The sequence below is a fragment of the Aquarana catesbeiana genome, linkage group LG03 (genome assembly GCF_042186555.1).
Source record: "Aquarana catesbeiana isolate 2022-GZ linkage group LG03, ASM4218655v1, whole genome shotgun sequence".
NCBI lineage: Eukaryota > Metazoa > Chordata > Amphibia > Anura > Ranidae > Aquarana > Aquarana catesbeiana.
This window is the reverse complement of record NC_133326.1, coordinates 615,386,184-615,505,969: the sequence shown is the minus strand read 5'-3', so window position 1 is coordinate 615,505,969 and position 119,786 is coordinate 615,386,184. Positions and strand designations below refer to the sequence as shown.

The window sequence follows — 119,786 nt, the reverse complement described above, 5'->3', positions numbered from 1 at the left end:
AGGCCAGATTAGAGTTTGCCAAACAACATCTAAAAAAGCCTTCACAGTTCTGGAACAAAATCCTATGGACAGATGAGACCAAGATCAACTTGTACCAGAGTGATGGGAAGAGAGGTGTATGGAGAAGGAAAGGAATTGCTCATGATCCAAAGCATACCACCTCATCAGTGAAGCATGGTGGTTGTAGTGTCATGGCGTGGGCATGTATGGCTGCCAATGGAACTGGTTCTCTTGTATTTATTGATGACGTGACTGCTGACAAAAGCAGCAGGATGAATTCTGAAGTGTTTCAGGCAATATTATCTGCTCATATTCAGCAAAATGCTTCAGAACTCATTGGACGGTGCTTCACAGTTCAGATGAACAATGACCCGAAGCATACTGTGAAAGCAACCAAAGAGTTTTTTAAGGGAAAGAAGTGGAATGTTATGCAATGGCCTAGTCAGTCACCTGACCTGAATCCGATTGAGCATGCATTTCACTTGCTGAAGACAAAACTGAAGGGAAAATGCCCCAAGAACAAGCAGGAACCGAAGACAGTTGCAGTAGAGGCCTGGCAGAGCATCACCAGGGATGAAACCCAGTGTCTGGTGATGTCTATGCGTTCCAGACTTTAGGCTGTAATTGACTGCAAAGGATTTGCAACCAAGTATTAAAAATTGAAAGTTTGATGGATAATTGTTAATCTGTCCCATTACTTTTGGCCCCTAAAAAGTGGGAGGCACATATACAAACTGTTGTAATTCCTACACCGTTCACCTGATTTGGATGTAAATACCCTCAAATTAAAGCTGAAAGTCTGCAGTTATAGCACATATTGTTCATTTCATTTCAAATCCATTGTGGTGGTGTATAGAGCCAAAAAGTTTAGAATTGTGTCGATGTCCCAATATTTATGGACCTGACTGTATTATATTTTTTTCTATCCATAGACACTAAAGCTGGTGATATTTTTTTATCATTCACTGACACCAGTGCTGGGGTGGATTTCTCCCCTTTTACAGCAAAGATTGGAAATTTTTCGTCACTGGCCACTAATGCTGGGAAATCTTTCTTTTACAGATACCAGGACTTTTTATTTTCTCTTACTGACAGCCAACATTGTCCACTCTCTTTTCACTTGTGGCCGATGTCAGGGCACTCTTCACTTCACTGATGGCAATAGTCAGGGCACTTGTTTTTTCACTGATGGCCAAAATCGGCACATTCTTCACTTTGCTTATGGTTAATGTTGGGGCACCGGTCCCTTCACTAATGGTCAATGCCAGGACATTCTTCTGTTCATTTATGGCCAACGCCTGGGCAGTCTTCCCTTTATTGATGGTCTACGCCAAGCACTATTCCCTTCACTGTTGGTAATAGTTGGTGTGATCATCCCTTTACTGATGGCCAAGTTAGGGCACTCTGTCCTTTATCGATGGCCAAATTCATGACACTCTTACCTTCACCGCCAGCACCAGGGCACCCTTCCCTTCACTGATGGCCAACACAGAAGCAGTCCAACCTTCACAGATGGCAGTAGGTAGGGTGCTCATCCCTTCACTGATGGCCAAAATCAGGGCATTCTTCCCTTCACCGAAGGCCAGTGTTAGTGCTCCCTACCCTTCACTGATGGCCAACACCAGGGCACTCATCCCTTCTCTGATGGCTAAGGTGCTTCCCTTTACTGATAACCAGCCCCGGGCACTTTTCCCTTTACTGAAGGCCAGTACTGATGCCCTCTTCTTTTCACTGGTGGCCAGTGTTGGGGTACATTACCCTAAATTGATGGACAACGCTAGGGCACTCCTCCCTTCACTGATGGCCAGTGTCGCAGCACTCTTCCAGTGACTGTTGGTCATCATCAGGGCGCTCTTCCCTTCACCAATGGCCAGTGCTGGGGCACTTTTCCATTCACTGACTATTGCCATCAGTGAATGATGGCCAAAATCAGGGCACTCTTCCCCTCATTGATGGGCAGGTTTGGGACATCTTCTCTTCTGTGATGCCTAATGCTAAGGCATTCTTCTCTTCACTGATGGACAGTACCGGGGCACCCTTCCCCTCTGTGATGGTCAACACAGGGTAACTCCTCCCTTTATTGATGGCAATAGTTAGGGTGCTCATCCATTTATTGATGGTCAATGTCAAGGTACTCTTCCCTTCTACACTTACAAAACTTTGCAACCAAATATTTTCTCTCTAGGATTAAATATAGAAAGTTGCAATTTATCATATAAAGCGAAGTGCAGAAGTTCCATAATCTTTTTCTAGAACTAAGAAGTTGTGGCCCACAGCAGACATATTAGGCCCTTTGAAGATTTGGCCCACTGTTTTATCTGAGTTTGACATCCCCTGCTATAAGTTAGTATAATAGAGATGCTAGGTACTATGTAGAATAAACATAAATAAATACAGGGCTTTTTTTCTCAGAGAATAAGGTGCAGGAACTCCCCCCTTATGAGTCACCCTTCGTCTCTGCCCCCGTACCCACCTTCCGAGCACTGTCTCTTGGCTCCATGCCCTACCCACCTCCAAGTACCGCTCCTTTTAAAGAGTACAGAACCAAGTATCATTTTGTGCTACTAAATTTGTATGGAATTTGATAGACCCCACCCAAGCAGCAACAGACCTCACCACAGCAACAATAGATCCCCCCACACACAACGACAGACCTCCCTCCAGTAACAATGGACCCCCCCCCGCAACAAAATACCACCCCAGCAACAATAGATCCCCACAAAAAAATAGATCCCCAGTGACAATAGATCCTTCAGCATTCAGCATCAACTGACCCTCCAGTACACCTTGCCATAGAATACATTCAGTGCTGGAGGTGCCGGATCTGCGTTCCCCCGCGTTCCCACTGAAAAAAAGCCCTGAAAAAATATATTGTAAAACTGCAGTAGATTGGACAAAGGGTGGGGAGACACAGGATACCTGAGAATATGCTGCTAGACACATACCTTTCTTCTTCACATTCTTGATGTTCATGAAAGAGAATCCCATCATGAGAAATCCAAAATGCTCCAGAAGATGTCATTTGTATGTGGGAAAAGTGAACACCACCTGACAGCAGTAGTTACAGTGCCCCTCTTACCATTTCAGTTGGGCCAAAGATTATAATGGCCATAAATGCATAGGAATAGACACAAATGGAATTCCACTGGGAAGAGGTACTCGGCACTCAGCAATCATAGATGTAATGCCACCAAGGGAAACAAAAGCATACACTCCCATCGTGAAAACCATTAAGAAAGGATGCTTTTATTAAAAGCTATTGAAGCTCGAACAGATCTGAGTTCCAATGTAAACAGTGATCATAACAGCGGTGTCACAAGTAGTAGGCTGATGGTTCACAAGACTCAGTTTCCGGCAAGCGGTGCTTTGGGACGTTGTAGTTGGCCACGTCCTACATGTTTTGTCAGCAGTGATGTCTTCGGAGTATGGTATTCTGACATTATTTGCACTTTTCATATTTAAAGGTAAAATGCCAATTTCTTTGATATGTAACATTACTGGCATCTCATATTAGTGACATTTTTGTATGATGTTTAAATTTATTTCTTAATCTTATTCATTTTTGTAGCGCTGCTCTTGGTTTAGATATTAACTTGAACTGGTGTCACAATTTACAGCTAGCTGCTTCACATTTATTCACTTTATAACCTAGCGCGGATTGATTTTTGTTGTTTTATTCTTGATGTTCCCCCTACCTATACAGGCTATGCTGACTGGTTACATGCTCCCTAATTATCGTTTGGTGTAAGCCCAGAGGAAAGAGAAAGCAACATGCTATCCCTATGGACAGGAGTACGGGGAGCAAAAATCACTGCGGAAGAGAAAATTGCTTGTGCCCTTCTATGATCATCTTGCTTTAAAAGCTAATTATAAACTGGAGAGGTTGCCATTTATTTTAGCTTGCTGAAATTGGTGTGGGGACACATTGGATACCTACCATTGCGATTTGCTGTACATTTAATGTCTTCTTGCACCTTTATAGAGGAATGGGCTACCCCCAGGCATACCTGCCCTTATATTATTCATTGTTATATATGCTTCAATATGCAGACTCTCAAAGATCAGAAGTAGGACCACACTATACATGACAAGGCAGTGCAGTTGCCACAGATATTTTCAAATATTGTGCACCTAAAGCCTCTTTTTTTCAAGTGAAACTAAACTGTATCCGAACACCACAAACTGAAAAAGCTATTTCATTTATTTTTAATAATCAAAGCAAACTCACCCATCCTTCCATGCCTTATTTTTTTTGAGAAATCACTTTGAAAAACACCCTCCTAGCATTTCAAGCAGTGGCGGCTGGTACTCGACAACTCGGGGGGGGGGGGGGGGGGGATGGGGGTGCCAGCCACCACACCCCACCCGGCGGGAGACGAGTCGGTCCACCCCTTATCCCCGGGGAAATGAATGTGGGGAATGCAGCCCCCCCCACACCGATGAGACGGACAGCCTCCTTACCTCCTCACTCCGATTTTCCCTTCCTCCCCTGTCCAAGCTGGAGAGCGCCGCTGCAGGTGAGTCAATTCAGTGGCGGCTGGTGAGTCAGCGGGTCTTTGCCTTCAAAACACATCAACCAGTAAGGACCCCGGTGAGGCCCCCCTGTACTCTGAAGTTTGCTGTACCTAGGACTACAGGGCTACAGACGAGTAGCTTGATGAACAGTTTTAATTTATATGTTTGTTAGTATAATTTATGAAGACTATTTCTTATTAAATATGATGGGATACTGCATTAGGCTGGTACACCCTCTTTTTTTTTTGTCCTTTTAGTGGCTTCAGGATGGCTTCAGGATGTCCTCAGTCCGATAGGACAGCAAGGCTTGAGGCTATATCTTTGTGTCATGGAGTCATTCTCAATACCTTTTACCAGGATATCACACTTTTGCACAGCAGATTATTTTTTGTCGTTTCCACTCTAGGAGGTTGTGCTTAGCTGAGCCTTTACCCCCTGAGGACTCCTGGGAGGTATGGCATCATTTTGGCATAGGCTAGAAACAAGGAATAAATATTTATTTACATTCATGGTATGCCCTCAGTCCTCTAGGTTGAATGATACTGGGTGTGGACTGAAAACATCTTGCGGTAAAAACAAACTAGTGTGTGGGCAGCTGCAGATTGAAGGTGAGTATTGCAGCCTGAGATGTTTTTTTACCCCAACTAGGGGCCCATTTTAGTTACAAATAATTACCTGACGTTTGAGGGTCCTTGCACACGATACTGATGTATGAACGCTGGATCTTCCTGGCACAAAGTTCACCCCCAAAAAAAAGTTGGTTGCATGTAAAAATTCTAGCTCCCACACTGCTAAATAATATAAAAGGGGTGTGATTTATGCACGTAAAATACTGAGTTGTAATGCCAATTTTTTTTTTACTAATCTAAACACAGTGCGAGTTTACTGATATTTACGCACCTGTGTGTACAGGCTCGTTGAAAGCAATGGGCGGCATTCAGATCAGTAACAAAAAAAATGCATGAATGGCGTATTTTTTTTTTGTTCCTATGTGCCAGAGTTCTAAGAATAAAAAAATATATACAATAATAGTGCACTGATGTGTGTATTATTTACTCTGACCTTTTATTGTTTTTCCAGAGAGGCAGCAATAAAGAGTTTCCAGTTTAATCCATATGGTAAAGTATACTGTATATTTCCTGTAAATAAATGTTATATCTTAGTATGTTATGTTGTATCATAAAAGTCATTTTGAACAACTCGATGCAAACATGGTGAATTGGGTTTTTTTCTTTTTTTGGATGCCCGAAAAACAAAATGGTATCCCATAACAAACAAAATCCACATGCTATTAAAACTGAATTCCAGGAATTCAGCAACTTTGCAAAAAAAATGCAGATAAACTGTGAGTTCAATAAGATGTTTGTCACCTCCGGGACTTATCTCTATTACTTCTATGTGACGGGTTTATTGCACTCCAGGAGGATACACTCTGCCTGTGAGAGGACAGAAGCACACTGAGCAGCTATGCTTGCTCACCCCTCCCCTCTGCTACCCATTCACAGATGCCTTTTCATTTTTTGAATAAGTTCAAATAATACAAAGGCTTCTGTGAATGGGCAGAAGGAGGGGAGGGACTTTATTTCTAGCGACTCTGCTCTTGAAGGAGCTGAGACCACAGTGAGCTGCGAAGCACAATAAACCTGTCAGATGTACAGTAAATAATAGGGATAAGTCTATGCCTGCAGACACCTCGTTGAACTTACAGTGGGGCAAAAAAGTATTTAGTCAGCCACCAATTGTGCAAGTTCTCTCACTTAAAAAGATGAGAGAGGCCGGTAATTGTGATCATAGGTATACCTCAACTATGAGAGACAAAATGTGGAAACAAATCCAGACAATCACATTGTCTGATTTTTGAAAGAATTTATTTGCAAATTATGGTGGAAAATAAGTATTTGGTCACCTAAAAACAAGCAAGATTTCTGGCTCTCACAGACCTGTATCTTCTTCTTTAAGAGGCTCCTCTGTCCTCCACTCATTACCTGTATCATTTCTTCTCTTCGCATGTGTAAGCGGCCGTGTCACGGGGCGCTGAGTTACAGCGGCTGTGTATTTTAAAAGAGAAGTATGAGCTTGTTTTTTTTTCTGAATTATACTTACCTAGGTGGATGCAGCATCTGTCCCCCGCCAGCTCTAACATTGAGAACTGAGCAATCAAACACTGCCAATTGCTCGGTTCTCAGGGCTCCCCGAACAGAGAGCTAGTGACTGTCCATCAGCAGCTCTCTGCTCTCTTCCCCTCCCCCATGCTCACTAAAGCACTGGGCTGTGGAGCGGGTGGGAGCAGCTGGCTCAGGCTCCCAGGCTTGCTAAGAGGCTGAGCTGGGTGCCGGTCCAGGCATGTGGGCAGATCCTTAGTTCAGCGTTGCGATCTTGCTCGAGCCTGGACTGGCTCCGTGACGTCAGCCGATAGCAGGCTTCATCCCGCTGTCTTCTGAAAACGGGTCACAGGAGTGCAGAACGAACTGCACTCCTGTGATCCACTGGAGAAGTACAGCCAAATGAGCTTTGGCTGTACTTCTCCTTTAAATAGCACTCCTATGGCAGTCAGGGGTCTCTCTCTGAGCTGCAGGATATTATCATTGCTATAATCCCCCCTTTCTATGCTTCACATTTCTGTGAGTACACAGTCTCTCTTGCTCTTTGGGTTTCCTGATTGCTCCTGGCCTTTTCTCCTTTCTCATCATACAGAATCGATCCAGCAGCTCTTACAACAGTGAAATTTGTAAGAAGCATCATTCTTTCCAGTTCATACAATTTTAATAAATCACATTCCCATTTGTGTGATCATTATTAAACTTAAATGTCTTTTTTCAACCCAACTAACTATTATATCCCATTGTGTGCTGTCATGATGCTCCAGTAAAACAGAAACTTGTTTACTTACCTTTTTGTAATTTTCTTCTGGCGTTCAGATGCAGGCAGAGGCCGCAAGTATTCCTTCCAGTCCCGCTGCTGGCAGCTTGTATTCTGGGCAGTGTCCCTGACAGCATACTGCCCTAAATGTTAGTACCACTAGGTACACCGTCCAGCTGCAGCAGGTGTTAGACTGTCATACAAATTGAAAGGATGCCGGCAGCGTGACAAACTGCAGTGTTTATCCTCATGACACATCACAGGAAGCAGCTTCATGGTTAACAGAGGACAGAATTAAAATTAGACTTGGGAAACTTAACATTAATAAATCACCGGGACCAGATGGCTTGCACCTGAGGGTACTTAGGGAACTCAGTCAAGTAATTGCTAGACCATTGTTCCTCATTTTTACTGACAGTCTACTGACTGGAATGGTGCCATCTGATTGGAGAAAAGCCAATGTAGCACCAATATTTAAAAAGGGCCCACAATACATCCCTGGGAATTACAGACCAGTTAGCCTAACATTAATAGTATGTAAACTCTTGGAGGGGATGATAAGGGACTATATACAAGATTTTAGTAATGAGAACGGTATCATTAGCAGTAATCAGCATGGATTCATGAAGAATCGTTCTTGCCGTTCTTGCCAAACCAATCTATTAACCTTCTATGAGGAGGTGAGTTGCCATCTAGATAAAGGAAGGCCCGTAGATGTGGTGTATCTGGATTTTGAAAAAGCATTTGACACAGTTCCCCATAAATGTTTACTGTACAAAATAAGGTCAGTTGGCATGGACCATAGGGTGAGTACATGGATTGAAAACTGGCTACAAGGGCGAGTTCCAAGGGTGATAAATGGGGAGTACTCAGAATGGTCAGGGGTGGGTAGTGAGGTCCCCCAGGGTTCTGTACTGGGACCAATCCTATTTAATTTGTTCATAAACAACCTGAAGGATGGATTAAACTGTTCAATCTCTGTATTTGCGAACGATACTAAGCTAAGCAGGGCAATAACTTCTCTGCAGGATGTGGAAACTTTGCAAAAAGACCTGAACAAATTAATGGGGTGGGCAACTACATGGCAAATAAGGTTCAATGTAGAAAAATGTAAAATAATGCATTTGGGTGGCAAAAATATGAATGCAATCTATACAGTGGGAGGAGAACCTCTGGGGGAATATAGGATGGAAAAGGACCTGGGGGTCCTATTAGATGATAGGAAGGATGTACTGGAAATGGAGCGAGTACAAAGAAGGGCAACAAAACTAATAAAGTGTCTGGAGGATATTAGTTATGAGGAAAGGTTGCGAGCACTGAACTTATTCTCTCTGGAGAAGAGACGCTTAAGAAGGGGATATGATTTTCAATTTACAAATACCATACTGGTGACCCCACGGTAGGGATAAAACTTTTTCCCGGAAGGGAGTTTAACAAGACTCGTGGCCACTCATTAAAATTAGAAGAAAAGAGGTTTAACCTTAAACTACGTAGAGGGTTCTTTGCTGTAAGAGCGGCAAGGATGTGGAATTCCCTTCCACAGGCGGTGGTCTTAATGGGGGAGCATCGATAGTTTCAAAAAACTATTAGATAAGCACCTGAACGATCGCAACATACAGGGATATACAATGTAATACTGACATATAATCACACACATAGGTTGGACTTGTTGGACTTGTCTTTTTTCGACCTCACTTACTATGTAACTATGTAAGTTTCTAGCTATACTTGTATCGATGTTAGCAAATTATTACTGTGGATTTCAATTACAATTATCGCACTAACATCAACGTCACTTTTTTCAACAGAAATAACCTACTAGAAAGTTCCTACATTTACTTAAAAAAGAGACACTTTACATACAACATTGCCCAGCATAACTGTATATTTTATTTGAAAATAAGTTGTTCCAATTATGTGTGACTGGTTTGGTTTGTTGAACCTGATAGGGCTGTTTTGTCAATCTGTCATCATATGTAACTTATCTGTTCTGTAGCTATAAAGGGTTTTACCCCTCATCAGCCATTTCTTGTGCATCTGTTATGCCGCGTACACACGATCGAGATTTTGGTCGGAAAAAGATATGACGGCTTTTCCGACGGGATTCCGCTCAAGCTTGCCTTGCATACACACAGTCATACAAAAGTTCGCTGAACTTTCAACCGTCAAGAACGCGGTGATGTACAACACTACCACGAGCCGAGAAAATTAAGTTCAATGCTTCCGAGCACGCGTCGAATTGTTTCCGTGCAGGCGTAGGAATTTTGCGCGTCGGCATTGCTACAGACGATCGCATTTTCGTATAGGAACTTTTTCCGACCGAAAAATTGAGAACATGCTCTCAATCTTTTGCTGGCTGGAATTCGGGCAGTAAAAGTCCGATGGAGCATACACACGCTCGCATTTTCCGACCAAAAGTTCTCATCGGTCTTTTGCTGGCCGAATTTCCGATCGTGTGTACACGGCATTAGAGTTAATCTGGGTATACAGTAGTACAGGGGTGTCCAACCTGCGGCCTAACACAAAATCATAAACTTACTTAAAAATGTTGATTTTTTGGGGGGATATTTTTGTAAAAATGCCTTTACACTTAGGGAACACATGGAGCTGAAGAAAAGTTTGACAATGCCTCTTTACTGGACTTTTATACATTTTATCTTCTTAAAGAAAAATATCCCACTCTTCACTATTATGCCTTATTCATGTCATCCGTTTTTGGCAGTACAGTGGAACCTTGGATTATGAGCATAATCCGCTCCAGGAGAATGCTTGTGATCCAAAGCACTCGCATATCAAAGCGAGTTTCCCCATAGAAGTCAATGGAAACGAAGATAATTAGTTCCACATTGACTTCTATTGCATGCAATACCGCATGTAGCCAGAGGTGGGGGGGGGGCGCCAGAGAGACTCGGAAATACTCAGAGACCACTCGGATGCACTCGGAAACCCTCGGAAAGGCTTGGAAACACTCGGGAACTGAGTATTTCTGAGTATTTCCGAGTGTTTCCGAGTATTTCCTAGCGGCTACGAGCGGCTCTGAGTGTTTCCGGCACCACCGCACCTCTGGCCAAATGTGGTACTGTACACCGCAGAGGCTTGAATCCTGCACGTTTTGTGAGACAACACTCGCAAACCGAGTCAGGAGTTACAAAAAATAATAGCTTGTATTGCGAAACGCTCGTTAACCTACGTACTACGTACTCGCAATCCGAGGTTCCACTGTATCTATATTCATGAGCAACTATATTCAAGGATGAAACACACGAAGGGCAAATTTAGAACCAAAATATCTGATGAGCACCTTGAGAATTCATTGAGAATTGCTACTCCATCCTTGGAACCAGATATTGATGCGTTAGTTTATCAAAACCTGTGTCAAATATCACAATAGTTTTATGCTGCCCTCTTTTAAGTTTTATTTTAAAAACGTTTTACAAAAAAATTTGTTCGATGTTTTCTGCTCATCAGCTATCCTTATTGCTAGTGTATTTTATGTGCGGCCCCATTCCTCTTCTTCCAATGGGGCCCAGGAAGGTCAAAATGTTGGACAGCCCTACACTAGTAGAAATGTGTTCAACACTTTTCATTGTAAGTAAAGATACTGTTTTACACTGTATGTATCAGCTGACCGGCTTGTCAATTTTTTGTTGTTCATGTATGTATGACAACTTTGAATAAACTTTGTGTCATGTGACTGGCTAATCGCATTCACCTAATTTAAAGTCCCAGGGCGACTTTTTGTGTTTTGTTGTCTATATTGGGATAGAGGTGTTTTTTGGGTGACACCAGACCATTTTTCCCTTTTTCATTGTAAGGAAGTTCATTTTTTTCCCCAATCATTACTGTGGTAAAATCAACGTAGTTTTCTACCACATAAAATTTGAAGGAACAAGATGGAAACGTTTCCTTGAATGTACAAATTTCTAACAGTATATGTGGTGTTCATTCGGTAAAGTCCATTCATTCCAAAACTGATTGTTAAAAGCAAACATAATCTTGAACTGCTATTGAACGACATTTGAATGTACTGAGAATTTTCTATGAATTTTTGAACAAATTTGAAATTTTGTAAGAAATTCTACCAGTGTACGTATACACAGCTCTAAGCTAGCAATAAACCCATGGATTTCTTTCATTCTGCCTGCGGGCTGAACAAAAGAAATCCTGATTCCTCTATCCAGAGGAATAGACCAGAGAGCATAAAAATAGACCAGAAAGGGGAATCTTTTGATGAAATTTAGAAGTTACAGGGAGAAGCCATGGATTTAGAAAGGCAACTTTTTAACAGTTTTTCATGGATGGGAGAGATTAAAAATTGGGTAAAGTTTTTTTTTTTTTTTTTTTTTTATCTCCCCCCTTTAACCTAGTTATTATAGTAATGATATTCGTTATGTTCTTATTTCCTATTTCACTCCAGCTAGTCAGCATAAAAAGAACAAATTCAATAAATGTCCCTCATGACGGCTCCTCCCAGTGCTCCACATAATTTTGGTTTATGATAACAATAGTATACACAGCAGTTCAGAATATTCAGTTACCTTTAATAATTATAATAATATTAATAATTATACATCAGAAGCCAAAAAATAAGAAAAAGAAGAAAAGCGTGAACATTAAAGGTAGACAGACACTGGACACATGTAAGAATGAGTGAAAATAAGAGATTAGAGTGCCACATAAGGGTAGAGGAATGGAATATTCAGGAGGACAAGTCAGGAAACACATGGAACACGTGGGAGAACACAAGGGTCAGGGGATGTGGTTACATTATGGGATGGGAAAAATAGGAGTGGGGGTATATAGGGAGAGTGCAGTTAAAAATGAGATATGCTAATTATGACGTAACTTCGGTGAAGATAAAATAGACCAGTAATTTATACACACCACAGGCAGCGATTTTGTGAGCAGAAACAACATTCAGCCTAACAGTTAACCGGAATTAGCGGCAAACCCTTGCGTTTTGTTTATGTCACTAGTTACCAGTGAATTACTGGCCAACAGCCAACCCCTCTACACCTGTACAGCTGGAATGGTACAGAGGAGGCTGGCGCAGCAGCCTCCACGTTACTTTGACCATCAGCTGCTGCATTTCTAGGTATGCTGCAAGCCAGCAGTGCCATATAAATTCAGGCTTAGGGCCTGGAGGTTGCGATAAGCTGAAGAGCAGGGATAAGTCTTTTACTGGGCCCCCTTTCCCCTTAGCTCCAAAGTGACTGCATAGAGCACAGTGGTTTTAGTTTCAACAAAGATGCCTTGGGTTTGAATAAATGACAGGTACACTTTAATGGGAAAGGCATCAGTACATGTACAAGTGTACACAGAAGCATATATATAAAGGGCCTGTAACATGGATGTGGGCAATAAGTTGGGGCAGCTGTTGCAAGGAAAAAACTTGTACCACAAGTCCAGCATGTCACAAACCACACGCAGCAGGTGAGCATGAAATAAACTGCCTTTTTTTTTTTTTGGAAATCTGCCATGTTGTTTACTGAAAAACAGGGATGCAGAAAATTGAAAGCACTCACCCATAAACACACACACAGCACTTGGCAGCATATGACAAAGGGGTAGTAGCACCTCTGCCCCTACTTACTAATGATAGTGTATAGTTGGGAGTGCAAAGCCTGTGTCGAATCTCTAATCTGGGGGAGCATTGGAGTGATAGAGGCTGTCCTTATAGAAATATGAGTGTAAATTAAAGCTGCTAAAGGCTATAGGTGATTTGATATGTCACTGTGATTAACTATGCATGTCATCTACTATGTACAGGAGGGTTATATACATTAGTGTAAAGCATCTGGTGTGTACAAATGTTCTTCTGACTGAGTAGTGTACGGTGTATCTGCTGTGTAATAGTGATCTGTCGTTACAGAATTCTATATATATATGTTTTGATTTATAAAGACTGAACTTACATAATGAAAGGGTAAATTGTGTATTCTAATAATTTGGTCCTAAATGAGAATCGGGGATTTTCCCTGGTGCTTGATCTTGGCTCCATGATTGGTGTTTGATGTAAGTTTGGGTTGATTTCTAGCCCTATGATGTCACCCATATTAGACATGCCAGTTACACTCTTTTAATCCCATTACAGTGCCATGTAACAAGAGTCCTTCTGATTAGATAACCCCATTGACTCCACTCTTCCCGTGGGTTGAAAGGAGCAGATTTGTCTCCAGAAGAGTTAAAAAAGAAGCAGTTTTCGTTTCATCTCATTTCTCCTCCACAGTGGCAACTTCACAAATTCTTCTAAAGGCATACCAAAAAGACGCTGAAATTCTTCAGGGGAGAGATGTCGCTGGAGAAAAAAGCATGAAAAACACTTTAAGGAATGGTCTAGTAGCCAAAAAGTCCAAAATACGTTACAATATGCCTAGATAAATTCCACAGATACCTGAGGTTCTGCCCCAACCCTATTTCTCAGTCTGCCATACCAGTTCACTTAATTGACAGTGTCAAATATTGGCTACTAATAGGCATTAATCATGTAGTATCGCATTTTATAAAAACATACACTCACTGCATCCTTTAGTTGGGCACTTATATTCATGTGGAGTGTTCACCCAATATAATAAACAAAAAGCGATAGAGAATATATATGCACACTCAAAATATTTTACATTTTTTAGTTCAAAGTGAGTTTGTAGAGATAATAGACAGGCCAGCCCCCACAACATAATGATGAGTTGATGAAGCTTTATATTCTTCTTTCTCACCTCCAGTTGAGTCCTGTCTACACCAGGGGGCAGTTTTTGACGTCCTCTGTTTGCTATCATCAGTATCTCATAGGGGAGTACCTGGGAAAAGAACATTTCAATACACTTGAAAGACAAAATGTGATATACAAAATGGCTAGATCAGAACTGTCCAAATGGTGGCCATGGGACCTTCTTTTGTCAAGCAGCTGCATCCTTGCACTGTGCAGGACTGGTCAGTCTTGTAAATTACACAAAGAGATTAACTTTTCCTGTGTAATCATTAGAGCTCTTCTGCCAGTGATGGCTACCTGATCTGAATCAGAGTTTCGATGAGATGCTCTCCCTGTGTAAACTACAGGACTGAGCTGTCAGCTCAGTCCTGCTCAACATTAATTTGTGAATGGAAACTACTGCTGTAGTTGTTTGCACTTTGGCATCCTTGCCTATGGGTGTCACAGGATCTTGTACTTGCACTGCTATGACGCGTTGTACAGCCTTGAAAAAGGTATAGCAGAGATGTTAATTTAGATGCATCCTCCACTCGCTTGTAGATTCACACCACTAGCTAAGATTGTTGTCTGGCCTCTTCCATGTATATACACTGTATACTCATAATTCATGTTTGGGTACACACCTTTTGCTCCAGCATGCTGGGTAGAGAGTTTCCTCTGTCCATTCTGGACCTTTGTCCTTCTCCATTCTGTGGGATACAAAAATATGTCTAGCAGTTGTGATTCTTGGTGCTCACCTCCCAGTCTCTTCTGCTAAACCTTTCTATGTGGATGCTTACCTGGAATCCTGCGGAAACAGAAAAATCATGAGTAAAATTTCTGTTTGCTTAATTGTTTTACAGAACTCTTTATGCCCAGGGACAACTAGCAGTCAGTGGTGGATCAATATTGTAGTTTGGGAAAGGGATAACAACTCCAGTTCCTTAACAAAAATACAGACCAAAATTTTGAGACAAAAAATTAAAATTAGCTATGAAAACAATGCTTTAGGCAAAGAGAAATTCAAAACAGGTATTTCAAAATGTGGTTGGCAAGCTGGGTGCCCTCTCAACTTGTTATATTTCCTACAGAAGTTTGTTGCTCCACCGTTTCCATAATGAACACACAATTCTAGCACTGCTGGAGTTGGTAATTGTTGGTTTATTCTACATTATGGAGACTCTGCCAAGAAAAGTGTGACACCATAATATGCAGTTGGAGTAACTGCAGATTCTGGTGTGGCAGATTTAGGTCTGCTGTCCTCAGGAGATATAAGAATTCAGCATGTAACCTAGCTTGCAGTTCGAAGTGCCTTAAAAAGTATTCATACCCCTTGAAGTTTTCCACATTTTGTCATGTTACAATCAAAAACGTAAATGTATTTTATTGGGATTTTATGTGGTAGACCAACACAAAGTGGCACATAATTGTGAAAGAAAATGATAAATAGTTTTCAAATTTTTTTACAAATAAATATTTGAAAAGTGTGGTGTGCATTTGTATTCAGCCCCCCTGAGTCATTACTTTGTAGAATCACCTTTCGCTGCAATTACAGCTGCAAGTGTTTTTGGGTATGTCTCCACCAGCTTTACACATCCAGAGAGTGAAACTTTTGCCCATTCTTCTTTGCAAAATAGCTCAACCTCTGTCAGATTGTGTGGAGAGCGCCAGTGAACAGTAATTTTCAGGTCTTGCCACAGATTCTCAATTGAATTTAGATTTGGACTTTGACTGGGCCATTCTAACACATGAATATATTTTGCTCTAAACCAGGGATATGCAATTCGCGGACCTCCAGCTGAAGTCCCATCATGCCTCTGCCTCTGCCTCTGGGTGTCATGCTTGTAGCTGTCAGAGTCTTCCTATGCCTCATGGGAATTGTAGTTCTGCAACAGCTGGAGGTCCACTAATTGCATATCCCTGCTCTAAACCATTCCATTGTAGCTCTGGTTGTATGTTTAGGGTTGTTGCCCTGCTGGAAGGCGAACCTCTGTCCCAGTCTTAAGTCTTTTGCAGACTCTAACAGATTTTCTTCCAAGATTGCTCTTTATTTGGTTCCATTCATCTTCCCAACAACTTTCTCTGTCCCTGCTGAAGAAAAGCATCCCCACAACATGACGCTGCCACCACCATGTTTCACAGTGGGGATGATGTGTTCAGGGTGATGTGCAGTGTTAGTTTTCCGCCACACTTAGCGCTTTGCTTTGAGGCCAAACATTTTAATTTTTTTCTGACCAGAGCACCTTCTTTCACGCTTGCTGTGCCCCCCCCCCCCCCCCCCCAATGGCTTCTGCAAAGGGGGCTGCTTATGGCTTTCTTTCAACAATGGCTTTCTTCTTGTCACTCTTCCATAAAGGCCAGATTTGTGGAGTGCACGACCAATAAATGTCCTGTGGACAGATTCTCCTCCTGAGCTGTGGATCTCTGCAGTTCCTCTAGAGTTACCATGGGCCTCTTGGCTGCTTACCTGATTAATACTCTCCTTGCCCGGCCTATCAGTTTAGGTGGACGGCCATGTCTTGGTAGGTTTGCAGTTGTGCCATTCTCTTTCTTTTTTAGGATGATGGATTGAACAGTGCTCCGTGAGATGTTCAAACCTTGGGGTATTTTTTTTATAACCTAACCCTGCTTTAAACTTCTCCGCAACTTTATGTCTGCCCTGTCTGGTGTGTTCCTTGGCCTTCATGATGTTGTTTGTTTACTAAGGTTCTCTAACAAAGCTCTGAGGACTTCACAGAACAGCTGTATTTATACTGAGTTTAACCACGCCCAGCCTATAGCAGAATGACGGGCAGGCGGTGGTTCAGTTATCCTGACTGGGCGTCATATGACGTACAACAGGATAACAGCCGCCGCGCACCTGTGGGGGCGCGCATCACAATGATCGGTGGTGCGGTGTGTCAGTCTGCACTGATCTCGGTAAAGAGCCTCCTACGGAGGCTCTTTACCGCGTGATCAGCCCTGTCCAATCACAGCTGATCACAATGTAAACAGGAAGAGCCGTTGATCGGCTTTTCCCCACTCTCGTCTGACAGGCGCGAGTAGAGGAGAGCTGATCGGCAGCTCTCTTGACAGGGGGGGTTTGCGCTGATTGTTTATCAGCGCAGCCCACCCTCGGATGCCCATACTGAAACACCAGGGAAGCCCCTAACATGTGGATGGCCAGGTACATCCCCCATGCCCATCCACATCTGCCAACTTATGCCCAACATATGCCAATCAGTGCCCACAAATGGGCACTGACTGGCACCATTATAGAACTAATAAAATCAGTGATGCCACCCACCAGTGTAATCAGTGCCACCCATCAGTGGGACCTCCTTTCTCCTGCTGGTAATCTCTCCAGTGATTGAAAATGCTTTCTGAGCCCGAACAAAATGCTCATCCACAAATATATATAGTATACTTTTACGCCATGGCTCTCCAGTCATTATCTTCAGTTAGCGAGCTGATATATCCCCTTAACCACAACCTTTCCCAAGATTATCAGCCATGCTGGTCTTATCTAACCTGTTAAGCTATTTAGCATGCATCCCTGCTCACCTGTGCTTACTCTCTGCGGGTCAGGAGCATGGAACTCTGCAGACAGAAGCTGGAGAAGAGAAAAAAATTACTTTTTCTGCTTATAGATAAAATCTTACAAATTTGTTATATGTGGAATGCGTTATGTGCCACGTGAACCACATGTAACATTTTCTTAATTTGGACTCACCCTTGATAAGCTACTTCGTCCATAGCCAGAATGTATAGCTGTGAAAAGAGATGTTGAACATCTATAAGCCTGGTACAAAAGCCAAATATCTAAACTTTGTGATGTGCAATGAACTGGTAATAGGAAAGAACAAGTAAAACATGGACTATGTTGTCAAAACCATCTCAATTAAGTCTAAAGCCATTTGGCAAATTCAGCAGGGACCAGCCGTATTTCAATCCAAGTATGGGCTAGTTGCTTGTCATCAATCTGTCAATCAACTTCTGAACAACCAGCCAGTTTGGCTTTTTCTGAATGATCAGTGCTGCCAGCTATGGCCGGGAAGGCTCCCCACTGGCATAATACAATAGCTCAGTGGGAAGAATTCCCCCATCCACATCAAATGTGTGGATGGGCGAATCTACTCATTTTTTTGGTTTGACCCGGCTGTTGAACGAAAAAAAAGAGAAAAGAATCATGTATGGCCTGCCTAAGTCTTAGGTTTCCCATACAGGAACTAATCATAAGCCAAGCATAGCTAACTTTGCTATGTCTAGCTCACCCACCCAATGCTCACCTACCAACTACTCAAACATTTGTGAGGGTTTACAAAATACAGCTGGCACTTGACTGTAGTGATTGTATAGGTTTTTTTAGTCCCTAAAGTGCAAGGATTTTCCTGATGGTCTACCATTAAAATTCACGGAGGTCTAAAATTTTCTTCCAACAGAGGTCCGAATTGTATGTTTGATTTTTAATGGGACCTTGGGGCATCTACAAACGCAGCACGTTTTTGTGAGCACCGATTTTAAAAAAAGGGCCTGGGACTTATTTTTCTGCATTTTTGCATGCAAGACAGCCCACTGAAATAAATATGCTGCCTTCATGCAGAACACAGGTAGCAAAGATAAACCTAGCCTCAGATCTTTCAAATCAGAATTCCATCATTACAACAGTGTTCTCCTCCTTCACACTCCTGTCCTCTCCCCCCCCCCCCCGTTACATTCCTATCCTCATCCCCCCCCCCTTTATGTCACCTCTCTCCTCCTTTAGATTCCTCTCCTCTGCCCCCTTTATATCAGCCTCCTCCTTCTTTACATTCCTGTCATCACCCCCTTTACATTCCTAGCCTCATTCCCCCCCTTTATATCAGCCCCTTCCTCCTTCACATTACTGTTCTGAGCCCCCCTTCATATCATCCCCTTCACATCCCTGTCATCACCCCCCGCCCCCCATTGTATCATCCTCTCCTTCTCCTTCACAATCCTGTCCTCATCCCCCCTTTTTATCACCCCCCCTCCTCCTTAACATTCCTATCCTCATCCCCCCCCCCCCGTTATATCACCTCCCTACTCTTTCAGATTCCTGTCCTCAGCCCCCCTTTATATCACTCCCTCCTCCTTCACATTCCTGTTGTCAGCCCCTCCCCCCTTTGTATCACCCCCCTCCTCCTTCACATTCCTGTCCTCAGCCCTCCTGTCCTTATATCATACCCCTCCTCCTTCAGATTCCTCTCCTCAGCCCCCTCCTCCTTCACATTCCTGTCCTCACCCTTTACATTTCTGTCCTCAGCCCCCGTCCCATTCTTGTCCTCATTCCCCCTCTTTAGATTCCTGTCCTCAGCTCCCCCTCCCCCCTTATATTACCCCTCTCCCCCAGATTCCTGTCCTTGGCCCCCCTCACATCATCCTCAGCTTTCACCTCATCCTTCACAGCAGTGACATAACTCTCTTCAGTGTCCTACCAACACAGGGTGGAAGGTGGGAGGCACATCAGTCTAGAGCTGACATCGGAGACAGGACAGCTCCGGAAGGAGGGTAAAAACTGCACAACTTTTCCTGATAACCAGCTTCCGATTGGTTGCTAGCAACCAATCACCTGCTGCTTAACTTGAAAATTTCCCTTGGCAGCTCCCGCCCTCCATCCGGAGCTGTCCTGCCTCCAATGTCAGCTCTAGACTGATGTGCCTCCCGCCGTCTATCTGGAATTGTCCTGCCTCCGAATTTAGCTTGATGGGGATGACAGCAGTGATGGCGGCTAAGCGGAAGACCTGGCTCCTAAATGGTGGGACCATGGCCAGTCCAGATGGGACCGTGACTCAGGCCGGATCAGGATTGCGGTCTGCCATTTAGTGATGTCTGGTCTACTATAAGGATAAGAGAACTAAGGGCTTAAAGGGGAACTAAACTCATTGACCTTTTTTCCCAAAGCAGCTATAATAAAGGCATGCTGTGCATTTATAACTGTCCCAGCTACGTTACAGTCAAACTGTCAATCCATCAAATGGTTGGTGTCATAACTGATCACATTTGCAACACCATGGCAACTAGAGCTCAGAGTCTAAGATGGAAGCGTCCTTGGTTGTAAAGGATGGGAGGGTTTAGCTCAGCTTTGAAGGCAAGAATCCTGTTGAAGGCAACTACAATTTTCGGCAGTGTAATCTTCAGAAAAGGTGGGATAAATTCCATGCCTTTCCCTACCAAATGCCCACTACTGTTGAATAGTCACTAACATGTTGTCTTTTAGATTATAAGGTATTTGTATTATATGGACTGAGGTCAGATTGTGAAGGAGCAAGGTCTATATTGCATAGTGCCATGTTGCCAATAGAGAAGTAGGTCAATTATTATGCATCTTTGTTGTATTAAATACAGTATATGTTAGATTTGATGTAGCAATGAGGTAGCTGGAGACACGAAGAAGATATGACTTACCTGTGTAGATTGGTGTCCTGTCAGGCAGGGAGCGGGTTTTTCTTTTTGGAGTACCCCCTTTCATCATTTCCTCTTTTAGAATGAGTTTTCCTAGATTAGATTGGATCTGTATGTGAAAGATAATAAGTGTGAAGGATAAAAAACAGGAATGAAGGATAACCTTAAAGGACACTATTTACTTGTGGGCAAGTACCTAGGGCAGCCACCAATCACACAAGTAACCTATTGGTATTACTTTTTTGCATTCTGGCTCCATGTGATTGTGATACATATCTCTAATGTCAAAACCAAGCTATTAATACCAGTGGTAAGGATTAGGAAAATCTTCTTTGTCATGAAAACTTGCCCCTTTCCAGTCATTCCTGTGAAGACTCAAAAGGAAGGTGCCATTTTTGTGCCTTTCTTTACTGTTCACTGCAAAAACCGTACAGCCGGGGTGCAGACGATAAGGTTGTTGGCTTTATGTCAAGGTATCTTCTTTTACCTGTGCCTAGGACAGTATAACCCCTAAACATGGGCCATCTTACAATGATAATGTAAATGGTAGCATATATTTTTTTTAATTTTTACTCTACAATGACGGTCACCTTGTTTAGCTCCCTTATCTGTCGATGACTCAGTTCTTTCACATCTTCACTTTCTTCACTTTCCTCCTTCCCACGTTGAGACTCCCTGCGATATCGTCTCTCCGACTCTGCAGTGTTAAGAAGGTTCTTAGTCACCACCTTGACATGGGGCATGATGCATCATTACTCAAATATATAGCTGAGAGCCTGAGAAACACTCTTACCTACAACGGCCAAAGAAGGAGGACATGGCCAATAATCTGTCTCAATTTTTGCCAGCTGGTTTGGATCAGGAGGTTTTGCAGCTGGAAATTTGGAAGATTCAACTATGGGGTCATCAGAGAGCCTATGGGAGAGTGCTGACTCTGGAGGGCAAGAAAATATTGTTTTTAGATGGTGTTCATAGAGACAACAGCTATAACAGCACCTTATGTGACTGACAATCACAACAAGCCCAAAATGTCAGGTGCTTAAGGGACTTTGAGTTAAAGCAGTATGGCGGTATGCATTTTTCATACCTCTCTGTTTGTAGATTGGAGGTTTTTTGTACAAGTTAGGCTCTTTCTGGGAAATTTCTGTAAAGAACAAACGGAATAAATAATACATAAATATATATTTAAGTTAATATAGATATTCAGCGCAGCACCAAACCGCTTGAATTATTTAATACCATAATGAACAGAAAGGTGGCCAAGTGCTTAAAGTATATTTGAACCTTTATCCTGTAAAACAACCCATTTGGTTTAAAATAGAAACGCAAGGCATAACGTTTGTGTGTGTTTTTGATAGAGAAGGTAAGAGTAAGAACTCTCTCTGTTTTTTACTTCTACCTGGGACTTCATTTAGAGAGATTTACCCCCACTTCCTGACCTGATGACAACGTTTTATAAAACAGGAAGAGAGGACACAGACATAAAAATATGATAGGGGTTCTAGGAAGTTTTGTTTTTGACTGTATTACTGTTGGAGAGTTCCCCTCACTTCCTGTCTTGTAAAATCTTGTCAGCAGGACAGGGGGTCAAATCTTAAAGTGATTCTAAAGGCTGCTTTTTTTTTTTCTTTTTTTTTAATATATTATTTAAAATAGCAAACATGTTATACTTACCTCTTCTGTGCAGTTGGTTTTGCACAGAGCAGCTTGGATCCTCCTCTTCTTGGGTCCCTCTTTGTTGCTCTCCTTGTCTCTCTTATCGAGTGCCCCCATAGCCAGCAGCATTTTATGATGGGAATTGGAGCTGAGTCATAGCTCTGTGTGTTCATTCAGACACGGAGCCCCGACCCGACCCCGCCCCCTCTCTCCCCTGATCTTTGATTGACAGTCACGGGAGCTAATGACACAGCTGCTGTGTCTCAGCCAATCAGAAGGAGTGTCCCGAATGGCATAGACGTTCGTGGACATCGCTGGAGAGATATGGGGTATTAGGGGTTGCTGGGGTAGCTGATACACACAGAATTTTTTTTTTTATCTTAATGCATTAAGATAAAAAACCTTCTGCCTTTACAACCCCTTTAAGCAAACCATGTATGGGCAGGCTAAATGTACCCAAGTTGATCGATCGATCAACTTGGGTACAACCAACCTTTCGGATTTTACATGTGATTATTGTTAGAGTCTATTATAGCTGCTAGCAGTAAGCACTGTGTTCTCTCAGGGGAGATGGCTTCCCAGCCGGTAGAACTCAATAGGGGGAAACCTACTAAAAATGGATAATGCATATTCTGCTGCATCTCTGCATAGAAACCAATCAGCTTCCAGGTTTTTTTGTCAAAGCTTAATTGAACAAGCTGAAGTTAGAAGCTGATTGGCTACCATTCACAGCTGCACCAGATTCTGAGTGCTTCTGTTTTAGTAAATCTCCCCCAATGGCTCAGTGGGAGGGATTACCCCATCAAAACTGACTGTGTTGATGGCTGAATAGAGCGATTTTCTTTCTTGCAACCCGTGGTTGCAGGAAAGAAAATTACTCTATCTATGGCCGGCTTAATAGCAGTAAACAAATCTGGATAGCAGTAAAATCTGACATGGGTTCTAAAGTCTCGTACACATGGTACGATTGTTGGCAGGGGATTGTCTGTTAACAGACTGTTGTCCTAAAATCTTACCGTTAGTACGCTCCTTTTGACAATTGTCCAATTTTCCGCCAACAAATGTTGGATGGCAAGCTAGTAGATTTTCGGTTTGACGTCAGATTTCCGTATGGTCAGTATACAAATCCGTCACACAAAAGTTGAAAGTACAAACACGCATGCTCGGAATCAATGCTCACCAAACATGAAATTAGCAGAAGGGGCCCAAAGGGTGGCGCTTAAGAGCTGAAATTCCTCGTAGTACATCGCTATGTTTGTGTTTATGGCATGACAATTGTGTACCGTTAGTATGCAAGACAAGATCCTAGCACACACCTTTTTGACAAAAATCAGACGCTCGGTTGGCCAACAATCATACTGTGTGTACGAGGCTAAACCCTTCCCCACTCTATCCAAAACTAAAAACAATTTTATGGTTTTACATACTGTACACTAAAATATTAAAGCAGTATTAATTCCAAAACCAAAAATGTAGCGCAGTAGGTAGCGCGTCAGTCTCAATATATTGCAACTTATAAATCATTACATGTGGTAGGTGTATTAGTTTTCTTTTTTTAGGCTTTTTTCCCTCTGTTTTTACCTGGTGATCTAACCTCCTGTATTAGAGTGCCCCCACTCTGGATGAATGAGAACAGGGGCACAGCAGACAGCAGCATTGTCAGTCTGGGGGAGGGGAGTGTTAGATGCACCAGATTTAAATACAGGCGGTCCCCGGTTTACAAACAAGATAGGGTCTGTAGGTTTGTTCTTAGGTTTAATCTGTTTGAAAGTCAGAACTTGTTCAGAAAAAGCCTGGGGTTTACAGAGCTCAACTGCTTTAATTAAAAGTTATACAAGTGAACAAGTCAGAGCAGTGACTGCTTTCCCTCTTTGAATGGCTCCATTGGAGATTGAAAATAGATACATTCTGCATAAAAGGAGACAACTGCTGTTGTGCAATCTCCTTAGGTAACCCATAGTTTTCTGGGAATCCTTTGTTTTTTAATAAATGTTTATTTATAAAAGAAAGCTTGTACAGTATATAAATAGAAAATAGTTTTAAAACATCCATTTAAAAAATACATTTAAACTGTAAATGGTAATAAATAAATATAATAAAATGAACCTTAAATTATTTAAAGTGGAATTTTAGCTTACACCTAACTAGCCTTTAAACTGTCCCTTCCACCATCCTAACACCTATGTTAATCAACCTGTATAAGAAAGATGTATATACTTACATATTTTCAGGTGGCTCCAGTCCGATCCCCACTGGATGGGAGACCAGGTGCAGTCTCCCGTCCAGTCTTTACCAGACGTTGTCAGAGCGCTCTCTCCTCTCCCATGCAGCTGCCACTGGCTGACACGGGACGATCACATGACCAGACCATAGTGGCCTGAAATTAAAGTAAGTATATACATCGGGTTAGTCAGCATAGGTGTTCAGGGAAAAGGGGGGGGGGGGGGGCTCAGGGCCCAGTCAGTGCACTATTTGGCACGGCCACTTTTTTATCTCCTATTTAGTTTTCTCCCACATTTGTCACCTTTCACTTTTGTGTGTGTGTTTTCTCACAGATGAAGTGTGTGAGTCCTCAGACTTACCCTGATGTCTAGGGGGAGGATGTGTGGCCATCCGGTTCCTTCCTCCCCTGCCTCTATGGGGGTCTCTCTTCAGGAAAGCTCCCCTGACTTAGTATTCAAGGGTGGCTTTGGCTGCCTTAGAAGAATGGGGTCTCTCAGGCCTTCTGGCTAGGCAGACCATGAAAACCTATGTCTCCATCAGGAGCCTTGCACCCCGGGGGGTCAGGGTAGAAGTCCTACACTTTCGGGGGGTGGACTAAAGCACACGCCTTAAGTGCACTTTTTAGTGTGTTTCACATGCACGTTTTTTGTTCACTTACGTTTTTTTTTCATTCTAGGTTTTGCACCACCGCAGACTTGTAAAAAAATTTTAAAAAAGTGGGTGGAGGCAGATTTATGGCTAGTTAGGTGTGAACTGGAATTCCACTTTACATTTCCCTATAAAAGCTGAGGCAGTTTTATTTTCGGAGCAGAGACCTATCTCTGTGACATTTTTTACCTGGACAATGAAAGTGTTGCACTCCTGATCTAGGTGAGTTGCTTCCTCCTCGTTGGCCTTGTAGAGTAGAGCTGCTTACTATAGACTTGTTATCTGCCCAAAGTGCTGCAACCTGTTTAAATATCAAACAACATCAATTTAATCCCCTAAAACAGTGTACTCCAAAATGCAGCCCAAGGGGGGCCGAATGTGGCCCTTTTCTTGTCTTTATCCAGCCCTTGGGGCACTATTTCACCAACTGAGACCAATAAAGGGGCATCATTCCCCCTACTGACACCATCAACGGGGCACTATTCTTCTACTGATACCAACAATGGGGCACTATTTCTTCCATTAAATCCAATGAAGGCGTGCTGATGTTGGTTCATTTTCTACTCCCACTGGCTGCAGTCTGGCCCCCCTAAAGCCTGAAGGACAGTAAACTGGCCCTTTGCTTAGAAAGTTTGTAGACCCCTGCCCTAAAACATCAAAACCTGTGCTTTATCTTATTTGCCATAATAATTTTCCAAATCCAATGCCACCTTTCTAACTACTTTTACATAAGCGTCACTTCCAACATTCACAAATGTTTGGGTACTAAAAGGTATGGTGCTTTTCAAAGTTTGGTGTAGTCAAACTTTTGTCAAACTGGGGTATGATTTCAGCTCTGCAGATTAAAAGGAGAAATGTGATCCTTCATGATTTTATTGGCTTAAGGATCATATGTTTTGTTCATGGTGTATTTTATTTGTGCATGGTGTATTTTATTTGTGCATGGTGTATCTGTATTTTATTGTTTCATTAGGAGGATGCAGCAGTATGTATGGAATGTTATGTCTGTAAAGATTGAAAGCATTCCACATCTACCTTCAGTAGTATCAAAATGACATAAAAATGAACGGCACTACACTGCCATATTTGTGTTGCCATACATTGTGGAAATTGCGGTTCAGCAAGCATTACCACAATGTAATAATGTGAATACTATTTATATAATTGATGATTCCACTGCCCTACTTCATTATATTGGATTTGTCTGAACTTACCTCAGGTGATGGAGGAGGGGAAATTGACTTAGGAGACAGAGATCGCTGCAAAAGCAGAGAAAAGTGTCAAATCAACATATAGCAATCTGCTGTACACATTGTATCATTTTACAGGTTTTGGATTGAAGATTCCGAACGAACAAAAGAGTGAATGTTTGTGTAAACTGGTTTTAAAAATCGTGAGAATTTTTTTGGAGCTCATTCACAAATGCTTTGGTCTCTGAGGAGGGATTCACATTTTGATTGCTCTTCAGAGAGCATTTGACAGGTGGTGAGGTGGCACTAGTGTGAACAAGCCCTTAAACAATTCATATGTTGGATGAAGACTCACCTCACGGCTGCGGAGTGTCTCTGTGTTCTCCAGAAGTGTGTATGTAAAATGTGGTTCATAGATCATCAGGTCAGGACGCTCAATATCCAATATGGCCTTATCACGAGGAAGGGCTGCCAGATCCTTATAACCAATGACATGACTGTCCATGCGGGCCTGAATAGAGATCAGGAGAAGTTGCTAAAGCTGAATTCTGGGCACAAAACACTTACATTTGGATATATTCCTAAACAGCCAATAGCTCAATAGGTATCCCTAGTGGATATAAATTGAAATGCAAACCCAGAATATGAACCCAGCATGTCTGCCCACTAGACTACCTGCAGAAAACTCCAGGGGTGGATACAAGACCAGTCACCCGGCTCAAGGAGGGAGAGTGCAACAGTGACTGGTCTTTATTGTAAGATACTCCTGCACAGAGATAGAAGTTGTTTCAAGCTGGCTTACTGCACGACTGGAGGAAATATACAAAGTACCCCAAGATTCAAATGAGAACACATACAGTGCCTTGAAAAACTATTCATACCCCTTCAAGTTTTCCACATTTTGTGATGTTAAAACCAAAATGCAAATGTATTTTATTGGGATCTTATACGATCGACTAATGCTGTGTACACACGGCCGGACTTTCGACGGACTGAATCACGTCGGACTTTTCAACGGACTTTCGACGGACTTCCGTTGAATCGGTCTTGTTTACACACAATCACACCAAAGTCTGACGGATTCGACCGTGATGACGTACGACCAGACTAGTTCATAGCCAGTAGCCAATAGCTGCCCTAGCATCGGTTTTCGTCCGTCGGACTAGCATACGGGCGAACGGATTTTTCGACCAGACTCAAGTCCGTCAGAAAGATTTGAAACATGTTCTAAATCTAAAGTCTGTCACATTTCCGACAGAAAAGGTCCGCTGCAGGTCCGATGAAGCCCACACACGGTCGAATTGTCCGACGGATTTGTTCCGTCGGACAAGTTTGGTCAAAAAGTCTGACCGTGTGTACACGGCATTACACAAAGTTTCACATAATTGTAAAGTGGAAGGAAAATTATAAATATTTTTTACATTTTTTTTTACAAATAAATACCTGAAAAGTGTGGCGTGCATTTGTATCCAGCCCCCTTTACTCTGATACCCCTAACTAAAATCTAGTGGAACCAATTGCCTTCAGAAGTCACCTAATTAGTAAATAGAGTCCACCTGTGTTTAATTTCAGTATAAATACAGCTGTTCTGTGAAGCCCTCAGAGGTTTGTTAGAGAACCTTAGTGACCAAACAGAATCATAAAGGCCAAGGAACACACCAGACAGGTCAGGGATAACGTTGTGGAGAAGTTTAAAGCAGGGTTAGATTATAAAAAAAATATCCCAAGCTTTGAACATCTCATGGAGCACTGTTCAATCCATCATCCGAAAATGGAAAGAGTATGGTACAACTGTAAACCTACCAAGACATGGCTGTCCACCTAAACTGACAGGTCAGGCAAGGAGACCATTAATCAGAGAAGCAGCCAAGAGGCCCATGGTAACTCTGAAGGGGCTGCAGAAATCCACAGCTCAGGGGGAGAATCTGTCCACAGAACAACTATTAGCAATGCACTCTACAAATCTGTTTTTTATGGAAGAGTGGGAAGAAGAAAGTCATTGCTGAAAGAAAGCCATGGTGAAAACACCATACCCACCATGAAAAATGGTGGTGGCACCAGCAGGGACAGGGAAGCTTGTCAGAGTTGATGGGAAGATGGATGGAGCCAAATACAGGGCAATCTTAGAAGAAAACCTGGTACAGTCTGCAAAAGACTTGAGACTGGGGGTTCAACTTCCAGCAGGACAACAACCCTAAACATACAACCAGACTTACATTGGAATGGTTTAGATCAAAGCATATTCATGTGTTAGAATGGCCCAGTCAAAGTCCAGACCTAAATCCAATTGAGAATCTGTGGCAAGACCTGAAAATTACTGTTCACTGGCGCTCTCCACACAATCTGACAGAAGCTCTCTATCCAATCTTGCAGAGCTTGAGCTATTTTGCAGAGAAGAATGGGCAAAAATGTCACTCTAGATGTGCAAGGCTGCTAGAGACATCCCCAAAAAGGCTTGCAGCTGTAATTGCAGCAAAAGTGGGTTTCTACAAAGTATTGACTCAGGGGGGCCGAATACAATGGCACGCCACACTTTTCACATATTTATTTGTAAAAAATAATGAAAACCATTTATCATTTTCCTTCCACTTCACAATTATGTGTCACTTTGTGTTGGTCTATCACATAAAATTCCAATAAAATACATTTATGTTTTTGGTTGTAACAAAACAAAACGTGGAAATTTCAAGGGGTATGAATACTTTTTCAAGGCACTGTATGGCTTTATATTTTAATTGAGATGTGAGTATTCCTACTCCATTCTGAACCAGAGTTTAGGGAATTGGTGGCAGTTCCAGTCTACAGTGTCAGTCAGATGTGATGGCGTTTAATAGAGGTGAATATCTCTTTGCTTTGTTTGGTCATGTTAAAGTACTGTGATTGATACATAAAGTTTTATGACTCCATATAAACGATATGAATGCTAAATGGAGCAGTGTGAAAAAAATGTTACACCACCTGAACCAAGACAGGGTGAGGTTTCTCCAGTCAATTTAAATCTGCACAACAGTGAGAGATGAGTAGATGAGTGGCCTCGTAATGTTAGGCTAGGTCTGCTGTAATATACGCACTCAAATTCTGGATATGATTATGTGCCCACCAGAATGGGAAGGTTTTTTTGGGATAGATATGTTCAAGGCTTCCTATTTTGTGAAATTTGTTCTATATTTGACCTGCAATAGGTTCAGAAAGGATGTGGAAAGCTGAGTGATGAAAAAAATAAGTTTGTCGACCTAAGCTGTTATTTTGTTGTGTCCTGATGTTCTGATAAGTTTAATTATGTTTTTATCACCCCTTATGAACCATAGGAAGGGTTCTAGTGTGAGACAATTATTAGTGAAGGAAGCAGGCCAGTATCATTAACTTTACCTGCAGCAGTTGGTGATGAATAGAGTGCGGACATCAACGTCATTATGTGTTCCCCAAGCCAGTATGTTTTACAGTTGACTGCATGAATTTCCAGTCAACGCTTTTAGTAGAAAGCAATGACAGGGGGTTGGGTTAACATTTGGTGGCATGTATGACGCTTACGACTCTTGTAGTGTATTCTTGCCATTCCTGTAAAGGTATGCACCATACTTGATGGACATACATTATATTGTCAAAAGTATTGGGATGCCTGCCTTTACATGAACTTTAATGGCATCCCAGTCTTAGTCAGTAGGGTTCAATATTGAGTTGGCCTACCCTTTGCAGTTATAACAGCTTCAACTCTTATGGGAAGGCTCTCCACAAGGTTTAGGCGTGTGCCTATGGAGTGCTTGACCATTTTTCCAGAAGCGCATTTGTGAGGTCAGGCACCGATTTGGACGAGAAGGCCTGGCTCGCAGTCTCCGCTCTAATTCATCCCAAAGGTGTTCTATCAGGTTGAGTTCAGGACTCTGTGCAGGTCAGTCAAGTTTCTCCACCCCAAACTCACTGATCCATGTCTTTATGGGCCTTGCTTTGTGCACTGGTGCGCAGTCATGTTGGAACAAGAAGGGGCCGCCCCAAACTGTTCCCACAAAGTTGGGAGCATGAAATTGTCCAAAATGTCTTGGTATGCTGACACCTTAAGAGTTCCCTTCACTGGAACTAAGGGTCCAAGCCCAACCCCTGAAAAACAACCCCACGCCATAATCCCCCCTCCACCAAATGATTTAGACCAGTGCACAAAACAAGGTCCATATAGACATGGGTGAGCGAGTTTGGGGTGGAGGAACTTGACTGGCCTGCACAGAGTCCTGACCTCAACCCGATAGAACATCTTTGGGATGAATTAAAGCGGAGACTGCGAGCCAGGAATTCTTGTCCACATCAGTGCCTGACCTCACAAATGCACTTCTGGAAGAATGGTCAAACTTTCCCATAGACACACTGCTAAACCTTGTGGACAGCCTTCCCAGAAGAGTTGAAGCTGTTTTAGCTGCAAAGGGTGGGCCAATGCAATATTGAACCCTACAGACTAATGCCCCGTACACACGGTCGGACTTTGTTTGGACATTCCGACAACAAAATCCTAGGATTTTTTCCGACGGATGTTGGCTCAAACTTGTCTTGCATACACACGGTCACACAAAGTTGTCAGAAAATCCGATCGTTCTAAACGCGGTGACGTAAAACACGTACGTCGGGACTATAAACGGGGCAGTGGCCAATAGCTTTCATCTCTTTATTTATTCTGAGCATGCGTGGCACTTTGTCCGTCGGAATTGTGTACACACGATCGGAATTTCCGACAACGGATTTTGTTGTCGGAAAATTTTATCTCCTGCTCTCCAACTTTGTGTGTCGGAAAATCTGATGGAAAATGTCCGATGGAGCCCACACACGGTCGGAATTTCCGACAACACGCTCCGATCGGACATTTTCCATCGGAAAATCCGACCGTGTGTACGGGGCATAAGACTGGGATGTCATTAAAGTTCATGTGCGTGTAAAGGCAGGCATCCCAATACTTTTAACAATATAGTGTATATGTTTTGCACACTCAGGAAGAGTCTGCTATCAAGTATTTTTAAAAGGAATTTAGGGTCTACATACAGTAGGGCAATTGGGAGGGATCCTGTAATGGGAAAATCCTTGTCTTCCCTGGGAATAACTGCTATGTGTGCACATTGACAAGTGTATGGCCTCTCAAGATGAAGTTACAGTGATACCTCGGTTCACAAACTTATTTTGTGAAACTAATCTGGTCGCGAACCGAATTGGTCGCGAACCCAGGCAAATTTTCCCATAGGGTTTAATGTAAATCAGGTTAATCTGTTCTGATATTTTTGTTTTGTTTTTGAACCACAAAAATATGAAACAAAGTACAGTACAGTACATTATGAAGAGAGAGAGAACACTATCCTTGCTAGAGACGACTTCTGGCGTGGAGGAAGGCGGGTGGGAGGTGGTTATTGTTCGGAGGGAGAGTCCCTCTCCATAAGGACATTGGGGAGATCTCCTTCAGGGGTTTCCTCTCTTCTTTGTCTCTTAGCTGCAGGCTCAGTTTTGGTGGAAAATCTGTCCAATGTCACTTGTCTTTTCCTGCGCTGCATAACCCTCCAGAAATGAGAGACCACATTATCATTCATCAGATTTAACACTCTGTTCGTTACAGTTATGTTGGGGTGGTGCTTCTCAAAAAAATCATGGCACTCATTCCATTTTTCAATAATGGATCTTATGGCATCACTGCTAACCTCCTCCCTGTCTTACGGTGGGCGCGAACACCTCGTTCCATGAACAATTGCCTTGTGACCCAAACTTTCACATTGGTCCTCCACATGACAGGCAGTCTGGCCTTGTTCACATTCTGTTCCCTGAATGCATGAAGGGTCTGGGAAGGGTGCACCAGTAGTGGTTTAATCTTCAGATTGGCGCTTGCGATCACACACAGCAAAAGGGTCAATCTGTCCTTCATGGGCTTGTGCCCCGGCAGTGCCTTTTCCTCCTACATGATAAAGGTTCTGTTTTGCATCTTTTTCCAGAAGAAGAACTGTTTCATCACAGTTGAACACTTGTTGAGCGACGTATCCTTCTGTCTTCATGAATTCTGCAAATTCTTTCTTGTAGGCATCTGCACCGGCCTTGTCAGAACTGGAAGCCTCACCATGTATTGTCACACTGTGGATGCCACTTCTCTTGCGGAATTTTTCAACCCACCCTCCACTGGCTTTAAATTCTTCACTTGCTGCACTTGTAGAGGGTTTTTGCAGTAAATCACTGTGCAATTTCTTGGCTTTTTCACAGAACATAGCTTCACTAATACTATCACCCACCAGCTGTTTCTCATTCAACCACACTTACAAAACTTTTTCCACCTCTTCCAGCGCTTCCGTCTTCTGCTTGGTTAACATCATTACTCCTTTTGCCACATCAGCTCCTTTGATGGCAGCTTTCTTCTTCAAAATAGTCAAGATTGTCCACTTCGCCATCTTGTACTCCGAGGTCAATCATGCTTTTCTACAATTTCCTTTTTCAGCTCAATGGTTATTTTTTTCACAACCTTATTCTTACAATTCCTGCTCTGAACAGTCTTGTCACCATCATTCCTGCTCTGCACTTTCTTTTTACCACCATGCTTGCTCTGCACATTCTTGTCACCTGCATTACTGCTCTGCACATTCTTGTCTCCTGCATTTCCACTCTGCACATTCTTGTCACCTGAATTTCATCTCTGCACATTCTTGTCACATGCATTTCCGCTCTGCACATTCTTGTCACCTTCATTACCGCTCCGCTCTTTCTTGTCACCTTCATTACCACTCTGCATTTTCTTGTCACCTTCATTACCGCTCTGCACATTCTTGTCACCTGCATTACCGCTCTGCACATTCTTGTCACCTTCATTACCGCTCTGCACTTTCTTCTTACCACCATGCTTGCTCTGAAGAGTCTTGTCACCTTCATTACTGCTCTGCACTTTCTTCTTATCACCTGAATTTTCTGTGGAGCCATACTGGATGTCCGGTACAGTACAGTACAGTATGTGATAAAAAGCACACAAAAATTTTTTAGAGCAAGTGTGCACAAGGATGTACAGTACTATTCAGTATGTGCTATAAAGCACACGAAAAAGCTTCTCCAACACTTCTCAACACTGTAAGTATCTTCACAGTACACTTTCAGTGTCTCTCTGTGACCGCAATCTCACCTACAGGAAGTCGTGACCACTTGTCAGAGCAGAAAAGATGGCCGCGCCTTGTGTTCGTGAACCGAAGCGGAGTTTGCGTACTGAAGCAAATTTTTGTGAACTCTTCTGTTCGCGAACCGAGTTGTTCGTGAACGGAAGCATTCATGAACTGAGGTATCACTGTATATGCTTGTAGAAAATGTTTTTAGAGGTCTTTAAAAGTCTCGTAATACGTAATGGAGCACCCATTGGGTCTTGATGCTTTCCTAGTGTTTGTGGACGCTATATAATTCTCTAATTCTGTAGCTGCCTCTTCAAAGATTTCATTAAGATCCTAATTGCTTTTGGTATCAATGGGAGTCATGATTCTGTCAAACAGGGTTCTGTATATATTTCTCTAGTGGTTTCCTAGCCTGTTCCCTTTACTGAGTGAAAGCTATTTTTTTTTTTTAGCATCTGTCAAGGAAGTTGTTTTTGCTGTTTTTATATGGTACATAAATCAAGAGAAAGAAGATGAAAAAGACATAATTTGTGCCTAAATTACAAGTTAGATTTAGCATCTAGCAGAGTATGTGTATTCATAGCCAAGAAGGAGCCTTATACAACCTTCTGACAAGGACCGATCTAGGAATCAAACCAATTATTCCAGAAACCGGTTCAAACGTTGCCTGTTTCTAGTGGAAGAAAAGCTCATTAAAGAGGACCCACTGGTGGTGCAGTCTCTTCCGCTGTATTACAACTGAACAAATTGCCTGCTATAATGTACAGGCTCTCTTAAACTGGCAAGTATTTGCACTGAAAAAAATAGAAACATGGGTTTGCATACCCACGCACCAATGGCCAAGAAAAGGAAGAAAAATTCCACCTTTGTTAATTGTGAAATGTCATGAAAAGAAAGAAAAAGCAAATAAGTGTACGTGTATTTACTTATAGGATGGAAAGCATGAGCCCTAGTTCTATAAAAGAACAAAAGATGGGAGGATACACAGATTAGCTATACAACTGTCCTAATCTGATACTCTTTTCTATCCTGTGTCTATAGTATAGGAATGTCAGGTAGATGGTCACTATCTACAAGGAAACCTCCCTCTCTCAAACAATTTGACTGGCCAATTACCATGTTATGGTGTCTTGCATCCAAGCCACTGGTTGGTCTCAGTCAAACAATAGCTCTCATAACCTCATTGTAAACTGCTTCTTCACTATCCTAGTAAACCATATGACCCAAGTGACACCCAAAAATAACGGTGTAAAAATAACTTAACTCTACATGTTTCGCTGACTAAATGAGCTTCGTTGGGAGTACCAAATAGTGCACCAAATCAATAAAGTAAAAATAGGACCCTGATAAGGTCCACCATGATGATTAAAGGAAAGAAAATGGCAAACATTTGTTTGGTCACCCTGTATTTATATCGTCATGAGCAAAATGGCCGCCATGCAGCCACGTGCAATCATGTACGTGCCGTCATTGTGCAATTGCACCATGATGCGTTCGTACATGTACAAATTTTTTTCTGCCATTCTATCTATTAGCTACAACACCATCTATCAGACTATCTGAGACGTTTTCTGGTAATATTGTCCTAAATGTCAAATGAAAATTGATCACTCCTCACGCCATCTCTTCTGCTGTATGTCAGGGTATCAGACTTGTGCTTACCAGTGCAATGCATCTTTGTTGAGCAAGTCCATTTGTTCTGCTCCAGGGATTCACTATATCATCATTCTGCAGGGTTGTATGTCAGGTTGGATTTGTGTAATGACATCAAAGGCTGTGTCTTTTGGCTACAAGATTTTAGCTGGGGGCCTCATCGCCTTATGTCATTTTTAAATTTTTGTAACGTTCTTGCATATTGTATATGTATTAGTAGAGGGGTGTCAAACTCAGTTTCATCTCGGGCCCCATCAACAGTATAGTTGCCCTCAAAGGGCTGATTGTATCTGGGGTGCTCTATGTACAAAGTGTAGGGTTCAGGGGTGCGCTATGTACAGAGGCAGAGTTCACGGGTACGCTATGTACAGAATGCAGGGTTTATGGGTGCGCTAAGTACAGAGTTCAGGGGTGTACTGTGTACAGATTGCAGGGTTTATGGGTGTGCTACATACAGAGTTCAGGAGTGTGCAGGGTGTGCAACCCCAACCCCAATCCCCCCCCCCCCCCCCCAAGCTTCCTCGCATCTCTTTCTACTACCTGGCCCAGCTCTAGTACCTCCCTCTGTAGGCGACTCTTCCTCGCCTTGCAGGAAGATCGTTCTCTCCCTAAAATCCAGGATATCTGTCCCAGCCATGCCCCACCGTGAGTGCGTGCAGGGATCTGTTAGAATCGCTGAGAGCAGAGCTGTCTCTTGTAAACACAGAACGGTTCTGTGTTTACAAGTGATAGCGGGGAACGGGAGCTGAATGTGAGAGCCGGAGGTGGTGGAATGAAGTTCTGCCACTTTCTGACTGCAAAACTGGGTGCGAGGGCCACATGACAAAGCCTGGCAGGCTGTATTCGACATATGTATATTTGTATAGCTAAAGGCAATTTTTTTTTGTTTTGATCGAATGTAGAGGGACTAGAACACCTGTCAGGATTTTATTGCTGCCTGTGCCCCCACTAGGGGGATTCACTCTCTCTGTTTGTCCTGGTGACTAATATTACCGAGAGTGGAAGTCAAATTTGGAGTTGTCACCAGAACTGGAATAGATAGCAAATCTTGCAAGGGAGACACTAGATCTGGTGACCCTGGCATGATAACCAGATTTTCCCTTTCTTTGAAGGCATTTTATCTCACTTCCACTACATCACCTGATGGTAAACAAAAACGAAAAGTTTATTTTCACTTTTTTCAAGTCTACACAAAGTATATAATGTAGAAATAAAACCCTCCTCCAGCTAAAACATTTTATTTTGGTTATGGATAGAGTGAGAAAGAATCAGAACCCCTGTCAGGTTTTTATTTCTGTATGCTCTATTGGTGAGATTTTGCTTCACTTCCTGTACTGGTAATGTTGTCACTGAGACAGGAAGTGAGGGGAAAACAAAAGCAGATGGAGGTTTTTACCTTTCTCAATTTATTTCGAAAAACATTTTTGGCTGGAGTTACGCCGTGTACACACGAGCAGACTTTACGGCAGACTTGGTCCGATGATCTTTCCGACGGACTTTGTAGCGTAGGTGCGCCGGACTTACAAACAGACGGACTTGGACACACAGGATCACACCAAAGTCCGACGGATTCGTACGTGATGACGTACGACCGGACTAAAATAAGGAAGTTGATAGCTAGTAGCCAATAGCTGCCCTAGCGTCGGTTTTAGTTCGTCGGACTAGCATACAGACGAGAGGATTTTTCCACCGGACTCGAGTCCGTCGGAAAAATTTAAAACATGTTTCATTTCTAGGTCCGTCGAACTTTTGGGAAAAAAAGTCAGCTGGAGCCCACACACGATCAAATTATCTGACGGAGTATGGTCCGCCGGACCAAATCTGCCGTAAAGTCCGCCGGTGTGTACACGGCATTAGTCTACCTAAAAAATTGCAACTTTAGAAGACAGACTATCTTTTCTGCATGATCAGAGAGCACAGTGGTCCTTTGTGCAGAGGTGCCTACCTTAACACGGTTTCACATGATTTCATAACATACTGTAATTAAAAGTTAAATTCCTAATATCTATTGCTGTGGAAAGACCAAAGCCAACAGATGACTCACAGTGATAGTAGAGGGGGAACCCGGTACACTGGACCCTCTGGAGGAAGTGACACTGCCAGGAGATGTAAGGGGGGTCTGAAAATACAAAGAACAATACTGATATACATATATGCATTATTAGACACTAGTTGTTAAACACAATGGCATTCATTTATGGAATGCAAATGAAATTGATTATTGTGTCTGTGGCAAGCATTCACATCCTAGTTGTCATTTTTCTAATGACAGTTAAAGTGCCAATGAAAATTTGAGGAAGTTTTGAGGATCCTGTTTTTCTCAGCCAGACTGAGCGACTAACTAATGTCACTGAGCACCTAAAAACATTGGATGGCAAGGCTCAGTCAGGAAACAGTTATTGGATAGGTTGTAAGACCTTTTTTATGTGCTAATTGCTGATGGTTTCCCTTTGATAAATTGGCTTGGAGGAATCTTACGGATCCCTTCCCTGCACTACTTACTCACTGACAACTCAGTTGGAAGCAGAGGGGACAGGAGTGATAGTTTTTTTTAGAGGGCAGGGACACTGGGATACTGCAGGCATGTTAAGTTGGTTCCTTTTATGAACTTATCTGTAATTCCTCGCTGCCCCAGCTCCCTAAAAAATGTATGGTGCTTGTTATCAGCCTACAGCTATAATTTATTGTTTAGACCAGTGTTACTCAAACTTTTTTGTTTTGCAGCACACAAAAAAGATCTAAACATTTTTGTGGCACACCTGAAAAGATTTAACAATTACATAACAACTTATTTATTTTTACATATGTTTTTACATTTAAATTTTATGTGAAGAATGTGCCTGCTTTCAAGAGCAAATCAGATTGAAGCGAGGTTCAGTTCACAAGGATTAACAACTGATTTTCACTTCCTATAATACAGCTAGATTCCTACAAAGTTGTCTATTGAGAGGGGCAGAAAATGGAGCAATTTGAGGTGGAGATAAAATAGTAGACATGTGCATTCGTTTTCGTCCGAATGCATTTTCGTCCGAATTTCGGGTATTTTCGTTATCGTTTTAACAAACGATAACGAACGCGCAGAATCCAAAAACCGAAAGATCTGACATAAACAAATGCTTTATTTTCGTTTTTGTTGCAACAACAGTTCGATATAGATAGGAGGTTCGACATGACGCTGACAATAGCAATCTGTGTCCATCGAACCTGTGGTCGAATGTGCCTAACCTTAACTCTATTAGTCCAAGATTATTCTACATAGAGAGAAAAGATTCGACATAGAGAGAAAAGATTCGACATTATAGAGACAATAGCAAAAAAGGTCGAATGTGCCTAACTTAACTCTATTAGTCCAAGATTATTCGACATAGAGAGAAAAGATTCGACATGAAGATTCAACGAAGCAATCGCCGCGAGCCGACATTTTTGGTCAAATGCTCCACCCAAAGGCTATAGAAGAATTCTAATGTTGGTTGACTAGTAATAATAATTAACAAATATAATTATTACTAGTGTCATACAACATTAGAATTCTAGGGGCGTAGTCTCGACATGGCTGAGTGAGGACGTCTTTCTGAGGAGCTCCTGGCCTGACCCGTCCATTACCAGCTTTTAACCACACATACTCTGCTTGTTTTACCCGGTATGTACTCTGCTGGAAAGCGGAGAGGCAGATTTCGACAGCGGGTGTCTCCTAAATCGCGCAGCGGCGGAGACATACAAAGATTTCTAGTGAACGCTCCCAGGGCAGCACCAGCTACTAAGATGGCGGACACCACGATGCCCGGCACACACAAGGACCAGCAGCTACAGGCTCTTTCTGGCCAGATGTCGATGCCGCCAGTACAAAATTTAGACTGCTCAATACCGGGAATATTCCGTTCCGACTCGCAGGAGTCTCTATCCCTGTCACATACACCGCTGACTATGAGAGCTGATGCGGAGCTAATTGCGCTCTTACAAGCCCTTCCAACCAGAGCAGACATGGAAGCTATCGTCAGCAGACTGGAGGCTTCACATTGGCAGGAGATAGCGGGGGTGAGACAAGAAATACAATCCCTGTCAGACCGAGTGGAGGTAGCAGAATCATCAGTGACCACGATCGAAAGACGTTTGGCGGTGGTTGAGGCGGCACAAACTACCCAGGCCTCGGTGATCCTCGCTCAACAACTGCGGTTAGAGGAAGCCGAAGATCAAAGCAGACGGAACAACCTGCGACTGAGGGGAATACCAGAGGCAACGGGAATAGAGGATCTGGCGGAATCCACACTAGCGATTTTCAGGGACCTGCTGGGAGAACAATACCCATCAAGCCTGTCCTTTGACCGTATACACCGAGCACTGGGTCCCCACTCGACTGACATGGGCAGACCGAGAGACGTTATTTGTCGTATACACCAGTATACGCACAAAGAAATGGTGCTTCGAGCGGCTTGGGAGAAAGGAGATGTCACATTCGATGGAGCAGTTATTCAAATTCTCCCGGATTTATCGCAATCGACATTGCAGCGAAGAGCTCAATTAAAGCCAGTGCTGGAGGTGGCGAGAAATGCTGGCTTCACCTATAGGTGGGGTTTCCCCATCTCCGTGACATTTCGAAAAGCTCAACATTCGTTTACCCTGCAGACCCCTGCTGAACTTCCCGCCCTGTTTGCATTCCTGGAGGTGGACCCTGTTTCAGTCCCGGATTGGCTACAGTACCTGCAGCGCTCCAACAACCAGCCTGGACCATCTAGTAGGCAGAGATCTCGATCACCAAGACCGCAGCGGAACCAACGCAGGTCACGCTACACTTCTGCAGAAGCGCCAAGGGAAGACTGAACAGATCACTTTGATCGGTGAGCTGATAGAAGCTGATCCCTATTCCCACTGATGTCCCTATATACACCCTTTTCTTATATATATATATATATATATATATATATATATATATATATATATATTTTTTTTTTTTATGTCCTTTGTCCCCTTTATTCTTTTGATGCTTCTCCCGGACATGCACCCTTCATGCTTTTTTTTGCACTCCCCCTGCGATTTGTTGGATCCTCCCCCCCCCCTGCTTCTAGAGACATCTCATCCTTATTGAACAGCTCCACAAAATGGCCTGAAGGAGGGGAGACTGTTCGCACAGACTGTTATTGAAATAGCCTGTGAGGTTATCATGGCCCCTTTATGTTCGGCCCGACATCCTCTCTCAGGATTACATTTATTGATGACACCCTCGACCTATTGAGGATGACTGAAGGGTATATTCAGAACTTAGGTCCAAGTTATTAAGTGTGACACAATATGATCCTAACGTTTTTGTATCCTATGCATTGCCAGGTAATTGGGATAGATTTTGGACGAGTGGATATTGATATTGCTTATAATATTGCTATTATCTCTTTGGCAATTTTTTCAATGTTAAAGCTGGACTTCACAGGGGCAGGATTGCTTACCTTCAGCTGGTTCCCATGCATATACCCTCGGAGACAGGATTTGAGAGATCTTAGGTTACCAAGCTATGATGGGATACTGTGGGGCAGCCTGGGTTGTGGGGGGAGTAGAAGAAGACATTCACCCACATTATCAGGGGGAGCTGAATAGAACCACAGACAAACCCACATACTGTGGGGATGACTTGGGAGGTTCCAGACCTGTATTTACTGAGGAAGGATCATTTGTATACACGCCCCCCGACTATCCTTCACTTGGAGTTTTGACTTCCCATAGGGGAGGACACAGTTAGTATGGGAGGGGTGGTTAGTTTAAGAAGGGGGGCATGGTAGTAACGCAGGGGTTTGATTGAATGGTGGCGTAGATAACATACATCCTCCATCTTCTCTCAAAGATATTTATATTCTATTGTAAGTGAATAGCTTACAGTTAGTTGCTATGCAGCAAGTCAGGATGCTCTGTATTCTACACCGTACACCCTACCAACATTTTTGCTCTGTTTTTGTTGAGTTAATTTGAGTTTATTTCTGCCATAATCAATGTCATATGTAGAAAGATTTTGAGTAGAGGTTTATATAATGTTATCAAGCTGGGTGGTAGGGGGCAGGCCAGGGGCACCTTCACTGGTCTACTCTTACCTCTCCCCCAATAGGACGGAGCAAGTCTCCTGGTAAGGTCCAGGACGTGCTCTCTTGTAAAGTAATTTGCTTAATTCAAAATAGTAAACAGACGGTACATACCACCTGTTGCCCGTCTTAATTGACGGTCTTTTCATTTCGTCTTCTTTTCATATTCTCTCTCCTCTCTAAATCTACTCTTTCCTACATTCCCCTACTTTCCACTCCCTTATCCCACACCCATCCCTTAACCCTCTTTGGCCCAGGTGATGATGGACTCCATCAATATATATTCCTTGAACACGAAGGGCCTTAATATACCAGAGAAACGCTGTATGCTCTTGTCTGACCTTAAAAGAGCTCGCGCGGATGTTGCATTTATCCAAGAGACACACTTTAGGACAGGCAATCAAACATATCTAAAAAACCGACACTTTCCATATGCTTACCACGCCACTAATATAGCGGCCAAATCCAGGGGAATGTCAATACTCATTTCAGGGACGGTACCCTGGACCTGTGCAGATACTCTTGTGGACCCGAATGGCCATTATCTGTTCATTAAAGGCTTGCTTAGAGGCACCAAAGTAACACTTGCCACTGTATACGCACCGAACAACCGACAAGACACCTTCCTACATCACACACTGAACTTACTTACTGAATTCACGGAAGGCCAACTAGTGTTGGGTGGGGACATCAATGTACCCCTAATCCCCTCCGTCGACACGTCATCTAGTTCTTTGTCCCTACGTTCTAGTGTACACAAACGCATAACTTGAGACTTACATGATGCCCGACTGATAGACACATGGAGATTACTTCACTCTGGGGAACGCGATTATACTTTCTACTCCTCCCCACACAAAGTGTACTTGAGAATAGATTACTTCTTTGTCCCCCATAGTCAGCTGGAAGCAGTTCACAAGGTGGAGATAGGCAACATTACATGGTCAGATCATGCACCTATCACCATGTGTTACTGTTTGTCATCATCCTTGACAACCAGATCCAAATTTTGGAGATTGAACGAAAGTCTCTTGCAGACACCAGAGGTCCTGGCAGATGTACAGACTGAACTGACACATTACTTTCGACTTAATGACACAGGAGAATGCGACCCGGGTATAGTGTGGGAAGCCCACAAGACCGTAATAAGAGGCATATTCATAAAGCACGGCGCACGCATTAAGAAAGAAAGGGAACAACTACTGCTGACTCTTCTTGATAAAATACATGACCTGGAATCTAAACACAAACAAACACCGACCACCTCGATAGAAGCAGATTTAACATCCCTCAGGAAGCAAATTGTTGATCTGTTACAATATAGAGCCAAAGCTGCCCTACAAGTATGCAGGAAAATATCCTATGAGTCGGGGAACAAATGCGGGAAACTTTTAGCCCGATCAGTCAGAAAACATCGACTTAACACGTGCATTCCCCAAATTATAAACCTAGAGGGGCAAAAAAAAGACCACACCAACACAAATTGCGGAAGTATTCAGGAACTGTTACACTTCTTTATATAACCATCCAGCCAAACCATCAACTGACGACACGGTCAATGACTACCTTACAGCTTCCCAAATGCCCAGACTATCATTAGAGGATAAGATAGGATTGGAAGAACCCATCACAATAGAGGAACTACCGCGAGCAGTAGGAGGGATGAAACCAGGCAAGGCTCCAGGCCCAGATGGGATGACTATACAATATTACCAAACACTTTTGACAATATTGGGCCCCCATATGGTGAAGATGTTTAATGGGCTGGGTGATGGAGATTCCTTACCCAGGGACACCCTACGGGCACATGTATCTCTTATACTTAAAGAGGACCCAGAGGCATGTGGCAGCTATAGGCCCATATCGCACTTGAAAGTGGACCTTAAACTTTTCACAAAAATTTTAGCCAACAGACTGACCCATTTTATGCTGGACCTAGTTCATTTGGATCAAGTGGGTTTCATCCCCGCTCGAGAGGCAAGGGATAATACCACCAAGGTGCTCAACCTCATCCATGAAGTAAACAAACAACATGTCCCGTCCGTCTTTCTCAGCACAGATGCTGAGAAGGCGTTTGACCGGGTTAACTGGGTGTTCATGTCGGCGGTCCTTAAGCATATTGGTCTAGGCCACAAAATGATACAATGGATCTCTAGCATATACTCTACACCCACAGCACAGATTAAGGCAAATGGAATCCTCTCAGATACGTTCCCAATATCAAACGGTACTAGACAGGGATGCCCACTTTCGCCCCTCCTTTTTGCCCTAACTTTAGAACCTTTTCTTTGCACTATAAGATTGAATTCAGATATATCAGGAATAACAGTAGGGGATACCCAATACAAAATTTCTGCCTATGCAGATGACCTTATGCTCACCCTAACCAACCCTATAGTGTCACTTCCGAATCTTTTGAGGGAATTTGGAAAATATGGCACTCTTTCCAATCTAAAAATCAATTTTGATAAGTCGGAGGCCATGGGAATTAATATAACGCCAAATAGATTGAGATCTATAAAATCACAATTTAAGTTTAGATGGTCAGATACATCCCTTAAATATCTGGGGACCCTGATTCCCAGTGATCTGCGACACACCTTTGACCTTAATTTCCCCCCTCTGCTGACCAAAACTAGAATACTTTTAGAAGAATGGAACAGGGGGCTACATTCCTGGTTTGGCAGGTGTAATCTACTTAAAATGGCCATACTTCCGAAATTTTTATATTTGTTTCAAACACTGCCAATGAAAATTCCGCTTCAATATTTTAAACAAATACACTCAATTTTCATCAAATTTATCTGGGAGAAATCAAAACCTAGACTGCGTAGAAGCTACCTCACACTACCCAAACACTATGGAGGACTGACCCTCCCAGACTTAAAAAACTACTATAGGGCAGTACACCTGGGCAGAATAATAGATTGGAACAGACATGGCAAAAACAAATTATGGATACAACTAGAACAGGCACAGTCCGAGGTCTCGCTGAAGGGAGCGGTCTGGTGCTTTGATAAACTTCCTGTGACATTGAAATCGCACCCTATAATTGGCACATCACTTCGGGTGGGAGCCGCCATGATACTTGCAAACTCCTTATCCACAGATAGCTCACCTCTATACCCAATTCTGGGTAACCCAGTTTTTCCTCAGGGTCTGGAACGATTAGGATTTGAACCACTTAGATCAACAGGAAGAGATCGAGCTTCATATTTCTTGATAAACAATTAATGGCCGTCCATACAGTCCCTGACACTAGATAGTGGCCAATTTCAACTCCCATTCTGGACAGCAATACGTTTGCATCACTTTCTATGTACGATCCCCAACCCATCACAGTTTAACCGTGACCTGACGACTTTTGAAAGCTACTGTAATGATGAGGGAACTTTACCTCAAGTTCTGTCCAAAACTTATGCCTTGATTAATTCCCCTCCAGAACAACCTGATCTGACGTTCATACGTGCATGGGAAACTGACTTACAACGTACATTTACTAGTGCCCAAACACAAACGATTATCACATTCTCCCTAAAAACATCTATATGCACCAAAATACAGGAACTTAACTACAAGATTCTGACTAGATGGTACTACACGCCTAGTAGACTTCACTAATACTTCCCGGATACATCTGACAAATGTTGGAGATGTCAAACGAGTAAGGGGACACTCCTCCACATATTCTGGTCTTGCCCACTGCTGCATCACTTTTGGACGACAGTCCGTATAATAACGCAAAAATTCACGGATTACACAATAAGTGGCGATCCAGCTCTAATCTTGCTTCATGCGACTACAATCTCGCCACAAACCTATAAAAAATCGATAGTACGGCATTTACTGAACGCAGCTAAAGCATGCATCCCACTTCTATGGAAGAAGACGCTCCCGCCGACTATAGGGATGTGGCTGCGCAGGGTGGAAGAGATCAGAAGATTGGAAGATCTGGTTCAAACAGCGCAAAACAAACAAGATCAACACTCGCAGACATGGAGGCTGTGGAATATGTTCATACTCTCAGACGAAGGAATAGCCCTTCTGGCCACATAGAACAAAATAACACAATAGCAGTCGGTACACCTGGGTCAAACACTCCACCCCTTCCTCCTTCACTTACCCCCTCCCCCTAACATCTTCTTCCCTGTCTTTCTTTTCTCCCTCCCTTCTTTACTCTCTTCTTTGTCTCTTATTGGTTTTTTACTTTGTAGTGTTCTTCAATGGAACCTATTTGTTCCCTTTATTTTATTTCGGGTTTCTTAGTGTTATGGTATTTCATGTCAGAAGTCTCAAAACATTTCAGGAACAAAGTGTGCATTGCACATAGAAGGCGATGATTTGGAATACCTGCAAAAACTGATTCTGATAGCTGGACGTCAACTAACAATTTTGAATATTTAAACACAAATGCCAGTTTTACTGTTATTGTTGAGATATGTTTTCAACTGTGTATACTGGACGACATGCTGGAAAATGTAACTCAATTCCATCTTTGTTCGTTTACTTTCTCTTTAGAATAAAATTTATATTTGAAATTCTAAATTAGAATTCTACTATAGCTTGTAGGCGGAACATTCGACCGGAAATGTACCATTGCGGCGTTGTACAGTTTAGCTGCTCTGTCGAATCTTCTTAGAACATTCGACAGACACCATAAGCCTTCAATGACAGATTCGACCTTAATTATTTAGGATTTTTGGACAAATGCATTTTTTTATCGAAACAAAATAAATAAAAACGAATTTTCGGGAGTAACTAAATAAATTTATTTTTCGGACGAAAACGAAATTCCGAAATGAAATATTTCAGTGTGCACATGCCTATAAAATACCAATTTTTGAGGAAAAATGTTTTTCTTTAACCACTTAAGCCCCGGACCATTTTGCTGGCCTAAAGACCAGAGCATTTTTTGCGATTCCGCACTGCGTCGCTTTAACTGACAATCGTGCGGTCATGCGTCGTGGCTCCCAAACAAAATTGATGTCCTTTTTTCCCCACAAATAGAGCTTTCTTTTGGTGTAATTTGATCACCTCTGCGGTTTTTATTTTTTGCGCTATAAACAAAAAAAATAGTGACAATTTTGAAAAAAATGCATTATTTTTTCATTTTTGCTATAATAAATATCGCCAAAAAATTATATAAAAATTTTTTTTTTCCTCAGTTAAGGCCGATACGTATTCTTCTACATAATTTTGGTTAAAAAAATTGCAATAAGCATTAATTGATTGGTTTGTGCAAAAGTTATACCATCTACAAAATAGGGGATAGTTTTATGGCATTTTTATAATTTTTTTTTTTTTACTAGTAATGGCGGTGATCAGCGATTTTTATCGTGACTGGGACATTATGGCGGACACATCAAACAATTTTGACACATTTTTGGGACCATTGGCATTAATACAGCGATCAATGCTAAAAAATTGCATTGATTACTGTAAAAATGTCACTGGCAGTGAAGAAGTTAACCACTAGGTGGCGCTGTAGGGGTTAAGTGTGTCCTAGGGAGTGATTCTAACTGTGGGGGGGAGGGGCTGTGTGTGACACTACACTGATCACCGCTCCCGATTACAGGGAGTGGTGATCAGTGACAGTGTCATTAGGCAGAACAGGGAGATGCTTGTTTACATTAGCATCTCCCCGTTCTTCCTTACTGTGAGATGATCGCGGGTATCCCCGCGGACATCAGGTCCGCGGACCCAGGATCACGGTCACGGAGCTCCCGGCAGGCACGTACAGGTACGTTAATCTGCCTGTACGTGCCCTTCTGCCGCAGTATATCTGTGTGAGGCGGTCGGGGAACGGTTAAAGGAGAAGTCCAGCCTAAGCTCATTTGGCTGTACTTCTCCTATAGATCACAGGAGTGTAATTCATTTTGCACTCCCGTGACCCATTTTCAGAAGAGAACGGACTGAAGTCCGCTGTCTGCTGACGTTACGGATTTCAGTCCAGGCACCGCATCATCCCGACAATAAAGTCTGGATCCACCATGTGCCTGGACTGACACCCGTCTCAGCCTCCCAGTAAGTTGTTGAGAGTCTGAGACAGCTGCTCCCCGCCCCTCCACAGCTCAGTGCTCCATTGAGCGAGGAGGAAGCAGAATTACTGACAGTCTGCAGCTCTCTGCTTGGGGATCTCTGAAAACCAAGTGATCGGTGATGTTTGATCGCTCAGTTCTCAGTGTAGAGGCGCTGGGGGACAGATGCAGGATCGGACTGATGCTGCATCTACTGAGGTATGTATGAATCACAAAAAAAATCCTTTTTCTTCTCTTTAAATATTTATTTTATGCAAAGAAGTAAACGGTATATTTCTATATAGGTTTGTGAGTTGGATGTTTTGATCATAAAATTATCTTGACGTAAAATAAACTCGGTTAAGTCAGCAAAATAACATAATAGTCAATTCATTTTTATTGCCAGGCTTCTGTCTTGGGCCTAATGTTGCGCAGTTTGTTAATGATACAGACATACATACTGTAGAAGATGATTCCGTGGTGCTGGTGAAGTTGGTGCAGACAGAGGTTGGCACACAGGTACAGGGCTCGCGCTCTCTTGAGAAAGAAGCGTTATGGCCTCATTAGTATGGACTACTATCGCACATGCTCTGAAAACGCATCACTTCCTCCCGGTGATCCACTTTCTGGCGGGCGCTGCATGTCACGCTGCGCTCCAACCATTGTAGACTTGCAGACTGCCATCTTTGCTGACGGCTCCCCAAAATATCCCATGGCACACCTGCAATTCTCCCGCGGCATACAGTTTGAGAAACGCTGGTTTAGACGTACAGTGGAATTTTAAAATGCACCATGAACATTACAAACTTTAACTCTAATCTAACACTACCCTTAACCCTACAAAAAAATAACTTACCGTATATACTCGAGTATAAGCTGAGTTTTTCAGCACATTTTTTTGTGCTGAAAGTGCCCCCCTTGGCTTATACTCGAGTCAAGCACTTTTCTGGTGCAAAGAATGACATTTCCTGAACTGATTTGGGGCCCCATATCTTGGGGCCACTTGGTGCTAGGAACCCCAAAGTTGGTATGCAAACCCAGTGGAACTAGCACTACAACATATCCAAAGCTGGTGTTCCTAGCACTAAGTGGCCCCGAGATATGGGGCCCCAAAATCGGTTCAGAAAATGTCATTCTCTGCTACAGAAAAGTGCTTGACATTTTCCGAACCGACTTTGGGGCCCCGTATCTCGGGCCACTTGGTGCTAGGAACCCCAGCTTTGGATATGTTGTAGTGCTAGTTCCACTGGGTTTGCACACAAAATTTGGGGTTCCTAGCACTAAGTGGCCCCGGGATACGGGGCCCCAAAGTCGGTCAACTGTGTCCATCTGCAGCAATGTCATTTCGGGACCCTTTGGGTCCAGAGACCCCAAATTTGGCTGCAGCTAGGGGGCATCTAGGAACCCTTAACTACCGAGTTTGAAGTTCAGGGGACCTATGACTGCAAATGGGCACAGTGAGGCTGCAAATGGGCACAGTGAGGCTGCAAATGGGCATTGTTGACCCTCTTTTCCACTTACAGTAGCTGCGCATTTCTCACCCTAGGCTTATACTCGAGTCAATAAGTTTTCCCAGTTTTTTGTGGTAAAATTAGGTGCCTCGGCTTATATTCGGGTCGACTTATACTTAAGTATATACGGTAATCCCTTGATGTGCCTTAATTAAGTTGAACTAACCTATAACCCTTACCATACCCTTAACCGTAATCTCAGTATAACTGTCAATACTGTTACCCTGAAAAAATACTAAGTTGCATTTGTCTCATGAGGCACCAAATATCTCTCAGCATGGAAAGTTTGATCTTCTTGCTCTGAGATCTACCTTCTGAGATGTCACCAAAAACCAACTTCATGCAAATTGCCAATTAGCTGCAGCCATTGATTAGTGTATTCTGACAGCAATTGTTAGAATACAATGTCCCGGCAGGGGGGATTCCTCTATTCACCTCGTATGTGTGGATGGAGAAATCTGTTAGTTACAATAACCTTGTATGGCATTGGACAGCCTTTTTGAACAAGCGATGAATTCATGGAGCATGATACATACACAGGATATGTGTCTTACCTTTGGATGCTTTTCCATTCAGTTTTTGTATGTCAATGTCCTATGCGTATACCGGAAATCTACAAGAGACATGTCAAAGATAAATTGTGTTTCTCCCAGAATGATGAGAAGGAAAATAATGATCTAGTCTTGAGCGATCCAACAGTGTATCTGGTTCTGCCACTCTTCTCCGCTGTAACTGACAGTAGTGCATTCTTTGCATAATCATTAGGTTTTCTACACAGCTAAGAATTCAGCCAGTGTACTGGGAGATATTCTCCATGCAGTATCAAGTACGTCTGTCTGCAAGATTGCCCTCCAGGAGTCCATAAATGGACCAATTATCACAGGCGTTGCACTCGGAAACAGTCTCTTCTCTCTTCTACTCTACTCTTCTTATAATTGGGATGTTTATGACCATCCTAACAATTTGTTTGTCCATTATCCTTGTAAAATGGCTATGTTTGTCCATTAACCTTTGGAGTCTTTTCAATAAAAAAGTAGGAATCTCCCCTCTGGACCTATATAATTTATGCTCATTGTCGCTGCCATAGGCTTCTAAAGGGCATGTATTAGCATGTTGGAGACATTAGGCTAAAGCTATTTAACTATAATGTTATTGCCTTTGTGGTGGTCTGATCTCCATGTTAACTTCGGTCCCTAGCTGAAATTCACGCTGGCAGTCGGAACCACACCTTGTCCTATAACTGCATTCCTGCTCTAGAGTAGCTCATTTGCAGGCAGGAAAATAAGCGTATTCCATGGAAACACCATCTATGTTCCTGGTGCTGGCTGATTTTCTGCAATCCTTGCCCTGTCTTGATTGTTTTGCATGGTTCTCTAGCTGAAGATCCCTCAGAATACTGTCTTTAGCTGATTTATGTCCACTAAGTCCATTTTCTTTTCAAGCTACCTGTTGCATCAAAAAACTGTCCTGCTAAATTACATGTTGCATTCTTGCTCTGTGGACCGGTGTTGAATGCTTACAGTGAGGGAAAAAAGCATTTGATCCCCTGCTGATTTTGTATGTTTGCCCACTGACAAAAAATTATAAGTCTATTATTTTAATGGTAGGTTTATTTTAACAATGAGAGACAGAATAACAACAAAAATATCCAGAAAAACGCATTTCAAAAAAGTTATAAATTGATTTGCATTTTAAGGAGTGAAATAAGTATTTGACTCCTTCACAAAAGATGACTTAGTACTTGGTGGAAAAACTCTTGTTGGCAATAACAGAAATCAGACTCATCCTGTAGTTGGCCACCAGGTTTGCATACATCTCAGGAGGGATTTTTCCTACTCCTCTTTGGAGATCCTCTCCAAGTCATTAAGGTTTCAAGGCTGACGTTTGGTAACTCGAATGTTCAGCTCCCTTCGCATATTTTCTATGGGATTAAGGTCAGGAGACTGGCTAGGCTACTCCAGGGCCTTAATGTGCTTCTTCTTGAGCCACTCCTTTGTTGCCTTGGCCGTGTGTTTTGGGTCATTGTCATGCTGGAATACCCATCCACAACCCGTTTTCAATGCCCTGCCTGAGGGAAGGAGGTTCTGACCCAAGATTTGATGGTACATGGCCCTGGTGAAGTTGTCCTGTCCTTAGAAGAAAAACACCCCCAAAGCATAACGTTTCCACCTCCATGTTTGATGGTGGGGATGGTGTTTTTGGGATCATAAGCAGCATTCCTCCTCCTCCAAATACAACAAGTTGAGTTGATGCCAAAGAGCTTGATTTTGGTCTCATCTGACCACAACACTTTCACCCAGTTCTCCTCTGAATCATTCAGATGTTCGTTAGCAAACTTCAGACAGGCCTGTACATGTGCTTTCTTGAGCAGGGGGACCTTGCGGGCGCTGCAGGATTTCAGTCCTTCACGGCGTAGTGTGTTACCAATTGTTTTCTTGGTAACTATGGTCCCAGCTGCCTTGAGATCATTGACAAGATTCTCCCATGTAGTTCTAGGCTGATTCCTCACCGTTCTCATGATCATTGAAACTCTACGGAGTGGGATCTTGTATAGAGCACCAGACTGAGGGAGATTGACAGTCATTTTGTGTTTCTTCCATTTGCGAATAATCGTATTAACTGTTGTCACCCTTTCACCAAGCTGCTTGGCAATGGTCTTGTAGCCCATTCCAGCCTTGTGTAGGTCTACAATCTTGTACCTGACATCCTTGGACAGCTCTTTGGTCTTGGCCATGGTGGAGAGATTGGAATCTGATTCATTGATTGCTTCTGTGGACAGGTGTCTTTTATACAGGTAACAAGCGGAGATTAGGAGCAATCCCTTCAAGCCCTGGTTCACTATGCAGTGAGTTTCATGCGATTTGACATGTCAAATCGCATGCCAAATCTGCGGCTATTGCCATTTGCGCTGCCGTACCGATTTCCAAAAGTAGTTTCTGTACTACTTTTGGCGACTTCGGGGTGCACTTTCAATAGACATCTGTGCAGAAACCTGCACAGATGTCTCTGAAATCGTCCCTGAAGTTAGGACTGACATGTGGGAATGAAATTGTGCGAGTTCAGCTGAACTCGCACAATTTCATTCCCGCTGTCAGTGTGAACCTGGGCTTAGAGAGTGCTTCTAATCTCAGCTCATTACCTGTATAGAAGACACCTGGGAGCCAGAAATCTTGCTGATTGATAGGGGATCAAATGCTTTTTTCACTCATTAAAATGCAAATCAATTTATAACTTATTTAATTATTACTTAACTATAACGTCAAGACCTAGAGGAATCATTGTCTCCAAAACATGCTCAGTGGACACCCAACTTTGTATCTATAGCCACAAGCAGGTGGATTTAAACATAATGTTTTTTTATGTGTGATAGGGTCATATGCCTGGAGGGGGGGTACCTTTTAATGTTGAGGCAATGTGCACAGAGTATCAGAGTATCCCCTGTTCAGGCATAGTAGGCTAGTTATGGTCCAGACTGTCTGGACCAGTTTTTAAATGGTGAAGACAACATTATTAGTTATTTTCAAGTCATATTTGTAATAAAGATTTTTTATGAATACTGACATTTTGTCATTTTTGCGTGTGACTAATTCTAACTGGGTAAAAGCCACATGGGATCATAGTAAGGTGGTGTAACCTATATATATATATATATATATATATATATATATATATATATATATATATATATATATATATATATATATATATATATACACAAAATTCCAGTGTGGTTGTACAGTGAGTCTGATTAGTACAGATCAGACTGGGGTTCTGGTCACCCTGTGCCCCTATTAGAGACACAGGGTGACTTAGACATAGTAGGTGCATGGGGAGCTGAAACAAAGGTTTCCCAACCTCCCCAAGGGATGGAATTCTTTTTTTTTTTTTTATAAATGGTTCTAAATACCCTGTAAAACTATACACTATGTTTTATATCAGTCCCTAATGATTATAGGAATTAAATTATATATAGGACTGGTTTCATATTGCAGTTTTTTTTCAATGGGAATTGAAGCTTATGAACAGGGGTATCACCAGGATCATAACTAGATGCCATTAGTTCCAAAAACATTTTTAAAAAAGTCCATAGGGGACTGCATGGAAAGCTTGTGATGGAAGCGGCCACTCCCCAACTCCTATACTGTAACTGCATTACAGCTCTAGGGCAGAGATTTTGTGGTTTAGTTTCACTGCCATATAACTATTATGCGGAACATGAGTCAGGCTGCTTCCAACGCAGCTCAACAGTCTGCTCTGCTTTGTGACAGCGTCCCTTAAAGACCAAGAACACTAATTACATCTTATCTGTTCTGTCACTGTAGTGTAATTTCTGCACATTTATTTTATCCTTAGCAGCTGCTAAACCCACTTGCTGGCTGAACACATCATTATGTTGCCAGAATGAGGGCATATTACTGGCACTTTTCTGCCAGATGTCTTACAGTTGAAAAGCAGTCATTGCTATCTAACCACCAGAATGGCTGGTAGGAAATGAGGAAAGTCAGGACCATTATTCAGAAAATGTAAAGTCACACCAGTAAAATCTGTATATATATAAAGTCTATATCTGTATATATATAAAGTCTGTATATGCAGTAAAGTATGCTTGTTAAACTCACTGTGGAACCTAAGGGGTTAATCCTCTGCATTGAGTAAAAAGGCTGTTTGATCCTGTCTTCTCTGATCTTCCCCTTCTTCCACAGTTCCCAATCCATCTCCTTATAGAACAGAGCCTTGGGGGCAAGCTGCACATGCTCAGTTTTGTGTGTATTGCTAGAGTTTTTTTTTTCCTTGGGAGAGTGCATGTGATTAACACAGGGCCAATTAGCACTGTCCAGACAGAAGATCAGAGATCCTGCAGCCTCATAGGACAGTCATAGGACAATGAAAACTCCTCCTACAAGCTTTACCCAGTGCTCTGCTGGACACTGATAGAAGTCACAATAATGCTCTAACTGCTGATGAGAAAAGGTATTTAGCAGTTTATATTTACTAAAATAATTGCTTTCCATGTACTGTGTACTGTGGGAGACCATATATAGTGAATGCAGGGTCCTGGGTTTAGTAACACTTTAAGCTACCAGTTCAGTGCTGGCAGATTAAACACAAGCAAAAGTTGCATATGTTGAGGAGAGCTCACATAGAGTGGGTGGTGATAAAAACCCAAATCTTTTAGGCAATGCCACCTTATTTTGTTTATCATCAGGTAAATAGTGAACTAAAAAAAATCTTTACAATGGGGTTACCAAAATACTGTCACTGGCAACATGACACAAAGAGTGGTTTGTTGTAACTGGCACTGGTATAATTCTGCCCCATCTGAATCCTTTGCAAGCAGCTTTACTGGCATCTGCTTCCCTGCGTCTATTCAATCATTTGTAAACATTACTGAGCCCTGATAAAGGGGTACGTGCTTTGCCCCTAAAACGTTTTGTCTTGTTAATCATTGGACCTGTTTTGGATTCCTTTTGATATTTTATCTGGTGTTCCTTCTTATGATTTAAGCTCAAGGTGATGTTCCTGGGTGCCCATTGGAGGATAGCCCTGGTGGCATGTGAGTCGCCTAACCAGAGCCAGTGAACTTTTCGAATGATTGTCATCCTTCCCTTTACTACTCTGTATCAATAAGCATTGAAGTCTTAGCACATTAGAATCCGGCTGACATTCGGCCCATGTGTATGGCAGCCAGTCCGACAGAAGCCATTCAGCCGGCTTTTGTTGAAGGCTCATAACTGAAAAGGGTCTGTCGACCGGCTCCCAATAACTGAGATGACTGATGACTGAGACAATAACTGAGATCATTGACCGGTGTGTTCTGGTTATAAACCCCTCCCAGCCTCTTCAGCCAAAAACTGCATACAACAAGGTAATTTTGTCCTGAAGAAAACTTAATAAACACAGTGTGGTCCGGGGAGGGCACAATGTTTACTAGCTGTGGCACTCCATAACTCTGGTTAGAATTAGGAGCCTGCACCAAGCTGAATATTGGAAAGACAGACTCTATGGCACAATGACTCATAGGGGTTGATTTACAAAAACTGGAAAGTGCAAAATCTGGTGCAGCTGTGCATGGCAGCCAATCAGCTTTTGACTTCAACTTGTTCAAATATGCTTTGACAAAAAAACTGGTAGATGATTGGCTTCTATGCACAGCTGTACCAGATTTTGCACTCTCCAGTTTTAGTAAATCAATCCCATTAAGAATAATGATCAGTCTGCTATAGACCTAGCATACCCCACCTACCTGATCTTTAGCTTGGTACAGGTTCTGAATTCTGTTGAAGGTATGGGGGAGCACATGCAGGGTTGTATTTACTATAATCATTGGCCAGTGTCTTGGACAGTAGAATAATGGGAGCAGCACCAGGCCTCAAAATGTACTGTACTTCTGTAAAGGGTGTTAAAAAGGGGTTGGCAGGTTTCAGGGATCACATAAAACCATATCTTTTCTTTGTTGTTTGGTGGCCTAACCAGCTGAAAAATAGTTCCACATATAAATAAATAGCTTGCTACCTTCAGTATTTTATTCAGACAATAGCTTTGACTAAAATAATCATATAACAACATGGGGAAGAGGTTGTGCAACAAGGAGTCATCTTTTTGGTGTGTCTAGAGCAGCATTATGTCTAAATAGGACTCTGGATGTAGGGAAGAAACCATGCATATGCCCCAGAAGAGCAGAAAGAGTTCAGGACAGAAGAATTTTGTTGTATTCAGGTTTGGGCTACTAAAGTGCCCTTATCTTTTAACATATCTTTATCTATTAAAAATGATTGAATATCATTGGATGAACAGTTCCCCAACAGACCCATCCTTGGAAAATGGCATATAATTTTGCTTCTGGTTATGGACTCCCCTGGGTTTGGTCCTGCCACCTGTAGGACTGAGGGAATTAGATAATATTTGTATGGATGGTTCCTCATTAGGTCCATCACATGTGGGTCTCGTGACTGGATGTTGCTTTCACACTCACTTGTCTCTTATTGGTGGTCGTGGATGTATATTGATTGTGAATTGGGAATATTCAGTGCTTGAAAAAGGGTTGCAATTGACCTAAACACATAGTACTTTATGATAGAGTGCCATTTTGTCACACTACTCCTATATGAAGTCATAAGAATAGCATAAAAAGATCACTAAAGAAGAATTTTTTTAAATAGAGAAATTTGAAGTGTTGACTTTCTTAGTTGAATGACTGCTCTGCTCTGAAGGTGCCTAGTGGGCTGAAATTGTTGCACAGGGAATTGTATTTTTTTAGGTGTGCAGCCATTCGTGTCATGAGGTAAGGTGAAAATTTTTTCTCTGGCAGTATCCTCTATGGAAGGAAATGGCTTACTTCACCCCTACCAATACTGGGAAAATAGTACAGGAAAATGTAATCCGTATACCTACTGTTCCCCCAGTGTCTAAAGAAGAAGTAGATCATATGACTGCTTTTATCAAGGTTTGAAATTTGGTACTAGAGTGGGACTATGCAGTTGCATATGAAAAATCAAGTAGCAATAATATAAAATAGCGTATTACAGTAATTGAAATCTGTCAGTGTGTGCATTCTCTTTATGTATGTGTAGCCTAGTGCTGGCTATATCACTTTTACAACCATGGGACATTCCTTAACAAATATTGCACTGAGAATTGCTCACTCTAGTGCCCAGCATGGGGATTATGACATAATTTCCTGATTGCAGAGAGAATACCACTACTGAAAGCAGGGCATCATGGGACATGTAATCTGGAAAGCCGTTATTTCAATGGATCTAAAGCTGCTGCAAACTACAAGTTCCATCTGGCTGGAGAGAGAAAGAATTCCAGGTGAGCAGATAAATAGAACTGTCCAGGGAGGGGTTTGCTCTCTTGGGACACAGGATCTACAACTGCAGGAGTGAGAGGCTACGCCCCCCCTGGTCAGTGTGAGTGAGTGCCGCGGCCTGGACAGCACGGAGGGATTTTCTGTGAGTGAGCCTTATCACTGGAGGCAGCACCTCAGTCACTGGCCTCTCATCGGCAGCGTGGGTATTCAGGGTCACGTTTACCTATTTCCAAGCAGACGCCGCTGAATCCCTGGGTCGTCAGGTTGCCAGTCGGGTATCCTTCATCTAAATGCAGAACCTTCAAGAGCCTGTTCTGGGACATCTTAGCTCCACAATCCTTGAAATCTCCAGGATTGGTGGGCGGGCAGAAGTCCACCCTAAGTATTACATTCAGAGACACTGCATGCAGGCACCTTTAATCCACCCTTTTTTACATCATAGGCCTTTCACTGGTAAACACCTTGCTTATTCTATTTACCTTTGTTGGTCGACTTTGCACAGCAACACCTTCGGGCTCCTTTATAGCAAGCTTAAGATTTCGGAAACCCTTATTTCAAAGACTCCTCCACGCAAAGGAATCAACCTACAGCATCTGTTTATCTTAAAAGGGAACTCTCACTCAGGTTTAACATATTGGGGTTATTTACTAAAGGCAAATCCACTTTGCACTACAAGTGCACTGCAAGTGAACTTGAAAGTACAGTCGCTGTAGATCTGAGGTGGACATACAAGGAAAATAAAAAAACAGCATTTTTGCTTTTACATGATTGGATGAAAAAAATCAGTAGAGCTTCCCCTAGTTTCAGAGCTTCCCCTCAGATCTACAGCGATCTACAGTGACTGCACTTACAAGTGCACTTGTAGTGCAAAGTGGATTTGCCTTTAGTAAATAAACCCCATTGTGTTTTGTTGTTTCTTTTTGCCTGTGGCTTCAGGGCTTAGAGGGAGCTGACTAACAAAAAGTATTTTCTCCCTCCTCTTGTAGCTGGAGTCATAGGTTTCCTTAAGATCTATTTGCTTTTACCGCCAGATTCAATATTATTGCCATTTAATTGCATATCTTTGTAATTCTGTTCATGCTAAAGTTGCAATTTGGGGAATACCCACATTTTACATTCTTCTTTCCCTTGTTAACCCAAGAATATTCAGTAAAATATCCATTGGCAATCTCTGTTATTTCTTTGGTGTCTTTTGCATTTATATTCTCTCTTTGAATTATGTAAGAACCCAGGGTGTCAGAGGTGTCAGGAGGCTTGCAAGGTCAGGGCAAGGTCTGTCCCCCTCTGGGGACAGTCATCTTCCAGCGGCCCCTATGGGGGTGGTGCTACATATGTTTGTATCCATTTAGTCATATTCGACTCTCAGCGATTCTATGGGCCAGCTCCCCTAGGCACCATATCTGATACACTTGAAAGTCTTTTTTTGCCAGGTCTTTCCGCAACCCTCCCTAATTGTTCGGCTTGGGATTGGCATGCAGAATGTGATAACACATATGCATGCTGAATTTGTACACGTGTACTAGGGCCAATTTGGGCAAGAGCCAATTAACCTACCGGCGTATCTTTGGTGTGTGGGAGGAATCCGGAGTACCTGGAGGAAATCTACACAATCACAGTAATTGTACAACTGGTAACATTTGCCTTCAACCTGATCTAAGAGTTCTTTTCAGACTTGCAGTGCTTAATTCTTTCATATTTTTCAATCAATATGAGTTAAAAAATCAATTAAAGACCTGGCTTCCCAATGCTCTGGGGAGCAAGCCATATATTACTTGGTAGGTTTTGTGGCTAGGAATACAGTACGTTTGAACATGGTGTTTTGCAGTTCTTACCAGTCTGTGCGTTTCTCTGCATCACGTGACTCCCTAGGTTCTGCTTCGTCTCTGAAGAAAAGAAAAAAAAAGAGCATTAATAAATAAGGCAGATTCCAGTCAAACATCAAAATGACCCTGTCAGATTCTAAACGCTGGCTAAGCATTCCCTGTGTCCCTCTAGCGCCTCAGGTTTCCAAGTCCAGGATTCATGCTGGGCTCCAACTTCTCTCTCTATGCTCTGCCACTTTCATCACAAAGCCTCACCCTCTGATATTTAATAGTCGAATGCAGGAAAATCTAATGATGACTGAGGTTATGAAATTCGGCTGTGTGGCTTAGTACCAGGAGGGCGTTAGGCTTAGTGCTTACCTAAAGAGAGGTTAAGGCCTAGTATATGACCTGGGCCTTGAATCCAGGGCCTACAGGGACATCGTTTGCTATGAAGAATATCACAGGTACTTGCAAACTCCATAAGGTGCTTAGCAACACCATGCATTAAAAAATGGGGGGGGGTGCCCAGACTTATATTCCATCCTTGACCCCTTTTCACCATTTAGGGGGATAATATGTGATATTATAGGTCTAATAGACCCCTGATGTCTTCTTAAAGAGAGCATGTAATTGTTACTATGCTATCATATAGGAGGCTATTAGCCATCTATGTGGGTCATTTTTGCTTCCCAATGATACCGAGGGAGGTTCATGTGGGTAATTCCCATTGATGTCAGGGTGCACCCATTCTTCCCAACCATCCCAGATTCTGCAGGGCTGCCCTGGGATTTCAACTAAATCCTGGCATTCCACATATCCGGGCTGTGTCCCAGAGCCCAATGCTAGAATGACTCTCCTGGCACTCGGCTCCTCGCCTATGCACATACTGGCAGGCAGAGTGATCTCCTAAAGGATAGTATGAGCATAGCTCTGATGGTGATGTCGGCGCTTGGACAATAGTGTGGAACACAGTGCAGGAGAGGGGTAAGTGCATTTTGCACAAACCCCATTGCTTTTCAGGGATTGGGTTGGGGGGAGGGGGACATACCTCTGATCACTAAGCACCAATGCGGAACACCACTGACCTCTGAATGCCAATGCTTTTATGGAAAGGGGGTGGGGAACATCACTGACCACTAGGCACTAATGCTTTTCAGGAAGGGGAGGAAACATTACTGACAATAAATACCTTTGAGGGAAAGGGGGGGGGGGCACCACTGAACACCAATGAATGCCTTTAGGGGAGATATAGGAAAAGAACACAGACAGCCAACAGTCAACTCTGTAGAGTGAATAGTCCCTAACTGACCATCAATGTCTGAGAAGATAGGCAGTGGGTTTCATTCACTGACCACCAGTTCCTTAGGAGGTGGGATTCTGTCTCCCACTGATACAGATGCTGAGAGGAGGGTTTCTTTCTTCCACTGATCCAGATGCTGGGAGGAGGGATTTTTCCTCTCACTGACATTTAATATGGATAAGGTTTTCAGATACTGCTGAGTTTTCTCCTCCACCACCAAGGTCTTTACGTAAAACAGCTATGACAGTGCTGGGTCCTGGCACTGTGTGAGTATAGGCAAAAGGCACACAGGGCTCCCTAAGATACAGTTTGAGCAACTCCTGAGTATTGTTCCTGGGTGGAGAAGACTTGACTTGGTTTTCACTGTTCTCCAGGTTTTGTAATCTTGGATCAGGTTCAGGTGTCCATAGATTTCAAAGAGTATTGGGTGAAGAGAAGCCTCTACCCTTGTGTCCAGGTCTTACTGAAGACCTGCAGGCTGTATGTTTGTGTACAGCTGTGCACAGCCATTATAAGTAGGGTTGCACCAATACCAGTTTTGTACCAGCAAGTATGGCGAGTACTAATACCGATAATTTCGGTCAAACACTCACCAATACCAAATACCGATACCTTTGCGGTGCTATTTGAGCCTATACAAAATCAATACTTAAATCAGGAAGGCTGGCAACTCTTACACTCTTGAATAAAAATACTTTATTATTTACATGGGTACACGGGTACAGGCTATACGCTGACATGTTTGGGCTAAGAAGCCTTAGCTTTGAATAGGCACAAATTGCACTGCAAAGAATCACGTGCGATTTGAACAGGAATCACATGCAGTTTCACGCACTACTCCTGTGTGAACCCAGGCTGAAGTCACTATGACAAGCCTGGGTTCACACAGGAGTGGTGGGGGGAAACTGCATGTGATTAGGACAGGAATCGCACCACATTCCTGTTCAAATCACATGCGATTCTTTGCAGTGCAATTTGAGCCCATTCATTTTGTATGGGCTCAAATGGTATCGGTTTGAGGTATCAAAGCATTTCTACATGTACTTGTACTCATGCTAATGCTTAGTATCAACACTGATACGGGTATCGGTGCAACCCTAATTATAAGCAAGGACAAGGCAATAGTTCAGTGCTCCAGCCAGGAGACAGGTGTGCTCCATTGAGGGGACAGGTGCTCTCCACCTGGGAGACAGGAGGTTTCAGCATTGGAGTCAGGAAGGCTCCGATTGAAAGTTGAGAGCTTGGGCCTGTGTGGCACAGAGCTGCAAGCAAAAAAATCAAGAAAACTGTGAGGGAGGCATGGAGCCTGGGTTTCATGAGATGGAGTGTCTCAAAGCAGAAGCCTGTACAGCCAGGTGGGCATTTTTGTTTACTGCGTGGTGATTCTGGGCAGGAACCAACTCAGAGATGATAACGTTTCGTTAGCCAACAGGCTGAATAATTTTTTGTTGAACAGATGCAGCACTGATAATCTCCTGCGAGGGCAACTAGTTTTGTTTTAACTGTCTTTCGTTTTTGAATAAAAGTGGGCCAATCCGCCCTCAAACATAGTTCATGTCTAGACTGGACGCACTGTAACAGCACAACACCGTTTGTGACATTTCCCCCATAACATACAGCATAGATAGTAAGGTTAGGAAATTCTAATGTAAAGCATTGGGTTTCAAATATATTACCTTGCATGATTTAAGAAAAATTCTCTGTTCCCTACCACACCATTGAGTTTTTCTGCTTTTAGTACTAACTGACTAATGGCTGTTCACATGATTACTTAAAACAAAATTCTTGTAATTATATCTGAGCATACATGTACAGAAATGGGGCAGTAATTGCCATTTTCCTCTTTCACTGGTAGATAGTCTTCCGGATAACAGATCTTTTATACATTTAATGACCTAAAATGCATGATTATGCTTTGAATGCTGTCAACTGACGTTGTTTAGACATTGTTGCAGTATCCTTCTCTTAGTTTACAAGTATATTAATTTTGCATCCCTGACTTGCATATATGTGGAAGTCTGTATAATCACCCTTTATTTATTCAATACCAACATTTTAAGTAGCACTGTACGTTAGATATTAAGGGGTATTAAATGAATTCCAAACAAACCAAGTATAAAGTATGGCACAGGTAGCAAAGAGGTTATTGCCTGAATGGCCTTAGGCTAGGTACACATGGGCCGACTTTCGGCCCGTGTGTACAGATCCCTGTCCTACAGAAGCCCGTCTCAAGACCAGCTTCTGTCAAACGGGCATGCTGGAAAACCAGCAACCGATCAGGGCTGGCAGCCAATGGCTGCCAGCCCTGATCAGTGTGTTCTGTCAGAATCGCCACAGCAACATCGCTTGTGTTAGTGTGGCGATCTGTACATTTTTTACAGTATACCCTGCATAACAATCAAAGAAGCTAAGGAACACTAGGAACAATAGATAAGGGAGATAACAGGATGTGGTTACTTGGTAAGGAATGGTTAGACAAGGAGGAGAAGGTAGTCTGGGGGACTGTTCAATTGTGGGAGCAAGCCTATTAGGACGGGAAAGAGAATTTGAGATCATTAGGGTTGCTCTTAAAAAAAACTCAGTTGTTCATGGGATGATCTTAGCAGTGAGCATAAAAAAGGCTTTGGTAGAGCAGAGAAGATGAAAATATTTGTGTTGGATAAAGTATATGAGTTGTGAACAGCTTTAAAGACAAATTTTAATAAGTTTAACCTTCAGGCCAATTTAAAGCCAGGAAAAAGATTGACAAAGTGGAGCAACAAAGGAAGAGAGGTAAGGAGAACATGCAAGGCTTGCAATAGCAAGAGTCATTAACACCAAGGTAAAAGTATATTGTAGTAGTCAAAGTGTTAGATTATGAGGGTAGGACTAAAGCCTCGTACGCACAATGAGAATATCAGACAAATGATCGTCCATTTTTTTTGCATGATAGTCTCATATTGAAAATGAAGAGGTTAGTCAACTTACGAAAATTCTCGTATAACAGAATACAACTTCAGAAGTGATGTATTGTATTGTAATGTATTCTAATGTTTCCAAGCATGCTTAGTCTTGCTCTTCTGATTTTTTTTTCCAGACAAAAACTGTACTGATTAAACAAAAATCATATCATCTAGTATTGTACAATAAATTTTTCGTGTTTGTCCCTTCACATAATTTTGGATAAAATGTGGTGTTCGGCACTTGAAAACTGTGTACTAACATTCAGATTAACCTACGATCGCTTCAAAAGTGAATTTTCTGATCTGGGGACTAGGCCTAAGAGATTAGTGGCCTATAGGGTTAGGAAGGGAAGCACTTTGAAGATGTGCAAGTGGAAAATTTTAGACAGGATTTTATTTAGACGGGATTTAGACATGTTCTGAATGTGGGGGAAGACTGAGAATGCTAAGTCAAGGGTGGCACCAAGGAAGAAAACTAGTACATTAAACAGAATACTGTTTACAGTTAGGTGATGTCAAGGTGAGGAGTGCTTTATGGTGAAGAAGGGAACGTGATTAACTCACTCTCATGTTGTTTATGTTTTAGGAACCTTGCAGACATCCAAGAAGAGATGTCTACAAAGGCAAGGTGCAATCATTTTTAGGACAGGAGGAGACAGGTCAGGAGTGGGGTGGTAGATCTGGGTATCATCTGCATACAGGTGGTATTAGAGGTCAAAGATACATTGGCTAAAGAGTTGCATAAATAGGGAAAAGCGTCTGGCCAAAGAATAAACCTTGGGAGCTCCAGCAGAGAGGGTCATACCAGAGGAAGAGGAAGAGAAAAAGAAGTTGAGTAAAGTCACCATTTAATTTGGCTATGATTAGGTCTTTTACCATGTTCAGTTTTAATTGACTTTGCAGGAAGAAAGTCAGACTTAAGAGGATTGGATTGAGCTAAATGTGTGGAAATAATTAGTTATTATTGAAGGTAAATTGAATTATCAAATTTTAACTAAATACAAGTGGCATGTTTAATTTTACTTAAAAATTTGAGTGCTTTTTTTTAATTTCTTCTAGATCTGTGCAGTAACCCAGTGTGAAACCTGTCCCTTGTGCAAGAGCTTCCTATAACAAAAAATTATAGTATGCTGTCAAGGGTTTAGGGAGACTGGATGGCTGCCTGGACAGACTGTGCTTGGGATGGATCTCTACAGTATGCATATTGTAATTAGCCCAGAGCTTCAGTAATTGAGACAGCGTGTTCAAGTGTCTAGTGTCCCAGGTTGTTTTCTTTTGGGGGGCTATTTAAACAGAGCAGGTAGCCCATTGGGGTCAGCTGAGGAAGAGAAAGGTTTCTCGAAAAGCGCCCTGCGACCCTGGACTCCAGGTGGATAATACCATCCATCGGCCATTGACACTTGGAATGAGGAACCTGCGGCACTACACATGCTTGCTGGGATGACAGAGCCATTTCCCTATTAACAGCCAGTGGCACAGAGATCCGGAATTTGTGCCTGCAGTAACTCATCATCCATCCAGCTGCACCCTTTCAGGACTGTGCCTCCACCACAGGCTCGCCCTCTCCCATGGACTCCCATATATACATATATATGTGTGTTTTTTTATACTTTTGTGAGTATTAATTTTTATAATTTTTCTTTGTAATTTTACTTTTATGGAACTTACTACACCAGAGTGGTCACGCTGTCTCCTTCCCTTTCCTTTCTATATTGAAGACTAGTCACAGCATCTCTCTCTCCTTGTCTAGGCTGACTGGTCTTGTATCTGCCCCCTCCTGTAGTTTTCTGCAGGCAGCCTGTAGTGGTTGGCTGGGACCCAGGGGCCGGGTCCCTCTACCAGTTCTGCTTTCTGCACAGACGAGGTGTAACACAGTGATAAGGTCACTGCTATCTTTATAAGTATAACTAGGTTTGCAAAGTGCAAATGCACACAAAATGGATTTTAGCCATGTTCTGAATGTGGGGGAATGTGGTAAAAAATTAACAGCAGCTGCTACTGAGAAAAGTTGCGCCACACACCCACCCTCTTCTGCCATCTGCGTCATTCATATTCCTATTACTACCATTATCACACAATGCATCGTGTTTTGTGAATGGGTGATTTAACTGCCATTCCACTGCTCCCCCTCCATTCTCAGAACCCAATGCATTGTGTGAGCATATTAATATCAGCAATATGAATGCCAGAGAGGGCAGAAGGCGGTGGGCGAGCAGCACAACTAGGAGCAGAGTCTACTGTTATCCTTCACATTAAAAATGGTAAGAAGTTGAGTTTTTGGGATGAGCAGGGAGTCAGAAGAGGTTGCAAAGGAAGGGGCTTGGGAACATATAAGGGCTAGTTCACAACAGGAATCGTACGGGAACTCCCTTGTGTTCTTATGCAATTCCTGTGCGATTTGAGTGCAGTGCATTTTCAGTCCACTTATTTAAATGCCCCGCACTGCTTTAGACTGCACAGCATTGCACTCCTTTAAAAAAAAAAAAACATTGGAACTAGTTTGCATGGTACTTATGTACCATGCAATCTGATGCAGTAAAATTAACTATGTTTGGGACCTGCACTTGGGGTGTCATTAGCATTGCATTGACACCAGCAGCAGATCGCAAGGGCAATGGGTTTTTATTGTGGTGCGGGAAAGGCATGGATTGTGGGTTTCCTACACTGCGTTCTGGTGTGGATGGGTCCTTAGTGCAGAAAAACACTTTGTTTTGTTCAAAATGTTTCATTTTAGGAACGTTTGTTTAACTTTCTAGATGTTAGTGGGTCAATTTGACATTCATTTTCGACCATGGTAATGAGAAAATTTGAAGGAACAGGATGGAAGCGTTTTCTCAAACACATTTTTAACAGTAATTGTGCTTTTTGTTCAGGAAAGTCCATTTATTCTAAATTTGAATGTTAAAGCAGGATTCCGGCAAGTTAAAAATATTTTTTTAAAGTCAGCAGCTGCAAACACTGTAGCTGCTGACTTTAAATAAGTAGCCTTACCTGTCCTGGGTGCCCGCGATGTCGGCCGCCCGAAGCCGACCTGTCCCTCGGCTCTCGGGTCCCGGTACCGCCATCCTAGGTAAGGGAAACAGGCAGTGGAGCCTTGTGGCTTCACTGCCAGTTTCCTACTGCGCACGTGGCGATCTGTGAATTTGTAATTTGGAAGGAGCAACCTTGTTCCGACCAGTAAATGTCTGGATTCAAAGCTCGGTGAAATTAGAATTAGCAAATGTGCAATATTGAAATATAAATCTCAAGTAAATGTTTTATTACTAGTTGGTAGCCAACAAAAATAAAACTTCAGCTAAAAATCAAAGAGTATGACTTCAAAATTAAGCCAGTAACTGCACATGAGAACATCTAAATCACTTTCATGCTTTTACATGGTAAGGAAAACCACTCTCATGCAATACGATTACAGAAGTGAATAAGTTATGGTGAGGAGTGACAGGTGCTGGACGTATAGTAAGCTACTGGAGCCAGTATGGTAGAACTCCGCACCTGTGTCACTGTCTGGCCTCTTGTGTACTTTCCATGTGTAAGCTTTCCTCTCCAATAGACTCACTTCCCTTCACATAGCCCAGACTTTACAGGACAACCTCTACTTCCTCTCCCACTCTATAGGACAATGCAGTCCATGAGATCACTGACAAGAGGGAAGATAAATATATAAAAACGCTGTACAGAAAATAAAAAGTTTACAATATGCCATTTAAATATCTCCCAATTTTGTGATAGGAAAAAATACACCTTTTAAGACCATTATTTTTCTCAAACTGTTGCCACAACTCTGGTCACACTCTGATCATTTCAGAGAAAATGGACAGACCATCAATACTTAATTTCCAAAACATGTTTCATGCATTTACCGACATTAAAAACAGTCAACACCAGCTTAAAAAAGGTATAGTATAAAAAGCACGTACCACATAAATACAATAATGGGCCATTGATGCTGAGGCACAGAGGAAAGACTGAGCCCCATACACTGAGATACAGAGCAGAGACTGAGCCCCATACACTGAGATACAGAGCAGAGACTGAGTTCCATACACTGAGATACAGAGCAGAGACTGAGCCCCATACACTGATATACAGAGCAGAGACTGAGTTCCATACACTGATATACAGAGCAGAGACTGAGTTCCATACACTGAGATACAGAGCAGAGACTGAGCCCCATATACTGAGATACAGAGCAGAGACTGAGTCCCATATACTGAGATACAGAGCAGAGACTGAACCCCATACACTGAGATACAGAGCAGAGACTGAGTCCCATATACTGAGATACAGAGCAGAGACTGAACCCCATACACTGAGATACAGAGCAGAGACTGAGCCCCATATACTGAGATACAGAGCAGAGACTGAGCCCCATACACTGAGATACAGAGCAGAGACTGAACCCCATACACTGAGATACAGAGCAGAGACTGAACCCCATACACTGAGATACAGAGCAGAGACTGAGCCCCATATACTGAGATACAGAGCAGAGACTGAGCCCCATACACTGAGATACAGAGCAGAGACTGAACCCCATACACTGAGATACAGAGCAGAGACTGAGCCCCATATACTGAGATACAGAGCAGAGACTGAGCCCCATACACTGAGATACAGAGCAGAGACTGAGCCCCATACACTGAGATACAGAGCATTTTAAGATATCAATTACATTATTACTATTAAACATATACTGTATCTGCCCTGCCAACTATGATTTTTTTGTGATTAACCACTGAACGACTGAATGACGGCTACATCGTGGCTCGATAACTCTGGGAGGGCGTACAATGACATCCTCCCAGAATCGCGCTCCCGCGCACACCCTGGGGCGCGGACACGGGAGTATCCTTGACTGCCGGGTCCAGAGGACCCAGCGCATCACGGTAAATGGCCGCTGACAGCGGGCGTTTACCACGTGATCGCTTCATCAAATGACGGAGCGATCACTTGTAAACAAACCGGCGTCATGTCCGGTTCTTCTCTCCCCTCTCTGTACATATCGGTACAGTGTGAGGGGAGAGATCGGGCGCAGCAGTGATGTGGGCTGGATCTGTAGTGCCTACAGCGCTCCTCTGTGACAATTCGGGGACTCATCCATCCATCCATGCTCAGCCATCCCATTTATAATCAGCAATACTCATCAATCCATGCTCAGCCATCCATCCATACTCAGCAATACTCAGCCATCCATCCATGCTCAGCCATCCATCCATACTCAGCAATACTCATCCATCCATCCATGCTCAGCCATCGATCCATACCCAGCCATCCATCCATACTCAGCAATACTCATCCATCCATCCATGCTCAGCCATCGATCCATACCCAGCCATCCATCCATACTCAGCCAGCCATCCATACTCAGCAATACTCATCCATCCATCCATGCTCAGCCATCGATCCATACCCAGCCATCCATCCATACTCAGCCAGCTTTCCATACTCAGCAATACTCATCTACCCATCCATGCTCAGCCATCCATCCATACCCAGCCATCCATCCATACTCAGCAATACTCATCCATCCATCCATGCTCAGCCATCCCATCAATGAAAAATAAAAATAAAAAACACCACTTATTTGAATCCACTCGTGAACAGTATCCAAAGCAAAGGATAAAAACGATTTGTCAATAAGACGGGCTGCCTCCCAAGTAGCAGAAAAGCTGTATAGATAGAAAAAAGAAAATGAGACCACAGCGGTCCCAAGAATGCAATCAAAGGGAGAAGCTGCAACTTTATTTGATCAATTATGTGATTAGCTTTATTGAAAAAGTGCACAAAAATTTAAAAGAGATCCCACATATGCGGGGCCACACAGGTGGGATCCGTTCCTCCGCGATATCTACTGACAATAAAAAGACATGATAACAGACTGTAGAAAAAAACAACGTTGTGTCATTAAAAATAGACGCTGGTTAAGCAAACCCTCCCCTGAGTCCCCGAGCTTGGAACTGCCTTGTATCATTGCAAACTTGGTGCTTGATAACATAGAGCAGTGTCCTCCGTTAGTATCAAAACAGCTAGAGAATGTCCAAAGTCACTTATAGGGATGTATATGCCCTAACTAGGGCTTGAAAAGTCTCATGTAAGCACTTCAGTGTGAACGGATAGGGTACAGTTATTCAATGCTGCTGCTGTACTAGGACAGTGAAAACATCATGGTAATCATGGTAATGATCCTAACGGCATGAATGTCAGACCAGTACAAGATCTCCAAATAGTCAAAAACGGAGTGTACCCAGACCGGTAAGTTTAAATTGGTACTGAAGACTGCAAGGCTCAATGCTGGTGATATGGATACCGTGGCCGTATAATACCAAACACTACACAGCCGTAAGTCTATAAGGAATGAGCAGATGTAAAAACATATACAGGGGAACTGGACCAGTCCACACAGGGTTCTTACCCTTCCTTTAGCTGTAAGGTTGGCCAGAAGGCGTCTTCCATACATCAGACATGGAGAGATCCGGAAGGCAGGGACAGGCTGTGGTCGGGATGAGTCTCTTGCATCCTGCAAAGAAATCACCTGTCCGCTTGGAGAGCTCGGGATCCGATTACATCCGGTTCACTGTGCAGATCACTCCACTAGTATTCAGCCAGTAGAGGGCACTTGCTCTTAGATCCGTATCAGCACTTCTACTTCAAAGTGTCAGTGCAATGTATCACCTTGATGACAATGATGTGGGCTTGCTCAGGAGCAGGGGGGGCCCCAGCATCTATAGCATCGCTATGTCGACGCGTTTCGTGCTTCAAAACGAGCACTTTATCTGGACACCGCATATGTGTGATCTCTTTTAAATTTTTGTGCAGTTTTTCAATAAAGCTAATCACATAATTGATCAAATTACGTTGCAGCTTCTCCCTTTGTTTGCATTCTTGGGACCGCTGTGGTCTCATTTTCTTTTCTCAGCCATCCCATCCACCCCCATCTATACTCAGCCATACCCAGCAATACTCAGCCATACCCAGCCACACCCAGCCGTACCCAGCTGTACTCAGCCGTACTCAGCTGTACCCAGCCATTCCCAGCCTTACTCAGCCGTACCAAGCCATACTCAGCCATACTCAGTCATCCTATCCATACTCAGCCATCCCCATTCATGCTCATCCATGCCACATCAGTTCTCATCCATGGCACTACAGTGCCTCACAAAAGTGTAATAAGTGATCAAATTAGATTAGAAATGTATGCCCCTAGGATGGTGCTCCCTGCATGTTGGGCCTCTCTATGTGGCCAGGCTGTGGAAAAGTCTCACACATGTGGTATCGTTATACTCAAGAGCAGTAGAAGAATCTATTTTGGGTTGTAATTTTTGGTATGTACATGCTATGTGTTAGAAATATTGTATAAATGGACAACTTTGTGTAAAAAAAATGTGTTTTCATTTTCTTTCCACATTTTCCAAAAACATGTAGAAAAAAATGAAATTTTCAAAAGACTCATTATGCCTCATAGATTATATGTTGGGGTGTTTTCTTTCCAAAATGGGATCATTTTTGGGGCGTTTCCATTGTCCTGGTGCTCCAGGGCCTTCAAAATTGCAAGAGGTATTTAAGAAATGATATGTGTAATTTATGCTCCTAGAACACCTTGATGGTGCTCCCTGCATGTTGGGCCTCTGTATGTGGCCACGCTGTGTAAACATCTCAGACAAGTGATATCGTCATACTCAAGAGGAGTAGTTGAATGTATTTTGGGGTGTAATTTGTGCTATGCATATGCTTTGTGTGAGAAATAACCTGCTAATATAACAATTTTGTGAAAAAAAAGAAAAAAAATCTTGATTTTGCAAAGAATTGTTGGAAAAAATTACAACTTCAAAAAACTCACCATGCCTCTTACTAAATACCTTAGAATGTCTATTTTCCAAAAAGGGGTAATTTGAGGGGTATTTGTACTTTCCTGGCTTGTTAGGGTCTCAAGAAATTAGATAGGCCATCAGTACTTCAGGTGTGATCAATTTTAACAGATTAAGGATTATCAAAGGAATCCGTGCTTAGGATAAGTGTGACTGCTGCCTCCCTATAATAAAGTCCCACCTAGGTGAAACCCAATCAAAGTGTAAAAACGTAAAAAGGGAAATGGCGCTGTACTAATGAAAAAACATATGTGTATGTAACTATTGATGGTGTGTTCACCACCAAATAAACATATATATGTATAACCATATATATAAGGTGTACAAACTGTGTATAAACAGCAGAAACCAAGTACTGCCTAGCACGTGCTTAAAATATAATATATGCAAAGGGTAAAGGATAAAAAAGTGTAATAAATATAAATATAGAATGTATATGTGAAGGTATAAGTGAAGAGATGCAATCAATAAATAAATAGCATCAGCTGATGTGAGTAATACCTGTCAAACAACACTGGTATAAAATGCAAACATATAAGCTGAATGAGCTGCTGTGGATAATATCCAATAAATTATTGAAACTGAGTGTCCATATGAAGTATTAACCAATAGTACCCAAAAAGATTAAAATAAAAATTAATAAAATCAAAATCAAAAATTAGTGTCCATATAAAGTGACATGGTGCTTCCTACAATAGGTGAAAATTTTCCAGGGATAAGCAGAGAACGTGCTGACAAAAGTGACTGTGCTCCCCTCTTGTGCTTTCACTCACCAGAGCGCTTCACCCCTGCAGGGGTACAAGCGTGCAGAAAATAATGTGATCCCGGTCTCAGAGTTGCAATATCCTCCTGGTTCCTAGCTTTAGGGCAGAAAGGTCATCCACGGACGGAGGGGAAGGAGACTCCAGTGTCCCCCCTCTACAGCGTAACTCCCGGCCAGATAACCGCATGTATAGATGATAGAAAAGAGGAAAAAATGATCCACATAGCGTAATTCCGTATTGCTGTATTTATTAAAAAATGTAAACAGATCCAAAAAAGGTTTTTAAAAAAGTTTAAAAGAGAGGAGAGGAGGCCGTCTTGCTCACAAACTCTCCAGGCGTTATGGGGAAGCAACGCTCTCCACACTCGGAGCTTGCGTTCCACCGATCCTGTGTTAGAAACCACAAATCCCGGATGTGACGTGTGAGCGTATCAGGTTAGCCCCGTCTTACGCGTTTCGTCATCACGTCATTTCGATCATCGTCGTCATTTCGTCTCCTCTCTTTTAAACTTTTTTAAAAACCTTTTTGGATCTGTTTACATTTTTTAATAAATACAGCAATACGGAATTACGCTATGTGGATCGTTTTTTCCTCTTTTCTATAACATATACATGCGGTTATCTGGCCGGGAGTTACGCTGTAGAGGGGGGACACTGGAGTCTCCTTCCCCTCTGTCCGTGGATGACCTTTCTGCCCTAAAGCTGGGAACCAGGAGGATATCGCAACTCTGAGACCGGGATCACATTATTTTCTGCACGCTTGTAACCCTGCAGGGGTGAAGAGCTCTGGTGAGTGAAAGCACAAGAGGGGAGCACAGTCACTTTTGTCAGCACGTTCTCTGCTTATCCCTGGAAAATGTTCACCTATTGTAGGAAGCACTTTATATGGACACAGATTTTTGATTTTGATTTTATTAATTTTTATTTTAATCTTTTTGGGTACTATTGGTTAATACTTCATATGGACACTCAGTTTTAATAATTTATTGGATATTATCCACAGCAGCTCATTCAGCTTATATGTTTGCATTTTATACCAATGTTGTTTGACAGGTATTACTCACATCAGCTGATGCTATTTATTTATTGATTGCATCTCTTCACATACACCTTCACATATACATTCTATATTTATATTTATTACACTTTTTTTTATCCTTTACCCTTTGCATATATTATATTTTAAGCACATGCCACTTTTTCACGTGCTAGGCAGTACTTGGTTTCTGCTGTTTATACACAGTTTGTACACCTTATATATATGGTTATACATATATATGTTTATTTGGTGGTGAGCACACCATCAATAGTTACATACACATATGTTTTTTCATTAGCACAGCGTCATTTCCCTTTTTACGTTTTTACAAATTTTAACAGATTGGCACCATAGCTTGTGGACTCTATAACTTTCACAAAGACAAATAATATACACCGATTTGGTTTTACCAAAGATATGTAGCAGTATAAATTTTGGCCAAAATTTATGAAGAAAAATTACTAATTTGCCAAATTTTATAACAGAAAAGAAGAAAATGCATTTTTTTACAGAATTTTTGGTCTTTTTTCTTTTATAGCGCAAAACATAAAAAAAACAGCAGTGATTAAATACCACCAAAATTTGTGTGAAAAAAAGGACAAAAATTTCATATAGGTACAGTGTTGCATGACTGAGTAATTGTCATTCAAAATGTGAGAGCACTGAAAGCTGAAAATTGGTCTGGTTAGGAAGGGGGTTTAAGTGCCCAGTGGGTAAGTGGTTTAAAAGTTCAGTGCCTTGCAAAAGTATTGACCCCCCCTTGGCTTTTTATCTATTTTGTTACATTACAGCCTTTCGTTCAATGTTTTTTTAATGTGACTTATATGTGATGGATCAGAACACAATAGTCTAAGTTGGTGAAGTAAAATTATAAAAATATATACATAAAACTATTTTTCAGAAATAAAAAACTGATAATTGGCATGTGCATATGTATTCACCCCCTTTGTTAGACTGCTTTCACACTGAGGTGCTTTGCAGGCGCTAAAGTGCTAAAAATAGCGCCTGCAAAGCACCCTGAAAGAGCCGCTCAATTCACTCCAATGTGAAAGCCCCGAGGGCTTTCACACTGGAGCGGTGCACTTGCAGGACGATCAAAAAAACCTGCAAGCCGCATCTTTGGAGCGCTCTAGGAACGGTGTATTCACCGCTCCTAAAGCGCCCCTTCCCATTGAAAACAACGGGGCAGCGCTGCAAACCCGCCGGCAAAGCGTCGCGGGCGGTTTTAACCCTTTTTCGGCCGCTAGCGGGGATTAAAACTGCCCCGCTATCGCCTGAATAGCGCTGCTAAAATGACGGAAAGCGGCACTAAATATAGTGCCACTTTACCCCCAGCGCCCGCCTCAGTGTGAAAGTAACCTTATGAAGCCCATAAAAGATCTGGTGCAACCAATTACCTTCAGAAGTCACATAATTAGGGAAATGATGTCCACCTGTGTGCAATCTAAGTGTCACATGATCTGTCATTACATATACACACCTTTTTGAAAGGCCCCAGAGGCTGCAACACCTAAGCAAGAGGCACCACTAACCAAACACTGCCATGAAGACCAAGGAACTTGCCAAACAAGTAAGGGACAATGTTGTTGAGAAGTACAAGTCAGGGTTTAGGTTATAAAAAAATATCCAAATCTTTGATGATCCCTAGGAGCACCATCAAATCTATCATAACCAAATGGAAAGAACATGGCACAACAGCAAACCTGCCAAGAGACTGCCACACACCAAAACTCACGGATCGGGCAAGGAGGGCATTAATCAGAGAGCCAGCACAGAGACCTAAGGTAACCCCGAAGGAGCTGCAGAGTTCCATTGCAGAGACTGGAGTATCTGTACATAGGACGACAATAAGCCGTACGCTCCATAGAGTTGGGCTTTATGGCAGAGTGGCCAGAAGAAAGCCATTACTTTCAGCAAAAAACAAAATGGCACGTTTTGAGTTTGTGAAAAGGCATGTGGGAGACTCCCAAAATGTATGGAGGAAGGTGCTCTGGTCTGATGAGACTAAAATTGAACTTTTTGGCCATCAAAGAAAACGCTATGCCTGGTGCAAACCCAACACATCACATCACCCAAAGAACACCACACAGTTGAGGGAAAGATGGATGGTGCTAAATACAGGGATATTCTTGAGCAAAACCTGTACCACTCTGTGTGTGATTTGGGACGGAGGTTCACCTTCCAGCAGGGCAATGACCCCAAGCACACTGCTACAGCAACACATGAGTGGTTTAAGGGAAAACATGTAAATGTGTTGGAATGGCCTAGTCAAAGCCCAGACCTCAAGAAAATCTGTGGTCAGACTTAAAGATTGCTGTTCACAAGCGCAAACCATCCAACTTGAAGGAGCTAGAGCAGTTTTGCAAGGAGGAATGGGCAAAAATCCCAGTGGTAAGATGTGGCAAGCTCATAGAGACTTATCCAAAGCCACCTGGAGCTGTGATAGCCGCAAAAGGTGGCTCTACAAAGTTTTGACTTCAGGGGGGTGAATAGTTATGTACATTGACTTTTTCTGTTATTTTGTCCTATTTGTTGTTTGCTTCACAATAAAAAAAAAACATCTTCAAAGTTGTGGGCATGTTCTGTAAATTAAATGATCCTCAAACAATCCATGTTAATTCCAGGTTGTGAGGCAACAAAACATGAAAAATGCCAAGGGAGGTGAATAATTTTGCAAGGCACTGTATGTTCATTGAAAACGAAAATTATTTTAATTGTTATTTTCTTCCTCCGGGTTGTTTTCTAGTTCCCAATCATGCACGGTCTTGGTCACTCAAGTTTTAATGGATGACTACTATACTAATATACAGCGCTTTTTTTCTTAAAGAATAGGTGCAGGAACTTGCTTGTTTGTTATTTTTTTTGTCTGATTTTCTGATAGCGTGCACCAGGCATAAGCCCCATACACTGAGGACAGGAGGTAGCCTATCATCACTTCTGCAGAGAGAGAAACATCCTGGTGTATAAACAAGATGCATATTCTAGAGACCTATACTAGATATTAGCTTGTACATGTACGTTCATGGCCTACACGTGGCTTATAACACATCCTTGTCTCTTATCATCCAACACAGAATGGTGAACCCCACCCTGAACATCACACGTCCATGGAAACTATCAGCCCAGCCCATCTGTGTGCTATTTACATGGAAAGATGATAAAGTGATGTTCTGCAAGACCTGGACAGTGAAGGGAGTAATATAATTCTAGACATAGAGATAACTCAGCAAGATGCCATGATCTTGGTGCTCTGTTTTCTGTATTGCATGGCCAATTGTATGCATGTATAGATACATGTGAAAGGAAAGATAACATGCACACTTGTTTTTAAGTCCACTTGTTACATTAGGTATGCAACCCTTTGACTTTTATACCAATATGGTTAGTACACTTTCCTTGCAGCACTGGGTTCTTGGATTCAATCCCACTAAGGACAAAGTGTGCATGGAATTTGCATGATCTCCCCTTGTTTGTGTGAGTTTTATGTGTATCTGTCACCCAAAACATAGACTATTAGGTTCTCAGAACTGTCGGGTGAGTCTGCATTAATGTGTCAGGGATGGTTTTAAATCGTTTTGTGCCCCAGATAAATACAACAAAATATGTTGAAATCTTTTTAATATAAATCAATGCACAAAGCATGTTCACATACAATGCGCTGGCATGTAATTTCATTAATGTAGGCAAGCCAGTGCATTTACATTAGGCAATGACACTTTTACTTGATTTATGATCTTTAGAACAATATCAGGCATGTTGCTGTTGTACCCAATAAGTCTCAATGCTTCATTTTATCTGTGTGGGACAGGGAGTAACAGCTAAAATCTGATTGGCTGTTACAGGCAACAGCGCTGGGGACTAATAATTTATAGAAATATATCTTCTGAACAGAAACATATAAAAATGTCTAATACAAAACCCAGCATGCCCAAAACGACGCAGACAAATACCAATCAATGTGGTCATACAGGGGTTAATAATAGCTGTCGGAAATCAAGTATTAATAATTAATAAAGTATGAGGTCACAATTTCCGCAAACAAAATAAAAACAACAGGAATACATATATACATATTATTGATCATAAGATATTCTGTGACATGTGTACACATATATAAATGGCTTTGTCATTGCTGACCATGTGCTGTACACATAGCTCTGCCTTGTATGTCCCCATCACACTTTACAATTATATGCTCTCCCACTGTACATCACCATACACAGAGCTGCTAAACTCCTACTGTCATTTGTTTTTATATTTCTGTACAGTATTTGAATGTGCCCATAAATAGAATAAACATGGACATCCTTAGAACATCTATATCTTTTTGCTAGCCGACATAGGTAAATTGCAGGATTAGGATGTGATCAAGACAAAACATGGTGGTGGAAATAGTTTTCCAGCATGCTGGATAATATATTGCAACACTGGCATGTAACATTGCACTGAATTAACAGCAATGTCCAGGACCGTAGTTTAGAGGACATTCAAATCATATGCCACCTAACTGTCCAGTCCTAGGCTCCATTCACACCAATGCGTTGTTTCATGCTTTTTTGCAGAAACGCAGGACATTATTTTTAACATGGGTTCCTATGGAACATGTTCACATCAATGCATTTTTGTGCCTCTGCAATTTTGAAAAGGGTCAGAGACTTTTTTTTTTTAAACGCAAAACGGTGCTTTTTTTTGGTTCAACAGACTTCAATGGAGAAGCTGCAGAAAAGCATGTAGCGCGTTTTTACCGCGATTTGTGTTTTTTAATCTGCCAAACAACGAATTTTCTAAAAAAAGCATAAAAAAAACGCAAAACACAAATCGCAGCAAAAACTCAGCAAAATCACTTTAAAAGAAAAAAAACAGCAAAAAGCAGTGCAGAAACGTTCAAAAGCAAACTGCACAGGTGTGAATGGAGCCTAAGATAAAAGCATTAATAAGCAAAAAAATGCACAGAGAAGATAGATCATTTGGTACGTATGTGCTAATATTATTCTGTGAATTTCAAGATCATATTCTTTTCTCTACAGCATCCATAACATATAGCATATACTAACTCCTCTACACTGCACATGGCTGATAATGCATTTGCATTGTGTCCTGTTGACAAATTCTAATATAAACTTGCCATGTACAATCTATCTGGCTATTTAACTCCTGATCTTAGGACCATACATGCTCTGCAAGCTCCCATCATATCCCCCTATTCTAGTTCTCCATCCAGAACAACATCTCTTCTGCACACACCCCCCCCACAGTCCTGTCACTGAGCCTTGACCCATGTGGTTTCCTCTCTGATCAGACCCCCTTAGCCCCCACAGCCAGGACAATGCACCTTATTCGAATAGTTGGATGTCTCCTGCAGGTGCAGTCTCTTTCTGAGGTCTCGTCTGTGTTCGCAGATATCCAGGCGGTCTCCCACTGCCCCTCCCTGCACTCAGGAGCAGTACGATGCAAAGAACTGTCCTAGCCAGGGAGGGGATGTACAAGGAGCGCACAGGGTGTCTCTTCAGATTAGAGGGTAGGAAAGGCAGACAATGAGCCAGGCACAGGCAGAGGTGATTATGGGGGGGGGGGAAAGTGCAACAGATGCAAGATTGTCAAAGGAAGGGATGAAGGGAAAGAGAAAGCAGTAGAGGTCAGCATCACACAAAAATGGAGAGAAGAGAGATAGCAGGAGGGAGGGGTACAGAACAGGCAGAGGAGACAACCTTGGCAGTTTTCAGGAGAGGAATGATGAAACAGATATATACTAATGGGACACACTACGTCTCTGTGGGCTGACATTGATATTACGATACAATAATAGGTTTTGCAGTTTCCTAGTCCATTAACTGCAAATGCCAGGGTGTAACATTGCAAGCTGCTGGTGTGCAGAGACATGGTTTGGGCCCCCCTATATGTCAGTGCTGCCCAGTATACATGGATACCTCCTTGCATCAATATAATCTCATAGTGTACTGTCATACACACTGAAGATGTATTTTTACTGTTTTTGCTGGTAGCCACATCCTACCTCTGACCTTTTCTTTTTTTTGCCAGTCAAAAAACTCTCTGATATCATCCTGTAACGTCACCCACATCAGACCTATTTTCTGTTCTCTGACACCTTTGTATCAGGACTTGGGTTATCAGCAGTAAAAAGGGCCCTAAACTCCCTATCCGCCACTGGCCATTTGAGCACAGATGGGGCCCCCTTGCATCATTAAAAACAGGGCTAGGCCTTTGGGCCCATTTGCAAACATAAGCTGCAGATGGGTCAAAATCATAGACGTGCGCACAGGGTGTGCCGGATGTGCCTGGGCACACCCTAAAAATGCGCGATGCACCACCCATTTCAGGATGGAGAGTGGGGAAAGGGCCAGTAGATACAGTGAGGGAAAAAATATTTGACCTCCTGCTGTTTTTATACGTCTGCCCACTGACAAAGAAATTATCAGACTATAATTTTAATGGTAGGTTTATTTTAACAGTTGGAGACAGAACAGCAACAAATAAATCCAGAAAAACGCATTTCAAAAAAGTTATAAATTGATTTGCATTTTAATGAGTGAAATAAGTATTTGATCCCCTATCAATCAGCAAGATTTCTGGCTCCCAGGTGTCTTCTATACAGGTAACGAGCTGAGATTAGGAGCACTCCTAATCTAATCTCAGTTTGTTACATGTATAAAAGACACCTGTCCATAGAAGCAATCAATCAGATTACAATCTTTCCACAATGGCCAAGACCAAAGAGCTGTCCAAGTATGTCAGGGACAAGATTGTAGACCTCCACAAGGCTGGAATGGGCTACAAGACCATCGCCAAGCAGTGAGAGTGACAACAGTTGGTGCGATTATTCGCAAATGGAAGAAACACAAAATAAATCTCGCTCTGTCTGGGCCTCCATGCAAGATCTCACCTCATGGAGTTTTAATGATCATTAGAATGGTGAGGAATCAGCCCAGAACTATACAGGAGAATCTTGTCAATGATTTCAAGGCAGCTGGGACCAAAGTAATCAAGAAAACAGTTGGTAACACATGAAAGACTGAAATCCTGCAACGCCCGCAAGGTCCCCCTGCTCAAGAAAGCACATGTACAGGCCCATCTGAAGTTTGCTAATGAACATCTGAACAATTCAGAGGAGAACTGGGTGAAAGTGTTGTGGTCAGATGAGACCAAAATCAAGCTCTTTGGCATCAACTCAAATTGCCGTGTTTGGAGGAGAAATGCTGCCTATGACCCCAAGAACACCATCCCTGCCGTCAAACATGGAGGTGGAAACATTTGCTTTGGGGTGTTTTTCTGCTAAGGGGACAGGACAACTTCACCGCATCAAAGGGACGAGGGACAGGGCCATGTGTCCTCAAATCTTGGGTAAGAACCTCCTTCCCTCAGGCAGGGCATTGAAAATGGGTCATGGATGGGTATTCCAGCATGAAAATGACCCAAAACACATGGCCAAGGTAACAAAGGTGTGGCTCAAGAAGAAGCACATTAAGGTCCTGGAGTGGCCTAGCCAGTCTCCAGACCTTAAAGAGGAAGTAAAATCCATTTTTTTTGTTTTGTTTTTTCTCCCCTGAAAAGTAAAGGCATAATGTGCTAGTTTGTATCACATACTAGCACATTATGTGACACTTACCTGCAAACGAAGCCTGCATCATCTCCGCTGCAGGTCGCATCCATCTTCGCCCGTCTTCCTTCCATCAACTGGCAAAGCAACCTTGTCTACCTTACTGGCCACAGGTATCACAGCCCCCACTGGCACACTACTTTCACCCATTTCAGGCTTACCCAACTCCAGTGTCTTTCCACCAGGGAGTTCCATCATCAAGGATGGCAGTTGGGCCTGACCACGGCCTCGAGGGGTAACCGGAGCGCTGGGCCCTGGAGCAGCCACAGAGATGAGAGAAGCAGCTTCTCGCACGAGCCGGGTGATAGCAGGGGGACTCTCAAGACTGTCCCTAGCTGGGACGGCTAGGGGCAACTGCTGTAGGAATAACACCTTTGCCCCACGTTGGGCGCCAAATGTAGCAAGGGCCCTAACCACTAGAGGCCTAATGGTGACCTCCAGAGTCAGGGAGAGCTTACATCCTTCCATGTAGAGTGGGTTATCAGGCATGGTGGGTGTTATGCAAGAAGAAATGATGAGTGACAGTCACTTTTGGATGCAAAAAAGAGATTTATTGTCTCTTAACAGAACTGTGGGAGAGAAGGTTAGGGCCAGGACACCCTTGGGTAGATGCAATAGTAATTGGCAGACTCCGAGACTTCTATAGGTAGATAGCTATACAGGAAGGCCTCCAGCCGGATAACACTTCTGTATAGGTAGGATCGCTGTCTCCTATGGCAACTAATCTTGTAACAGTCACTAACTGTAGTTGTACATAACTCTTGGTAACACAGAACAGTCCTTTACTTATCTCACAGTATCCCACTGTCGATCTTCACTCACTGAGCTCCCAGTCTCTCACCAGACTTCCAGATCCCAGTCATCACTGGATCCCCTGAGCTCTTCCACAGCTATCCTGCTGTACACTCCTCAAGCGTCACTATCCTGCTGGGTCCCTGGCTTGGCACTTGCTGATGCTTTCCTACTTCTTCACCATTAACATTACCAGTTGGTGAGAAGACTGCTCAGGTACTTGCTTCAGCTTACTGACAGTAGTCTCCAGTAACAAGGTATATGGTCTCTTTGTGGAGACAACTTCCCCTCTACCTCAGACCACAACTGGTTCCCCGTCCGGCTAAACCTTCTCAACTTGGTGGACTCCAATCCTGCAGCCATTGTGCTACCTGCTGGGTGTTTGGTGTGTCCTGTACCTTTAAGAAGGGGTGGGCTCCCTTCAGTCCACCTGCCCTCACTTATCCATTAGAATGCATGTGCCTCCACTGTGGGGACACCGAAATTTTAGTGTTAGGACCACAGATTACAGGGTGCCGTGACGTGGCTCTGTGGCTTACACATGCGTTTGCAAATGCGTGCGGACTGAACCCCTGTTTTTAACGCAAACTGTTAGACAGGTCAATTGGTTGTCTGCGAGCTGGTGGTAAGTAGGCTTGGAATTTTTTCCTGGGCATTCCCCAGGTTTTGTTGTTATCTCCAATCCTGCAGTCCCAACCCTATGCTGCTTCTCCTGCTCCTGGATAGGCCTCAGGCAGCCTAGCAGCCAGGTGCCCCCAGAATAGGTGTCAGGCTTCCGGCCTAGCATCCCTGGGTGACATAACATATGTCCACCCAGACAGCCGTGGCACAGAACCCCGATCACCTGACTCTACCCAAATAAATAGCCTCTCCCTACAGGCCAAGAGACTTAAAGAAAGAAACCCCTGCCTATTGGCTGAGACACCCCATCCATTCATAATCTGTCCTTGCTATGCCCTTGTCTTGTCTAATGTTCACCAGCTACAGTGCCACCTAGTGACAGAAGAGAGAAGTGCAGCAATTCCAGAATTAGGGGGAAATCAGTGGATCTCGTAACAATTAGCCAGGACAATTACTACCTGGCAACTAAATTTGTTAGGGTGGAGCTACAGTCTCTGACGTCACCACACACCAGCTGGTCGGGCTGTGAGCCGCGGCTGTGTTTTTAAATACTTTGCTGGATGTCAGTATCGTGATCTGAATAAAAAACCTAGAACCGAGTACTGCACCATGAAGTCTTTTCTTTATTCTTCCTAAATCAGTTCTGGGAGTGATCCTGGTTTTACCAACTTATAAGGAAACATCGTAACAGGAGCAAAGCAGCAGTGAGTGGAGAGGTTTTCCTTCCACTGGAGAAGTCCGTGGATACAACGTACCCAGCTAGCTGAGCCCCTGGTACATGCCTATATGAGCTCTATAATCTAAGATCCACCTTATCTGGTAAGCAGCGTTGAATGTTTGTGTGATGAACAAAACGTGTGACTAATCTTCTGACCATATGTTGCACTGGATGAGTATATAATCACTTATGGACTGCTAAATACGTATTATTTGTGGACTGTTTTTTCACTTGTTCTTTTTTCACTTGTTAATTTTGATAATCACTTTTTTGCATATTTGCCTATGAGCAGTAATGGATTCACTTTGAGGGTAGCGCAACTATTTTTGTTGTACATTTGCACAAACTGAATATTTAGGTTTTTTAGTTGTAGCAGCCCCCTTTTCTACATATATATTGTTTATATATATATATATATATATATATATATATATATATATATATATATATATATATATATATATATATATATATATATATATATATATATGTGTATCATCACCATTCTCCATAGGGATTTAGCGCAGATATTCCACCACATATACCAAACTAAATTTGTTAGCAACCCTGCTAAACACCAGGGTGCTACATCTACATCTGTTCAAAGTGCAGAATTTATAAAGCTTGTCTGAGCTGTCAAAAAAAATAAACACCACAGAGCTCAGTGAGGAGATCTCTGAGAGCTGATTGGATCGAATGGACACACCCACCTTCACACAACACACAGGAACAGAGCTGAGACTGCTAATCACAAGCTGTGTGCTGGAGTTCACTCCCCTGTCACCTTTTTTCTATTGGTGTCAGGATTACTTGTCAGAAGTTACTCATGCTGATAACAGAGGAATGGTACAGCAGACAGAAATGACACTTAGTGATCTGGATTGAGACGAGTACACACTATAGAGGGATATTCTTTGTTCATCTTTCATGTCTAAGGTTTACAACCACTTTAAGGCTCACATATAAGGTTCACATATATGCAGGTTGCTGTTAATGTGTTTTGCGTTTTTTTGGTTTTTCTTGGCTAACAGAAAAGTATAACAGTTCTGTCTATAGAGTGCAAATTTGATGCGACTTTACACTCTCTGGCACTCAAGTAGCATCACAATCACATCAAAGTAGTGCAGGAACCTTTATGTGTCCAAAGTCAAATGTTAGAGGAAGAAATGTTACCAGTGCACCATGGGTCTCCAAAATTGGGTCCAAAGCTTAATTCAGTGATCACATTGTTACAACAAACAGCACCGTTTCGGAACCTCGCAGGACCCCTTCATCAGGCATGTGACAACATGTGACAAAGTCGCATGTTAGGGTTAAAGTTAGGCCTCGTTCACACCTGGGCGTTTGCTATCATGAGCAGAATCACCACAAATCTGCCCTCAAACCCAAAGCACTCTGCAAAATTGACAAATCGCACCACGCTTGTTCAGGTGCCATTCAATGTGCACCCAAACGCGGGTGCAATTCAGATGCGATTGTCACCCTGCAATTGCAGCAAACTCAAAGTGCACCTAGACGCGGGTACGATTCTGCCACGATCGCTGCGCGATAAATCACACTGCAATCTTGGCAAACTGCAACTCTCAAAGCTTGTTGCTCGAAAAGGAGCAGGAGCATCTGTTGGGCAACAAGCTATGCACAATGAGTTTTTATGCAATTGCAAACGTCCAGGTGTGAACTGAGAGTTAGGGCTAGCAGTAATAGGGTTAAGGTGAGTGGTAATTGTTAGGGTTAGCATTCTAACAATTACTGCTAATCACAACTCTAACCCTTAAAGGGGTTGTAAAGGTTCGTCTTTTTTTTTAAAATAACAAACATGTTATACTTACCTACTCTGTGCAAGGGTTTTGCACAAAGCAGCCCCGATCCTCCTCCTTTCGGGTCCCCTAGTGGCGCTCCTGGTTCCTCCTCTACTCGGGTGCCCCCATGCAGAGCCGCATTCCCTGGGGGCACTCATGCAAGCGTGCTCCCGAGTACTGCTGCTGCATCCATTGACACAGACAGCAGGACTTGGCCCCACCCCCGACTCCTGTGTCACTGGATTTGATTGACAAATCTATCCAATGAGGACCCAAGACAGTGGCTGGAGTGGTGTGCTCGTTCCCGTTATTGGAACAATCGGGTTCAGGTAAGTAAAAGGGGGGCTCTGGTGGGCGCTGCACTACAGAAGGTTTTTCACCTTAATGCATAGAATGCATTAAGGAAAAAAACCTTGAGGTTTACAAACCCTTTAACTCTAGCCCTTAAAGCGTAAAGAGTTCCACCCAAAAGTGGAATTTCACCTTTAAGCACTCCTTACCCCCTTACATGCCACATTTGGCATGTCATTTTTTGGGGGGGGGAGCGGATACCTAGTTTTGACAGATATCTGCTTCCACTTTCGCTCGGGTCGCCTAGGCGGCTCGAGCGGAAGTTCTCCTCCCTTCCTCCCTCCCTGCAATCTTCTGGGACACATCACAGGTCCCAGAAGATTGCCCAGCCATTGAGAAGGAGCACCGCAAGCTGTCACAGCCCGGTGCCCACACTTGTGATTCCGGCACCAGAGAGAACCGAGGGTTCGGGCGGCCGCATGGCTGGAACATGGGACAGGTGAGTGTGTGTTTATTAACTTTGGACACATAAAGGTTCCTGCACTACTTTGATGCAACTTTGATACTTCTGGAGTGCCAGGGAGTGCAAAATTGCGTCAAAGTCGCACTCCATGAACAGAACTGTCATACTTTCCTATTAGCGAAAAAAAACCACATCAAAAACACAACACTTATGTTCTTGCTGCTGGTCCATTGAAGTCGATTACATGCAAAACGCAATCTGCTACGGGGAAAAAAGCCCCTGACCCCTTCCATAAAACCTACTGGCTCAAAACGCTCATGTGAACTAGATCCATAGAAGGAAACCATGTTAAATGGACTGTCTGCAAAACGTAAAATGCACTTAAAAACACATAAGTGTAAACCAAGGGTCGATGGTAAAACTTTTACAGTCCACTCATGCCGACCATGGTATGAAGCCAATTCAGACACAACACAATACATGATAAAATCATCGTAGGGTGTCAAGTTTAGCCTTCTATTGGTTGAACTATATCTTTTCTCTCCCTGACTAATTATGTAACTATGTAATCATGTTTACACATTATAGGCCATTTTGTAATTGTAGAATGATTAATGATCATTCTTAGCCTACAAGCCATTTACTTGTATTCTCTCCCTGTTAGAGCAGAAGATGACAGTCTGAGTGTCAGGCAGTAAGACCCTATAATCTTCTACCCCATCTCAGTGGTAATAACAGACACTAAAAATGTCATATTACAAAGATACTATCAGGATTCCATGAAAGAAAATGAAAGGTTTTCCTAATTGGCAGTTTTAGCCTTTTCCACCAAGCCAGAGAGTGTGCCAGTTTATTAGTCCTGAGCTCAGGCCAGAGATGAACCAGTCTTTACAGAGGCCCTATTGTCCAAGATTGACATGACATTTCTGCTCCTGGAGAAAATTCAAGTCAATAAGAGGACACATAGTTATTTCTTTTTATCACTTTAAGGGTTGATTTCAGATTGCTATAAATGCCTATTTCTGACTGGTTCTCTTCAAGCCATCATATACCATGTCTGATATCTTGGCATACTGTAGAAACAAATATAAATGTAGTAACGCTTTTACAATTGACAGGATCCTGTTTGTGAAAGACTAATCTTGGCAAGACTGGCATAGGGTAGCATGGGACAAATCTCCTGGGGTCATTATTTGTTCATGACTCAGAGCTGCTCTGTAGATGGTGTCAGAGCCTATATCTGCAGGGCATATACAGTAACTGTGCAATAAAACATAACACACAGTATATTGCATCATGATTTACTGTATAGTTTTGTTTTTTACAAATGGAATTTACTGTATAGTTTTTAATGCAGTGATTGTCCTATATACAGTATATGTTATTTTACAAATGTCACTACAGTTTTTGTGAGACAAAAAGTTATAACAATGACTTGCCTACAGGTGAAAAAAATTGCTGAACGATTCTGACTACACCTCATTACCGTAACCATACACTTCATTCCTCATAATCCTCATTTATAATAAACACGTAACTCCCAGACTACCTCTGCCAGAAGTAGCCAGCTTTCCATGGCTTCTGATACAAATTCAGGACCTAGAATGCTACATTTTCTCCATTATATCTCTATCACTGTCAAGTGCATATTTCTATATGTGCAAGTTCCTTTTCATATTACTGAGCACATGAAGCAATGGTTTCTTCATTTTTATGTGGCTGGTATGGCACCCAGTCCTACTTTCCCAGCACAGACCTGGGACTGGACATGATAGTGTAGGAAAGTGACTTGGGAAAGGTTACCACTTTTTTTTTTACTATGGTATGGTTGGAAGCAGACACAGACACAAGGAGAACACACAAACTCCATGCACTTTGCATGGGAAGAGCACTGCAAAGCAAGAACTGTAACTAGTCCCATGCTGTCTGATATGTTCATACTTGTAAAATTATACCTTCATGATACCAAAGCTAGATAAAATACTAGACAGGGATTTTGTAATCCACCTGGAATTTCTACATATTTTGTTTGCGTGGATTTTTGCCAATTAGCAAAAGTTACTGTATTTTTCGCTCCATAAGACGCACCTGCCCATAAGATGCACCTAGGTTTTAGAGGAGGAAAACAAGAAAAAAATATTCTGAACCAAATGGTGTACTAAAATATTTACCAGTGCTCATGAAATGCAACATGACCTGTGCCAATGAAATGCAGCCTTACCAGTCCCATAAAATGCAGCCTGACCTGTGCCAAAGAAATGCGGCCTTAGCAGTCCCATAAATGCAGCCTTACCAGTCCCATAAATGCAGCCTTACCTGTGCCAAAGAAATGCAGCCTTACCAGTCCCATAAATGCAGCCTAAACTGACGTCATCGCATCCCCCCATACTCTATTCGGCTGCTCGGGATGCTCTGTCTTCTGTCTGCGTGACAGGCCCAGCCGGGAGATCACCTCGCGCTCACGGGGGCTTGGGCTGTCTGTCCTCCGCTCTCCTGCCAGTACTGTAATGGGGGGTGGGGGGGATTGTGAGATGGTGCCTAGTCAATTTTTGCTCCATAAGATGCAGAGACATTTTCCCCCATATTTTTGGTTGGGAAAAAGTGTGTAGTATGGAGCGAAAAATATGGTACTTTTTCTTGGATGGATGGAATATATCCCTAATCCACTTTACAGAAGGGTTTGAGTCATCATTAGGGCCAGATTTAGACCTGGGGGGGCCCAGGGCACTTCAGGTTTGGGGGGCCCCTTATACACAGAGTTGGTTTGCATTCTCAATGACAGTCACACAAAATGCATAACACATAATTTTAAGGCATGTATGCACATCCACACAGTCATAACACTTGGTGGTTCGCTTGGGCTGCCAAAATTCATTTGTAAAAATGATTTAATATACCAGTCCAGAGTAAAAACTTTTACAGATGATGGCCAGCAAAAGATTACTTCCCAAGTTACATTTAATAAAAGAAAGTAATTTTTTTATTATTATATATTTTATATTATTTTATTATTGTCTATTTCATATTATTTTACATATTTTTTTATATTATTTTTGTATAGAGGAGGGGCCCTTTTGTCAGGGTGCCCAGGGCAGTTTCCCCTTTTGCTCCCTTATAAATCCAGCACTGGTCACCATACAAAACTTAAAAAGCACATATTGAAGAGCTGCATGCGAAAGTCTTTATGATAGTCATTTTAGAAGCTTTCACATCATGTGCACCACATCTGTATATCAGTTAAGTTGGAAAGAAGACTGAAATGGCTTCTAATAGCACGTGGATCATTCAGAGACTAATATTTCACTTTTCCTCACCTTTAGTTTGAGGGTTGCCTGTCTACAGCCATCATTTACTGTAAGCTTAATAGTCTGGGATGAGATGTAAATTTGTAAGCATTCTTTGAAAGAGCTGCATAAATATGATAGATCCATGAAACGATTTATAATAAGTGTGGCCTTTGAGAATTATAAGGACATTATTGACATAAATGTCATGAGACCCACATCTACAGAATACAGGAAATGTGAGTTCAGATGTGTGATATTTTCCTCTGTTCAGTAGCAGCCTGGAATGAGGAGTTGTGAATTCCTACACTGGGTGAGGATTTGCTTCCCTGCCCAGAACAGAGACAGTCAGCTCAGTGGGTCAGTATCTTCCACCCAGGTGTTGTATGTACAGCTAAAATCATTCTGCAGGAAAACTGATTATGTGTATATATTACAGTGGCTCTAGTGAATATTGGGTCCTAAGTATCAACGTATCCTTTATAAGGACTGTCTGTACTGCCTTGCACTGCACTTGAAATTGACAGTTGGAGAATGAAAGTTTTGCAGGATAAGCAGGTATACGCAGTGATGTAGGAACAGGGGTAGCAGAGGTTGTGGTTTCAATCTGGCCTCTGCTATTGGGGGCTCATAGGAGTTAATTAGCGACACCCAAGTTTAGAATTAAATGATTTCGCTTAGAGAACTAGAGAAATAATGTGAAGGGAATTACAGGAGGTTTGGGGGCTTAGGTGAAGAGAAGGAGGGCCGCAGGTATTAGGTAAAAGAGGTTACAAGGTGAGTGTGTTAGCTATAGAGGGAGTTTTAGGGAGTGGGGATGTTAGGTCTAGGACAATGGAAAGAGTCTCATAACCTCCCAGTGGGACCCAGGTGTAAAAAGCTAAACCAACTAGCTTACGGAGATTGGGTATAAAAAAAAAAAAAAAATGGGAAAATTGGCCCACTGACTCAGAAACTGAAAGTAAAAAAACAAAAATACCTCTAGAGAGAGCTCCAGCCCTTCCTTCTGATCATAACTGAACTACTCCACCTTTATTTTTTATTAACATTGAGCAGCACAGTGGCTTAGGGTCCTCGGTTCAAATCCCAACCAGGACACTACCTGCATGGAGTTCACACATTCTCCTCATGCTTGTGTTGGTTTCCTCCCACACTCAAAGGACATGCTGGTAGGTTATTGGCTGCTGTCTAAATTGGTCCTAATATGCATATATGCGATGTGGGGCCCTTAGATTGTAAGTTCCTAGAGAGTGATGTGAATATACAATATGAATTGAGCTGCTTAAATTGTTGGCACTATATAAATACCTGCTATAAATAATTAAACACTTTAATAAATTATAATAAAATATTAATAAATCATGGCACCCCAGTCCACACACATGCTGCAGATAAGTGTTCAACTGTAATTGTCAGCTCATGTGTACCTTTACGCAAGCCTATATTACAATGTCTACAGAAATAAACAATAAATGTTGTTATAGGAATCTGATGTGACCCACTAAACTGGATGAAATCATAAATAAATAAATAAAATGTCAATCAGTAATTCATGAATAGTGGATGACGCTATCATTAAAATGTATAAAACAGTATATATATATACACAGATATAAGATATTTCATAATAATTCCAACACTGATTTCACAAGTCAGTATTAAATTAGACTTTACAAAAACGGTAAATTCATAGTTCACATATCCAATAGGGATAGGCTCACAAATGGTCTTATTCAATTAAACATTTTTAGTCTTGAAGCAACTCTAGATTGCTAGATTAAAAACCTTAAGAAAAATGCCCCTGGACAGAAAACTATTGATACTTACCTGTCCTACTGCCCGCACTGTGTAACTTCATCCTCCCGAAGACCTAGGCTTGGTGAAAAACCTTCAGCATCAAATACACTTCTAGGAGTGTTGCATACCTGGTGTTCCACTGTGTGTTATGTGGTTCCTTCTGCCTGTTCCTGGGTTACCACTGTGTCCTGTAGTAATTGGAGAGGGGGTGTGGAAGAGACCATAGAGGGTGAAGGGGCATCCGGCATCATCTAAAAGTGCTGCATGCTGAAGAATCTTCAGCAAGTTTATCCCTTAAAGAGAGTGAAGATGGCCGTAGAGAGGTAGGACAGTTATTTTCTTTGCAGGGACGTCTATTCTAAATTTTTTTTAACTAGTAACAGCTAACTGACCAGAATTACGAAGAAAAAAACAGCATTGGTGGTCAGTGATAGGAAGAATGGCCCAGAATTGGTGGTCAATAAGAAGAAGAATGCCCCAGCATTAGAGGTCTGTGAGAGAAGAATACCCCTTTTATTGGTGTCAGAGGGAGGAAGAATGTCTACATTGGAGGAGTGGGAAAAAATTGTCCTTTATATCGGTGTCAAGAGGTGGAAGGCTGTCCCTTATGTTGGTAGTCAGTGGATGGTAGACTGCTCTTTACACTGATGACATTAAAGTGGATGTAAACCCAATGTCATCCTTTCTAAACTACTGCCATAGGGGTTATCTATAAGGATATACATGCCTCCTGCATGTATCTTTACCTGTCAAATGTCTACCCTCTGTCTGTTATGAGACCCAAAAAACTGCAGATTCTGTGGGTGGGTCTGTTGTCTGGAGCTCGGTGGGTGGAGTCGTGATGTCAGTAGACTCCCCGCCCATCTCTACACTCCCCTTGTCAATATGCATTTTCTCCTGTGTATTTCTTACACTGAACTTCTGCTATGATCTCTAACATCCAGTGAAAAGGCAGGAAAGTAACCAAATGACTTTAGGATGCCAAATCATACTGAGGTGTGGAACAGCTAATCCTTGCAGAGCTGCTGAAGAAAGGAGTGGGGGAGGGAATTAAAAAATAATGCATGTCTTAGGCTAGTGCACGAGATATGTAAATCACCTGTCACTCACAGCAAGGGGGAGGATTTGACAAAGTTTTTCTCAGTTTGTCAAGATTTATCTCACTGAACAATAAAAGAAGATTGCTCAGAGCTGGATTAACTCTTTGTGGCAAGACTGAGCTCAAATGATAGGAAATATTCTAGTCTACATTATGACATCAAAAAAAATATAAAAAAAAATTTGGGTTTACATCCACTTTAAGACAGCTGCAGCATTGGTGTCAATGGGGACTAAACTTAGGAGATGCTTCATGTCCCATGTCACTGGCTCTGGTTCTGCCAGATGCCTTGTTATCCACGGGCGATGTCAGCATGTGAGTGGTGGATAATAAAGCAGCTCGGACATAAAGTATAAGCATATTATAGGACTTGGAATGGTCAATAAAGAGTGATATTTACAACTGTTATTCCCAATAATATGTGCTGCTTCCATCTAATTGGACTTGCATAATATACAGCATAATGGCTACATCTATCTAACACAGTGGTCATCAACCCTGTCCTCAGGGCCCACTAACAGGCCAGGTTTGCAAGATAACTGAAATACATCACAGGTAGTGATTGTAGTATTCCAGTCTGCATCTCCCCAAGGTAATACATAAAACCTGGCCTGTTAGTGGGCCCTGAGGACAGGGTTGATGACCACTGATCTAACATCGCTATGATATTAGCCTGGCCACCATATACACATGTAGATGTAACAGATGTAACAGATGTCTGATGTGTGATCCATGGTCTGTCTGCTCATTATCGAGAGTTATTGGCCTGCATCCTGACCTCGATATGAGCTGTGGAGCAGAGATAGCTTTTTACATCCATCTGTACTCACCCGCTATGCTCCTGAAGAAGTGAAATATGGTGTTCCGAGTAATGCATTGAGAGGTGGACATTGCCTACCTGACATTGTTAACTACAATCTGATAAAATCATGAATTGGTTCTATCCGATTCGTATATCTTTATTTATTATAAAGCATGATAAGGCAATTGTTTGTTTTTGGGTCATTGCAGTTATATTTTTATGTATTTTTTTTTAAATTATATAATTGTACAAATAAAGAATAACTTTGTTTTATGAAAAATATATTATAATAATAAAGTGCCTTAAAAGTCCAACCATTTTACTCCTTTATATATAAAGAGACATCACAACAGACACCATTTGCTTAGAGACACAATTAGTCTAACTTAAATTTCAGACTTGATAAATGGTAAGGCCCCACTCTGGCATATTAAGGTCTATAAACAGACTTTTTGCATCAAAGAAGGAAATGGAGAGGCTAATAAAGTGTAACTGAAGGCATAACTGTTTTTTTTTTTTTTCATTTTGGATAGAGGGAGGGTTATAACCCCTGTCAGTTTTTTTTGCCATCTGTGTCCCATTGGGGAGATTTCCTTCACTTCCTGTCACATATCCAAAACAGGAAAAGAGAGGAAAGTGAGTGAATTTCGGGGTATCACCAGGGTCACCAGAACTAGTGCCCCCATTGGAAGATTTCATCTCTATTAGTGTTCTGATGTCAAACCAAAATGTGTGAATTTCTCTTACTTTCAGCTTCTATAATTACGGTAAACAGGACAAATAGAGAGGGTGAATCTCCCTAACGGGAGCACAGACGGTAATAAAAGCTGTGTTCTAATCCCTCTCCATTCTGTCCAAAACTCAGAAAAAAAAAAAAAAAAAAAGGTTTTGCCTTTAGTTACACTGTAAAGCTGAAAAGGAACCCAAAGCTCCACCTGCTGGCTCAAACGAAGAGTCCAACAAAAAGAAAGAAAAAGGTGCTACAAAGGTACTGTGAACAAGGACATCATAGCTGAAACGCATTAACATCTGCTGTACCTACATGTTTTTTATGGAGTATCAATAAATTTAAAAAGATTAAAGAGCATGTATGGAGTTGCAGATCAACTTTTACTGATTATCAAATGAAGAGTACTGAATAATAACATGCAATGTTTTATATCATGTGCCTCCACTATGGGGACACTTATAAGTTAGTGTTAGATACCACAGATACCAGGGTGCCTTGACAAAGCTCTGTGGCTTACACATGCATTTGCAAATGTGTGCAGACTAAACCCTGCTTTTAACGCATACTGTCAGACAGGTTATTTGGTTGTCTGTGGGCTGGTCGGTAAGTTAAGCTTGGTTTTTTCCTTGGATTTATCCTTGGCCTTGTTTGTACCTGTTGTTAGCCTTCCAATGCTTCTTACTGCCATAGCCAGCTATAGATGGGAGCAAGTGGCGTCTTTTTTGTATCAATGTTTTATATTTACCTGACTAAAAGTTATTTTAAAGAACATCTGAAGGTTCCTGTGTGACAATCTAAACAAGTCTCAAATCCCAGGTACCATGTGATGTACAGGTCTTATACCTTCCTTAGGTGAGCTAAATCTTCCTTCGCTTGTGTCCCATATGCTCCCCCTTCCAGACACTTCAGCTCACAGTGGGAGGGTTTCAGCAACAGAGGCAATACTGGCAATCCAGGAAAAATTAAGGGTAGATGCACTTACAGTTATGTTCTGAACCCCACATTTTTTTAATGGGAAGCCACAATTATTTTTTTAAGTCCTGACTATGATAAATAAAGAAAGCATCTGTACAAAACCAAAATGCATTCCCTTAAAAATTAGGAACTCATAATTGAACAAGACCAAAAGTCCTATAAAGGTGGCTTTATATCTCTCCACTGGTTGTAGGCCGCACCTTCACCACTATTTGTATAACCGGGGTCACCACTGTGTACATAACTGTGCACTGCTCTTTAATAGAGCCACATACATTCATTGTACACATCATTTTATATTATAACAGTAGGAGCTGTGTTTATTATATGGAAACTTCACTAGTTTACCTCCTGTGTGCAACTCTATTTCTTTACAATACATGCTTTAAAACGATGAGTTACTGCCCCACAGCATAACATTCGTTTTAGAAACTTTGCTTGACAGCCTGGAATATACTGCTGTGCAAGAACTTATTCCAGCAGGTCTAAGAAGGTCAAAGCTTAGAGGCCAGTACTAGCAGTCGTGCAAAGGGAGAGTAGGAGCCAAAGGTGGGTAGAAAGTCATCAGGGCTCCTAATGTTAAGACCACAAAAGAAGCTTTATGGTTTATGGTTTTACATAGGTTCATGAATACACTGGTGGTATACTTCAGCTATCATTAGCTCTATACCACTTGCAAAACCAATTAATCAAATTTATCTTTACATTCTACTTTATATAAAGTGCTTTTTTAAGCACTAAAACTCAGCTGTATGGCATAAAATGACTGTACAGGTAGGTCATTTGGGTGAGCATTTCGTTTTCTCCATGCGTTGACCTTGTGATCATTTGAACAGTATGTATAGCAAATTATTGTTTATTAATCTCCGGGCTCAGGATTGGGCAACATACCTGACTTCACTGTGCATACATGCAGGTGCAAAAGTTTTGAAAGGACTAGCACACTTGCCTACCCCTAGCTTACCCTAATTAATTTTATTTTCTTAATTTGAAAAATTTAAATCTATTATTCACTGATTATGTGTATGGCCAGCTAAGGATGGATTACAGGGGCCCCTATAGACAGAAGACACTATCCAATCATCTTCTGGCAACCACAAGGCCTAAGTACTACAAGAATGGGATTGTTCACAGCAGCTAAGAATTCCTGTCAATAGTGGGAGGGGAGGGGAAGGAGGAAGATGAGTGGCGCCAGCAGAAGCTGCCAGTACTGCTTATCTCAGGCCAGGCATTTGACAGTGCAGCAACTATAAGGCTCCATGCACACTTGACATTAAAAATCTGTGAAAAAACGCTAGGATTTTTGTTAAAGATCGGGCGTCCTTAATAACGGACGACTCATCAACTGTCAGCGGGGTTCCCCGCTGATAGCTGAATGTAAATACAACAATTTCCAGCAATAAAAAATTGAGGAATAAACAGCATGAGGTACCAGTCCCATAGGTCTGATATGTATTTTGAGAGGAACCCTATGCCAAAATGTAAAATAAAAATGGCATGGGGTCCTCCACAAAATTCATACCAGACCCTTATCCGAGTGAGGCCCCCCCCCCCTCCTGAACCATACCAGGCCACATGCCCCCAAAACACCTTGTCCCCATGTTGATGAGGACAAGGGCCTCTTCCCTGCAACCATGGCCTAGTGGTTGTGGGGGTGCCGGGGGGGGGGGACTTATTGGAATCTGGATGTCCCCTTTAAAAAGTGTTGATCATGATTAACGATGGATCTATACCTGGGGACATTTTATTTTTATTTTTTATAATAAAGGACTTATTTATTTCTAATAAACTGTGGCAGCAGCAAGGGGGAGTAACAAATGTACATTTTTGACTTTACGCCCCCTCCGGCCCCATGCTGTAATTGGACACATCACGAGTTTGACAGATCATTTCAGCCAATGATTTTGGCTGAGGTCAGCTGATCAGCTGTGGCCAATCACACAGAGTTCTGTGTTTACAAAAACACAGAATTCTGTTTACTGTGAACAGTGATCTGTCTGCTTCTAAACAGACAGATGGTCAAGTTAAAGTAGCACATTTTACACACATTACACATTGTTAAGCACACATTTAACTCCTTGATTGCCCCTAGATGTTAACCCCTTCCCAGCCAGTGCTATTATTAAAGTGTCAGTGTATTATCACTGATCACTATATTAGTGTCACCATTGATGTCAGTGTCAATTAGCGTACCCTCCCAGTGAGTGCCAGATTGTCCTCCACCCTATAAGTCACTGACCTCCGGCATTACATTATAGCATCTATAGCTGCATAAATTCTATTATAAATACCATAGTTTGTAGACGCTATAACTTTCGCACAAACCAATTCATATATACTTATTGAGATTTTTTTTTTTAACCAAACACGTAGCAGAATACATTTTGGCCTAAATTTAAGAAGAAAGTCAATTTTTTTATTGGATATGTTTTATAACAGAGAGTAGAAAATATTGTTTTTTTTTTCAAAATTTGAAGAGGGTAAAACCTTCCGGAGGTCAAGTTAATTCGTCCACCCCTAGGAATCATGTATCTTCAGTATAAACTAGGAGCTCTCAGAGGAGTGTGCAAATGAAATACTTATCACCAAACCTCATTGTTTGCATGGGACCTTCTGGTTGTGTAAAACGGAATACCAGTGTAATTAAAAAGCAGGTAGCTGTCCTAAAATAGAGGTCTATTGAAATTGTAGAAGAGTGCCATTTTACTCACCTTCCCTACTTGCAGACACAAGCTCCTTTAACTCCGTTCGCCACAATCCCCTGGATTCCCATTAACCCTTAGAGACCTGGGCATGTCCAAGGTATATAAATACTAGATCTCCCCATTCTCTGATGCTCAGAGGGACTACGCCTGATAGGACAGCAACCCAGATAGCAAGGATAACTTTCCACAAATTTGTGGCAGTATTGAATTGTAAGTCTGTTAACTCGCTGAACATTTTCACTGGCAAGTTGTACACTTGGAGAGCACTTGAAGCACAAATTCTAGTTGACACTTTTACAATTTGTAGCAAATTTGCGTGGCAAGTCCCTAGCAGGAGCAAAGTTGCAGTGGTGAGTCTACAGCAAGAGCTCTGCAAGTCTACAGCATGCAAATTCAGCCACAGTGACCCCTGTGGTGGGATGACTATTACACAACATAACTGAACCAGAACTTGCAGCAGACTTGCAGAATGTTTGCAAAGAATATTGATCTGAAGTCATGCAATGCGGACTTGCTGCAATTGTGCAACAAACTTGTGAAGGCTGGCAAGTGTAGCAGTAGCTTAGCAAGTCATTTTCAAACTTGCAGCACAATTTCTTGCTATCTGGGAATAGATGGACACATTTGCTTTCACCGGGCCTTCCATTGTTGTATTCAGCATGCAGGCTGTCAGTGAGCACAAGACCACACAGCTTTTCATAAGCCCCACCAGTCACTGTGCTGGCTAGCTCCAGAAAACTACCCTTCTAATAGGGTGACATTACCTTCAGCTACCTGAAGCTCCAGACCAAATACTCCCCCAGCCCTACCTTTTTTGAAGCCTGTCTGGGGATCCCTCCCAGATAGCAAGGATAACTTGTAAGTCTTATTAACTTGCTGCACATTTTCACCGGCAAGTTGTACACTTGCAGAGCACTTGAAGCACAAGTTCTAGTTGACACTTTTCCAATTTGTAGCAAATTTGTGTGTCAAGTCTCTAGCAAGAGCAAAGTTGCAGTGGTGAGTCTACAGCGAGAGCTCTGCAAGTCTACAGCATGAACATTCAGTCACAGTGACCCCTGTAGTGGGATGACTATTGCACAACATAACTGAACCGGAACAAGCAGAATGTTTGCAAAGAAAGTTGATCTGGAGTCATGCAATTGTCCAACAAACTTGTGAAGCCTGGCAAGTCTAGCAATAGCTTAGCAAGTGATTTTCAAACTTGCAGCACAATTACTTGCTATCTGGGCTGTGATCCACTACCTGAAGTAACAGCTACAATCAGCCTTCTAACAAGAGAGGTGATAAAACCCAATTTCCAGGGAACCAAAAGTAACTACCGGTATATTTGTTCTAGTCCAGGGGTCAGCAACCTGTAGGTAGCAGCCAGGTGACTGGTAGATCGTGGTCTGGGCTTGCTGATCCGCCATTCCAGAGCATCAAACAGAGTGCAATGCAGAGGGACTACTTGTAAAGTTGGATCTGTAGTAGAAAACAAGAGCCGCAAAAGCCGATGGCTCCTCTGTAGTGCTGGCTCCTGTCCCATGCGGAGAGATACCAACTGCACTCCACCTCTACACATAGCTAGCCGTATTCAGAGTGGTGCCAGCAAAAGGAAAGAAGAGATCTTCAGGTCAGTGTGAAGCAATACACTGGGCATAATAGTATAGGGCTGTTTTCACACTTGCAGGTTTGGTGCACTTTCTGAATGCAGGAGTTTTGGTGCGCTTTCAGAAAGTGATTGACACCTGCAGGATATAGTAGAAGTCTATGGCAAAGCGCAGCTAACCCAGAAAAGTTGCAGATACACTGCAGGTGCAGGTAAACCACAGCACATCAGTGTGAAAGCAGCCTTAAAGGGGCTCAGAACAGTTGGGGGGACCCCAATGCATTTTTTTTATTTGGTGCAGGGTTCCCCTTAATATTCATACCAGACCCAGAGGGCCTGGTAATGGACTGGGGGGGGAACCATGCTGTTTTTTTTAATGATTTTTATCTATATTGCCAGATTCTGACAATTTATTACAGCCGCAAGCAGTTTCAAATTTTTTCCTTTGGAAATGTCATTTTGCTGTGGTATTGTTCTAAACGCGGGAAAATGCGCTACTTTACAGGCATACTAAGGGCACGATATTTAACCACCTCAATACAGGGCACTTTCACCCCCTTCCTGCCCAAGCCATTTTTCAGTTTTCAGCGCTGTCGCACTTTGAATGACAATTGCGCGGTCATGTTACACTGCACCCTAATGAAATTTTTATCATTTTTTCCCCACAAATAGAGCTTTCTTTTGGTGGTATTTGATCACCTCTGCGGTTTTTACTTTTTGCGCTATAAACAAAAGAAGAGGGACAATTTTGAAAAAACACAATATTTTTTACTTTTTGCTATAATAAATATCCAATTTTTTTTTTTTTTTTTAACAAATTTTTTCCTCAGTTTAGGCCGATATGTATTCTTCTACATATTTTTGGTAAAAAAAAATTGCGATAAGCGTATATTGATTGGTTTGCGCAAAAGTTATAGCGTCTACAAAATAGGGGATAGATTTATAGCATTTTTATTATTTATTTTTTTTTTACTAGTAATGGCGGCGATCTGCGATTTTTATTGTGACTGCAATATTGCGGCGGACACATCGGACACTTTTGACACATTTTTGGGACCATTCACATTTATACAGCGATCAATGCTATAAAATTGCATTGATTACTGTGTAAATGTGACTGGCAGGGAAGGGGTTAACCACTAGGGGGCGCTCGAGGGGTTAATGTATGACCTAAGGAGGTGATTCTAACTGTGGGGGGAGGGGACTGACTGGGGGAGGTGACCGATCGGTGCCCCTATGTACAAGGGACACGCCATCGGTCTCCTCTCCTCTCTGACAGGACGTGGATCTGTTTACATGCACAGATCCACGCTCCTGCTCGGTTACCCGGCAATCGCGGGTGCCCGGCGGACATCGCGGCCGCCGGGCACGCGCACCGGGTCCCGAGTGACGCAGCAGGCACGCGCGCGCGCCCCCTAGTGGCTCGGGAGGGCGAGGACGTCATATGACGTCCTCCCAGAACAACAGAAGCCTCGTCCCGCCGTCATATGACGGTGGGCGGTGGCTTAGTGGTTAAAGGAATATTTCATTTTTATTGTTTCATTTTAAGCATTATTAAAATCACTGCTCCTGAAAAAAACTTCAGTTTTTAAAACTTTTTTTTGCATTCATACATGTCCCCTGGGGCAGCACCCGGGTCCCCAAACACTTTTTATGGCAATAACTTGCATATAAGCCTTTAAAATGAGCACTTTTGGTTTTTCATGTTAGTGTCCCATAGACTTTAATGGTGTTCCACGGCTTTTGAATTTGCCGTGAACACTGCATAATGTTCGCTGTTCGGCGAACACCCGATGTTCGAATCGAATTTACGTACAACGCAAACATCTGGCTCATCCTATTCATAAGTGCAGTGGACACTTCTGCTCCTCTAAAAAAGTGATCTGAGTGTGTTTGACAGGTGGTGAGGAGGTGATATGTTGCCTCCTCACCACCTGATTTAAACCATGATTGCTGTGCAATGCATGCGATTGTGACATGGTAGTGCAGCAATTATAAGTTTAAATCAGGTGTGAGGAGGTGACACTGTGCCTTTGACTTCCATGTTGTTCAGGTAGATCTCCACCTTTTTAAGGTTGCCTTCCCCTGTATAGTCTGTGCACCATCATTTGTTTTGCAAGAGAACTTGCGCTGCCACCTAGCGGTCACGTGTGAAAAAACTATTCCTAAACATCCCTGTTACTGAGATAGCTTCAATGACTGTTTTAGGGCGTACACACGGTCGGACTTTGTTTGGACATTCCGACAACAAAATCCATGGATTTTTTCTGACGGATGTTGGCTCAAACTTGTCTTGCATACACACGGTCACACAAAGTTGTCGGAAAATCCGATCGTTCTGAACGCGGTGACGTAAAACACGTACGTCGGGACTATAAACGGGGCAGTGGCCAATAGCTTTCATCTCTTTATTTATTCTGAGCATGCGTGGCACTTTGTCCGTCGGATTTGTGTACACACGATCGGAATTTCCGACAACGGATTTTGTTGTCGGAAAATTTTATCTCCTGCTCTCCAACTTTGTGTGTCGGAAAATACGATGGAAAATGTCCGATGGAGCCTACACACGGTCGGAATTTCCGACAACACGCTCCGATCGGACATTTTCCATCGGAAAATCCGACCGTGTGTACGGGGCATTATTCTTTTCTTATACTATTACATACTTTTCCACCATTCTATCTGTTTAGACAAGTCACCCTGTGTTCATCCAGTCTGCCTGATCATTTGGCTGATGCCGTTACATAACAATATCACTAAATAACCCTAACTAGTTAACTAGTTAAAGCGTTTGTTAACCCAAAAAATAAAAAATAAAGATCCTGTTCCCCTAAATCATGTTATACAGCACAGTGCTTGTGCTGTGTCATTTGGCCCCCTGCATCACCTGTAATACCTGGCTGATCCTGCCAGTTTCTACCCTCCCCTCTGTATGCTGTCTCCAATATATCAGGGCTACCGAGCTCAGCGTACGTGCCTCCGTCATCTGCAATCCTACTCTGTGTCTCCTGTGTCCTCTCCCCCCTCCCCTCTCTGCCTGACAGCTCCGTGTCTGTGCCGCCTAGGGTGACCACATGTCCTGGATTGCCCAGGACAGTCCCGCATTTTGCAGGTCTGTCCTGGGCACCTTCATTCCAGGACAATACAGTGTCCCAGAATGAAACTGACACAGTCAGCCCCCCACACCTGGGCCAATCTGATGCCCCCAAAAAAGACCTCCACATTGCTGCTTGACTCACTGACAGTACTTGTCCTGGCCGGGAATGTCTGTAGAGGCACAATCCTCGCCCCCCTGCTTGTGATTGGAGAAATTATAAATCCTGCCTCCTGTGTCCAATCACTGCAGGGCAGTGTAGAGCCAAGCATTGGAACAAGGTAAAACGGGTCTCAACCGTCCAGGACAAGTACTGTCAGTGAGTGAAGTGGCGATGCAGCGGCCTTTTTTGGGGGCGTGATCAGTGCTTCTGGGTAGAGCGCGCACCCGCTGCCTCGGCTGTGCTGTGATTTGTTACAGCACAAACTGATTTTTGGGAAGGGGGGGTCCCTGAATAGCAGTTTGCAAATGTAGTCACCCTAGTGCCACCCCCTCCCATCCTGCTGCTCAAATTACTGTTTATTTTTCATAATCCCTCTGTTTTTTACTGTAATGGCCTCCTGTGACTGTGCTTTATGAAAATAATGCTGTATATACCTTACGGAGTGCTGATCTGTGCTCATTGACATGCCGCCTCTCTCCGCTCTTGGCCCGGCAAATGCAGCGGCCGCCTCTCTCCTCCTTCCCTCCTGACTGACATCAGCGGGAGGTCCTCGGCCCCGCCCACTGCATCTGTCGGGCGGAGAGAGGACAAAAGCGGCGGGTCAATGAGCACAGATCAGCGCTCTGTAAACAAGGTATATACAGCATTATTTTCATAAAGCACAGTCACAAGGGACCATTCCATTAAAAAACAGAGAGGATTATGAAAAAATACATTGGTGGATTAACAACCACTTTAATGCCGCGTACACATGAGCAGACTTTACGGCAGACTTTGCCCAGTGGACTTTTCGACGGACTTTACGACGGACTTTCTGAATGAACAGACTTGCCTACACACAATCCACCAAAGTCCGTCGAATTCATACGTGATGGCGTACGACCGGACTAAAATAAGGAAGTTCATAGCCAGTAGCCAATAGCTGCCCTAGTGTGGCTTTTTGTCCATCGGACTAGCATACAGACGAGCGGACTTTTCGACCGGACTCAAGTCCGTCGGATAGATTTGAAACATGTCCAACTTTTGAGAAAACAAAGTCCGCTGGAGCCCACACATGATCGAATTGTCCGACGAAATCCCGTCCGCCGGGCAAAGTCTGACGTAAAGTTCGTGTGTACGCGGCATAACACTTTCCCCAAAACTGGAGAGCAGTTAATGCAATATTAAACCCAGCCTTTTTCTAAGTCTAGGTTCACACTTGTGCGGTGCGGGACACTGCATGTGATTCGCACAGGAATAGCACTGCATCCACACCAAAATAATGCAGGATGCCTTTTTTTTGCTGCACCTGAATCGGATCGCACTGCGTTTTGTGAGCTGTTTCAGGTGTCATTAATTTAACATTGACACCCGCAGCAAATCGCCAGAACAGAATATGATTTCAATGCGGTGCGGGAAATGCACAGGATTCGCTGCGTTTCCTGCATCTCATCAGTGTGAACTATTGTCACCTGTTGATTCTGCCAATAAGTCTGTTATTTTTCAACCTCCTTTAACAGATAAAGATGTCCAGCAAAAGTGGAAGTTAGAAGGTTGAGACAAACCATTTAAAGCAGGACTAAACCCATCAATTTAACTTGCTGGATAAGCACCTGAACAACCGCAACATACAGGTATATACAATGTAATACTGACATATAATCACACGCATGGGTTGGACTTGATGGACTTGTGTCTTTTTTCAACCTCACCTACTATGTAACTATGTACTATGTAACTATGTAACTTTCCCAAAACAGTTATGCCGCGTACACACGGTCAGAATTTCCGACAACAAATGTTCGATGGGAGCTTGTTGTTGGAAATTCCGACCGTGTGTAGGCTCCATCGGACACTTTCCGTCGGAATTTCCAACAAACAAAATTTGAGATCTGGATCTCAAATTTTCCGACAACAAAATCCGTTGTCGGAAATTCCGATCGTGTATCCGACGCACAAAATTCCATGCATGCTCGAAATCAAGCAGAAGAGCCGCAATGGCTATTGAACTTCAATTTTCTCGGCTCGTTGTACATCACTGCGTTCTTGACGTTCGGAATTTCCGACAAGATTTGTGTGATAGTGTGTATGCAAGACAAGTTTGCGCCAACATCCGTTGGAAAAAAAAACATGGATTTTGTTGTCGGAATGTGCGATCGTGTGTACGCGGTATTATACATTTAAAGCATGCTGTGAATGATAGCTGTCACTGTTGCATGGGCTGTCAACAGAACTGTCAAGCTATCAAAAGCCATCAAACGGCTGGTGACATAACTGATCACATGTGCAACTCACATTTTATCATGGCATCACTTTTATCATGGTTAACATTCCTCAGCTTAGGCAGTATAAGTAGTTGGCACACATGACCTAGAATGCAAATCTCTCCATTGTATGATTGACATGTTTCTTTCATTAAAGTGGTGACTCCTTTGCTCCTCAGAGTAGGATCTGAGTCTCTCTGTACCTCAACGTCATGCTGACCATCCCATGAACAGGAAAATCACACAAATGCTCCTCATGAACATATACAGGTGTTTTCACATTACCGCAGCCTATGAAAGTAAAAGCGGTAGTAAGCCCAAAACCAAAAATGTAATATATTGCAGCTTATCAATCATTAGATGTGATGGCTGCATTACTTTTCTTTTTTATAGGTTCCCCCCTCTGTTTTCACCTGGTGATCTGGCCAGTAACATACCTCCTGTATTAGATTGCCCCCACTCTGGATAAAGGAGCACAGGGGGCAACTTTGGACAGCAGCATTGCCAGTCTGGGGCAGGGTGTTAGATGTCCTAGCAGATTTAAATACACTCACTCATTGAAGTCAAACCCCAGCTAATATTTTATAAGCAATTACATCAACAGTTTTTTTTTTTTTTTTAACCTTTTGGAATAAAGGTTTTATATAAATAAATAAAAGCTGATCATTGTAAGAACCTCTGTCATTGGTAAATAGTTTGTGTCATCTCTATAACGCTACATCTGCAGGACAGCTTGTTCTTTTAAAAAAAAAAAAACAGACATACTGGCTGTATCATCAGATAAAAACAAAATAAAAAGCTTACAAAGAAAATGAACGCACCCATCATATCTAAGAAATGGTAAGCTGTGATATAATACATGTTTGCTTTTGGGGTTAATACCATTTTAATGTACTTTAATACAAATAAAAGCATTTTTTATGATGCTTATGTATCCATTATTTGCATTAAAGAAGATGCACCATGTACCAATTTTCATATAATACATATACATCCACCACATATCATGCACCATGTACTATTTTAATATAATAAATATACATCCACCACATATCTGGCACCATGTACCAATTTTCATATAATGCATATACATCCACCACATATCTGGCACCATGTACCAATTTTCATATAATACATATACACCCACCATATATCTGTCACTGATTCTGTGCATGCACCTCCCTCCCTGCTTGCATTGACTTTCCCATAGGACTTTCATATAGTGACAACTTCTGAACATGTCCGCATGCATTGACACACGTGTCTGCTCATATAGCTCTGTCCATTGTCTTCACCACATTGGACACAATGAAGACCTTTCTGTTTAGGAACTGCTATACTTAATCTGCTTGTACATCTAATACCCTAGCCACAAAAAGTTGGAATTATATAGAAAAAATAAAAAAAGTGCACTCCCGTATGCATCTCCTATGTACCACACATACTGAACAAAATACATGATTCTCCTTTGACTATAGTTGCTATAGAAGAACTACAAGTGTCAGCATTCCCTGCCAGCCTCAATTGGGGTTTACGGCTCCCCGGCAGCTTAATGGTCATGGTTGCTCATGGTTGTTTACATTTCCAAAATAAATGTCTCAATAACCGCTATGTTGCTGTGATTCTAGGAGTCACATTCATGCCAAAGCTGCAGAGGTGTATTTGAATCAGATTTATGCCACATGCAATCAACAGTGACGTACCACCCATCTATCTATGTGCATATACAGATTTATCTGTACACCCAGTCAGACTAACAAATAATCCATATGTATAAGTATAGACATAGACATAAAAGGAATACACACACACCTGGATATACAGTATATATACCTACATAATGGCCAGGCCCAGCTCAGTGTTACGCAGTCAGAAGATGCACAGTCACATTTCCTCCTCCCTCCCCATGTTACCCCCTCTACACACCCTCAACTCTCCCCCGTTTACCCTGTCCACCCCCCTGTGCTTGTCAGCACCCCCCCTCCCCTCCCACCGTGGCATTACCGTAGGTCCCCGTGCAGTATAGACACTGTCAGCATCATCTGCTGCTCCTGAATCCTGTAACTATGGTAACAGCTAATCCTCAGCATCACCAGGGAGATGGACGGTCCCCTCCCTGCCTGCAGAGCAGCAGCAGCCCCTCCCTGCAGCACATCTCCATCCCTTCCTCCCAGCCATCAGACCATTTATTTCTACACAACAACAATCGTTTCACCTTGCTGCTGACAGTCACCCTCTCCGGCTGTGGGCTATTATCCTCTCAGTAGTACTAAAAGGGGGCAGATACGGTTCCAGATTAAAATAATCACTTACAGTACAAATCAGCTGGAAATCTGAGGCTGGCAATGTATTGCATCCCCTCTCGCAACCTAATTGCAGGGCACAACGAAATGACCTTTTATCTCAGTAAATCTTTCTAATGGTGCCGTACCAACCCTCCAGCCCAAGGCTGTGCAGCATCGCAGTGTGCGCAAATATTAAAATGGATGTAAACAGGTAAATATTATTGCTTCAGTGATTCACAGACGCCCACACCTACATAGACATTAGACTTCCAGAAATACATTTCCCTAAATGATAGATTAAGATACAGCTGCTAACACCACACTGATAAAAATGATTCTGTTGGCTTGTAATTTTAACATAAAAATTTTATCTTTTTCAACAATTAAATAAATGTTAATTAATTTACTTTGATATTTTAAGTACCTTACTTAATTTTCATTAGTTCGTAAAACACACCTTTTACATTTACAAAAATAATGTATAATATTGAGCAATCTAGACAAACCTTTTAAGCTATGTGCATTTCCATATTCTAATTGAGTTATATTTACTTAAAAAAATTATCTTTCATTTGACTGAAATTTAAGCAGATGTTTGCAAATGTGCAACTGCACAAGTTTTGATACTGTAATTTTACAGAGTTTAACATCTTTCGGAACTTTGAAAACCTGCACAAGGCAGTTCTCATACATTTGAGGCCCATCAGGGCAAAAGAGCGTCACCAATGACAAGAATTTTTCCAAGTCACTACAAAGGCATGCAATGGCGTTGAAAGGTCTAGAATGAGCTTTGAACAAATTATTGTTCACAAGTTTTAAATGTTGCTTAACATACCATTTAAAATGTTTACTTTATTTATAAATGGACATACTGTACATCCGTTGTATACACCTATTGAGACAACTCACTTGTGCGCACGCAAAGTTTGAGCTTACTGCATTCGGCAGAAGGCAACCCAGATGCAGGGTGAGGGACTGCCGGCTGTTAAAGCAGGGGTCCACCTACATCAGCTAAAAAAAAAAATATTAAAAGCCAGCAGCTACAAATACTGCAGCTACTGACTTTTAATACATGGCCACTTACCTGTCCCAGGGTCCAGCGATGTTGGCAGACGATGCCGAGAACCCGCTCGGTTCTCGGCAGCTGCCGCCGCCATCCTAGGTGAGGGAATCAGGAAGTGAAGCGTTGCGGCTTCACTTCCCGGTTCCCTACTGCGCATGCGCGAGTCGCGCTGCGCGTCCCAAGTGGTCCCCACTCTCTCCTGGGAGCTGTGTGTTTCCCAGGAGACAGCGCGGAGGGACAGGAAGAGGCATAGACTCCCATGGGAGTCTATGCCGGAAGTGGGTGCAAATACCTGTCTTAGACAGGTATCTGCACCCCCCTCCCCCCTGAAAGGTGCCAAATGTGACACCGGAGGGGGGGAGGGTTCCGAAAAGCGGAAGTTGCATTTTTGTGTGGAACTCCGCTTTAAGTTTTGTGCCACAAAAGGTAATGCATATTAAATTTTAGATTATGTGACTTCAAGCCCCATCCAATTTGCACCCCGTGTTATTAAAATTTAAAAACAAAGATAGCATGCATTATTGTGCATTGTGTCCGTCTGCCATGGAGTCCATCAGGAAAGTAAAATTACGGTAAGTATTTGATAATAAATTTTCCGTTTTCCTGACAGACACCATGGCAGCCTACGTGTGGGAAATAACTAGCCAGTCCACACGGGTTGGTATGCTGATCAAAGAAAAAATTTAATTGAACCCGTCAACTGACAGGACTCTTAAACCAAAGTTCACAGAAGATAGAGACTCAGGCTCTATACAGGAATGTGACATAAAGGTATTAATGGAGGCCCATAAGGCCGCTTTGCAGATGACATCTGGAGCCACATGCCGGGCTGCTACCCACAAAGCCGCCATACCCCTGGTGGAATGTGCTGTCCCTCTGGAGGAGCCAAACCCTGCTGAATAGACTGGACGATCCAGGCTTCAGTTGTTCTGGTCATAGCTCGCTTCCCTTTGTTACCACCAGAGTGCGAGACAAACAGGTAGTAGGAGTGTCTAAAGGAGGAAGTAATTTGCAGGTATTCCCTCAGTAATTCGCCTACATCCAGAGGATGGGCTTTGGAGGACCCCTGGGCCCTAAATGTATGTAAGACAATTTCTCGGTTTTCATGGAACACTGAAGTGACTTTCGGGTTTGATAGCATAGGGATGAGGACCACCCGGTCCGGAAAGAAAGTCAGAAATGGTTCTTTATGACCCAAGGACCCGATCTCAGAAACCCTTTTGGCCGAAGTGATGGCCAGGTTTTTCTGAGCCCAGGACATGATGGGCTCGACTTCTTGGAGCAGGGTGGTGCTCCGGGTGCCCCCTTGCCTCTTCACATAGGTGACCGCTGTGGTGTTGTCCATTTTTACTCAAACTGATTCCCCTTTGAGGAGATGAGTGAAAGACTGGAGGGCACACCAGGCTGCCCGTAGTTCCAGGATGTTTGAGCCAGGGTTGTGAAGACGGGCATCCCACTTGCCTTGAGCAAGTTCTGACCTGCAAAGGGCTCCCCAACCGGCACCGCTGGCATCGGTTGTGACCGTGACCCATGAGACAGGGACAATGGTGTGACAAGTGAGCAGATTCCTGCGCTGGAGCCACCAGAAGAGACTGTTCCTCATCACTGAGGATATGTGAATGGACTGATTGACGTCCCCTGAATTCCATTGATGAAGGAACCCTGTTTGAAAAGGGGCACAACCTCCAAAGAGACCATTTAACCATGGGGGGTCGTAGAGACCATTGTGCCGATGATTCTTAGGCACTGTGAGGCCTTTAGGCGTGAGGAGCTCAGAGCCTGTGAGATTCTCCCTCGGATGATTGAGATCTTGTTCAGTGGGAGAGAGATGGTGTTTTCCACCGCAACGAACTGGGCCCCTAAGTATACCAGGCGCTGGGCTGGTTCCAGGTGGCTTTTTTCCAAGTTTAGGAGCCACTCGAATTCGGCTCCCTGTGGATCAACAGCTCCTTGTCCTGAGCCAGTAACAGGAGGTCGTTGAGATAGTGGTACAAGTGTATCCCTTTTGTTCTGATGAGGGCCACCACAGCCAGAAGAACTTTCGAAAAGACTCGGGGTGAGGTTGTCAGCCAGAAAGAGAGGCAGATGAACTGTACACGTTCTTGCCTGACTCTGAACCAGAGGTATTTGTGGAATTCTTTTTCCACAGGCACATAAAAATAGGCGTCTTTCAAATCGATTGAGATTAGACAATCGCCTGGCTGCACTGCTTGTTGGATGGTAGACACAGGCTCCATTTTGAATCTTTCAGATATTATAAACTTGTTTAGGTAAGTTAGATCTATCACCGGGCGCCATGAACCATTTTTCTTCTACACAAGGAAGAGAGGGGAGTATATTCCCTGAAACTCCTCCTTTTTTGGAACAGGCATCGCGGCTCCCTGTACTATCAGTGAATCAACGTAACACCTACTTCTTTTCTTCTGACCATAGTAGCAGGGTGGAAATAAATCTGGGGGAGGAGTACTGACGAAGGACCATGTATTGCCTGTGGAGACCGTCTTGATGGTCCAGTAATCTGAGATTGAGGCCACCCAGACGTGACGCTCACCCACCCGACCCACCTGGGCGGGCCTAATCTCAAAATTACTTACCTGGTTCTCGTCCACTGGATGCCTTAGCAGATTTTTGGAAGGATGTCTGACCTTTGCTCCAATTTCCTTCTGAAATCCCAGCCGGGCCTGTAGGAGCGTGCTTCCCTTGAACGCTCAGTACTGCGTCTTCTATGCTGGAGCTTCTTCTGACCAAACAGACGCCTATCCTGGGGTAGGAAGCCCGACTTCCCACCTGTGGCTCGGGCTATAGCGCTATCCAGCCTGTTGCCAAACAACGAGGGCCCTTCAAAGGGAATCCTACACCAGGCCTGCTTAGATGCTGGATCAGCAAGCCAAGGGCGCAACCATAAGGCCCGCTTAGCCGTGAGCGAGGATAGCATAGTCCGAGCCAACAGGTGGATCAGATCGATTGAAGCCTCCCCTAGGAAGGCCGTTGCCAGCTTCAATTCCTGAACTGGCGAGCCCCTGATCAGTTCTTCTGAGACGCCTCTGAGAACAGAATCCACATTCTCTGTCCAAGCTTCCATAGCCTTGGACATGGCTGCGAGGGCCAAGGCGGGTTTGCAAGCCATACCAGCTAACCCGTAAATTCTCTTGAGATCTTGATCTAGTCTCCTCTCAAGCCCATCCTTGAAGGATACCGCATCTTCTAAGGCAAGATTGACGTGTTTAGCTAGTTGCATCAGCGCTGCTTCTACAAGGGGAGCGTTTTCCAGATGTTTCACTTCCTCTGCCTTTAAGGGGTATAATCTGGAAGTTTTACTTGACATAGAAGTCTTCTTATCTACCTTGCTCCACTCTTCATCAATGATGTCCTTCAATTCAGAAAGGAAAGGAAAATTGGAGCGTTCCTTTCCCAGGTGTTTAAAGAACTTCCTCTGCTTAGCCGGAGGAGTGGAAGGATCTTCCCACTTAAGGGCCTCTTTGACTGCCTTAATTAATGGAGAAACCAGGGTGAAGTTGAAGGCACCGACAAATTAATCTCCCTCCAATTCGCTGTCTGGAAAGACGGGGGAGGTATTGTAAGGCTGGAATGGGCCCGGATCCTCCTGGGCCTCGTCAGCCAAGGAGCCAGATAGAGTGGTGGACTGGCTCTGCATTTTACCCCACTCCTTTAGGGATAACAAGAGACTCCATCTGTTGGTTTTCCATCGCTTTCTCCCTAACCGCCCAGGCATAACATGGATTACACAGTGATTTGCCCTCCGGAACTCATGTCCCACATCCCCAGCAGGCTCTGTGATCAAATCGGCTGTCATGGCAGTGAGTGTGGTGTCTGGAGGAGGAATGGGAACATCTGCTCTGTTGATGGGTCCTAGACGGAGAGTCACGTCTGGACCTAGATAAGAAAGGTTGATTTTGCGGCCTGGTAAGGTCCCTGTTGTCTTGGATAATAAATTGGTGATCTGACCTGAAAGGACTAAAAAGGAGAAAGGCAGAAATACATCACATTAGGGGATACGTCCATCCAACGTGAACATGGCCCCGTCCCCACCCACACTCCATGTACCTAGAGCATGAGGGCTGGCCGCACAGAGGCGGTGACTTGTCCATGGCACCCTGGCAGACAATAAGTGATGATCCCGCAGCTTTGTAGGAACACACGAACATCCTGGGAGAAGGAGAGCAAATAACATGTAGCTTGCCCTTTAAGAGCCAACTCCGCCCCCTCACCCTGCACCATAACCCCCAGACTGGCTTACCTTAACCTGGGAACCCTGGTGCATGGAGGAGCTGTCGCAAGGTGCCCACAGTGATCCCCAATGTCACAGGGGCTTACAGAGATTTTAAATATCCTCACCGTAATGATGCCCCCCCCCTTTCTAGAGTGCCTGCGTGATCGCCGAGACTTCCGGCCGTACTGCGCATGCGCGAAACCAAGCCTCGGTTTTGGCTGAGGATCGCACATGCGCAGAAGCACACTGGAGCCACGACCCAGAAGAGGGAGCCAAGTCCTGGAACGCTTCCAGGCGCCTTAGAGGAGAGAGGGGAAGGGAGGGAAGGCACACAAGGGGAGACAACAAACAAACACTAGCTGCCAAGGAAAGGAAAATCATCAGACCTGCCAGCCGATCGGCGCCTGGGCATAGAAAGGCCATCTCCACCACCAGACACAGAGGCCTGGAGCCACACACCCGCCCACGGCTGCGCCCTGGGCTATATCGCCACCATTAAAGGTATGCCCAGCAACAACCTCGACCGATTGGACATCCGTAAATGTAAGAGCACTGTTTGTTGTTCTAAATGAGGAGGACAAAAAAGGAACGCCGTCTCTAGCGGTAAGCTCAAATTTATGGGAGTGGGGTCCTATAGCATTGGAGAAGAGGCGGGGTTAACACACACGTAGGCTGCCATGGAGTCTGTCAGGAAAGAATGTTTTTGAAATATTGAAATTCAAATTCAGATTATGTAACATCAAGCCCCACCAATTTTGCACCCAATAATATTCAAATCTAAAAACAAAGAAAGCATTCGTTTGTACTGCATCTGTGCTAATTTGTGCAGCAAAAATTCACATATGTGCTGGTTTGGTTTCAGAGATATTGCGCATTATGTTTGATGAAACTTCTCTCACTTTGCACCACATGTTATTACATTTTGAAAACAGTGTTTGTCAATGACTCTGCTTGCTGAGCCACCTGGAATGATGGACAGTTCCCTGGACTATTCACTGAATGATCCCGCTGTGAATCTTTTTTGCCTTGAACCCTGACCTCTTTACTCCTCCCCTGAACATCCTGATTTAAGCCTTGTCTCTGCACTTCTTGGTTGCCAGAATATTGTGCCTTCTCCAGCCAATATCTCGCTTTTGTCTCTCCTGCTGCTGTCTGTATCTTTGCTACTATTCGTTACCGTCATTTGGCTTGCTCTTCTACTGCGCTTCTGCTTAATCCCAACCTGCAATTATTCGTTACCAAACTTTGGCTTGTTACTCGACTACGCTTCTGCTTAATTCCAACCTGCAACTATTCGTTACCAACCTTTGGCTTGTTTCTCGACTACGCTTCTGCTTAATTCCAACCTGCAACGATTCGTTACCGTCACTCTTCTACTGCGCTTCTGCTTAATTCCAACCTGCAACTATTCGTTACCAACCTTTGGCTTGTTTCTCGACTACACTTCTGCTTAATTCCAACCTGCAACTATTCGTTACCGACCTTTGGTTTGTCCCTCGATTACACTTCTGCTTGATCCCTATCTGCTATATATGCTACTGGACCCCGGCTTGCTCACCTCCTGGTGGGGCGATCCTGAGGACTGCAACCTGGTACTAACACACAACAAAATCCATCTCCACCATCAGGAGCTCTGGTGAACTCCGGTTAGTACTTAGATTTCGCACCTCAAGTGAGTCTGTGACATCTGCCAGGGTGACCTGCCTGTGTTCCTATCCTGCTGGTTCCTGTGTGAGCTTCCACTGCTATAGCAACTGGTCTTCGAGCTTGACCCCTTGATCATAACAATACCATTTGTTTGTGCTGCGTTTGTTCTGATTTGTACCACAAAAACAAACTTTCTGTTTGTTCGGTTTTTGAGATATTGGACATTCAACGTTCACACTTTATATAAAGAAAGATGTCTCCATTCCCAGTGGAAGCCTGTTTAGGGCAAACATGTCGGGTGGAGCTAGAGGCTGTGATGCCATCACGTTTTTTTAGTTTTTTCCCTTGCAGTCAGTCAGTTTGCTCCCTTGCTGCATGTCTGCTAAAATTTGCAGTTGAACTTTTTAGCTGTTTTTTAGCTGTTTTTTTATCTGGTTCCCGTTTGCTGTGCACTTTTGAAGTTGTTGATTTGCGGTTCCTAGAGTGCTGTGTGTCATTGCTGTGATCAACTGCAGTGGAATCTGTTGAAGTGACTGTGAAAAAGTTTTTTAAAAAATACATTTTTTGAAATACACATCTGCACTATGGACTTTCTCCCGCTTTGTTCCCACTGAGGTGTTTGGCTATACTATGGATAATTCAAAGATTTAAAATTATTCTGGAGTTGTGGAAATCCTGTATACCAAAAAACAGAGGATACCTGTTCTGTGGATTGGGTAAAGTGGATGAAGATTCTACAACTGACATCCAGGTGATAATCAGGGAAGCCAGGAGGCTAATGCAACAAGCTTGTTTGATCTCCCTAACCAGAGATCCATCTGATCCGGTATGCGGCCTCTTCTACTATATTTTCTGAATAGGAAGATCATCGCTGTATTCCAGTAGAAGATTTATTTCATCATCAGCATAATATATATTTCTATGAGGACTGAGTTTGAATACATATTTTTTATTGTTTAAATCCTTACACAGGATATTCAGGGGGAAGAAGTTCTCACTGACAGAATATTTTTTTCTAGCACTATTTTTGAGGTGTGGAGTGAATACTACATTGTTGCTGACCAAAGAGTCTTTTTGCAACATTGTGGCTGGTGTCACTATATCACTATATTTCACCATATGATGTTCACAATATTATTTTGAGTAATGAGTGAATACTACATTGTTGCTGACCAAAAGTTTTTTTAGCAACATTGTGGCTGGTGTCACTATATCAAAATTTTTTACTATATTATTTTCACACTATTGTTTGGAGCATGGTAATTCAATATTTAGCGGAACTATAACAAATTCTTCAATAAGTTTTTTTCACATAAATTATTTGGGATATTTATTATTCAATATCACACCTATAGGGTTTAAAACACTAAGGATTATACACACTGTATAATACACACTGTGTCAGGATGCGCGCTTGTCACTATATATGTAACGTTCACACTTTAACCGCTTGCCGCCCGCTGGCTGTCATATGATGGCCAGGCGGCGCGGCTCTCATTCTGGGAGGGCGTCATATACCACCAGGGGGGCACGTGCGCGCCGGTGGCAGCAATCGCACGCGCCCGCCGTGTCACTGGGCACCCGATGCGCGTGCCCGGCGGCCGCGATGTCCTCCGGGCACCCACGATTGCCCGGTAACACGGCAGGACCGTGGATGTGTGTATGTAAACGCACAGATCCACATCCTATCAGAGAGGAGAGGAGACCGATGTGTATTCTCAGTATAGAGCAACACCGATCGGTCTCCTCCCCTTGTGAGTCCCCTCCCCCTTCAGTTAGAAACACTCCCTAGGAACACAGTTAACCCCTCGATCACCCCCTAGTGTTAACCCTTTCCCTGCCAGTCACATTTATACAGTAATCAGTGCAATTTTATAGCACGGATCCCTGGATAAATGTGAATGGTCCCAAAAATGTGTCAAAAGTGTCCGATATGTCTGCCACAATAAGGCAGTCACGATAAAAATTGCAGATCGCCGCCATTACTAGTAAAAAAAAAAAAAATTTTTTAAATGCTATAAATCTATCCCCTATTTTGTAGATGCTATAACTTTTGCGCAAACCAATCAATATACGCTTATTGCGATTTTTTTTTTACCAAAAATATGTTGAAGAATACATATCAGCCTAAACTGAGGAAAAAATTTGTTAAAAAAAAAAAAATTGGATATTTATTATAGCAAAAAGTAAAAAATATTGTGTTTTTCTTTCAAACTTGTCACTCGTCTTTTGTTTATAGCGCAAAAAATAAAAACCGCAGAGGTGATCAAATACCACTAAAAGAAAGCTCTATTTGTGGGGAAAAAAATCATAAAAATTTCATTTGGGTACAGTGTTGTATGACTGCGCAATTGTCACTCAAAATGTGACAGCGCTGAAAGCTGAAAAATGGCTTGGGCAGGAAGGGGGTGAAAGTGCCCTGTATTGAGATGGTTAAAGTGCAAATTACTTTCCTAAAAGGCTTAAAAAAAGTCAATACATTCTGTGTTCTACATATTATTGTATTATTATTATTATTATTATTATAAAATAAAAACCTTCAAACATATATCAAATACATTTGGAAAATAAGTTTTACTAACTTGAAAAACAAAACTGAGCAAGATACACAAATATAAGGAGTTGGTATTGCATAGTTACCTATAAGATATCAATAGTGCACATAGTCTGAATGCAAAGAAATGGCCAGAGACGTGTCTGGCCAATCTGTATGCATCCAAGTGTGTTTCATACTGGAAAGTGGCAATACAAGACTTTAAAATGGTAACCAGACCCAGCGGCTGCCACCCTAATCTCTATGCACCCAGCTCCTAATCTCCATGCAGGGCGCCGGACGCATAGAGTTCTACGGGTTTTTTTCTTTTTGCAAAGCACATGATTAGAGCCTCCGGCTCTAAATGGCTTCAAAAAGGGTGGGCTCAGGGCTGCGCCCCCGAGAACACCCACTTGTGACAGTAGCGACTCAACATTCGCTACTGTCTTACTGCATCTCCTTTCGGACAATCAGGACAGGAAGTGGGTCCTGAGACCGGATTGGCAAGGAGGAGAAGCGACCGGATTGGCCAGGAGGCCCAAAGCCACCGGTACCTGGATGGGGTAAGTGCCGGACTGGCGGGCTTGCAAGCACGGTTGGCGAGTGGGCTAGCAGGACTGGCAAGTGGGGCTGGCAGGGTGTGGGGTGGGGGCGGGTCGGGGTTTTGTTTGCCTCCCCCCCCAAATAAATTAGCACCAGTCGCCTCTGACCAGACCCATACCCCCTTTCTCCCTGGTTCTCATGGCTCCTTTTCTCCTTCCCCTCTTGAACCCGCTTCTTCTTTAATATTCTATTTTCTGTCTTCAGTTACTGCACATGGGCGACAGAAAGATCCTTGTAAGGGCAAAAAGGACCCAGAGAGCCGGCCTGTCTTGTACCTGGCTTGAGATCAAATTTAACAAACCACCACAACCATGTACATTTGCGCTATTGCAGCAAGACCTTGCTTTGTGACTTCATGGGTAAGATCAGTCTTTTACTATATTATCAAAGTTGAAAAAGTCTTCATGCATACTGCAGGATACCACTATGTGCCTTTGTCCTGTCCCTGACAATGTGATGGAATATAGAATGCTTTTCTGTAACTATTTTAAATGAATAAACCTTAATTCTTTTTTTTTTTAAATTTGAACAAGATTAGCGTCAATTAATCGTAAAAGTGTAAGTAGATGTAAACCCTAAGTGAATGACAATCTGCTAAAGCACTTTGTACACTTTGTATGATACTCAACTGCCATTTAAAAAAAAGACTGCCACTTGCAGCAGGTCTCCAGTGAAGACAATGGTGTCTTCATCAAACCTTACCCTGGGAAATGTCCAGTGTGTCAGTCGGGTGGACTGGTGCAAGGGCAGCCAGGTGGGATAGCATTTCCTGCAAGAAGTAGAGCTGGGATTAGTGTCTACGGGGAAGTCCGAGGTGTTCCAGGATGCAGTTTGCTCCACGTGTTCTACTTTTCTAGGACTGAGAGCTCCTAGCCTGTAAAGGGGCTTTTGCTGAGCTAACAAGATACTGTTAGTTTCCAAAGAGTAAATCAATTGGAGTTCTGTAGAAAGAGTCAAGAGGAGCTGTAAAGAGGATCAAGTCAAGCTGTGCAGGAGGATCATGTGGAGCTGTAAATAGGGAGGAAGTTTTCTCCTGGTTCGTTTTTGTTACTGTCAAGCTGAACATCCCAAACCCTATCCCCATCCAAGTTATTATCCCCTCAATAAAACAACAAAAACAAAATCTCAGGGACTGTTTTCTGAGTCTGGGTGCAAGTTGAAAATGCTATGTGACTGGCTGTGCAGCAGTGGGGAATCCTGACTTTTGCAACTCCTATGAGGGTAGTGCTACACTTATGTAGCACTTACCCATGCAGGATCCGCATGAAATTATGTGTTCTTTGTTCTGCCACAACTCTTAAAGCAGAGTTCCAGCATTTATTTTTTTAAAACACCCCTGTGTTTGCACATAATCCGGTATCAAGTGGCATTATTAGTTAATGTAGCTTTTGTAAATGTTATGTATTTTAAAAAACGTACTTAGCAGTCCCCCCCGAGCACACTCCCTTCTTTTAGTGTGAGCAGCTGAATCCCACTGGTATCTTGTTTTGGGATACGGCGCTTCAGCATGCACCTCCCGATCTCGCACATGCGCATAAACAACAAAGCGCGGCGCAAAGCTACAAGCGCCGGCGGCAGCACCTTGATTTCTGGGATTGATGACACTCATATCCCAGGAGCCAATGGGTGTGCGGAAATGACATATCTCACCATGGCAAGGTACTGCAAAAGCGGGCGATTACAACCAAAAAAAGGTATTTGCACTGCTCGAAATAAATAAACAAAAATGCAACGAGAATACAGGAAGTGATCACGAACGCAGGGGACGGAAGTTAATAAAGTGCCTAAAACTCCATGACATATCTCACCATGGCAAGGTACTGCAAAAGTGGGAGATTACAACCAAAAAAAGGTATTTGCACTGCTCAAAAAAATAAACAAAAATGCAGCGAGAATACAGGAAGTGATCACGAACACAGGGGACAGAAGTTAATAAAATGCCTGGAACTCCACTTTAGCTTTGTTTCAAATTGCAGCGATTTGACATGCGATTTGACATGTCAAATCGCATGCCAAATCGACGGCTATTGCCGGCAATGGCACCGTCCGAATTGGTGCGACGCCGCACCGATTCTCAAAAATAGTTTCTGTACTACTTTTGGTGACTTCAGGGTGCGATTTCAATAGGTATTTGTGCAGAAACCCGCACAGATGTCTCTGAAATTGCCCCCGAAGTTGGGACTGACATGCAGGAATTAAATTGCGTGAGTTCCGCTGAACTCGCACAATTTCATTACCGCTGTTAGTGTGAACCTTCATTTAAAGCTGCTTGATCCCCACTGACACACCTAGTTATGGGTTGAAGGCCATTCACACCTGTGTAAATTAGGCGTTAGTATGCTACCACTCTATAACAGTGCACAGAAAATAGGTCACAAGCAACCTGATGGTAAACAAAATAAGGGTAATAAGGCAAGGAAGGTAAAACAAGGCAATCAATAATTGATCAAAGATCAAGTTAGAATACCTTATGCCCTGTACACGCGATAGGATTTTCCTATCGTGTGTGCAAAAAAATACTCTAAGTACAAAATCATTTATGGAAAGGAATAACACTGCTAGCAAGCATTGATTTTTCTGGGGTTTTTTTTGCTTGCAAGTTTTTTTTACAATGGTGACAAGGACTCTTTAAGGAAGCATACAATCTATGACTTTCTTCACCTCTTCACCATGTCAGAAGTCAGCATGATCACCCTGATCCAGCAAGGCAGTGTGGCCTCTGCAGAACATATTTTACATTGTTCATGGAGTACTGCTCACAGTGAGAGAAACCTGACCCAACACATACAAAAACAGTATTTGGATGTGTTAAAAGGAAAGGTTGGGGATGTACAATGTCAGCAAATACCAGATAGAGAGAGCGAGAAAAACAGGGAGGGGGAGCGAGTGTACTATGAAATGCTAAACTGAAGCCCAAGCCAGAAAAGTCCCATTATATCAGTGGAATATACGTCATCGATAGATCTGGGAGCCAGGATAATGCTGACAACAGCTGACACCTAATATTTTTCTGTTTTTATGACTGTTTTTGGGACATTTATGGATTGCTTGTAACCTGCAGCCAGTTTTTGCTGTGCTTCCTCCCCATCATCAAGTCCTAAATCCAAACCTGATTTCTTTCATAATGGCATAGATAACTGCACTTTCAACACCTTTATCCACTGAAATGATGTATAAAGATAATAAGCCAAGTATTTTCCCTTTGGCCAAATTACATAGGAAGATAATCTCTATCCAAGGCTAGTGGGCAGTAAAAGAACTGGTCATGCTTCCATATATTGCTGCTAGGACCCCTGAAACTATTTTTGGCCAACATTCTTATGCGTACAAATTTGAGGAAAGATACAACAGCTGAGTGATCATACATACACTATATTTCCAAAAGTATTAGGACACCTGCCTTTACACGCACATGAACTTTAATGGCATCCCAGTCTTAGTCTGTAGGGTTCAATATTGAGTTGGCCCACCTTCTGCAGCTTTAACAGCTTCAATTCTTCTGGGAAGGCTGTCCACAAGGTTTAGGAGTGTGTCTATGGGAATGTTTGACCATTCTACCAGTAGCGCATTTGTGAGGTCAGGCAATGATGTGGACGAGAAGGTCTGGCTCGCAGTCTCCGCTCTAATTCATCCCAAAGGTGTTCTATTGGGTTGAGGTCAGGACTCTGTGCAGGCCAGTCAAGTTCCTCCACCCCAAACTCGCTCATCCATGTCTTTATGGACCTTGCTTTGTGCACTGGTGCGCAGTCATGTTGGAATAGGAATGGGCCATCCCCAAACTTTTCCCACAAAGTTGGGAGTATGAAATTGTCCAAAATGTCTTAGTATGCTGACATCTTAAGAGTTCCCTTCACTGGAACTAAGGGGCCAAGCCCAACCCCTGAAAAACGACCCCACACCATAATTCCCCTCCACCAAATGCATACCTCCCAACTTTTTGAGATGGGAACAAGGGACACCTATTAGCAAACGTATGCAGGCATAGGACACACCCCCTTAAAGAAGAATTATTTTATTAGTTAAGCCCATAAGTGCTTTTTTTAGCACTACTATTCCTTTATACTGGCTTTTGAAAATTACAAATGCAGCAATTTTTTAATTGGATGAAAGGTTTAGCACTGGGAAACACTTTTTTTTAAAAGATGGAAAGTGCAATTTATATACAAATATATAGATCAGACCAAAATGGGGAACAAATGAGGAGGAAAGAGGGACAGAGGGACTGTTCTAAATCAGGGATAGTCCCTCAAAATCAGGGACAGTTAGGAGATACAGTATGCAAAATTATTTGGACCAGTGCACAAAGCAAGGTTCATAAAGACATGAATGAGCAGGTTTGGGGTGGAGGAACTTGACTGGCCTGCACAGAGTCCTGACCTCAACCCGATAGAACACCTTTGGGATGAATTAGAGCGGAGACTGCAAGCCAGACCTTCTTATCCAATATCAGTGCCTGACCTCACAAATGCGCTACTGGAAGAATATCCAAACATTCCCATAGACACACTAATAAACTTTGTGGACAACCTTTCCAGAAGAGTTGAAGCTGTTATAGCTGCAAAGGGTGGGCCAAATCAATATTGAATCCTACGGA

At 42.8% G+C, this 119,786-nt stretch overlaps 1 protein-coding gene across 2 annotated transcripts; it reads right to left on the bottom strand.

Annotated features, from left to right (window-relative positions):
- Positions 1–11,894: 11,894 nt before the first annotated feature.
- On the bottom strand, positions 11,895–104,984 carry DMTN (dematin actin binding protein). Of its 2 annotated transcripts, XM_073622262.1 has the most exons (17): positions 104,835–104,983; positions 58,167–58,217; positions 49,079–49,137; positions 36,979–37,053; positions 26,537–26,692; positions 26,206–26,250; positions 25,181–25,292; positions 21,552–21,608; positions 21,258–21,398; positions 21,055–21,161; positions 20,468–20,573; positions 17,775–17,812; positions 17,606–17,654; positions 14,863–14,870; positions 14,707–14,772; positions 14,091–14,171; positions 11,895–13,672 (listed from the first exon to the last, which is right to left on the bottom strand). In XM_073622262.1, exons 3-17 carry the CDS (start codon positions 49,094–49,096, stop codon positions 13,559–13,561), a joined length of 1,173 nt encoding a protein of 390 aa, XP_073478363.1. In that variant the 5' UTR covers positions 49,097–49,137; positions 58,167–58,217; positions 104,835–104,983; the 3' UTR covers positions 11,895–13,558. The 2 variants fall into 2 exon arrangements, with proteins under 2 accessions (XP_073478363.1, XP_073478364.1); XM_073622263.1 differs by lacking the exons at positions 11,895–13,672; positions 14,091–14,171; positions 14,707–14,772; positions 14,863–14,870 and adding an exon at positions 14,917–15,005 and having other exon boundaries at positions 104,835–104,984.
- Between the last annotated feature and the right edge of the window lie 14,802 nt (positions 104,985–119,786).

What these genes read in the sequence shown, in the direction of transcription:
- DMTN (XM_073622262.1), bottom strand. An exon ending in GTTCCCCCTCTACTATCACT is followed by an intron (nt 26,693 to 36,978) that starts GTGAGTCATCTG and finishes ATCTCTATTCAG; the next exon opens with GCCCGCATGGACAGTCATGT. An exon ending in AGACACTCCGCAGCCGTGAG is followed by an intron (nt 26,251 to 26,536) that starts GTGAGTCTTCAT and finishes CTGCTTTTGCAG; the next exon opens with CGATCTCTGTCTCCTAAGTC.